The following is a 136042-nucleotide window of genomic DNA, read 5'->3' as shown; positions in this document are numbered from 1 at the left end:
ACACACATGTAGATATAAAGTATAATCACACTGTAAGCTTCTATAGAAAAATTTTTACGTAGCAGACATGGGCCAGCCCCTGTAAATTCACTGAGAATTTATGATCCATGTTGGACTGATGTGACTGAAAGGAATGGAAAAAGCAATAGAAAAGTAAACTGTGTCACCTTGTCCCCAGTACCCTCTGGCTTCATGAGGTTCAGAAGACAAAAGGAAAAAGAAGTCATGGTATTTCCCCCCCAACACCTTTCTTCAAGGCTATAATTTGTGTTCAAGGGTGGCCACAGCTTCCTATCCTTAGAGATACAGTACTAATTTTTCTCTGTTGCTGATTGGGTGCTCACCAGCCTTGGAGGTTTAATTCTGCCCACGCTCCTGTAAATAGTCCCTTCATTAATTAATCAATTTCCCTTTTGAGTGTGCTATCATTTCCTGCCCTAGAACCCTTTTTGATATGCTGGAAAGATAGTTTTCAAAAAAGGTGACATAATGACTCTCACGCAGCTATAAAATGAACGTGTCAAATTTTATTTAATACATTAATTAAACGAGGGAACCAGTGAAGATATTATAGCCAGTTCAAAGGAGAAGTGAAAAAACAGGAATACAGAAAAATTTGCAAAGGCTGTAAAACTGGCTCTTTCCTTGGGAATCAGGGAGGGTTGCCCTTCTACCTGACAGAATTTATTTGCACATGTATAGGTAAGAATTATGTGTGGTGTTACCATTCATCTGCAATTTATAGAGTTGTAAAATAGCTCAAAGACAGTGAATCAGAATCAGATATCCTGAAAAGTTGTGCTCTAAACAATACATAATATTCCACTGAAGCATAATTTTTCTCCATATACATTTGCCTTCTTTCTTTAAAGGGTACTTTGATTCAGGTAATTGCTTGTGTAGTGATATGAGGGCATCCTATTCACCAGGATTTATTTAGCAAAAACAAAGTTTTTTTCTGGAGTAAGTGCTTTGAAATGCTGCTGGAGTGGAAGGAGAGATCTCTAGGGAAGGCTCAGAACAGCTTTACAGGAAGCTAGGAGAGGAATTCACTTTGTCGAGCAAAGGGGAAGGGGAGGAGGCAGAAGATTGCAAAGACTTCACAACGTGAGCACTCCTTGTAACCCAAACCCTCAGTAAAGTTTGCAAAAAGAGATTATTGGATACTGAATCTTTTATGTGTTGTGCTTTTGTGAAAATTGGAGGAAAGGATGATTTTTTATGAGAGTTTGTGGCAATGGGGATAGACTTTGCACATAAAGAGTCTGAGTGGTAGTGGGGGGTGGCCATAAATGAGACTATGAGCCTCAAGAATTTACAGACATGGACAGGGAGAACTCTAGACTTTCACAAACTGAGACTGGTAATGTTAAAAGATAAATTTGGGCACATTAAAAGTTTTAAAAATTTATTTGAACTGTTGATTTAAAAAAGAAGACTCAGACTCTGTAAAATATTTTAAGAGATTTATTCCGAGTCAAATATGAATGACTAAGGCCTGAGGCACAGTCTCAAGAGGTCCTGAAAACATGTGCCCAAGGTGGTTGAATTATAGCTTGATTTTATACATTTTTAGGGGAACGGAAGTTGCAGGCACACATCACTCAGTACATGTAAAGCGTACACTGCTTTGGTCTGGAAAGGCAGGACAACTTTAAGACATAATATAGGGGGGTTGGGAAACTTCTGGCAGGAGGGGGCTTCCAGGTTATAGGGAGAGTCAAAGATTTTCTGACTGGCAGTTGGTTGAAAGAGTTAAGTTATTATCTCAAGACCTAGGATCAATTGAAAGGAGTGTCTGGGTTAAGGCAAGGGGTTGTGGAGACCAAGGTTCTTATTACACAAATAAAGGCCCCACGTAGCAGGCTTCGGAGAGTACAGATGGTAAGTGTCTCTCATCAGACCTAAAAAGGTGTCAGACCTTAAAAGGAAAAACCTGGAAAGGGAAGGCGATCCTCTACAGAATGTAGATTTTTTTCCCCAGAAGAGATAGCTTTGCAGGGCCAGTTCAAAATATGTCGAAAAAATATGTTTTGGAGTAAAACACTTCAATTTATTTCAGGACCTGCTATCTGTCATGTGATGCTACTGAGGAGTAAATTCTGATTTTTTTTATCTTGCCCAAATTCCTATCTAAGAATTCTGGGGAGTCATGCCCTACAAACCATAAATTCTCATCAGATGGGTTTTATTTAACCCTGTATATAGAGACTTACTTTTCAACCTGACTCTGGAATAACATTTACAAGACAAGGAAGAAAAGCAAAATATTTTACCCCAAAACATGTTTCTTTGCCATGTCTTGAAATGGCCCTGCAAATCTGTCTTGTGGGGGAAAATTTGCATCAGTAAAGGATCTCTATTAACATAGCTGGATCTTTTACTTCCAGGCCCTCCCAATCCTAAAAAGATTAACTTAAAGTCTAGCACCTTTTAAAGATCTGAATAGGAAATGTTTGTCATCTGTTGTCTCTGAGAGCAGCACAATAAAACTTCAAAAGAACTTTGGTCTCCACAATCCTTTATCTTAACCTGAACATTTCCTTTCTATGATCTCAGGTCTTTAGATAAACTCAACCAATTGTAAATCAGAAAATGTTTAAATTTACCTGTAGCCTGGAAGCCTCAACTTTGAATTGTCCTACCTTTCATGACTAAACTAATGTATTTCTTAAGTGTATTTGATTGATGTCTCATGCCTCCCTAAGACGTATAAAACCAAGCTGTGCCCCAATCACCTTGGGCACATGTTCTCAGGACCTCCTGAGGGCTGTGTCATGGGGCCATGGTCGCTCGTATTTGGCTCAGAATAAATCTCTTCAAATATTTAACAGAGTTTGACTCCGCCTCAGCCTCCCAAAGTTCTGGGATTACAGGCATGAGCCACTGCACCCAACTTTGTAAATGTTTCTTATCAGACTTTAAAAAGGTGCCAGAGTTAGTTAATTCCCTTCTGAATCAGGGAAAGTACTTGGAAAGGGAATAGGATTCTCTATAAAATGTAGATTTTCCCCACAAGAGACAGCTTTGCAGGGCCATTTCAAAATATGTCAAGAAATATATTTTGGGATAAAATCTTTGGTTTCTTGCAGAGCCTGCTCCTTGTCATGTTGGTATCTTATGCTACAAACAGTCTGTTTTGTCAGATGTAAAGTCTCTGTGTTAATGTTAATGCTGATCAGCTGTACCTGAATTCCAGCAGGGAGGAGAGAATAATGAGACATGTCTGACCCCAGCTTCCCATCATGGCCTGAACTAGTTTCTCAGGTTAACTTTGGAAAGCTCTTGGCCAAAAGGAAGGGTCTATTCAGTTGGTTGGAGGGTTTAGAATGTATATATTTTCTGAGACAGAGTCTCACTCTGTTGTCCAGGCTGGAGTGCAGTAGCATGATCTCAGCTCACTGCGACCTCCACCTCCTGGGTTGAAGTGATTCTCCGACCTCAGCCTCCCGAATAGCTGTGGTTACAGGTGTGTGCCCCCACACCCGGCTAATTTTTGTATTTTTAGTAGAGGTGGGGTTTCACCCTGTTCGTCAGGCTGGTCTTGAACTACTGATCTCAAATGATTTGCCAACCTCAGCCTCCCAAAGTGGTGGGATTACAGGCCTGAGCCACCACCTCCAGCCAAATTTTATTTTTGGTTTACAAGGGAGAAGCTCTTTGGCTAAACCAACTAAGGAGGGGCAGAATAACCAAATACTTATTTTAATTTGTTAATCATTTCAGAGATGCAATGGTGTTGACAGATTTTTATTTTGTATTTGCCAGGCCTCTTTCAGACTCAAGCACAAAAAACTCAGTTCAAACTTCTTTAAATAACTGAGCTGCAGCCAGAGATCACTGGTTAGTTCACAGGAATAAGCAGGGTTAGTCTAAAATGCAGACCAAAATTTAAAAAACTAATTATGAGACTAGAATATAATGACAAGTGTATGATAAGTTGTGAAACATAATTGCTGTCTCTCCAGTCCTCAGTTTTGTTAAATCATGATAGGACTGAATTGTTTGCAAAACAGAGTTTAGACTCATACTTGGCCTGATTATTTGCATAAAGTGCAGCAAGAATAATTATTTTCACATAGACTTTTAAAAAGTGGCTTTGATGAAACCCCGTTCTCTAAGGAATCTCAGTTGAGACTTTTTAAAGCCAAGCCCAGCCATGGGTTTGTATTCTTAAATACCTGAGTTGGGTACATTTCTCTCTTCTTGAGGGCCCGAGATGACTTGGGGCTCCTAGCCCTGTTAGAAAGTGACATTTCTAACTCACCAAACCTGTACAGAGATTGTATAGACAAGGCATGAGGCAAGTTTTCCTAAGGGAAAAAGTTTTATGCCTCTGCAAGTCAAGCTTGATTCCCTAAAGGGAACCACACCCTTTTAGTAAAAGCCTTTGTAAAAGAACCAGTTTCTCCAATTGCATCCTGTTGCAAAAGAAAATGGATTCTTACTGCACTTATGCAGAACATTATATTGCTATAAGTTAAGAATATTCACATCTAGCTTCCAAATTTTGGAGAAACCAGGCAGAGAGAAACAAATATTGCTCCAAATTTTGTTCACAGGAATATACCTTACTCAATTGTTAAAAGTTGTAAGTAGCTGAAAATGAAAGTTTTCCTGACTTTGGAAAGGATCAGCAACATTTTAAGCAAAAAATTAAAAAGGATTTCTTCAGTTTTCTATTAGTTCAGTCCATTCAGTTAACTCTTATTCTGCAATTCAGCTCTTCATGAATCCTGTATTGTTTTCCTCTATTCCAATGTCACAATTTCCTGTGTTATCAGAAATCTTTATTTAAGAGCACCTGTCAAAAAGTCCTATAGCTGATTATAAACCATCTTTTGAAAAGGATCAAAACAAGACAATTGTCTCTGAATAACAAAATGTCCAGTTTAGTTACAGTCAAAAACAGGATTAACAAAGAAATTTGGTTATTATTGTGGTTTACAATAACTTAACATAGTAACCCTAATTATGATTGGTAGCATATACTCAGACATTAGAATTTCAGAAATCCAATACAATTTTGGAATGTATTTTAATATCATATACTAAAATATAACCTGAAGAATTTAAACATAATTTTTATTTTGACAATGCTGTGTAACTAAATATGTCAGATAATCCCATTTATTTCTCTTGGATGCTTCAGGGGCCCACTGTAGCAGCCCAAAGTTAGGAGTCAGGAAAGACAATTTTGAAGTTGAAGTTTGATTTTGGGAAGCCTATCAAATATGGTAAAGATTTAGAACACTTGATATTATGAAATAGAATTCCAGGTTATCATAAATCATTTATTTACCTAAAATGATGACTGAAAAATCTTTTTAAAAGGCAAAAACCTTTACTCATTTAGAGGGAAGACTTAGGTTTCCAAACAGTCTTGTCTCTTATCTCTCCCTTCCTTTTTTTTTTCAGTAGCTTATTTGCAAGGCAAACAAAAGTCTTTCATTATCCTTTAATTGTATTACATGAAAATCTTGTTTGAGAGAGAAAGCCAAACTCCACCCTTACATTAGTCTATTAATGTCAGCCTTAATGTTTAAAAAATGAAACCTTATAGGCTGGGGGTGGTGCCTCACACCTGTAATCCCAGCACTTTGGGAGACCAAGGCAGGTGGATCACTTGAGACCAGGAGTTTGAGAACAGCCTGGCCAACATGGAGAAATCCTGTCTCTATTAAAAATGCAAAAATTAACTGGGCATGGTGGTACCCACCTGTAATCCCAGCTACTCAGGAATCTAAGACAGGAGAATCACTTGAACCCAGTAAGTGGAGGTTGCAGTGAGATTGCACCACAGCACTCCAGCCTGGGTAGTGACAGAGTAAGACTCTGCCTCAAAAACAACAACAACAAAAAAAACCTTATAGATAATTCTATCAAATCTTAACCTGTTTGTCTATGAGGTGAGTTTCTTATAAACCTTTTTTTTTTTTTTTTGAGATGGAGTCTCGATCTGTTGCCCAGGCTGGAGTGCAGTGGCCCGATCTCAGCTCACTGCAACCTCCACTTCCCTGGTTCAAGCAATTCTTCTGTCTCAGCCTCCTGAGTAGCTGGGATTACAGGCATCCACCACCATACTTGGCTAATTTTTGTATTTTAGTAGAGATGGGGTTTTGCTACATTGGCCAGTCTGGTCTCGAACTCCTGACATTGGGTTGGGTGATCTGACCACCTCAGCCTCCCAAAGTGCTGGGATTACAGGCAAGAGCCACTGCACCCATCCTCTTATAAGCCTTTTATAACTCTATACAAAGTTTTGTTAAAGAGCAGATCGGTGCCTTTAGAAAACCTTGTTTTCCTTTTATTCCAATGTTCTATTTGTGGAAAAACCAAATAATACTCTTTTGAATTTAGTCAATACATTCACACACAAGATTTCTTTTACAAGGTTAATTTTTACAGACCTTCCACAACTTGTTCAAACCTTGAGTTTAATTTAATTTAATTTAATTTAAAACAATCCTTTAACCCTCTAGGCAAAAATTGACACTGCCATGCCTTCTTATAATCTTTGACTAAAAACGTATTTTACTTTTTTTCACACACCTTGCATGTAAATCTATTTTCGGTAGCCTCAGTTATATGTTATGGTAACTTTTAGATATTTTTAGTGTTGATGTAAAACCTGGTAAGTTATTTTAATTATGTACTAGGCACAGATAAGGTATCTTTCCAGCATAGTTAGGGGCACAGTTAACTCCATATGTCCCCAGGCCTTAAACTGTAAAGCAGGCAAGTCAATTTTCAACAGCCAAAGAAGCAATTTTTGACCTTAAAGCATTTAGTAATCCTAGTATTTGACCTGCATAATTTAGACCATGTATTTACATTTTGAAGACATTTGTCATATAATCTTTAAGACTTTAATTTCTCTAAGATTAAAGTCACATGAACTAAAAGGCATTACAGCTTCTATTTTTTCTTGAAAAATATTTGATCTAAGTGCTTATTTTTATTTAATCCAATTAATTGGAGCTCTTTTTAATATAAACATCACACACATATCATATGTATAACTACATGGACAGAAGAAGATCCAGTAGATATAAGATTTTCTTTTTTGAGACAGAGCCTTGCTGTGTTGCTCAGGCTGGGGAGCAGTGATATGATCTCAGCTCACTGCAACCTCCACCTCCTGGGTTCAAGTGATTCTCCTGCCTCAACCTCCTGAGTAGCTGAGATTACAGGCACCCACCACCATGCCTGGCTAATTTTTCTATTTTTAGTAGAGATGGGGTTTCACCATGTTGGCCAGGCTGGTCTCAGACTCCTGGCCTCAGGTGATCCACCTACCTCAGCCTCTGAAAGTTCCAGGATTACAGGTGTCAGCCACCTGGCCCTGCCAGATTTTTCAGTTGGCAATCTCCTAGTTGGATTACTGGACCTGGGGTAGAGCTCTTCAAGAAACAGGGGTACGAAAACATGCCATTTCTAGGGCCTAATAAGTAGGTATAGCTTGAAGACAAAAACAGATTTTGAGAAGGATCTATCTGACTTTGATTATTGGGGTTCCCTGAGGAAAACAGATTTTTCCCAAAATGGGTTCTGTGGTGCCTTCTCTGTTTATCCTAAGGAATCCCAGGCTATCAGAAATTATCTTAAGCTTCCCAGGTGTGCATTGAGAGTGGAGAAAAACAATTCAGTCAACTGAGAAGAAAAAAACCTTTTTCCAACCAAACAAGAGATAGAGAAAAAAAAGACATAAAGGTGTTTTAAATATACTTATAGCTAGGATATCCAATTTTTTTTTGTTTCAGACAGAGTCTCACTCTTGTTCAGGCTGGAGTGTAGTGGCACAATCTCAGCTCACTGCAACCTCTTGAGTTCAAATAATTCTCATGCCTCAGCCTCCCAAGTAGCTGGCATTACAGGTGCACGCCACCATGCCCAGCTAACTTTTTGTGTTTATAGTAGAGGCGGGATTTTTACATGTTGGCCAGGCTGGTCTTAAACTCCTGAGCTCATGCAGTCTACCCACCTCGGCCTCCCAAAGTGCTAGGATTACAGACGTGAGCCACCACACCCAGCCTGTCCCCTGTTAATATAAGCTGACTTTTAACCATGGTGCTCTTTTAAAAAATATTTTTAAATCCCTTATTACTTGAGTTAGTCAAGCAGCCAATATTTCTGGCTTTTGAACTTTACCAAAAGCAGCCTCACAGGTGAAACCAACAAACCTCAACTAAGGTTATGACTTAACCACAAGTGTTATGAGGTATTTTCAAAGAGGTGGTAAGCAGTTTTTAAAAAATCTAGAATCTCTAAATGTGCCTCACAGAAGGGAAGATTTAAAAAAGGAAGCTGAAAGTTGTGGATGGATGGGAATAGAATAAGCAAATGTAAAAGTCACACAGATAGGGCTGGGTGCGGTGGCTCACGCCTGTAATCCCAGCACTTTGGGAGGCTGAGGTGGGCAGATCACGTGGTGAGGAGATCGAGACCATCTTGGCTAACACAGTGAAACCCTGTCTCTTCTAAAATATAAAAAATTACCCGGGCATGGTGGTGGGCGCCTATAGTCCCAGCTACTCGGGAGGCTGAGGCAGGAGAATGGTGTGAACCTGCGAGGCGGAGCTTGCAGTGAGCTAAGATGTGCCACTGCACTCCAGCCTGGGTGACAAAGTGAGACTCCGTCTCAAAAAGAAAAAAAAAAAAAAAAGTCACACAGATATTAACTGGAAAGTACTCATTCCCTAAGGCAGGACTGAACCTGGGATGCCATTGTAAAATGGCAGAGAACAAGAGAAAATACTGCCATGTGGTTACAAGGTCAAGCTCTCAGGGATGTAAAATAAGATGGAGACCTCATCCAGTGTTTGTTTTGTTTTGTTTTTCTGAGACCTGTAGCAAAGATTGTAACTATCCAGTTTTCTGGCCTGCTTGAACAACAGGCTTATGGGATGCTAAGCCCAGGTTGTATTTTAAGGTATTCCACCTTATGACAACTATACAGAAAGACACACAAAATCTATACCAGATTAGCTATAGGTTAAGACTAGCCTCACAAATCTTTTTTTCCATTAATCAAATCTACAGATTATATAAACATCTAATTTTTTTTTTTTCCACCGTTCATTCATCCAGGTTTTACAGAGAGAGGGAGGCCAGAAGTGTGACTGGTAAGAACTTCTACGCTTCTGCTGGCGTGTCAGGTTTCTAAGTTCCCTTCCCCTGGGCTATGGAGTCCTATCGACCCTGGAGTCCTGTGAAGGGAAAGCAGACAGAGAGGTTATCTACATACTGTAAAAGTTGTCCCTCCTCAAGAGATTTTTCAGTTAGAGCTGTAATTTCTTCCTGGTTCATTTTTAGGCCAAACAGTTTAAAGTTTGGGGAAATGATATTTACCCCTCTTTGGGGATACATGTGAATGGGAGTTTCCTGTGGTATGGAGACACAATTACCCATCCACAAAGAGAGGACAGAGAAGGAAACAGAAAAAAAGGCTTTTTTTTTTTTTTTTTTTTTCCCCCAAAGGAGTTCCAATGGTTCAGGATACACTGGAGAGAAGTACAAACTGAAGATGGTTTTTAACCATCCGGGAAAGAGGGGAAAAAGGCATCCCGTAATTTCTCTTCCCAGCAAATACCCAGGGTACATGAGGGAGAGGGAAAAAAAGGCATCCTCTTTTTTCTTCCATCCTTCTATCCCCACGTTTCACCAACCTTGGCAGGTGCTGCCCATGGGTCCCAATATGGCCTTCACCCATGTAGCAGGGAAGCCTAGAGGGTAGGAATATCTGCACTGGCCTATCCTCCCTGCTGTTGGTAACCTTCGAGTTCCCTAGACCTCATTTATGCCTTGGATACACACATGACCTCCTTCCATGACGCTGGGGGGAGTTGCCTAATTGGCAGGAATTAGTCATACTCGCCTGTGCTGTGCCGCTAGACTTCTGCTGTTGTCTGATCTAAGACCTAGTTTCCTTTTCTAGGGCTTCAGCCTGAAGGTTGGAATTGAGTTTGGAACAACAAAGTGCCCCAGGAGGGTGCATGGACTCATTAAATTGACTCCCATATGGGCCTTGCCAAACTGTAGTCAGTGACTGGCAGTGACAGCCTGGGCCATTCCTCCATTGTTTCTCTGCCATAAGCAGACTGCTAAGGTGAAGCTGTGGAACCAGATCCTCCTCTAACAAGGGAGAGAAAGGGAGTCCCAAGATTTGGGGATGTGGCCCAGTAAGGTGCCTCCCAAAAGGAAAAAAACAACTCTCGCATAGGAAAGCTCTCTGTATTTGCAGATCTGTGTTAACTCCTGACATAGTGGGGGCGGGGAGGGGGCGGGTAAAAAAAAAACCAACAGCTTAAGTCAAGGAAAGTGTAGGCACCTGGATTAAAAAGCCTCTTGCTCTTATGCAAGTGGGTTCCTTCAATGGGGAAAAAACTCTTAATCACTGCCTCCTCCTTGCCTCGAAGAATGGATGGAAACCACATTGTTCTGAATTACATTTTTGATGACTGGGCCACTTGCCCATCCTACCCAGTAATATCTCTGTAGTTTGCAACAACACCCTTAATATTATAAAAGAAGAGATAGGAGCCATTACAATCCATGAAAGAAAGAAGAGAAATGCCACAGCAAAGTCTTGGCTGACACCCTAACAGGTGGTTGGGTACTAGAGCTGATCTGGGGACTTCAGGCAACATCAAGGTGTGGCCTTGGCTGGATGCCTTCAGTTGCCCCAGGACCTTACTCTGATCCCCAATGATGGCCAGACCTTTGTGAGGGGAAACAAAGCCAGGATTCCCTACACCTGAGTGCAACAGGGCAGAGGTGAGTGTGGCAGGTTCCTCCCCAGCATTGCTCTGTAGCTGTGCTGTTTGCCTTTAATTGGCTAATCAGAGGATTGGTGCTTCATCTGCCTTCAGAAGAAAGTCTGAGGACGAGAAGTCTTGGGAAAAAGTGAAGCATCATAGGTCCACATTTACCCACCCTTCTGATGATCCTGGATGAGCTCTGAGAAATGATGCAGGATTTTTCTCAGTCACTTTGCCAGCAGGGACCTCCTGTTGGTGACCCACCCAGGCCTCATTTGGGCATACTACCTGCTGGAGGTGACCTACCCACTCAGCACACCCAGTCTGCACCTAGCTTGCACATACGGCTGTGTTATAGCTCATACGTGCATTTGGTGGTTCCCAAGTTCGTGTTCTGCATCAAAAAAGAATGAGGATATCCTGACAATTGAAGGGTGAGGAGGGTGGAGAATTGTACTGAGCAACATAATGGTTCTCAGTGCAGAGGGGGATGCAGGGGTGGTACCCCACCCCAAATTGGGTGGTTTCTCTCCCAGTGTGGCTGAGTCTGGGGCTTTTATGGGCCCAGAATAGGGGAGTGCATGCTGATTGTTTTGTGAGTATGCAAAAAGTTCAAAACAAAGGCACCACTCAAAGGTGTGCATGGCTGTGTAAAAAATCAATTGGGGAAGGGTGAGTATATGTAAGATAGGTGAAGGTTGGTGATCAGAGGCCAGTGCACCAAATGGGAAGACAGGTTCTCAATTCATTCTGTGGATTTGACTTGTGGCTTGGCTTTCAGGCTTTAAACTGTCTTTGACATGAAGGTGGGGTTTCACCAGCGACCCGCCCCATCTCCCTAGGCATTTGTCTGACTCCTGTGCTATCAATGTCACTGGAAACTCTTCAGTTATGTTGGACCTAAAGCACCAGAATGTGTACTGCCCTCACCTTCCTTCCTTTCCTTATTTCAGTTCTGCTTTCCTTGGTATCTGCTTTCCTCATAATGACAGATGGACAGAGTAGCACCAGGCTTCAATAGTCCTAGCTGAGCAAAACCTTGGTAGTGAGCACCTCTTTCACGGTCAGTTTTGAAAAGCACCAGGATAGTCTCTGGCCAGAGTTGGACCATGTTTCCACTCCTGGAAACTGGGAATAAGTAGAGAGGCAGCACACACACACACACACACACACACACACACACACACACACACTCTCCATCATAGGATGCTAGGCAAATAAAAACCATACCCGTTCATCACCCATTTTGATATTCTGCAGACTGGACATACTTTCTTTTATTGTACTTACAAATTTTTACTAACTGAAGATTTTTAAATTTTTCTGGAATTTGTTAGTGGGATTTAATAAACACATTCAATTCAAGAAATGTGACATTCTTTAAAACTTGAAGAATAATGATTCTTTACACTTTTCTCTACTTTTATTCCTCTAATTTCCTGATTGCTGCTTTTGTTGGGATTTCTCAGACTCCAGGAACAAAAGACAGATTAACAAGAGTAAAACACACAGAAGTTTATTAACACATATATCTCATATATACATGGGAGATAATCCAGAGAAATGAGTAAATCTCTAAGAGGTGGCTTTCACTTAGGCTTAAATACTGTGGTTTTCTGAATCAAATAAATGGTGTGGAAGAGACTCAATTATGACATGGCCAGGAAAATCATGGTAAACGAGCAAGGTTTGTTGTGTAGATTTACACGAATGCCTTCTTCATTGATAAGTTTCTAGTGATTTTACAGTGCAGAGAGGAAGCCATCCTTACAAATGGCGATTTCCTTTATAGATGTATAATTTCTTTTACAAAAGGGTAACAGCTCTTTTTTCAGAGCTTCCCCTGTTTCTGCTGTTTTCCAAAATAGCTGAAAATAATCTTTATGCTAACAAGGTAAATTTAGAGTGCTATATTCTCCTACAGTCATATTTTTGGGTGGTATGTCCTGAACCCTATCTCTTTTATTATTTATTTATTTATTTATTATTTTTTGAAATGGAGTCTCGCTCTCTCACCCAGGCTGGAGTGCAGTGGTGCGATCTCAGCTTACTACAGCCTCTGCCTCCCAGGTTCAAGTGATTCTCCTGCCTCAGCATCCTGAGTAGTTGGGACTACAGGCACCACACCCTGCTAATTTTTGTATTTTTAGTAGAGAGGGGGTTTCACCATATTGGCCAGGCTGGTCTTGAACTCCTGACCCTTGTGATCGGCCTGCTTCCCAAAGTGCTGGGATTACAGGTGTGAGCTACTGCGCCCAACCCCTTTTATTATTTTTTAGTTAAATAATGTGCATATTTTCACCCTTCTTAGAGATTTAGAGAAAAGAAGAAACAGAATTCACTGTGATATGAACTTACTGGACATATCTTGAATAATCAAGTTGATCTTAGAAGCAGAAAGCGTACCGTGAATTCAGCATTAGCTGGAAGAAGGCAGCTACCTTTTGTCTACATATTTTCTCTTTCAATTTCCCAGATCTTATAATATTTTCTTTGGGTGGATGGCCATATCAGTAGAATTTGATGCATAAAATAGAAACCACTGTAGATATTATTGACATGAAGAGATTTAATTCAGGGGATTGATTAAATGTAAACAAAATAGACTAAAATGGTCTCTAGGCTGTGCCACTGAGAATAATTACTAAAATAATAACCCAGCTAGGGAGTTCTGAGGCAGTCACTGAAAATTGCCAACTGAAATGATTAAGTTAAAATTGCATTTGCAAAAATTATGAGAGTGGGTGGTGGCTCACACCTGTTATCCCAGCACTTTGGGAGGCTAAGGTGGGCAGATCACTTGAAGTCAGTTCAACACCAGCCTTCTCAACATGGTGAAACTCTATCTCTAAAAAAAATACAAAAATTAGTCAGGCTTGGTGGTGCATGCTTGTAATCCCAGCTACTCGGGAGGCTGAGGCAGGAGAATCACTTAAACCCAGGAGACGGAGGTTGCAGTGAGCTGAGATCATGCCACTGCATTCCAGCCTGGGTAATAGAGTGAGACTCTGTCTCAAAAAAAAAAAAAAAAAAAAAATTATGAGAGTGAAAGGGATCTAACATAACCAACTCCATTTTACCTTTAACCTCCAAGCTGCCCTTTTTCATTTCTGGGCGTAGGCTGAGAGAGCTATAGGAGGAATTTAGTTTATAGTTTAACTTTGAAACAAAGATGATAATAGTGCTTTCCCTAAACAAATCTCCTTGCCTGGGAACCAGACCATCTTTGTAAGACTAACAAATTAGCCACAAGGTTAGGTTTAGAAGTTATATAGCTAGAGGCCACAAGATTCCTGACTTCCACAATTGCTCCTAGAAATAACATCAATGTCTGTAAAAGTTTTCAAGGTATTTTTGAAACCCTGCATTCTGATGCATCAGCTGGCACCACCCAGACCAGTAATCTGGTTCAACCAGTTCTATGATCCCACCCAGGAACAGGATGGCAAGAACCCACGTAGAACCTCCTATGATTTCATCTCTAACCCATCCAATCAGCACTCCCACTCCTTAACTCCCTATCCACCAAATTATCCTTAAACACTCTGTTTCTGAATTTTGGGGGAGACTGATTTGAGTAATAAAACTATTCTGCCCTTTAGCCAGCCCTGTGTGCAGTAAACTCTTTCTTTATTCAATTCCCTTGTCTTGATAAATTGTCTCTTATCTGGGCAGTGGGCAAGGAGAATCCGTTGTTCAGTTACAAATCTGGGGGATTGTCTGGGATAGCACTTGTGGACATCTGTTTGTGATTTGGCAGTCCCTCACCAGTTTCAGGTCTGCAGGCCAATCCAAGTGGGTGCTTAGTTCTCTTGGACTAAGGGCTGCCTCTGGTGTTGTCTCTGCCAGCAGGCTGCTGCCAACCCAGAGTGCATGGATCTAATTGCAATGGACACATAGTTCCTGGAAGACATCTTATAACCTGGCTTGGTGAGTATTCCAGGTGCTGCCAAAACCTTTGTTCTCCTGATCTACTGACCTCTCTAGAGGCACTTGTGGCCCCATCACAGGGACTATCCAGCTTTCCCTGGAATTGTAAGAAGAGTCTCAGTTTGTGGCAGTCTCTCCCCAGCTGGATGAAGAATAAGGAACCTGTTTAAAGAAATACTCTTCTAGTTTAGATTCTGGTCTGGAATTGTGGTTTGGAAGGCCTTCTCTTTGTCATTACTTTATTGTATATTTATATATATATGGAGGGGATCCCTGAAGGAATTGCTGACAGAAGTCCAGCAGGCCTAACTCAGGGTGACATTGCTCTTCGATCTTGCCCAGAGTTTTTTATCCTTAGAAAACCCAGGTTTAGGATTTATGTAGCTAGAGGCCACACACACACACACACACACACACACACACACAAAAGAGAGTGAAAGGGATCTAATATAATCAACTCCATTTTACCTTTAACTTCTAAGCCACCCTTGTTCATTCCTGGACACAGGCTGAGATAAAACTGTAGGAGGAATTTAGTTTATAGTTTAACTTTGAAATAAAGATGATAATAGTGCTTTCCCTAAATCTTCTTTTTGCCTGGGAACCAGACAGGCTTTGTGAGACTAACGAATTCCTGGTCAGAGGTCATCCCTCCCCACCTTGAGTGGAACAAAGATGATAGGAGTCAATGGGGGCAAATTTGAGCCTTGCCAGGTCAGTATTTGGGCCCTGGCAAAGAAACTAATGTCTGTGTACTGTTTTGTGTGTATTCTCTGCCTGGGAATCTAAAATCTAATATTGGAGAGTTTCGTTCAACCTGTCCTGTCTGTAGATAGGTGTGGGTGGCCGGGTGGTAGCTGCTTTGCTTTGACTGTGGCCCCCGACCTTGGTTGCATCTGCCCTCTTATGGCTACTGTTGGACAGCAAAGAGGTTTCTATACTGAGATCAACAGTGGGAACACATGTTCCAGAATCCACTTTGGGAGGGTGGTTATAAGTTGCTATGTGGTAGGTGGGGAAATACCTCTTTCCCTCTTGTATGCCTGCACCTTCTCTTAATGCGCTGTTTTATACTGGGGGAAACAGCCCCCAATATTTAAACGTAGGTCCTTTCTGTTTCCCCTAAGTGTCAGCCGGTCTGAGAAATAAAGAGTACAAAGAGAGAAATTTTACAACTGGGCCTGCAGGGGTGACATCACGTATTGGCAGGTTCCATGGTGCCCCATGAGCCACAAAATCAGCACGTTTTTATTAGGAATTTCAAAAGGGGAGGGAGGTACGAGCAGGGAGTAAGTCATAAAGATCACATGCTTCAAAGGACAATAAAAGATCACAAGGGCAGAGAGGCAGAGCAAGATCACAAGGCCAGGGTGAAATTAGAATTACTGATGAGGTTCCATGTCCCACTGGGCACGCATTGTCATTGATAAACATCTTAACAGGAAACAGCGTTCGAGAGCAGACAACCAGTCTGACTAGAATTCACCAGGCTGGAATTTCCTAATCCTAGCAAGCCTGAGGGCACTGCAGGAGACCAGGGCCTAGTTCATCCCTTATCTTATAAGTGTCAGCCGCATAAGGCAGACACTCCCAGAGTGGCTGTCCATAGACCTTCCCTGGGAATGCATTCCTTTCCCAGGGTTATTCCTTGCTGGGAAAAGAATTCAGTGATAGTTCTCCTGTTTGCTTTCTGCAATAAGAAAAATATGATTCTGTTCTGCCTGGCCCCACAGGCTGTCAGACCTTGTGGTTATCTCCCTTGTTCCCTGAAAATCACTGTTATCCTGTTCCTTTTCAGGATGCCCAGATTTCATATTGTTCAAACACACGTTTTACAATTTGTACAGATAACGCAATCATCCCAGGGTCCTCAGGCGACATACATCCTCAGCTTATGAAGATGACAGGATTAAGAGATTAAAGTAAAGACAGACATAGGAAATTATAAGAGTATTGATTGAGGAAGTGATAAATGTCCATGAAATCTGAACAATTTAGGTTCTTCTGCTGTGGCTTCAGCCAGTCCTTCCGTTCAGGATCCCTGACTTCCTGCAACAGGGAAATACCTCAGTCCCTCTTGTATGCCTATACCTGCTCATAATGTGCTGTTTTCTTTGACCCACTAGAAAGCCACCAAGTTCACCCTCTGGCATATTGGGCTTCCTGTCGGGCCAAGAAAACAGAAAACTTGTTTTGGGCTTGATCTGATGGATGGGGTGTCCCTACAAACCACTGGAGACTCTTATTTGAAGATTGGAGACAAAGTTGTGATAAAAACACAGAAGTATGGGGACCCAAATGTCTGCTATACTGGAGGAGAACCCATTGGCATGTATCCCCAAGAAGTGGAAATTTTGGGGATATTACCCACTGACCTGTAAGCAGTTTATTTTCTCTGTAACACCACTTGGGCATAGTTTCCTGTGGGATTAAGAATGCATGATGGCCTTGTCAGGGTTCTCTTTGTCACCACAGAATCTTGGAGTTAGATTTGTTTTGTAAAAGGAAAGAGAAATGGGATGGGACCTCCTATGTACAGTGTTTAATGGCACTTTGGCAAAATAAACCAATGCAGAAAACGTGTAAGGTTGTGGCCCAACTAACTGGCAGTGGAAAAAAGCCTGTTTTTTTTTTGAGTCACAGGAAAAAAATGATGACATTTTGATTGCTTGGTTAAATGAGCCCTCAGTTCCTCCTCCTACCTATGGCAGCTGGGGCTGCTCTATGAGCACCTGAGCTGAGGTTCCCATCTTCCCTGATCTCCCAGTCTTCCCTGATCTCCCCACCTTTGCAGGAATAGAAGCCAGGAGCAATAGGAATGGTCTACCCCCACACCTCTGACAGGAAACCAGATTCGGCCATAGTGCCCCTCTAGCTCAGGGAAGGCAATTCCCTCTTCAGCAGATTCCTATAGGAGGCATTGACGCTGTCACAGATCAGCCAGTGGGGCTTATCTGGGTTTACTCTCCATTTCCACGTTCAATTTGTTTAATTGGGAAAATAACGTGCCCACATAGTTGGAGAATCTGAGGAGGATGGAAGATTTGTTCTTGATATCTGCAACCCAAGCACATCTTGGGCAGATGTACAAAATTTCCTTTGTATTTTATTGACCTCAGAAGAGCAGAGAATGGTCCTAGATAAGGCCGGGGAAGAAGTTGGTTGCATGCATGAGGTCCCAGGTAACCTGGTAAGAATGGCTGCACAGGTGGCTGTACCCACCTCAGACTGGGAATGGAATGTAAATGGAGAAGGCTTTATCAAGATTTAGTCTTATCAAGACTGCAACTGCATTCTGGCTGGCCTCTGTAAAGGAGTGCTGAAACAGAAAGGTTTTTTTTTGTTTTGTTTTGAGACAGAGTCTCGCTCTGTTGCCCAGGCTGGAGTACAATGGCACAATCTCGGCTTACTGCAATCTCTGCCTCCTGGGTTCAAGCGATTCTCCTGCCTCAGCCTCCTGAGTAACGGATTACAGGCACGCACCACCTCGCCCAGCTAATTTTTTGTATTTTTAGTAGAGATGGGGTTTCACCATGTTGGCCAGGCTGTTCTTAAACTCCTGACCTCAGGTGATCCATCTGCTTTAGCCTCCCAAAGTGCTGGGATTACAGGTGTGAGCCACTGTGCCCGGCCTAGAAAGGTCTTAATAAAGTTCAGGAAGTTAGGCAGAAACCTAATGAGAGCCCCTCAGAATTCTTGGAATGGGTGTTTAAAGTGTATAGGTGTTATATAGGCATGATCTAGAAGTACCGACAAATGATAAATAATGACCTTTATCAGCCAAAGTGCTCCTGGCATTTGGAGAAAGTTGGAGAAGATGGATGGGGCTCTTGGGTATATCCCTGTCCCAGTTAATGGAGATTGCCTTTAGAGTGTTTGCCCAGTCCAGATAATTTTTTAAAAGGAACAATGGAAGATGAAACATCAGGCTAACCTTCTGGCTGTGGCTGTGACTCGAGGGGTCCCAGGACCACAGCGTGAATCTCCTTCAGATGCTTCATCCCAGGTAGGACCCCTACTGAGCCCCAGACCAACAAAGGGTGACATCCCAATGTAGGTCCCAAGCAGTGCACTTACTACAAGCTAAAAGGCCACTGGAGAAAAGACTATTCACACTGTAAAAAGAACAGCGTTAGGGAAAACCCCCTCCCTGTTCACCAGATGCCTGAAATAGCTGAGACGTCTAAGGTTAAAGATACCTAGGATAAGGACCAGGAATGATAGGGCCCTATGGTTCCTCCAGACCCAAGCATCACTCTCTATATTCCCACATGGAGTCCCATGTCATGATGGCAGTGGGAAATCAACTTTTGGACTTTTGGGTGGACACTGAGGCTAGTTACCTGGCTGTCTAAACACTTCAGAAACTGTTAAAGTGACCAGGGTCTTGGGAGAAACCTTAACGAGACCATCCTCCAACCTTTAGCATATCAGCTGGGCCAACCCACCTGAAGCACAGCTTCTTATATATGCCTGAATGCCCCATTCCTCTGCTGTGACATGACTTCATAACTAAAGTAAATGCCAAAGTTACTTTCATCGCAGTACAAGTAAATATTTTGGTACCCTCCAGAACAAGCCTATGCCCTGCAGGTTGCCGTGGAAGCATAGGCAGATGGGAGACCAGGAAGGGCCAGAACAGCCGTCCAGTACAAGTCAAGGTACAGGTGGGAACAACGTAGCCATGCTTAAAACAATACCTGTTAAGCCAACAAGTGAGAAGGGACATCCAACCTCTGCTGTGTACTTTCCTTCAGTTTGGACTCATTAGGCCTTGCTAGTCCTCATGTAACATGCCTATTCTGCTTGTTCAGAAGCCTGGGACTAAGAAACAGATTTGTTCAGGACTTGAGGACTATCAATCAATGGTAAAAGGTATCTACTCAGTGGCCTCTAATCCCTATACTTTACTCACAACCCCAGCTGGTGAACTCAGTTGGTTCACAGTCTTAGATTTAAAAGATGCCTTATTTTACGTCCCCCTGAGCCCTGAGTCACAAGAACTGTTTGCTTTTAAATGGGAAGACCTAGATACTGAAGCACAGTAAAAGTATTGTTGGACAGTTCTCCCTCAGGGGTTTAAAAACTCCTACCATCTTTGGGGAAATTCTTGCTAAAGACCTCCCAGACTTGCAATTAAAGAATGGGACTCTATTGCAGTATGCTGATGACATCTTAATTGCCAGCACCACCCAGCAGTTGACCAAAACACTATATTGAATCTTAAGTTTTCTGGCCGAACAAAGGTACAGGGTATCCAAGAAAAAGGCTCTTGATTTCTCAGCCTGCAGTAATATCTTGGGTTCGAGCTTTCCCAAGGGCAGAAGAACCTGGTCCCTGACCAGCGGGACACCTTCACCAGGGCAGACAGACCAACCACCTGGCAACAGTTGTGAGATTTCTTAGTTATGTCCAAATTTTCCTGGATATGGATTTCTAATTTTGGACTTATTGCCAAGCCTCTATACAATGCTTTGTGGGGAGGAGATAATGAACCCTTAGAATGGACTGGAGACTGATAGAGGACTTTCCTAGACATCAAAGGAAAACTGCTGACTGCCCCAGCACTTTGATCTCTTTGTGCTTGAGAGACAAGAATAAGCCTAGGAGTGTTAACTCAGGACCTAGGAAATATTAAAAGACCCATTGCTTGTTTCTTAAAGCAATTGGACATTGTCACAAAAGGATGATCTCCTTGCATTTGGGCTGTTGCTGCCACTTGTGACCTTCTCCAGGAAGCAGAAAAGTTTACATCAGGCCAACCAACCACAGTGCACCCACCCCACTGTGTGCTCCCCTTGCTGGAACAGAAGGGAGGATACTGGCCGACTTCTGGGAGACTCTGCAGGTGTCAGGTCATCCTTTCAGACAACCCAAATGTAATGCTGAAGGGCCATCTCTACTCTTAGTCCTGCCCCCTGCTTCATCAAATGCCATCTGAACTTGTGCACAGCTATCTACAAACAATCGAAGAAGTTCATTCCAGCTGGCCAGACCTGACAGACGTACCCCTAGACAGCCCAGACCTAGAGATGTTCACTGACAGGAACAGCTTTATGGGCCAGGGACAATAGAAAGCTAGGTGTGTGGTGGTAACCCACTGACAGACTTTAGAAACCAGAGCACTGCCCTCCAGAACATCAGCACCGAAAAGGGAGCTCAGAGCCCTCATTGGAACCTTCCTTCTAGGTAAATGAGCACAAGTGGCCATGTACACAGACTCTAGATATGCTTTCTCTGTTTTTCATGCTCATGAGGCCATCTGGAAGAAAATGGGACTACTAACCTCTGATAATTAAAAACATGCTAGAGAAACTGCAGTCCTATTAAATGCCATTTTAGCGCAGAGGAAGTAACTTGGGCACCAGCAGAGTTTGGTGGTAAAGGACAATATTGCATAGATGAGGCCATGAAGAAAATAGTAAGGAAAAAGGCCCCAAAATGCTATTGATACCTTTGCTACCTAAAATAGACTGTGGCCCTGAGCCTCCCATATACTCAGATGAGTACCTAAAAAGAGCACTCGATTGGGGTTTTGACCCCAATCAGAGGACTCAGGATGGATGGATATACAATGAGAGGAACAATTCTGGCACCGGAATATCTTAGGAATGACATTGTTGAATGTAATCATGACTCCACCCAGTGTGGTAGGGATGCCACTCTCCAATTGGATAAAAAAATACATTGCTGGTTCACATACAAACAGGACCATTCGGAAGGTTATAGAAAAATGTCTCTTTGCCCAGAACAACACCAAAACTAGCCCTCCCCACTTAACACAGGCGTTCAGACCAGGGGTGAAGGAACAACAGAGAACTGGCAAATTGATTTTACTATGATGTCAAGGATAGCAGGTAACTTGAAATACCTACTCTTGTTTGTGGATACCTCGGTTTGGGGCTTTTCTTTGTTGGACAGAAAGAGCTTCTGAAGCCATTAAGGCCTTAATAAAAGAAATCATTCCTTGGTTTGGAACACTGGTTTTCATCTAGAGTGACAGTGGTGCAGCCTTATGGCCCACATCTCTCAGGGTATTTCTCAAGCCCTCGGTATAACTTAGAACCTACATATAACCTGGAGATCACAGTCCATAGAGGCCATAAGATTCCCGACTTCCCCAGTTGCTCCTAGAGATAACATCACTATTGTAAAACCTAATATTGGTATTTGAGATATTTTTGAGACCTTGCATTCTGGTGCACCAGCTGTTGTCACTCAGACCAGTAATCTGGTTCAAGCAGTTCTGTGATCCCATCCAGGAACAGAAGACAACAAGAAGAACCTGTTTCAACCCACTATGATTTCATCTCTGACCCAACCAATCAGCACTCTCCACTCTCTAATCCCCTGCCCACCAAATTATCCTTAAAAAACTTCAGTCTTCGAATTTTTGGAGAGACTGATTTGAATAATGACTCTGATCTCCCCTTTGGCTGACTGGGCATGTGCAGGGGTATGTCCTGCAGACACTGATCCACCAACGGATGAATAAAGTACACTGACACAGATACGCTGCTTTGCCAGTCCAGCTGAGCATACAGGCCACTTACAGATTCCAAGAAGAGTGCTATCAATAGATGCGACCATGGCCTCAATCAGAGAGACTTGCATTTATTCAGTAAAGGTTAATTGACAAAGGTTGTGAGTAAACACCACTAGAGAGTAATTGACATTGTGGACCTCCTGAGCAGAAAGCAATTAAGCACCCACAGTAAATCAAAGGCTAGTCTTAGGACCACATGAGTAAACAAGCTAGTTAAATAAAATAAACTCTCCACATTCCTTTGTTTCTACTCTAATTTATTTAAGGGGACAAGGCTGCCCTCAGCCAAGTTCATTACTGGAGCTTATGCAGACACCTCAGACCTTCCAAGAAGGTTTGCGTCTTATAATTTTCCCCACCATCCTGACTGAACACCCACATTTCCCCCTTTTTTGTTTTCTGCATCAGGTCTTTTTGACTGGAGAGTGTACATGTATGCAACAACAGGTTTGTCCAGTGTGGCGGTTATTGCTCTTATTCTGGCTTTGCATCCTAGAATTAGCAAATAACATAATACAATCATGAGTATAATTAGCAACATTCTTTTCCAGTCAAAGAGTGACCCCCAGGAGTGGGGGTCTAACCAGGAGAGATGATCTTGCACACCCTTCTATATGGCTGTTGGGTGTGTAGGTATATGGTGTGAAGGGATTCTAAAATTTTAGTTTTAGGTTGCTTTATGTCTGCTGTTAAATTGTCATGAAACATTCCCCAGTGGTGGTGTTTTACCTCATCCCAACTATGTATTGATTGATTCCAAGGTAGAGAAGTGACACAGATATGTTTATGCCCCAGTCACAGTTTAATTGCTGTTGGAATGCCAGTGCATCTTGTCACTCCCCCACATATTCTAAGGCAGCCTCAAGGGCTTACAGTCATGCAGGTATCTTTTGATCCATACATTGCTATAAGAGAAGTTCATCAGACACATTTTTGGCCAGATTATCTACAAAGCTAGCAGTTTATATTGACTCAGTAGTAGATGCAACAGCAACACTAGCGGTTGCCAGGATGACTATGGCTGAGATTATAAAGGCCATAAGTGTACTATGAATCTTTTGTGTCTGACCTGGGACAGAGGACGTTCTAACGTGGCAAGGGCAGGGAACCTTGCCAATCGTGTGTCAAACTGACTGGTAGAAATGCCTCAGATTGTCTCCTTAATACCATAATACTAGTGATTTTTAAATTAGATGTATTGTGGTTAGTGATATATGAGGAAAACCAGCCTATCCCTGCACCTGGGTTATAAACATGGAGTTTTGGGGTATAATGGAAATGTTTTTTCCCATAAGGAAAACATATGGATGGGTAGTGCAAATCAGGCACTGATGAGTGTGATTATGAATAAAGGTTATAGTATAGTTACGACTGGAATTATGATATGTCCCATGCCAGATGTTAAGGGAGGTGCTGAGATGTCCCAGGCACCATAAGGTGCCTTGGGTTGGCATGGACTTTACCTGGGGTCTGGGATATCCCATTCCCCCATTGGCCCAAAATATAGGGGAACAAGACGTGGCTATGAAACTGTGATTGATGCTATAATGGACGAAGACATTAGTAAGGCTGCCCTGCAATCGGCCATGGGGGCTTCAGTCTAAGATGTTATAATTGCCTAACTGGAGGCTGTGGGCTTGTTTCCCATGACGGACATTCCAGCTAAAGTGGAATCCATTACTTTTCTGGCTTTGTTCTTTAGCACTGGAAGGAATGTTTGGGAAAGCAGCATTGATTGCATTGCCTGGTTTGAGGCTACCTGCAGCAAAGAATGTTAAGGCATTTCCTTTGGCATGATGTAGCCATACTTGTTTTTGGGCAGGTACAGGTACACAGTAAGGGTTAGAACCTTTATAACTTACACACAGTGGGGGGATAGTGGAGTGTTATGTAGTGTTATTTGGCACTTTAGTCCAATGTGTGCCATTATTGAGGGACCCCACTGGGAGTAAATCTATCCCTCCTAGCCAAGTAGTCACATTATTAAAGGCTGGGAAGGGAGTGTCTGCCCAGGTGACAGGGCAAAAGAAAGGCAGGTCTAAGATACGAGCCCAAAAGAGTGTAGCAGGTACAGGTTGCAAACAAAGCGAGAGCATAAAAAGGATTAATACCCTACGTGAGTTGCAATGTACAACAGAAAGCATAGCAAGAAACAAATTATCTGGAGTAAATGCTGTCTGTGTCTGGAGCATTTGTTCAGCCTCCTGAGTTGTCCTCTTCAGCATCCCCCAGGTAACATCTGGGGCTTGTGTCATCCACGGAAGCCGCATCTTCTGGGTCTGTGGGTCTTGTAGGGTTAACTCCTTCATTTCTGGTACCGGGTTGGGTCCTAGCCATGCCATGGTATGGTTTGATGTGTCATGCTGGAATCCAAAGAGGACCTGAGGCGGTGTGAACACAAGCATACTGTTTTCCCCATGTTAATAATTCATTTGGACCACATTACTATTTACATCTTTCCATCAAACTGCAGGTTTTATGCTTTGAGAGGTTTTAGCAACGTGCTTTTCTACAGCTGATTGAAATTTGTCATCTAAATTTAAAAAGTTAAAGGTAAATAAGGCTTGTGCCAATAGTGTTGCAGGGTCTTTTACCCTTACTCCTTCTTTCCTGTTTTTTTGAGCATACTTTTAAGAGTGGGCACGTTCTATTACTTATCCTTGGGGGTTATATGGGATCCCTGTGGAATGTTGGATATTCCACATGTGACAAAATTGTTGAAATTGTGAGCTGGCATAAGCTGGACCATTATCCATTTTAATTTTTGTGGGCCATCCCGTAAATGCAAAACTTAAAAGACGATGTTTAATGACATACCGAGTAGACTCTCCAGGAAGGGCATGTACACTAATTAGATGGATGTTGGTATCAACAGATGCATGTACGTATCTAAGTTTTCCAAAGTTAGGGACGTGTGTAACATCTGTTTGTCATAACTGGTTAGGTTCTAGTCCTCTAGGGTTAATACCTGTGGAAGGAGGGGATGTGATGTGCCTGTGAGCTGGCAATCTGGGCATTGTAGGATAATTTGTTTAGCCAGCCTTTGTATATGTTGAAATTCTTTAGGTAAGTTTCCGTAATTTTGGTGGAAAAATTGATGCGATTGGGTGGCTTGCTCAAGCAGTGATGTCATAACCTGAAGGTCTGCTTGTTCATTGCCATAAGCCAATGAGCCAGGCAGAGAGCTGTGGGCTCGAATGTGTGTAATAAAAAGAGGGTGTGTATGCTGATCTAGCAATTGCTGAAGTCAGAGAAAAAGAGCACACAGGGCTGGCTCCAGAGTGGACTTAATTAAAGCTGTTTCAAGATTTTGTAGCAAATATACTGAGTAAGCCGAGTCACTTAAAATATTTATGGGCGAGTGGAAAAAGTTTCCAAGGCCGTGGAAGTATCAGAGCCCCAGTGTCAGCTCTCTGATTGCTAGTAAACCCAGATCGAGTGATTGAACTGTGTAGTCTCCACAAGGCTGCCACTTTTCCATGTTTACCAAACCCATCAGTGAACACTGTTAGAGCATTAGGTATGGGGGAGTGAACTATTTTTGTGGGTAATATTACCTGCGTATGAGATAAGAAATGAAGTTGTTTATCAGCAGGAAGCATTGTTCTATTTGTCCTATATAATCAGAGAAAACTATTTGCAGATCTGTCGATAAGGACAATACTGATTCGCACTGCTTTTTGCTTAAAGGAATGCTGATGACATCAGGGTCATAACCTAGCAACTGATTGCATAATTTACAGCCTGAATTGATGAATATACGGAGATAGTGTTTTAGTCCTGGTATGTGAGCAAAAAACCCATTCTAGAAAGCATAGCCCTGGGGTTATCTGTCCTATTAACCCTGTAGGGGGGTGTTTGGTGGGAAAAATAAACAACTGAATTGAATACCATGGATCAATGCAATCTAGCTGCCTCTGAGAGATGGCGTGCTCTATTTTCTCAGTTTCCCTTTTTTCTGCAGGGGTTAACTATCTGGGAGAATCCAGGGCCGGATTGCCCTTTAAGATAGAAAACATATTTTGTAGTTAATCAGTAGGAATCCTCAAAGTGGGGTGGAGCTAGGTAATATCACCCAATAATTTCTGATAATCATTTAAGGCGTATAAGTTGCTAGTATTTAATTTAACCTTTTGAGGTCTTACTGACCAGGAAGTTAGTATGTACCCAAGATATTTCCAAGGAGAGGACATTTGTACTTTCTTAGGTGCAATGATTTAACCTCTTAGCTCTGAATTCTTTATGACAGAGGAATATAAATTTAAAAGTATTGGCTCTGTTCGGGCTGCTAGTAGAATATCATGAATATCATCCATAAAATGAATAATCTTGCAATCAGGAAATTCTTTTCTACTAGGGAGCAAAGCTTGATTTACATGATACTGACACATGGTAGGACTGTTTAGCATTCCTGGAGGAAGCACTTTCCAATGAAATTGACAAGCTGGCTTTTCATTATTGATAGCTGGTATTGTAAACGCAAATTTTTATCTGTCCTGTTCTGCTAGAGGAATTGATAAAAATCTTTTAAGTCAATAATGATTATAGGTCAATCTTGAGGAATCGCCATGGGGGATGAGTGGCCCTGTTGAAGGGGTCCCATAGGCTGTAAATTAGCATTGATGGCATGTAAGTAATGCAAAAGTCTTCATTTCCCAGACTTTTTGAGAATGACGAAAATGGGCCAATTCCAAGGGCTGTTAGTAGAATATTATCCATAAAATGAATAACCTTGTAATCAGGAAGTTTTTTGTTTTTTCTGGAGTAAAGTTTGCTTTAATTGCTCCTTAACTAAGGGCCGTTGGTAACTTCTCTCCCTTTAGAGGTTACTGTTTTACTTAAATTGGATTTGGAGAGAGTCACCTTAGGGGTAAAAGAGAGGTAACAGTGGGCATTATCAGAAGAGGTTTTTCAAATTCTGAAATTTTACTTAAATCTTAGCATAGAATTATAATTTGGGATGTGTCTCGTCTACAAGGAGCACATGAAATTTTGCCATGGGCCGCCTGCAGAGCTGGAGAGCTGAGCAGGCAGGTCCTGGGGTGGCGGCTGCCTTGCGCTTGCAAAGGCACTGCTTTTTCTTGGGCCGCTTTTCGCGTGTGACACTTCCTACCCTTGCTGCCAGGTGGCTATTGCCCGCTGGGCCGTGTGGACAGAGTTCCCAGGAGCACTTGCTGGCTCTGGTTTCGCGAACTTCCTTGCTGCTGAGCCTCTCCTTCTGCTTACTGCTCGCTTGACCGCCTGGCTTTAGCCTCTAATGCTTTTTTTTTTTAAACAACTCTTTAGGTACCTGATTGCCTTGCTGATTTTGCATTTCTGGGCAGGCTAAGAGCTCCCCTTTTAATGCTGCCTGCTTAAGACAGGGTTTCACAGCTTTTTTTTTTTTCTTTTTCTTTTTCTTATCTATTGGAGGAGGTGGCTCAGGCACAACCTCTGTTTCCTCTTTGTTATTTTGGCCTGGTGATATCAGGGCTGAGGGGAGAGGAGGCGATAAGATGGTTCTTCCTCCTTCCCCTTTTTAGGCTCTTCCGTGTATAACAGAACCAGGGCTGCTCTAATTAAACCCCATAGCGTTAAAAGCTGTTCCTGGGACGCTTTGCCTTTGTGCATAACGTTGTTTAAGATTTCTCCCCACTTCTTCCCAGACGTCTATATTTAGCGGTCCTTTTGGGAACCATGGATTAAGTGAGACAACAGTTTGCATTAGGTCTCTTAATTGAGCCTACAAAACTGATGCTCCCCTAGCCTTAAGTAACTATTTCAACACTTTTATATACTGTCTCTGTTGAACTGATAACTGTTGTCCCATGATGAAATCTCAGCCTGAACAATCCCCCACCAAACTTGGTAATCCCAAGCGGGCACCAATGACTCACTGTTTTACTGACTTGACCACGCCGTCCTCTCCACCTTCATTTCTGGGAGTCCGTCGCGCTCCCTTCGCAGCAATCCCCACACGGGGCATCAGACCCAACAACGGATGAATAAAGTACACTGACACACGGATATTCTGCTTTGCCAGTCCAGCTGAGCATATAGGCTGCTTACAGATTCCAAGCAGAGTGCTGTAAACAGTTGCAACTGCGTCCTTGATCAGTCAGTCAGCCAGACTTGCATTTATTCAGTAAATTGACAAAGGTCATGAGTAAACACCACTGAAGGGTAATTGACCTTGTGGACCTCCTGAGTAGAAAGGAGTTAAGCACCCATGGTAAATCAAAGGTTAGTCTTAGGACTGCATGAATAAACAAGGTAGTTAGATAAACTCCCCACATTCCTTTGTTTCTACTTTAATTTACTTAAGGGGGACAAGGCTGCCTTCAGCCAAGTTTATTACTGGAGCTTATGCATCTCTCCCAGGCCTTCCAAGAAGGTTTGCCATCTCTCTTCCAAGAGAGCTTATGCATCTTTCCCCACTATCCTGATTGAATCCCCACAGGCATGCATTAAACTCTTTCTCTATTGTAATCCCCTGTCTTGATAAATTGGGCTCTATCTGGGCAGTAGGCAAAAACCCATTGGTTGGTTACAAAGCTTATAAATTTGGAAAGGAGAGCTTTATTTTTCATAAAAGCTTGCAGCTGGCAGGGTGACCATTCTGACACTGGGAAGGATAGCCTCTGGCCAGGAGCTAGAAACAGATACTTTGAGGGAGGGGCAAAGGGAACAGTAGTCTATGCTGAACAGAGTGGCCAGCAATAAGAATCATGAATATTTACAAAAGGAGAAATGTACACATATGCAATGGAGCTTCATGCCCCTTCATGAGTCACATGTAGACTAGCCAGAGCTACTTCAGTGGTCTCTTATCAAGAAGGAATGCTGGTCAGTTGTGTCAAAACCACAAAAGGGAGATGCAGCATCCCTTAAACTCAGAGGGTTTTCAAAATTACTCTGGGGTCCCTATGGGAAAGAGGGGGTCCATTTATTTGGTTGGGGGGCTTAGGATTTCATTTTTATTTTTCAAAATAGGATTGAAGGCAGATACTTGAAGTTGTAATCCAAGGTCAGGAAAACGGAATCAAGAGGTCACAATCCTTCTCTGATGATGGCTCAGAAAGCTGGAAGACACTCAACATTGAATCGTGGGGCTCCATGCCATGCTTGCTAGGAGAAACAGCCACCATGAGTCCATCTTTCAGATCTCAAGTGAACAGGTATGCAAGTCATAGAATTAAATTTATTTCAGCCGGGTGCAGTGGCTCACTGTTGTAATCCCAGCACTTTGGGAGGCTATGGCAGGCAGATCACTTGAGGTCAGGACTTTGAGACCAGCTTGGCCAACATGCTGAAACTCCCATCTCTACTAAAAATACAAAGATGGCCGTGCGGGGTGGTGGGTGCCTGTAATTGCAGCTACTTGCCACTTGGGAGGCTGAGGTGAGAGAATCACTAGAACTCAGGAGGCGGAGGTTGCAGTGAGCCAAGGTTGCACCACTACACTCCAGCCTGGGCTACTAAGTGAGACCCTGTCTCTAAATAAATTCATTCATATGTACAACCCTAGCTGCAAGGGAGTCTGGGAAGGTATTTTTAGCCCCTCAGCCCTTCCAACTAGAAAAAGTGTGGAATAGAGCCAGCTGTTCCACAGATACGTATCACAGTGGCTTAGGAGTTTTATTAATTTATGTGTGTTTGTTTTCTGGCATGAGTACTTGGGTTGTTCGTGGTGGGCACAGGCAAAGAAACACTGAATAATTGCTGCTTGAGAAAGGAAATGTCAAATTGCAAAAGCTTCTCTTTGAGTCAGCCTGAACCTTTTCAATGTTTTTGTTTTGTTACTGATTTAGAGAAGTCTTTATAACCAGATCAACATGTTACTGCTTCTATGGGTCAGCTACTAGAACTGGCACATTGTTTCCCATTCCGTTGTAATACTATTCACTGTCATGGGATTTTACTTCTCACAGGGCAGGAATCTTAAAAGTATGGCCTATAAGAGTAGCCTACAATAAACGTCAGCTATCCTGTCAAGACAGTGAAAGCTATGTATTTACATAAACCAAAGACTTAACTGCACCCCAGTCAGTCTTTATTCACACATTTGAGCATGTTAGGGATTTGGAAGTTGTGGAGAGGTATATAAGTTGGTGTATATTCCTTGGCAGCCTAGGTTATAATCTTACTTATACCATTTTACAGGTGAAGGAATTAAAGCATCAGGCATTTAAACTTGCCCAGGTCATACAGTAAAAAGTGACACAGTAGGGACTTGAATAAAGACTGACTCTAGAGACCCTTGATACCCAAAGAGTAATCCGTAGATCAATAGTATTGTAGCACCTGGAGCTTGTTAGAAATGTAGACGCTCAGGCTCTTTCCCAGACTGTTTAAATCAGAATCTGAATCTTAACAAGATCTTCAGGTGAGTCTTAGGCATGTTAAATTTTGAGAAAGACTGCACTTAACTTCTCTAATTGAGATTTCCTGACCACCAGTGACTTCCTCAGTTAGGTAGGAACCCCAGAACTTCAGTTCCATCAGCAATTTGAGGACACCTTGGCATCAGGTAGTCCCCCAGTCTTCCTAGGGAAGAATGCATGTATACATATGTTTTTTGCCTTTACATAGTCTTTCAGTCCATGCATTATTGTGACATGTGGGAGGCAGGAGTTTTCAAATCTGTTCTTCGAGTAACGAATTCTGGTCTTAACACACATGGTGTAACTGAGGTGCAAGATGAGCTCTGTGAGCATTTCCTCTTCTGCATAGCAGTAAAGGTAATAAGGAGTAAAACTGCGGCTTGCCTTCCCACTAAAGGAAACCAAAGAAATCAATGGTGTATAAAGAACTCTGAGAAAAGGTTCACAGAGAGAATCTGTCTTTTCACACTCTTTCATGTTGGGGAGAAAACAACACAAAGAATCAGTACGTAGCAATTTCAAGATGCTTTTTTCATTATCTTAACATGTCGTCTTTCTGACGCCAACCAAAGACAGCATTATGGTCACTGTATTAAGGGCAGAAACAGAATTTAACATAGAAATAAGGTCACTCTTGTCATTCAAAATGATCTATGTTAATAAGGACTTTAAAGAGTTAGTTCACCTTTTTTTTTTTTTTTGTAGTTTTAACACCCACTAATAAGACTTAAGTTGGTAGACACTGAAGAATGAGGAGACAGAAGCTTCCTGTGACAATAAAAATAAACTATCTCCCCATCTGTGAAATGAGGAAGTAAAACTAGATTTCCATGCTTCCTTCCCATTTTAACATTTTATAGTTCTATATAATAAACAAGGGTAAATATAAAAGTAACTAACATTTAATAAGCACTTCCAGATGGTCCAATTTCCTCTTTACAAGAACCTCTGGACTGGGTGCAGTGGCTCACACCTGTAATCCCAGCACTTTGGGATACCAAACAGGGGTGGATCACCTGAGGTCAGGAGTTCGAGACCAGCCTGGCCAACGTGGCAAAACCCCATCTCTACTAAAAACACAAAAAATTAGCCACACATGGTGGCAGGCGCCTATAATCCCAGTTATTCGGGAGGCTGATACAGGAGAATCACTTGAACCCAGAAGGCAGAGGTTACACTGAGCCAAGATCACGCCATTGCACTCCAGTCTGGGCAACAAGAGTAAAACTCCATTTCAAAAAAAAAGAACCTCTGAGTACTGTAACCAATCTTATTTCATAGGCCGAGAAACTGGGCACAGAGATATCAGTAACCCACCCAAGGTTATGTTCTAAGAGGTGAAGCTAATTCACACCTGCAACATGGCTCCAGAGCCATGCCCTTATGCACTGCTCAGCTGCCTCCCTGCCTATAGCAAATGCATCTCTAGCTTCTCAGCTCCTGTTACTGGTGCAGTGGAAGTACCACAAACAGGAATGAGGCATTTCACACAGTGAGCATATTATTTTGATAAATATTCACAACATCCAATAATCTCTAAAGCAGTTCTCAATCCTGGCTGCACTTTACAGGTCAGCTGGGGAGCTTTAAGCAGTGCTAATTCCTGGGTCTTGCACCCAGATTCTCATGTACTCAGTGTGGCAGATTGTCTAGCCATCAGGATTTTAAGAAGTGTGTATTTCTTTGGTGATTTAAATGTGTAGACCTGGTTGAGAAGGACTCTAAATTTTCTGGGAATGGGGTTGTTCTAGGGGCAAGTTCCACCCACAAAGCGTCAGGTATTGACTTTTTCTTTTCTTTTGAGACAGAGTTTTGCTCTTGTTGCCCAGGCTGGAGTGCAGTGGCACAATCTTGGCTCACTGCAACCTCTGCCTCCCAGTTGAAGTGATTCTCCTGCCTCAGAGTCCCAAGTAGCTGGGATTAGAGGCATGTGCCACCACCACACCCGGCTAATTTTTTGTATTTAGTAGAAAGGGGTTTCACGATGTCAGTCAGGCTGGTCTTGAACTCCTGACCTCATGTGATCTGCCTGCCTTGGCCTCCCAAAGTGCTAGGATTACAGGCGTGAGCCACCACGCCCGGCCAGGTATTGAATTTATGTGTCAATCATTGATATATTAACTCAAGGTTTTAAATTCTGCTACCTATAAAAAGTGAATTCACTTATGCTTGTCAATACCATCTGTAGTTTTAGATTACAAGCTTCCTATAAAAGGTCAGAGCCAGTGTCTTATGTATATCCCCAGAGCCTAATTTAACATCCGTAAACATCTGTTTACTTCCAACTGGAAAATAATGATTAAATCACATCCCTCTCACAATGACAGAATCTTAACAGAACACTCACTTAAATCCACTTACTGGTTGTTGAACTGAAAACTTAATTGCTGGTTTTTGAGATAACAAAGGTAGCACATTCTGACCCTGTAGTCTCTTGAGATTTTTGGCACATGTTCTAGAAGGCTGAAGAGTAAGAAATTTATCTGACCTCTCCTAGCGTGGAACTGTTTCCATGACCCCAGCACAGGCAGCATAACTGGGAGATGGCTACAGGGGAAGAGAAGATTGAGGCACTTACACTTTGCTGACTGCTATAAAAATTGCACTTGACCACTTGATTCCCTCAACTCCGGTGTAATCATCAACCATTACTGGTTAGTTTTGCCCTTTGTGGTGTCTGGTCCACCCTTGCACTGGACCACATCAGTTTCCTTCCTCTGGCTTGTGTTTTACAGTTCATTTACCCTGAGTCAAGAGGATTTGGCTATGAATCCCGTCATGATTTTCCTCCTAGATGAGGTCTGTTGGTAGCACCTCCATAGACCTGGCCTCAGGTCCTAGTGTACAGCTCTCCCACCTTCCAACAGCTGGATGAGATGCCTTTTGGAGCTGGCAAAACCGGTTTAAGGTATAGGAGAGAAAAAGCACTTATTGGCTACTAACTGTAATCAGAAACTATGGGATAGAACAGATGCCCACTAGCATGCAATAACCACTCTTTTGAAATCATTCTGAAGTTAATTTTCTTCACCTCTTTGACCCTCACCTTTTCCTCATTCCAAGTGGTCGGACCCTGTCCTTTGGTCTTGAGGAACTGCCTGTAATCACTTACTTTATGCTACCCAAGTTGATCAAACAACTCTTCCACATTTCTGTTTTCGCAGCCCTGTGGATGTACTTATGTGGAACCCAACCACTGACCATCTCTTTCCGTCCTTGAAAACAAGTCTTTCGATCCCAGTTTGTCTTCCCACATTGTCCTTTTGTGGGATAGTGTACTAGAGACCAGTTTCTCATTAAGATGTTTTCATTTAGAGTAGAAGGCTTGATCTTGTCCTTACTTCCCTGGTTTGGACAATTTTTTTAGAGATAGGTTCTCATTCTGTTGCCCAGGCCAGAGTGCAGTGGCACAATCATAGCTCACTGCAGCCTCAAACTCCTAGGCTCAAGTGATCTTCCCACCACAGCCTCCCAAGTAGCAAGGACTACAGGTGCACACCACCATACCCGGCTAATTTTTAAATTTCTTGTAGAGATGGGGGTCTTGCCATGTTGTCCAAGCTGGTCTCAACTTGTGGTCTCAAGGAACCTCAGCCTCCCAGAGTGCTGGGATTACAGGCATGAGCCACCACAGCTGGCAGTCTGGACAATCTTTAAAGCATTCCCCATTTATGTCAACACCACATGCTAGAATATTCTCAGCCACCAGGGAAAAGCATAAACCGTAACTATGCATGACACACTGAATTTGCAGCAACTAATTTGCAATCAATAATGAAGTATCAGTGTTTGCAATGATTCCTCTGTGAATCCAAATAGATCCAAGGATAACCCTGTAATAATACAATTGCTGGTAGACGTTCCTGTATTTTTTGAGGGAGGGGAAGTGCTGGAATCACAGGCACTATGACTGGATGGGCCGTGACTTACAGTCTGTCATTTATGCCATAGCCCTAGTCAAACCACAGCTACTGATAGGCTCTATGAGGTTATGATGATTACATATTATTGTAGTGATTTAATCTGGGTATATCCAATATGTGAACTGAGGCTAAAAAGGTTCACAGCCACCGGCCCAAATCATTAAGAAGTGCCAATCACGTTTCTTTGGGTGGTAACACTTGTTTGATCTTCAAAGAAACAAGAGGGCCAAAATTTTATGTAATGCCAAGTATAGTAGAAAGCTATTACCTAATATCTTGGACATTTATTCAGGCCAGGGCATGCTATATTGTCTAGGCATTATATATATATATACACACACACACACACACACATATATATACACACACATATATATATAATTTTCTTGTATTAGGTTGTGATAATCCAGCTAGAGAAGTTTCATAAAACGCAAATCTAAGATCTTTTGCTAAAGAAAATATTTTCTGACTAGTTGATTCTGCCAAACCACTCCTGGTGATTAATATGACACATGTCACAGCTAGCCTGCTCCCACATCCAAAACGTGTTCTAAGAAGGAAGCAGCTTAGCCATCAGAACTTTAATGCCAGGTTATCATTGCTAAGTAATTCCCTATCCTTACAAGGACAGGCAGTGAAGTGGAACATTCAATCCAAAGACAACTCCCAATTTGTAGGTTGTTAAATACCTGTAGGTTTCTTTTAATCGTAAGGAAAATTAAAGACTTGAGGATCAACTAAACAGTGAAAAGAAAAAACCCTCAGTCCCATTGCTTTGGCATTAATATCTTTGGCTGATCTGAGATTACATGAGACACCAAAAATAAAAACACTGAACTTTCGTTTGATGAAATAGACAATTTGGGTTGTCATTTATAATTTTAGAGTTTGCTTCACATATACAATGCTTGTTATGAAACAATGAACACTTTTATAAAAAATTTATTTCACACTTTTATACAAATATCCACAGGTAATTTCTAATCATGAAATAATTTTACAATGCTAGTTAGTATAAAAATGTATCAAATGCAAACAGACCAGTGACTTGACTTGAGATGACATTTTTAACAACTATAAATTTGAACACCGTAACATCTTTGTTTCTTTGTTGAACCACCCTCCCAACACCCTTTTTGGGACTTTTTTTTTTAAAATAACACAGGTCTAAAACCTGTCAAAATATCAGCTCCTTAGCAATCTAAACACATTAGGGACACAAGTTCCCCAAGCAAGAAACTGAGACTTTATTTACAGACATTTTTGTAAACAAAATATATTTTGTGAATAAGAATTCCAAAGTATAACCAAAACAACGTCCTTAGTTTCTTAAGGTTTAAGATTTCTGAAAAGAAAAAAGCCCCCCAAAACAGTGGCACTACAACTGTGTTCTGTTCTTTCAAAAGACAGACACTGTTTATACTATATCCAAAACAAATTAGCACCTGTTTGCCGTTGCTCCCCATATAACTTAACATTGTGAAGCATGGTAATTAAAAAAAAAAATCAGGTTTCTTATCTATTCAATTCAATCTCTATTGAATGTATAGAGTGATAATTCCACCCCCTGCCATTTTTACAATTAAAAACACAATTCAAAGTTCTGGTTAAATTAGTCCCAAAGTAATTTTGGGATTACAGATAGGGGAGGAAACAAAATAAAAAATGGAGTATCGACTCACTGATTAAATGGTTCCAATAACATTTAACAATGTAAAAGCCACGATGCTCTGACTGGAATCACTGTTTTGGTAGCAGATTCAGTAGTCTTATACTGGATCGGTTTGGATCCACCATAGGCATTCACCATTTCTTTCAAGTCCTGAACATAACAGTATTTGCAGCAGTACTGCGCTAGAGTTCAGTGAATAAACCCATTTTCTCCAAGAATTCCTGAATGTTACAATATGAAATCCAGAAACATTACGCAGGCTTCTAAACTAAAAAATATCCAATGCCTGAAATAATTAAACATCTTTACAGTTATAATTCTGTTTCTTAAACCTTTTGGGTTGTGGGGTGGAGGTTGTCATGAAGGAGAGGTTATAATTTATAGATAAGTTATTAAAACAACTCTGGTACATTTATAAAGATTTTCTTTTTGTAGTAAATAATTTAGGTCAACGTGGTGACCTCCCATACTCTAATGCTGATTGATTAAACCAACCTGAAGGGTAAACTGGAGACTCTTTGGCCTGTTAATAACAAAATGGTTTGTAAAGAAAAAATAAATACCATATACAAATAAGTATAACTAGCATTCAAGTCTGTTGCACCTGTGTGTTTTAGTGAACGGGAGAATGAAACCTGTATGCATTTGACGTGAGCAGGTATTCACACAGCTAGGAAATGGGAAAAGATGGCAGGATGGCAACATCACCTTCTATTGCACATTTAGTTTAAGACAGCACTTTCCATTGAAACACAACTACCCCAATGGCATAGTCTTGTGATGTGTGACAGCTAACGTGATGGATGTCTGCGCAGCAGTCCCGAGGTTAGGACGGCCACTGTTAGTGTAGCTGAGGAGGCACCTACACTCACCTGCACTATAGGGAGGATGTCACCCCAGTGCAACTAGGCAGGCCCTTCCCCAACACATGTAAGTCAGCCATGCCAAAAACAAAGGCAACCCAGAAAGTTAAATTAAGGCAGTTAAAGAAAACTCCATTTCAACAGTTGTAAATTTGGCTGTGCAAAATAGGAGCCTTAGGCTACGTAACAATATCCACAGTTAAAACTGTAGGTTCGTACTGTGTGTAGTCACTCTGAAATCAGTCCTCAGGGATTGAGCAGGCTTTTAAATCCAAATTGAATTTCTGAGTTGGAAAAAGCAGTTTGGGTACTGTGAAGCTTTTTTTTTTTTTTTAGGCCCCCCACTATGAGTAGCTTTCATTTTCGTTCCACTTTGTGATCCACTGTTTTTTTTCAAGGTTATCAATATACTTTTCATCTTTGATCTCTCGCTCTTCTTTCCGGATCCTTACAGCATGGTATCGGGGAACACTGTCATCGTACCTAGAGCGTTTGAAGAATCCACACTGGAGAAGAGGGAAAGAGAAAGAGAAACCAATTAATCTCACAAAGAAGCAAGTGCACTAAATGGGAATGTCTAAGCTTTCTGTTCAGCTATGTCTACCTCTGGACTACGGGGAAAAAGACATGGTTTTCTTTTAAGAAAGAACTAAGAGGTTGAAATGAAAGAACAGCCAGTGGGGATCAACGGAAGAGAACAACTGTAAAACGGGAAGAAAAGTCCATTTTCATCTTCTCTTTACATAACAAAATGTAGGCTACCTCTTTACTAACAATTTAAGACTATGAAAACAGTGCTTCCATATTTTAAAATAATCACTATATGTAAAAGATCTAATTATCAGATTAGAATATCATTTTAAGAATAATTTTTAAAAGGCATAAACCAAATATTTCATGCCCCTCTCCCACTAATAAAATGCAAATCATGTCACAAGTATTTTACTAATTATTATTTGAATATGCCAGAGTTCCAGCAGGTCAATTTAATAATCTTTTTCTCTCCTCTGAGGCTCTAGTACACGTATCACTCCTCTCATTAGCTAGGATGTAATTTATGTTGCCTGGATTTGCTATTGTGCTTCTAATTAAGCTATTTCATTAATAAATCACATAGTGACTGTTTCCTACAATAAAAATCATATGCTGCATAGGACTTGAGAAGTGTATCACTACACTGAATTTCAGAGCACTCCCTAATTTTTCGTCTTTAAATTGTTAATGTGTATATGTGTGTATATATATCATTTAATATTCAATCTGATCCAAAGTATATTTTTACTGAATATATCTGAAAAAAATTGAGATTAAATTTTTAATGAAATATATTACTTTTCATGAAATGAAAACATTTAATGAAATATATTTACTTTCAAAAAAGGTGTGTTTGACTAAAATGCAGTTTTGAAGAATGAGGAATAGTTATTAATAGAATGGTTGATTAATGTGTTTATTATGTGACATCACCAGTAACAGGACATTTACGCTGAATGATGTTATAAAAATGCCATGGAGCAAGATAAAATTATATGCATAGTTACCACTAAATCAATGGGCAAAATGGACCAAGATGTTTTGGTCCAGGTCATTTCTACATGGATTTATTATTCTGTGCAAAAAAAAAAAAAGCCAAAGTACCTATCTGTTACAAAATATGACTGCTGCCTACCCCATTCAAACAAAGAGGGAAATTAAAGGTGATCTGTTAAGCTGAAATGGCAATGTTGTGATTCACTGTGATAGTGCCATGGAAAGGATGACAGGAGTAATTCTGTCCTATAAAATTTTGTGTGAAATTTTATACACCAGAATTTTACAGTCTTGTGTATAAGAATTAAACAACAGAACATCTCAGATTTATGCCCACATAAATGGTGAAAGGAATCACCAGCAATTCCTATTTCCATAGATTTACAAATAAGAGAAACTTGAATTTAAAATCAATGAGACCCAAGGTTGAATAAAATGTCTGGATACATGAAATATGGTCAAACTCCATCACAACATATTACAATAAAAACTTTTCAGGGCATTTTTTTGTACTAGAATTTGGTAGATAGAAGGTAACTTTGGTAGAGGATCATCTTCTGAAGTTGGCCATAAAGCCCGTCATGCTGATAACCATAGTTTGTTGTAATGGTCTTTGACCTGTAGGAGATACGCAGGAAATGGAAGCTGCATGCTTAGCTAGCAGAAAACGATTCCTGAGCAACAGTAAAAAGCATTCCAAGCCTTCCCCATCACTTTATAGCAAAGAAAGCGAAAGGATGACAGTGAGGAAGCCTCAACCAAGAGAAACACATTTCCAACATGCAACAGGTTAATTAGGCAGTCGACACAGCTTCTATCTGTGGGAAATTCCAAAATGAACAAGAAATCTGGAGCAATTTCTTATGCATCTTTGAATTCCCTAGTAGGATGCTACATACCGAATTAATAACACGTGGCAAACTGGGCTACTATGGAGGGCTAAAAGCCTCGTGTGTGTGTGTACAAAGATTGCAGTTTTCTTCATTGCTGTGGGTAATGTTTAACAACAACATAAAATAACTCACCTGCAACGAAAAATTCTTTGTGCATTTTAAAAAAAAAAGGAGCTTTCAAGTGAAATAAAACAAATCCAAGCAAGGCAAGCCAGTGTGAACATTTGGAAACATCTGTTAATGGGACACACACAGCAAGCTGTTGTTCTTAAAGTTAGCTACCACAACCATAGCGGGTCCCACAGCTAGCAATTAAAAAACATTGATCAATTACCAATTACAGAAGTAGATCAATACTATGCATCAGAAGTAAGCCTCTCTTTATCAGATGGCTGAGCATGGATCTCAGCCTTGTGATATGTGGCATCATAATGATCTTTCTTATTTCTCTTGAAGAAACCACACTACAAGGAAGCAAGGTATTTAGTCAATTTTACAGTTTTAAGAACTAAATAACAGAACATCTCAGATTTTAATCTGCTACTTGTGGCTTGTTTATAAACAGACCACTTTCAGTCAACCAACAGTGAACAGCCACTGCATTGTTTCATTGTCACATTCAATACACCCTTCACCATACATCTCTGGTCAAATATTTATATGGATGACACTAGCCAGCTCATTGATTTTTTTTCCCTTTGTGACAGAAATCCTGAGGACAAAAATCATTCTAATAGGGAAAACATGTATACACTGCTGATTGTAGCTTTGGGTAGTTTCTTCCTGCAGGAGAATATGAACTCCAAAAGAGGTAAAAGACTGACTTTGGCAGTTTGAGACAAAGGTTAGAAAATAAATTCTCTAAGTAAAAGTTAGCACAAATCCAAATAAAATATAGATATACTGTGGTTATTTTTCTGCCTTTTACAGTAAATTTTATGGAACAAATGCCATTTACTTGAGGCCTTTGGATCTGTGGGGTGAATCACAATACAAATTCGAATACACCATCATGAAAGAATGATTGCTGTCATTTTCCCAAACTCTGAGCACCATATAACCCGTAAATGGTAGGGACCCCATGCTCCTCAAGTTAAGTCACTCTAAATGAGTATAAAAGTATAATTCCACTTTCTACTATAATTTCCTTCATTCAGTGATAGAGAACTTTTCCTATTTTATCTAGTTCATAAGGCCATGGAACTGTCTTTTATAAAATTTAACCTGGTCAAATAAAATCTCCTGAAAAACTGCTTCCTAGTCCAGCAACTCATGAAGCTAAAAGCCTAGATTCACTTTGTACAATATATGGGAGCTGCTGGCTCCATGAGGCTATTCAGATTGAAATTAATTTAAATTACATTTAAAACTCTATGCCTCAATTGAACCAGCCATATTCCACGTGCTTAACAGCCACACATGACTAACGGCTACCATACTGGATGCTGCAACTCCAGAACATTTCCATCAGTACAGAGTTTTGTTGGGCAGCTTTCAATAATATGTGCTAGTAAACAGGGTGGGAAGAATGAACCAGGAACCAAGAGGCCTGGTCCTGCCTCCATTGGCAACATTCTTTTTTTTGGAAACGGAGTCTCGCTCTGTTGCCCAGGCTGGAGAGCAATGGCATGATCTCAGCTCACTGCAAGCACCGCCTCCTGGGTTGGGTTCACATCATGCTCCTGCCTCAACCTCCTCAGTAGCTGGGACTACAGGCACCCGCCACCACGCCCGGCTAATTTTTTGTATATTTAGTAAAGATGGGGTATCACCATGTTAGCCAGGATGGTCTCAATCTCCTGACCTCGTGATCCGCCCGCCATGGCCTCTCAAAGTGCTGGGATTACAGGCGTGAGCCACTGTGCCCAGTTGGCAACATTCTTAATATCCTTGGTCATGAGCATCTTTGTTAGCAAAATGAAGGTGATTAGACCAGCCCAAGGGACCTTTATTTTTTTTTCTGCAAACAAAATCCTGTACAGAATCCTGATATTTAAAATGGATACAATCTGAACTACTGTGGTTGAAGTAGGGATCTCCATCTGTCTAAGTTTAGCTTTGCCCTCTACATGGATATACAAAATCCAATTTAAGGGCCATTGAACTGTAGTTCTGACCCTAAAATCCTATGACTTTAACATACTAAATAATTCAGTTGAATAGAAGTATAAAGTAATAAAAATGCTTCTCATGTGGGGTTGTATAAGTTGTCTGTATTTTAGAGTCCCCTTGACAGCCTGGATACTTCAGAGCTTCAAAAAACAAAAACAAAATAAAAACTCCCAAAATAATGAAATCATCTAATCTAATCAATTTATTTAACAGACGAGGCAAAACAGAGGCCCCAGGGAGATGGAATGATTTGACCAAGATCATATACAGCTTAGGTTTCTTAACTTTAAATCCACTGCTGTCTCACCCTCATTAAAGGCTGCCAATGCTCTGAAAAAGACCATCCTATGACCTCTTCCAGAAAACACAATATCATCCTCAAATATCAAACCCCAACTTCAGCTTTTAATATCAACATAATTTTCAAGGCCAGGTGCAATGGCTCACATCTGTAATTACAACAATTTGGAAGGCCAAGGCAGGAGGATTGCTTGAGCCCAGGAGTTGAAGACCAGCCTGGGCAACACAGCAAGGCCTTATCTTTACAAAAAAAATTTTAAAACTTGCTAGATGTGGTGGCATGTAGTCCCAGCTACTCAGGAGGCCGAGGTGGGAGGAATGCTTGAGCCCAGGAGGTCAAGGCTGCAGTGAGCCATGATCATGCCACTGCAATCCAGCCTGGGTGACAGAGTGAGACCCTGCCTCAAAGAAAATTTTTTCTTTAAGGCATCTCCTTGAAAAAAATTTTTATATTGACTGGCTATGTTTGCCAGAGGAACCTACTGCCCAAGGTAAACATTAGAGGTAAAACTGGCTGAAACTCCCTACCAGGAGGAGTTTTGTCATGAGCAGATACCAAGCTTCAATCCCATGTCTAGAAGACATCAGAAAATTATCTCAAATTGGCAAAAGTCAGTCGGAAAAAAAAAGCGAACATAGATGCTCAATATTTGCAAGACTATTTTGAACCCTTATGTATTATATTTTTGGATCCAGCGAAAAGAAAAGGATAGTTTGATCCTAGGGGGTTGCTGGTTCATACAGAACCCTCCAGACCAGACATGTTTGAGAATCCAAAATTTTTGTCCTTTAAAAAGAGTAATGCACTGCATACCTAATGCTGCTATAATCAAAATGTTAATATTCCTGCAGTGAAATTAATCATAAAGGATAAAGACTTCGAAGTAGCCTCTCTTTACATCATGTCAGGTTTTATTGCCAAATAAAAGTCATTATACACCTCAAGGTTTCAGAGCTTTTTGGAATTGCAGATAAGGGACTGTAAGCCTCTATCACTCACTGGGAATAATCTAAAATTTTTAAGTTGTAATCTTTGGGCATTAAGAGTTTGTATCCATCTCATATGCAGTTTTTCATAATGTAGATTCTTCACTGGTAGAATCAGGGGAAGATATTACATTTTATTTACAGTCAAAGGGCCAAATTCTAATGAGGAAAATCATATCAAACCTAGACCTTCCTTATGTTTGATACATGCTATAATGACCCCCCTTGAGATAGAGTTATTCATTCATGTCATACTTTTCTACTCCAAATCTAGCTGTAAGCATAACCAACTCCAATGGCTGCTATGAACATTCTTCACAGAAACTGAAATTAGCAGGGATACAGATTCAGATTATTACGACACCCTAACAATTTGGCTTAGATCCAGGCTTCAATCTTAGGTGAAGAAAATGCTGAAGTAATAAAATCTAAATTTGTTATTTGCTAAACATGCTAAATTATGTGTGAGAGACACCAACATTCATTTAAGAAACATTATGTACAAATAATAACTTTAAATACAAAATAATCGGTAAATATACAGGTGTTCATGGAAAAATTTTCCTCAAATTTGCTATGTCAAAAGAGTTTCATAATGTTAGAAAAAAGGAAGCAATGAAAAAGAAAACATACTACCAGTGCTGATTCCCATTTGTTCAAACATGAAATAAAGTTTGTTATGAAATTCAAATGCCAGATATGACTTACCTTCCATAGTATAAACACTAATAAAGCAAGCATCAAAATCCCAGCGAGAATAGCCACTAGGATGATCCACCAAGGTACTCCTGAATACTGAGCTACAGTCTTTGAGGGAAACACAGTCACACGAACCTATAGGGCAGAAAAGAAAGCAGCATTACTACACACAGCGGCAAGAGTTCACACCAGGAGTTTATGGTTCTAATTCTGCTTTTGAATTATATTTTGGACAATGCAGCCTGTGAATGGATGAGATGACTTTCTGATGCAAGATCCTTTCTCTTAACAAAATATTGCTTCAAGAGACATTGCTTGAAGATCTTTCCCCAGAATCTTGAAAATGCTGGGTTGTATTCTGACAAAGTGGTTACTTTTTGTTAATTTATCTTTAAAAAACATTATTTTGTTATCAAAACAACTGTATAATGAACCCTTATGTATTCATCATCCTGTTGCAGCAATTATCAATACACAGCCAGTCTGTGTATCTATCTAAAGAAATTCCTCTCAAACAGATACCCAATTAAACAGATCTAACAGCCAATCTGTTCCATCTATCTAACCTAGTATCTTCTTGAGAAGAATAATACCTGTGTTTTTTTTTTTTTTTTGAGACAGGGTCTCACTCTCACTCTGTTGCCTAGGTTGGAGTGCAAGTGGTGTGACCATAGGTCACTGCAGCCTCAACCTCCCAGGCTCAAGTGATCCTCCCACCTTAGCCTCCCAAGTAGCTGGGACTACAGGCGCATGCCACCATGCACAGCTAATTTTTTTTTAAATGTTTTGTTGAGACAAGGTCTCGCTGTTTTGCTCAGGTTGGTCACAAAGTGCTGGCTTCAAGTGATTCCTGCTTTGACCTCCCAAAGTGCGGGGATCATAAGTATAAGCCACCTCACCTGGCCTATACTTTCTTTTAATTAATTTTCAGCAATGGAAAGAAAAGGGCCAGTTTAGGCACAAGTAGCCAACATTTCCTCATTCAAACTTGAAAGATGTTGTGAAATACAAGAGTAGGGATGGGGCTGCATGACTGATGGACACCATTTTACCTTTTTCTTAGGATATCACACTAAAGACCTTCATAAACAGTAACATTTCCTGAAATGGCTTGGTGCCATCTTCTATAAAAAGGTATATGAACAAACTAGACCCTGGACCCACTCAGAGGCAGCTTAGCGCTTAAGTTGCTGCTGCTGCTGAGAAGCTTAAACTCTAAACATAGGATAGTTTGCAAATACCAATTAAATAGAAATAGTGTTTACTCAGAAACCTAAAAAGCTGCTTCTGGCAATTCCAACAACTCAGTAACATGGGTGTAGAATGCAAATGAACTTTTGTGATACCAGGAACTATTTTTCCAAGCATGCTAAAGACCTGGTGATTACTGTGAACATGATTTTGTAAACGACACTGATTAGAGATCTACTGGTTTGAAATTTCTGATATTTCTGAATTAACAGAATGTAAAATAAAGGGAAACAAAACTCAGGGGGAGCATTTTAACTTCTGAGGAGCATTTTCAGTCAAATATTCTATGTCCGTATTGAACCCTGGATGCTACTATGTCTACACTGTGCTTTGATACTTCTATGCAGTGGTGTTCTTCTTTAAAAAATCTCTCATCAAAGTACTTCCCTTTCCACTTCTAGGAAACAGTTTCTCAACCTCACCTGACTTACAGAAAATACTTAAAAGCAGTAAAACTGCTTTTCTTTAAACATTCAATAGACAGCAACCACATCTTGAGATCTAGCCAATTATACTGACGGTAACAGGCAGGCATAACACACCTTTATCAGCCACCATGTTTCCTGTTATGCTCTAAGTGAGGTTTTCTACAAGCTCTGAGCCCCAAGGTGGCCTCGTGGCTCACTTCCCCTCTGCTTCCCTCGCCTGACAGAGAAGGGGTTACTGGGTTCAGCCCAGGGACATCCACAAAGAAGGGAAGAAGAAACAGCAACAGACCAGTGAAGCAATAGAATAGTTATGTGGTTGGTAAGCTGACTACAATGAAATAAACCAAATAGATGATTTCAATTAGCCTAAACTGTATCTTGTTTAACTTTGTTGCCCTATTATCTAACACAAGGAAGGCATACAGTGTGTCCTTAGGGCAAGGTGGTCATGTGAAAGGGCCATCCTCATTTGTAAGAATAAGTTCCAGGAAATCTGGAAGTGGAGAGTGGAAACTGGTCTTCAGCAAGGGCAATCAGCTTTATTATAATGACACTGTGCACAAGTGTCTTTAAAACAGCTGACATAGGGGATCCAACATGGTTGGGATCCAACATTGTAACAAATGAGCAAAGTACTTTTTGATTTTGCAGCCTGAAGTGGCAGGGTGGATGGGAATCCAGCTGAAGCTCTAAGCCCCAGGCCTGGCACCATTCACAGCAGAACTTCCACATGTTGTTAAACAACTCACTGGGCATCAAAGACTGAGGACCAAAGTCAGGGACTGGGTTGGGTACATATTTAAAGGGCAGATGTGCTCTGTGGTTCTGGAGGGTGAGAGGCCATTCAGGAAGATTTTATTGGTTGGTTGTTTGCTTAAACTGTCAACTGAAGGTTTTTTTGTTTTTTGTTTTTGTTTTTGGTATGACAGTCATTCTCCAGCTGGGATTGAGAACAAGGGGCAGCTGGCCATAGAGCCAGGTGACCAAAGATGGGAGACAGGGCAGGCTGTGATTCCTAGAGCTCCAAGCCCTGTTCTGTCTTGTCACACCAACTGTTACTGATGAATAGGTGAGTAGAAACTACTGTAGAACTTTACAACTCCAAAAAGAATTTCTTACCTTTGGTTTCATTACAATGTAGTTATTTCCATGGGGATGACACACACCTGTGAAGCTCATCCACCATGTGCCCATAAGGGGAAGAGAGATATAAGCTCTGTTGATGCATTAAATTTGATTACCAGTGGGCAGGCTTAGACCACATTAGCTTGTCAACTGCCAAAATACCTTCTCTAAATTACTCTGTAATGTACCACCCACTATTCTCACTGAACTTCAGTACAGGAAGTCACCCAATGAAAACAAAAGATAGTTTTGTATCTTTTACAAAACTATCTATTAAGGACATCATTCACTCTTGGTGTTTCTCATATAAGAAGCCATCTTATAAAAGGATCCATATCTTAAGTTCTCTGAATTTAGAGCCAAAAGGGAAAATCTTATTCTCCTGAAGAATTACACACTTTTTATGGTCATTTAAAAAATATATTTGACAGCTTAGATACTCTCTACTTGCTTCTTTAGGGATAAATGGGGACATATAAATACAACCAATAAACAATCCACCTCAACTTCCTTGGCTAATTTGACAATGTTTTCCTGGTTATGTCTCCTAAGCATGACATTCTTAACAATTGACACTGTATCTTACCCAACTTGGCGTCTCTAGCATTTAGCACAGGGAAGGCATACATGTGCCTTTCATAGGTGTTTATTAACAAGATGGATTTAATTTAATTGATGCTAAAATATAGCATGGCTTACCTGGCTCAATTATGTGACTTCTGCTCTCCCTGACTTCATTATAATAGTATCCTAATTTAAAAGTGTTTTTTATTGTTTGTGTTGAGACAGGGTCTCACTCTGTTGTCCTGGCTGGAGTGTAGTGGCGCAATCTTGGCTCACTGCAGCCTCGACTTCCTGAGCTGAGGTGATCCTCTTACCTCAACCTTCCAAGTAGCTGGGAATACAGGCATGTGCCACCCCACCTGGCTAATTTTTGTATTTTTTTTGTAGAGATGGGGTTTTGCTATGTTACCCAGGCTGGTCTCCAACTCCTGGGCCCAAGCAATCCGCCTGCCTTGGGCTCCCAAAGTTTAACTGTGTTTTATTAAAAGGTAAACACAAAACTCTTGAAATTGGTTGGGTTTTAAAGAAACATTTTTTTTTTTTTTTTTTTTTTGCTTTCTTAAGCCAAATTAAGCTCAGATCTTCAAGCCCAGAAAAACTACAGCTTAAACTACTAAAGAAATGTGCAGATATGACATCTGAGCTATTGTATTTCAGAAAACAGAAAAGGTATCAGAAGACTAGAAGTTAAGAAAATGTCTCAATTTTCAAAAGACATGGGTTCTAGATATGAGACCAGTAACCCATTCACAAATCTACCAATTTGTGAAGACATCAATTCCCATTGGGAGGCATGAGTTCTCCAAGCTCTAAGAACATAAAATGCCCAAGATAACCTCATTTTCATTTGTGACCCAGTCATTAGACTGGATACCGAGGCCCCCAGTTCCATCATCTTCCAGAAGAGAGCACTTGAAGAGGAGACATCAGACCCAAGGTCTGGTCTCAGCTCTACTTGCTGGTAGAGTGACCCTGAGGGGGAGATATCTTTCCCTAGATTCAGTTTTCTTATCTAAATTTGAGATTTGGGGACCAAGTGTCACAAAGTCAAAGAACAGAAGCCCTGAAGTCAGACAATTATGGGTTTCAATCAAGGGTCTCAAATTATATCCCCTCTCTGAGTCTGCTTCCTTATTTGTAAAATGAGTACAATGTCTACCCTTGGCATTCTTCTGAAGTTTAAATGATAGAGTATAAAGTATCTAGTAAGTTGTAGACATTTTATTAAGGCTTCATTAATGTTAGTCCCGTCCCTTCCCTCTGAAGTGTTCTCTGTCTAGCTCTGAAATCTCAGTGGTTTTCAGAGTTGCTGATTTACAGTTATAGAAAGCTATACCTGCTGCCTTTATAGATGCAGAGAAAAGATCCTTAGGGAAGGTGTGGTTTATCTGAAAGTCCCTTATGATGCCTGTTGATATGTCCTGGAGAGACCGGGGCAGTGCTGGTTGATACCATTTATCCCAGCAGCTTTCCCAGTACAGCATTTTTCTCAGGCACATGTATCCTGAGGCTGGGTGCAGTGGCTCACACCTATGATCCTAGCATTTTGGGAGGCTGAGGCAGTCGGATTGCTTGAGCCCAGGAGTTAAAGACCAGCCCGGGCAACATGGTGAGACTCTGGCTATATAAAAAACTGTGGTGGCATGCCTGTGGTCCCAGCTACTCAGGAGGTGAGACAGGAAGATTGCTTGAACCCAGGCATTCAAGTCTGCAGTGAGCCGTGTTTGTGCCACTGCACTCCAGCCTGGGTAACAGAGAGCAAGACTCCATCTCAAAAAAATAAATAACAAAAATGTATTGTTTGGATAATAAATTATAAGGACCACTATATTTCAGAAAACAGAATGATTAGGGAGGCTCCCTGAATTTTCAGCTAGTTAAATGACTGAAGCCAGAACATTTCCGTAAGTAGACTGGCAGATTAAGAGCGGTAATTCACAGTATTTCTTTCTCTAGTCTCTTTTGCAAAATATTCCCATTCACGATTCCCACCATGACATGCAGTCATTCTGCCTCGAGATCTTTATACAAGTCCCTGTGGGTTCTAGACTCCCACAGGGAACCCCTCACTATTGGTTCACTGCAAGGTTCTACAACTAGTCCTGTTCAACATATTTGTCATTACCTGGATGAAGAGAGAGAATATGCTTCTCAGTTTTTAAAACTTTCAGGGATAGAAAGTTGAGAAAGCAAATGATGAAGCAAGATGCAAAGTTACTTTGCAAACTGAAACAATGGACCGAAAGCAAATCACATAAAATGTAAGGATACACTTAAAGGCATACATTTAGATTTTTACAAATAGCTCAAGGACAGGATACTGGAAACACAGCTTGACAACAAATTCTGATGAAAACACCTGGAAGTTTCGGTAGAACACTAACACAAAAATAGCAGCTGCTGGAAATTCAAACATGCTGCTCAGCAATGGTTTGAAAAACCAAATTCTAGGTAGGTCTGACAGAAGTGTGGTGCCGAGATGCTGAGAGGTAAAGGCCCCAGGGTAAGTGGGACAAGCAGACCCCACCTTAGCTGCTCTGTCCACGTGGGAGTCACACTGCCCAGGAAGGGAGAGGCCAGGAGCTGGTTGGGCTGTGCCCAATGTGACGCACAACTCAAGAGCTGGGTGTGTAAGCTCTGAGAAGAATAAGAAACATCCAAGGAGGCATGATCATTTCCTTCAATTATTTGAGAGGCTGCTCCATGGTCAAGAGACAGAACTTATTTTAGACTTGTTTGAGGGGCATAACCAGGGACTTACTTCACAAGGTTCAGCTTAAGATTCAGCTATGAAGAGATCTTTTCTAATAATTACAGCTGGCCATGGCATGGGCCATCACGGGGGCATTACACCAATGGCTGCAGCATTGGAGATGGTAGAAGATACAGGTTTCTAGAGGGCTGTGAGGTATACCCTTCTTTCAATTAAGCCAATAGTTCTCAAACCTCCCATGGGCACTGCTGAACTGGATGACCCTAGGATTTACTTCTTTTTTTCAATGATTCTATTAAAATACAGCTTGTAGTGCCAGTACCTCAAGACACTATTTTCTCCATAATGGGGCTATGAGGGAAATGAGCACCAAAGCACTTCAGGACATGAGTGTGGGGTATCAGGAAGAGAGACCTGTTCTGAACCTGAATGAAGCTGGGGAACCTCTCACCTGAGTGCCTGCATTTGGCAGCTTGATATTTTCGGCAGCAGCAGTCACATCAATGAAGGCTCGCACGAGAATGTCCAAGTAGTTCAGTTTGGAATATTCCTGTTTGGAGACGGTTAGTGAATGCATTAGGGAAGTGAGAAGTGTCCTAGGCAGAGGCAAATTAATTCCATGGGACATCCTCACGCCAAGGTCATACCTCTAGAAATGTGCTGTTCCATAACCTCGAGCGCAAAATAAGAGACGCCTTGCTGTCCAGCCCTCGCAGCGGGCATCTGATGTTCACACAGTTCACATTCACGCTACAGTTCTAGAGAGAAAAGGAAGAATGGTCCTCAAAAGGCATTGTTCTGAAGAAGTCCTTCCCCTCATCCTCTCAAATATTCACAGCTCTTGAAAAATACTTACAAGAGTCTGGTATTTTCTTTCAGCAAATAAAGAAAATTTTCTGCTATCATCTATCTGTTTTTCAGTAATTTCCCGTTTCTTTCTCGAGTTGTGAGACTCCTAAAAAAAATTATATCCAAAGTAGTTCCAATGTACATAATTCTTTGTCGCTACCATACAAGCCTCTTGAGCATACCCTCCTGAACAGTACCAGATTCACACACTCAACAATATTTGCCTCTCTCCTGCCAAAGGCACAGAAATAAGTGTAAAACCAGCAAGTATTATCACTCTAAATTCAAGTTTATTGATTTACTCATAGGACTAAGTAATGCATTCCCACTCTGACCTAAAAACTCAGAGAAAAAGAAATATGCTTTCTTTGTTTCTCTGTATCCTCACCAAACTGTGGGCATACTGAGATCAGAGATCAAATATTCCTGTATCGCTAGCCTCCAGCTCTGTTTCTAAAACATGGTGGTCAGCACATCTTGAAGGAATAAGTGACACTCAAGAACAGAGAAAGAAGGAAAAACACCCATTATATAGCTCATTCAGAGCAGAGCAATGAAAACTAAGCCATACAAGAACTTTTAAAATTGCATTTTCCTTATAGCAAAGATTAGTTTTTTGTTTCTTTTTTTTTTGAGACAGAGTCTCGCTCTGCCGCCCAGGCTGGAGTGCAGTGGCCAGATCTCAGCTCACTGCAAGCTCCGCCTCCCGGGTTCACGCCATTCTCCTGCCTCAGCCTCTCAAGTAGCTGGGACTACAGGCGCCCACCACCTCGCCCGGCTAGTTTTTTGTATTTTTCAGTAGAGACGGGGTTTCACCGTGTTAGCCAGGATGGTCTTGATCTCCTGACCTCGTGATCCACCCATCTCGGCCTCCCAAAGTGCTGGGATTACAGGCTTGAGCCACTGCGCCCGGCACAAAGATTAGTAATAATGGATTATCTTGATTTTTAACATTAATGAGTAGAAGATCATGCTAAGCCATCAACTCTGATCACTGATCATACCCAGTCACCTTAGAATTTAAAATAAAAGAAATAAACACACAAACCTTCATCGAACTGGAACAGAAATGACAGGCCAGTTATCTAAGCATGGAGCAGTATAGAGAGGGGTTAAGAGTACAGGCTTTGACATCAGGCAGAGCAGGGTTTGCATGTGGAATCTGTTTCTTAACACCTGAGTGGCTGAGAGAGTTACTTGCTCTCTGAATCTTAATGTCCTCATCTATAAAATGGTGGGGATAATGACACTCCCTCATAGGCCCATCCAGAGAATGAAATGAGAAAATGCAAACGAAATGCTTAGCATAGTTCCTGAGACACAATAAGTACACAGTAAATAATTACTATTTTAAAACTAAGCATAAAAAGCTTTCAAGGTTACTTGCTAAGATGCCATTATCTCTTCCAATGAGTCTGGTTCTACTTGGAGTGAACACTGGCTGGCCCCTAGGTAATAGCAGCTACTATTACCCAGGAGCATCCCCCAGTTCTCCTTATTATGTAACATACTGCGTCATGACGAGACGTCAGAAAATGCCATTTGCCTCACCAAACACTGAATGACTCTGCCTTATGTACTATAATGGTCACTAACCAGCAAAAATGCCTCAGCCTGCCTCAGTTACTCAACTAGAAAGAGAAATTGTGACAACCAAAGAAAAAACCCACCTGCCAGAATGCTAGTTTCCTAAGGACAGTAATGATTTTCCCCCAAAAAGTGAGTTTCTCTAATTTGCATTTATGGAGACATTAGATAAATCTACCAACATACCTTGAGGTTCAGGAAGTTTATCTCCTTTTGTGGCTCACAAGTTATCTTTTCCAATCCTTTGGATTCTACTTTCACCAAATAAAGCAACCATTTGCCATTGCTAATTTCTTTTGGCCACTGAATGTTCAAGGTTGCTGTGCCGAGGTTTTTAAGAGGTTTACCTAAGTTAATTACCTGTTAGAAAATAATACATATTATCTCAGTCTAATCTTCTCAATGTAAATTTAAGTAGCAGCTCCTATTACCAAGGGAAAGAAGCTAAAATATCTAGCATAATCCTTAAAGCACAGGCTCCAAAACTGGACTATAGATAGGGCATTCAAAATAAAGACTTGTACCTAAAGATTTTTATAAATAAAAACAAAAAGGTCAAAGGACAAACGATAGCTAACTCATTCTAGGAACAACTGCTGTATGCAACAGAATCAGCAGATATACCATGTTCTCAACATATGCCCAGGGAAAATCATGTGTGGATTTGTGAACTGCCCTGTAACCACCCGGCTTGGCCAATGACAAGGCCTGGGCCAAGGCAGTGTACCAACAACCTGCTTCTGGAAAACCCCATCCACTGCAAAAATGAAGCTGCCTCTGTCCCAGAGGAGATTCTGCAAAACCATCAGGACAGCCACAAATCTGAGAGTCCAAGCTGGGAACAGAGCGACGTCCTGCGGCAGAAGCCAAACACAGGCGGTAAGAGCCCTCTTAGTGTGGAGACTGTTCCAGAATTCAAAGACTTCTTTTCCAACTGCACTGCATAGAGATCATAACCACCACCACCACCTGCCCCAGCTGTGTCTATAATGCTAAGAGACACACAGAGGAGAATTCAGCCTCTTCATTCTGCTGGAGTCAGAGGTGGGCCCATGCTTGCCATTTGAGGCTTTCACCACAATGGTCACTATGCCTTCAGGAATGTGATTTCAGCCACACAGACCTAAACCCATGTGTGAGTTACGAGCAGACTCCGTACCATATGTTTAAGTTTATTCAACAGGACAAACAGTCACTGATTGCCTACTTTGAAATGGTTCAGAGCCAGTCACTGCCTTTCCTACAGGCATACACCAAATCTACATTCACCACAAAACTGGGCTTGTGAAAGGCAGGCATAACATTCATATTCTTTCAAACACAAGCAGTAGGAAAGATGACCTTATAAAGGAGGAAGGAATAAATCATAACGCATTCTAAACCGAACTGGATTCTGAACAGTGACAGTTGTTCTCCATCCCGGAACATGACATTTTCACAAAAGCCAGTATGTTCTTTAAAAGCTGTCAAACTAATTTTTAACTGATGATTTATTTATAATGCTTATTAGTATTGCTGATTTATTAAAATGACATACTCAAGACCATACCTAGTACAGATCAGCTTTTGGTATAATGAAAAGACCAACTGCTCCAACTTACCCTGAATTCATACTCTATTAAACTTCCCACTTCATCTTCAGATTTCATAGCTTGCTCGCCAACAACTGTACCTCCAAAATACACCTGGGAAGGTTTAGCAACTCTGTCAAATTAAAAAACACTAGTTTTAGTGAGGATTGTAAATGGTTCTTTCAAACATTGATTTGTTATGCTAAACACAAACACTTACCCCGAGACCGATAAAAGCAGTTCAATAACCACTTTTGCTTTAGCTGTAATTGGAGCCAAATTATCTTGATTGCTTGTTCTGAAAATGAAAAGGAAACAATAGGGTTGTATTTTACCAGTCAGTTTTCTCACTACAATTAGACTTCTTTTAGGAGGTAGATCAGGGCCAATTCATTGACTGCCCATGTTTTCATGAAATAATTCTGAATGGAGAGGTTGATGTAACTCTTACGTTTCTAACTTCAGATTAATATCCAGATCTGGGGTGTCAAAGGTGACTTCAGTTGTACTTAAAACCAAATAAAAAGTAACCTATAAAAACAGAAATAGCTGTTAACACAGGCCATGCGTACTGACACTGCAATGGTATTTAAAACAGTAAAATATAGTACATGAAGGCATCACCTACACTTGAATTTCTTTTAAAAGGATTTCCAAGCTCACAGTCAGCTTGCGAGCCATTCTGGTTGGCAACACAACTCAACTGTTTCTCCTGTAAAAGAAACACGCACTAGGTCACAATCCACCCATTTGCCGCACAGTGTTGGCTTTTTCCCTCTCAGCTGGTCTCTAACAATACTTACAGGGAAAGCCCTCAGTTCTCTATATGCAGAATATGTCAAAGTGTCTGGAAACGTTGCAATCAGTTTAGCCTCATGGGCGTCATCGCCATCTTTTGTGGGATTCCTTGGGTTGGAAGGGCTGTTTGTCACTGTTATTTCTAAAGCAATATCCTTCTGATCTTTTAGAACTAGTTCTGGTACACCTTTTTGACTATTAAGAAAAAAAAATAACAAAAAGAACAAAAAGGCAAAGTCCTCAATACGTTTCCAGTAAACTTTCTTAACACAAAGCTATCGTGAAGCCAGAATCATTTTTGCTAGTGCTACAGAGCAATTCTTACATTGGTAAATAAGAAAATTTGTCTTGACTTCCTTCTCGGGTGCAAAATTTGTATTCTAGTTTAAGGTTGCTGTTACATACATTGTCGTCTCCACATCCCTCTTTTAAGAAGTGCACCTGTAGGAAAACGAAACTATTGTCAATTTACACCATTCAGGACTTAGGAAGGCATCGATGTAGGTGACTGGCTATTCCACACAGTTCATTTCCCTGTGTGACAATCACCATTGCAGAATTCAAGCTTTAAATGTACTCTGTCACACATCGAATTCCCATTCTGTCCTTTAGTAAAATTGTGTTTGAAGAACACTTTGACCAGGGCATGGTGGCAGTGTGATACAGAAGAGTGTCACTCAGCAGCCACAAAGATTTGGGTTTGAAACCCAGCTGTACCCGTTACTTAGCTAGCAAGTCACTTAACCTTTCAGAGTCCAAGTTTCATCATAGGTCACGTGCAGATACCACCATTCTAACTTTATAGGGCTATTGTAAGAAGTATCAATAATAATGATCATGCCAACTATTATAATACTCGATTTACATATCTTAACTCATTTAATCCTCACGACAGGCCTCTAGAAAGATACTATTATTATGATTCCCATTGTAGAGATGAGGAAACAGCTTAAGGTCAGGTAAGCAAACGGCATGCCAGTACCATGCTAATGGGTGCTTGATAATCATACTGATAAATAGGAAAATCATCTCTAGCTATGGAGCTGGGAATGTACACAAGAAATATTAACATGATAATAACAAAAGCACATAAAGATATACAGAAATATAAGGAACTATATTTGGTGACAAAAATGACTGACAATGTGCAGATGTAAGCATCAGCTCCTGAGCCTGAGACAATGAGGACTCACTTCTGCAAAGCTGCCTCAGTAAGGCACCAGTACCAGGAGCCCCAGAGTGGACAGACGCTCATCATCAATTACATTTTTTTTTTTTTTTTGAGATGGAGTCTCACTCTTTTTGCCCAGGCTGGAGTGCAGTGGAGACATCTCGGCTCACTGCAACCTCCACCTCCCGGGTTTAAGTGATTCTCCTGCCTCAGCCTCCTGAGTAGCTGTGATTACAGGCATGCGCCATCATACCCGCTAACTTTTGTGTTTTTAGTAGAGATGGTGTTTCACCATGTTGGCCAGGCTGGTCTCAAACTCCTGACCTCAAGTGACCTGCCCGCCTTGGCCTCCCAAAGTTCTGGGATTACAGGCATGAGCCACCACACCTGGCCATCATCAATTAGATTTTGAAAGCAAGAACATAATGCCAAATCAAGCTGTCATAGCTCCCCGGGCTAACCTTGCATCTTAACCATCCTAAACCCCTAGCAAACAGACCCCACCTCATATGAAGTATCCAGCAGACCATCTAATATACATTTTTCTTCCAAAGATGACTTAGGCTATATTAGGCACTAAATGACTACTGTATGCTAATAATACTTTTTTGCTTTGCTGAATTTTGCTATTCCTTGATTTTAATGTTCTGACTAGCAATATATTTGCTTTCTGTATTTCAGTGTTCTCAATTGTAAAACACAATGTATTTTTCTTTCTATGTACAGCTAACGGAGAAACAGTGTGAGAATGTAAGCTCTACCATTTATAGTCTCGATAAGTTATAATGGCCAAAAATGAAGAAGGAAAATACATTCTGGCCCCAAATCGTATTTCATGTTTTATATGTTTATTGCTAATTTGGGAAACAAGTCTTCTCTAACTTTGCATACATTAAAAACATATTAACACAAAAGAACGGCCTTTAAAGCAAATCACTAGTTCTATTCCCTTCAAAGACATTTGATTTAGCACCATAAATGGCAAAAACTTTGGCAAAATGAGAGTCAGAGAGACTTACATCAGTATGAGCTGTCTTGGGTTCATCTGAATTCAGAATTGGAAGAACTTCTGGAAGTGAATTAACTCGCCTACGAGAGCTTGGTTCTTGGATCTCCACTGAAGCAGTTATGGGAATGGGACGCAGTTTATCTCTGATGTTATCCTGAAAAGCATGCAGTCACAGTTAAGTGGGGGTATAAATCCTATCGGGGAATTCCAAAACAATGATTTTGTATTGATTGAGAGGTTGCTAGAATAAATTTCAGAAATCTGTATATCACCATATAACCTTTTTCTGTCCTCTTCATAAAACAGATGTGACCGTCCACAGCCCTCACCTGTAGCCAGAGGGTTTCCTCCATGCACACTTTCTGTTTCTGCCTTTTCAGAGTTAGTTCTTGAGTATATTTGGGCTCAGAACCTTGGTTTCGAAACTGAACTCTTGAAGATAGCCCAGATTTTCTTCTTTCTTTTTCAGCTTCGAGTGTGCCCACAATTGCTAGATAAAATTAAAATCATATTAATGTAAGTGCATTCATGCACAATCCAGCCACAAGCATATTGAACTCCTTTTAAGATTTTAATTTCTCATAGAAAACATTGCCATTGTTTCTCTTCAAATTTCCTGGTAATATGCATTCACACAACTGTGATGGTTCAAATCAAGCTGTCTTTTCCTTCCTTTTGCTGTTAACAATGTTTCAAAGTTAAATTTTCATTGTGCCACCTGGGGGAGCTCAAGAATAAGTTAAAACCTTTCAGCAGTTATTAAGAATCAGTTTCTGGCTGAAGCTCATGAACCCACAGAATACTAACGATAAGTAGAAAAACCCAACACTCCCCCTGAGGACCTAAACTGATTTTCTCCCTTTAAACAGTCACTGCTTATTCAAGTGGCCTCGTGCCTTTGCTATTTGGAAAAGGTCTCTCTAGAACAGCAGCATCTCCTGAGGGCCTGTGAGGATGCAGAACCTCAAGCCCAGTTACACCTACAGAACCAGAATCTGTGTTATTAATAACAGCATCACCAGATGATTGTTATACATATTGAAGTTTTAAGAAGCACTGATAAAGGATAGTCGTCTAAAAAGAGGAATAATATATTTTAGAGACGGAGAAGTCTTTCAACAGTAGGATGAGACCTTTACCTTAAAAAATAAAAGAGGCCGGGCGCAGTGAATTATACCTGTCATCCCAGCACTCTGGGAGGCCAAGGTGGGTGGATCACCCGAAATCAGAAGTTTGAGACCAGCCTGACCAACATGGTGAAACCCTGTCTCTACTAAAAATACAAAAATTAGCTGGGCGTGTTGGCACAGGCCTGTAATCCAGCTACTCGGGAGGCTGAGGAAGGAGAATTGCTTGAACCCAGGAGGCAGAGGTTACAGTGAGCCAAATTCATGCCATTGCACTCCGGTCTGGGCAACAAGAGTGAAACTTTCTCAAAATAATAATAATAATAAAGATAAAAAAGAATTAAGAGGTAAATTATATATTTTTGAGTGGATAGAGGGCCTATCAGCATAATATAGCTCCTACAACTAAACTGCCTACCCTGCACTGGGCTAGAAGGCACAGCCTGTTCTTGATAACCTACACTAATGGAACCTGTAGGGAAGCCAGGATGTGGACGATCAGAATCTCATTTTTTGACTTCAGAACACATTCTTTGTTGGTTCATTAGATGTGGCTGCTAACTGTGTTTTTCATGGGCCAATACTTAAATTACTTACATTCATTAAGCACTCACTAACCATCAAAAGGGAAAGCAAACCAAAGTGTGTGGAGGGCTGGAGAAGGCAACCTCCAGGACAAAAATCTGCTATAGAAAACACAGAAAATTAATAACTCACATTCTAATATTCACTTTAGAGTTGGAAGAGACCTTTTCTGGGGAGGCTTGGGGTCATACTGAGAGGGAGAGGGAGAGGCAGCACCAGCTTCTAAGTCTCTATCACAAACACAAAAGGTGATTGCTTTCCACAGGGTCTTAGATGCCCAGGTCTCACTTGCCTCTTGGCCACTGCAGGAGTCACTCCTTCCCTCAGCCAGCTGTCTTTCCCTTCTTTCCCCTTCCACCTCCCAGCAGGGTTGGCCTGCTTGGCTAAGCCCTCCCCCTTCCCCTTCAAATCTCAGCTTGGACCTCATCTCCTCCAGGAAGCCTGTCCTGGCCTCTCCTCGCGATCCTAGAGTATTCCATCTCTCCAGTCTCTACACCTAGACCCACTACGCTGTGATTTCCTGATTCTCTCCCACAGTGGGCAAAGCTGAGGACAAGGACAAGGACCCCATCAGTCTTATTCCCCACCACAGTCCCCAGCAACTAGCACAACACCTGATAGACATATACAGAACAAATGAACAGAAGTGGAAGAAATGGGTTCCCCACTTGCACACTCATGCACACACACACGATGTGACATTCTTATGCTGAATGTGGGCAATTCAGACCAAAATTCAGAAACACTGACGGAGTGTTTCAATAGTAATTTTTGTGTCCATCTGGAGAATTCTTAAATGTCACAGCTGCCAAATGGAATGCTCCCCCTTTTTAGGCCCTCTGCAGCCTTGACATCATCCATTTGTAAGTGACCTGCTAGCTTCACAATGAACCAGATAAAGGCTCACACGCTGAGTGCCCCTCACAGCAAAAGTATGGGAGGTGTGGGTGCAGGAAAACCGCTTATCTGCCAAATTCACTCTAACCTTCCCTAACCCTCCAGACAGTCCACATCATCTTAAAATCTTTGCAGGCCACCTTTGCTGACCCCTTGAGGGGCAAGCCAAGTAGAACACTCATTACGGCTCAATTATAGATATCTATATGTATGGAACACCGCATCTGAGGACTGCTGAGTTAAAGCAGCCTGGTCAAACAATAAGCTCACATTCTTGGATACTGGGAGAAGATTTTAGATGTATTAACTTATGTAGCTTTGTAGAAGTTCTGTCTTAGTTCATTTAGAATTTACTGTTGACGTAAAAGCAATGAAAGCAAATGTTCTTTGAATGTCTTCAAAGGAAAGTTTCACCCATAATAGGCCATCCATAAACACTTGGTTAATGGAGTAGCTACATAACGTAAAAGTAATACACATGGCATCAAGTGTTGCGCTACAGCTAGAAGAAAGTCTGTATTTTATACAGGTCATTAATTTGGGGGAAGACAAGGAGTGCTCTAATGAGATTTCACATCTACAGTCAAAATGAGAGTGGTTTGAAAAAATGGCCATCAGAATAGAATAAAAATGTTTCCCCTTTTTCTCTGGCTGCCTAGTCAAAGAATCACTGTTTTCTTCTGGTCTCTCTAATTCATTTCAAACACTGGCAAAGGGCTTGTTATCCAAGTGGGGTAGTATAAGGTATGGCATTTGGGTAAAAATAACACAAATGATACTGAAAGGATGATAGATCCTGAAGAGTCACGGAACACATTTTCTTGTCATTAAAAGTCACACAAAGAATTGCTTTCTACACTCGACAAAATGCCGGCTGCGTCAAAAAGCAAAGCAAAAAGGCCACAGCTCCCCCTGTGCACAAAGTCATAATCCGTCCACTCTAAGAATGCTTCGTGCAAGGTCTGCAGGTCCCGTGGAGAGACCACACAGCAGGAGACGACCCCACAGACGGGGAGACGGAGAAACCACCTGCAGACAGCTGGAAATCTGGAAAGATGAAGGCTAAGTGAGCTTATGACAGTAAGAATCGGGTGAACGGGGACTTAAAAAAAAATTAAAGATAGTACATTTATTTAAACTGTTCCTTTTCTTAATTCATTGAACTTTATCACAGGTCAGTATCTTCATTCTGTTGCCTTAGTAGATACATTCATTAGTGTTACATAAAACTTCATATAAAATTAAAGAAGAATTAGAGTACAGCTAAGAACAGAGCTGTGACGTGTGAGAGGATTCACCATCGCAAACCCTAGTCCTTATGTGGCTATTTTTTTCCTGTTTCAAGCAACAACTTTAAGGTTATTTTAATTACATTACATTCTGGAATATTATAAGGGACACCTTTTTAAAGAAAGAAAACAGTACTACTTTAGATAACAGAAAGAACACTTCAGAGGACTCATTACCTCATAGTATCGTAAAGGCTAACAACCATATCAAAGGACAGAATGACCTTGGTCTTCACAAAGTGTCCCTTGGTGGCAGATACAGTACACCAGTATCCCAAACTGCCAGGAGCATGGCCAGACCTGGGATAAGAATTTCCTCATACTTTTCACTTTCCTCTTTGGAGAAAAGATTTTCTTGGAATTCCTATGCCCCTGGCCTTGACTCTGGAGCCAGGGGTCAGGTGACTCACAGCTGAAGAAGTGTGGCTGCTATTAAAACATGCCAGAGGAGAGCTTACTACGGCCACTATTGTTAAAGAGCATCATTAACGGTGTCAAAATTCTTGTCAAAAATCCTGTCTTGCCCCATAAATATGTACACCTACTATGTACCCACAAAAATTAATTTTAAAAATCTTATTTTGAATTACAAAGAAAGGAAGCAGAACAGTATCTAATAAATGACAAACTGCTTTTCATGTCTTCTCAGTTCATCTCCAGCACAACTGTATGCCCTAATGACTATTAGGTATTGTTCTGAACGGATGAGAAAACAAACTCAAATGTTAAGGGACTTGCCCTGTGCTGTAGGGCCAGTCAGCATCAAAGCTGAGACCAGGCCTCTGACCTCTCAGGGCTGGCCTGCAAATTCCCCAGGGGCCTGCTCTTGAGACACAAGGCGGGTGTTCTGGGAGGGAGAGGCGTGGGGAACAGAAGGCAGCCTGGCAGCGAGCCTGTGCCGTGCTCTGGCTCATGCCGTTGCCCTTTCACAACCACCAGCCACCACCCACCACCTCACAACCACAAAATCAATTTTCCACACTGCTTTTCAAAGACAAACGGAGGAAACGGTTGTGGTGGCAAATAAGTACTTTTCCAAGCCATTCTGTCCTAAACCATCTGCTCTGGAAAACTCAAGCGGCGACCAAGTGGAGTTTTTTCCTCCCTCACTGTGCTGTGCCCTCCTGATTACAAGGGAGACAAAATATACACTTAATTCTTTACACAAGAATTGACAGACCCATGTTGGCCACTACAGTTTTATTTTTCTGTGATTTATGCAGAACCTTCAACCTGGCAGACAGAAAATACACATATTTTAAAGGTACTAGGTACTTACATATTGAAGGATTATAACCAGCGGGTTTAGCAGTATATTCAAAACAGGCTTTAACCTGGAGGCTGAATAAAATCAAACACATATTTCTTAAAAGATCCATTATTGCAATGGAAAAAACCCAACATGTTCCCTAGCTCTCCAATCCCCCCACTGCCCACTGATGATCAACATGTTATAGAAACACTTGACAGACCCTCTTCCCTTTGCCCAGCTCTCCCGATCTTCCCTGGGGCTCTTCAGGACAACAGAGTCATCATGAAGTGGAGGTGGGAAACTGAGGGGGATCCCACCAAGACAGAGAGACGCTCACCATATCCCGCTAGGCGCCCCACACACTGTTTTCTGGCGGAGGTCAATTCTATTAGGAGTTACTGTGATGGTTTTCTGAATATTAATCACAGGCCGGGATCTGAAGACCAAAGGAGTGAAAAACAAGCTCAGCCTCTTGTTACCTTAAATGTGAGACTAATTCACATACTAGATGGCATCCTTAGCTGCCCAGCACAGCTTAAAGACACAGGAAAAAAATACACGTGACGCTTTCCCCCATTGCTGAAGAAAATAACTGTTAATAGATATAAATATATATAATGCACAGCCTCATTATACAATATTTGTTTTAAAACATACACACTTAGGAGTACATGTGCAACATGTAGGAGTTTGAGTTTTAAATACTTTGTCTCCATTCCTACCCAAACACCCAAGTAGCCTTGTATGTTCTTCCAGACACATGTCAGTTTCTGTTAAAATTATCTAAAATTAAATACTAAAATATATGTATAATTTCAACTAAATGGGAACTTAATTGCCATTGTTCTGTATGTGGCTTTTTCTCATTCATTTCAGAGGTCTTGTCCTATATATACACATAGATCTAGTTCATTGTTTTTCACACCTGATGGCATTACACCGTATCAGTGTAACATTATTTAACCAGTACCTAATTGGTAGACATTCATGTTGTTGAGCTTTCTGCTTTCACAAACATCATCTATGCACACACTTGAGTTTATCTGTGGGACAAATTCCCAGCAGCAGAATTTCAGAGTCAAAGAATATGTGCATTTTAAATTACGAGTAGTCTTGCCAACATACCCTCTGGAAGAATTACACCAATATACACCTAATACCTGAGATGCTCATGATCAGCGTGTCTACAAAACATGAATTAATACAGGCAGTCCTGAACTTGAGCGTCTCCATCGTACAAACACTTGCCCTTCTCTTCAGCCTCCCTCGGAGTCTCCCACCCACAACCTTCAGTCTTTGCCTTCCTATTGCCAGGATTGACAACTTTTCTACCCACATGGTATCTCTGCAAGCAAAAACTTGAACTTTTAAACCTCTTCCCACCTCTGTGCTGCCTACTGCAGCCCCGCAAACACTTGAGAAGCTGGGATCCAATTCCACGCCCTACTACGGTTCATGTCTGAAAATACCTTTTCGTATGTTTTGGCTGCCCTGCTCCCAGCAGCCACAGGGGTCTCCAGGGGTCTATGGCCCAACTGCTGCCACAGGCACAAGAAATGCAGGTATGCAGTGGGTTGAGGGGTATTAGTGGGTGGGGAGGCCCACCTCCATTGCTCGCCACCAGAACTCAGAATGGGCCTGGGGTTTCATTACCACGTGGATTCAGTTAGGCTGACTCTGGTGGGCTTGTGGTAAACCCAGCCATTCTGGAGAACAGTGTTTCTATAAGAAAATGCATTCCAAATCCCAAACAACTAGCTCAAACTTCTGGAAACAATCTGTTGGTAGGCTAGAGAGAGCACAAGTCCATTCATGGTGAAGGTGGGGGCCAATAAAGGGTCAAATACTGCCCACATTCCCTGTTTTTCTATTTTCCTTTATTGTTTATCACTCTGTTTTTATTTTACATTTAGACAGCTGCTAGGTGCTAAGATACCAACTAGATACATTCTTACGGTTTGAGAGCATATTTAAAAGGCAAAAATTCACAAGTATTTTAAAATCAGTTGCCACAGATACAGTATTTTACATGTCATAGTATTAATGCTTTAGGGTGGCATAAATTTCAAAAGAAAATATTTTAACAGACATTTCTGCCTAGGACATATTTTAATTTCTGTTTTTTAAACATACAACACACAATTTTGAGGGCACAGTATACATGAATTATGAAAACTATGTCTTTTAACATAGAAAGTAAGTCTTATTGGCTTGGCTGCCTCATGTTTAAAATTGGTGTTTATTTACACTACCCTAAAGTGTTAGTACGATTTAGTAGAAAAAATGCCCAGGATTCAAGTCGGGAAGATTTAGGTGCTACATTCTGTCTCTCAGGCTCCAGACTTAAAAGCTCAAGCAAGTCCTGGGCCTCAGTTTCCTCATTTGTAAAATAAGGGGAGGTTAATGCTATTCTTATCAAAGGGTTGTTGAATTTTACTTTCATACTATCTGCAAGTAAAGAGGGAACAAGTGTACAGGGTTGACAGTCAACCTACTTATAAGGACACAAAAGTAAGGATATTAAAATATCAATTACACATAGACAGAGGCAAACATTTAACTGACTAAAGTTAGGTCATCTTTTGTATTGACAAGGAAGAGATATCCCAAGATTAAATAAAAACCAGATTAGACAGCAGAAGTTACAGTGTAGCCTTTTGATGATACTCTAAAGGTAGAGAGATGCTCAAAAGTTTTGTGGAACATGGGAATAATGTACTGTACTTTCTATAATTCTATATTATTAACTTTTTTTGTTGTTGTTGAGACGGAGTCTCGCTCTGTTATCTAGGTTGGAGTGCAGTGGTGCGATCTCGGCTCACTGCAAGCTCCGCCTCCCAGGTTCACACCATTCTCCTGCCTCAGCCTCCCGAGTAGCTGGGACTACAGGTGCCCACCACCGTGCCCAATTTTTTGTATTTTTAGTAGAGACGGGGTTTCACCATGTTAGCCAGGATGGTCTCGATCTCCTGACCTCGTGGATCCGCCTGCCTCAGCCTCCCAAAGTGCTGGGAATACAGGCATGAGCCACCGCGCCCGGCCTATTAACTTAAAAAAAATAATAAGAAGAACCTGCTACTTTTTGAAAATTAAAAAACAAACAAAAAAAAAACCCTCCAATTTTTAATGGTGATTTCCAGCAGTGATGAAAGCACTGGTTAAAGGGAGACTCAAACACCACTGATGGGAAATGTCACACCCTTTCAGGAGGTCATCTTGGTGAAACCGAATCAAAAGTCTTGAAGCACATATATCAATTTCACATCCAGGAATTTATAATAAGGAAATAATCAAGGATATAAACAAAAGAATGTTTTCCACAGCTTTTTATATCATGGGGGCAAAAAAAAAATTGTGAAGCAATGTAACCATCCAGTGAGAGCCCAGCAGTTGGTTAAATAAGCTCTGAACCAGTCAGAAGATGCCTCATAGACAATTGTTAACTTCATTTTGGAAAAGTACTCAGTGACATAGAAAAAGTCCACTATGTATCCTAAAGAGACAAAAGCAGGTTACAAAATTATGCACAATTATGATCTTAATTTTGTTAAATATACATGGTACAATCACAGAAAATAAAAATAGAAATCAAGATCTTGGAGTTTAATAATGCATGGTGAATTATAGGGGGTTTCCTTCTGTATGTCACGTTTTATCATCAAAATTGGATCTATGTTTTCCTCAAATACTTTAAAAGATTTTAGAAAACAGGTTTTTATTACATTGTTTACTACCTTCAAAAGACAAAGAAATAGCTTTGCAATTCATATAAACCTTTGAAGTGTAAGTATGACAAATTTCAACCCAAAAGGTCAACATTTTAGTGTAACCTGATTATAGAACATGCTTAACACTAAAATCATAGATAACAGACCTGAAAATAGTTACTGAATCTGAGAGGGAACCAACAGCAACATCAGGGTAGGAATTTCGATCAAGGTCCATGTTTCCAGCAATTGAATATCCAAAATAAGGTGATTTACCCTTGAGAACCTGAAATACAGAGGTCATCCAAATGGACATTATGCTTGCAACATGAGCTTCTTAACTATGCTTTGAAAAAGACACACAAGTTTCTTTTGAACTGGAATTTGAGAGTTCACTTATAAGTAAATTATATGAAATTATGTACGAGTCATAAATATCTACATGACCTAACACTTCATACATTTAATTTCATAAAAGTCATCTGATTTACACAGTCTCTCAAAGCATAAAAGACCCCATTTCTGATGAGCTTGTTTATTGTATTAAGTCAGTCAGGCCATTTCAAACCAAATCTCCCTACCCTCCCTACAAGTCTTATTTTTCTCAAAAGAAATTTTTAATTTTTTGTATCTACGTCCTCCATGTAGTTACAGTAATCTATTTTGTTTGCCCAGTTTCATCTCTATTTACTACGCTACTAAAGAGAATATATCACATCTCCTCTCTTTATGCCGTCAGGGTAGAATAACATTCTTTTGCTTTGGATTACTTTGATTCCTAACTTAGATATCTAAGAAATTTTACAATTAGAACAAGCAAGTAATTGCATTTATATTTTCTGAAGGTATCTTCTAGTAATACATTTTTAAAAAATCTATACTATTGTGGATTTGTAAATAAAATTTGTGTGAAAAGTCACTTAAACCTAAATATTTTATTACAGGGCAAATAGTTGAGACTGTAGCTGTAGAAATCCAGGTTATGTGGTTACCTGTGTAGGTTTGGTATTTATTCCATTTGCAGATCCATGATAGATAAAAACCTTTCCCGTGTCATCATACGGAGCTCCAACTGCAATATCTGTTGACAACATGACATTTTAACATTTTAAGAAACACTTTAGAAACACTCCAGTACAATATTTTAAAGTAAGATGACATAAGCATTATTATTTATTCGTTTGGCTTTTTTTTTTTTTTTTGAGATGGAGTTTCGCTCCTGTTGCCCAGGTTGGAGTGCGATGGAGCAATCTTGGCTCACCGCAACCTCTGTCCCCCAGGTTCAAGCGATTCTCCTGCCTCAGCTTCCCAAAGCTGGGAGTAGCTGGTATTACAGGCATGTGCCACCACACTCAGCTAATTTGTATTTTTAGTTTCCCCATGTTGGTCAGGCTGGTCTCAAACTCATGACCTCAGGTGATCCACCCACCTCGGCCTCCCAAAGTTCTGGAATTATAGGCATGAGCCACTGTGCCCAGCAGTGCTATTATTTAAACAATCAAATAATCTATCTATAAATCACAGCCATTTCATAATCTATTATCTACCTGGGTAGCCATCTTGATTAATATCTCCAATATTTTTTACTGCAATGCCAAACATAGAATCTTTGGTTCCATTAAGACGAATTGGCTTCACATTATTCCATCTGCCTTGCTGGTTCATGTAGACATACACTGCACCTCCAACTTCTCCATCTCTATCAAAATACTGTGGGGCTCCAATAACTATATCTTGCCACCTAAAAACATAATGAGGGGAAAGAGCCATGAACCAACAGCTAACATACCAGCAACACCAGTCTAGGTACTAAGGTTACAGAGAGATATAATAGAAAGGCCCTCAACTCCAGAATTTATGACTCAATTATAGCATTTTTTAAAAACCAAGGTAGCCTGTAAAAAATGCCCCAAGAAAAATACTAACGGTAAGAACGCAAAGCAAGTTCCTCAAGTTAGAACCACAGTGCAGCAGGACTCCCATTAAGACCTCACTATTCTACCCCACCCCAACTGGCACCAACAGCCATGGATCTGTTTTTGACTTTATCACCAATCCCTATTTTCAACAGGAGCTGATGCTCCATCAGCCCCATATGAAGCCACAGAACAGAATCATGCAAGTGTTTTCTGAGTTCATTTTTTTCAAATTTTAATTTTCATGGACCCATAATCCCAACATGTAAGTAAAACTGAAAATCAAAAATATAATCCTATACCCTGGGGGAAGGAGATGAATGTCTGTCTGCTGCCATCATACAAATGATAAAGATGGGTTGGTAAAAATGTGGCAGTAAAAATATTCTTTACATCAATCAACCTGAAAGGACGGCTCTTCTCAAGGCCTACAGAAGCTAGTCAAAGCAGCAATGATTTGCAGCATAAAATAACCTGAGGTATTCTCACCCATCCTTGTTGAGGTCCACCACCGCCACATCATAGCCAAATGAAGAGGCCAGACCTTCTCCATCGAATATGTGCTCAGGGAGGAGATGTGCAGACTTCATATCTCTCCTTAGCAAAACCACGGCTCCACTGTGATTGGCTCTGGGAGCACCAGATACAAAAGTGATCTCATCTTTAGAAACAATACCTTTCCCTGAGTCCAAAGAAAAACCTAGAAAAACAAAATATATACAGCCCCTCACATCAATCCATATATTTTAGGCCTATGACATGGGTAACTCCATCATTACCTCTTCCTCTGGCTTCCCACCCCTCTCTCCTCCTGACCTTCCCACCAGCTATCACATTTGTAATATGAGTGACAGAGTTCAGATTTGACCCAAGGACAAAGTCCTGGGGCTAGCAAATTTACTGCTTTCTATGGATATTAAGACTTTCAATGAAAAAACCTATGTATAACTTGAATTTTGAAGTATTCATACATCTTAAGAATCAATTTGCACCTGATTTTAATATTAGAACTATGGTAAAAGGAGATCAAGCTAGATACTGAATTGTCTAGGAATAATTTGGTTATGTTACATCATTTACACAGAGAATACAACCTGACTTGAAGCATAATTGACTGCATATTATAGGGTTCTGCTATAATTTAATGGCCAGTATTTTTACAGGAATAAAATAAAATTGAAGAAAAAGTAATTAAGCTTGGTAAGAGGCATCAATCTCTTTGGTAATCAGACAAAAACAAACGCTATCACCACCATAGATAGCATTTCATTGTTTTGGACCAACTTAGTTCTCAGACACAAACATGCAGACAAAACAATGACTGATGATACATGGTATTTGAGAACCTAGTATAAACAACAGAGGTGAGGAAGTTGTCATTGGTATCAGTTATATACTTGTTCAGAGGGCAGAAAACATTAGGACACTCCCATTATAAAGCATCAGGTAGGATGTCAGATTACAAAAATAAGAGATCTGGTGAAAAGCAAATAGAAGTGCCCATATTAAAACCGTTCAAATTAAGTAAATGTTTATATAGAAAGGTGAAGCAGATGCAGAATAATATAAGCTCACCCTCTTTATTGGGTTTTACTTATGAAAAACTTCACCACTACCGTTACAGTTCTCAAATTGTGAAGTGAATTAAAAAACATGAGCCACCAGATTAGAGAGGGCAATATGGAATCCAGCCATCTGGCCCCAGAGCCCCAACCATGGCATGCTTTTTGTGTGTGCTTCAATGGAAACAAAATAGGACATAAAAAGATTTATGCTCCGTATGGATCAAAAAAAAAATGTTAATGACCACAACCAAGACAATTTATTTGTCATCGCAGAGGTCACAAACCTAGGTAGCTATTCATCATCACATCAGGGAATGTGTCAGGCTGCTCCCGGGGAGGCCGTGTTTTATAAACAAACTGATCAGGATCTGTATAGGAAACGCTGGTCAAAAACAGCAAGCCTGTACGCATGCACGGGATGGAAGAAATTGAAGAAAAAGTAATTATGCTTGGTAAGAGGCAGGACAGCCACTGCTGTTCTCGCTGGATGAGGAGGCCACCACTGCATCCGTCAAGCTGCTCTCATTGCCAGCTTCCAAAACCTCAAGCGGATCATTTTATTCCCCCAAACCCTCCGATCTTTTGAAGTGACAGATTCACACACAGCACGGACAAGCCAAATGTAACAATATGAGTTTGATATCTTTCTCAGGCATTCACTTTTGAGGAAATCCATTCTATAAGTGGCAAATGTATTTCAGAAAAAATGCTTCATATTTTCGTATGTTCTGACAGCAAGTACATTTATAAAATCCACAGCCATCCATCTTAAAGACCAAAGTATTGGTTTCTTGGCCAGTGTAATTACAATTAATTTTTGTCATAAGTAATCCCTAAATAAAACATTCTGAGGCAGGGTCCTGCTCTGTTGCCCAGACTGGAGGGCAGCGGTGCAATCACAGCTTACTGCAACTTCAACCTTGCAGGTTCAAGTGATTCTCCTACCTCAGCCTCCTGAGTAGCTGGGACTACGAATGTGCACCACCATGCCTGGCTAATATTTTTGTATTTTTAGTAGAGAAGGGGTTTTGCTGAATTGGCCAGGCTGGTCTTGAACTCCTGGCCTCAAGTAATCTGCCCACCTCGGGCTCCCAAAGTGTTGGGATTACAAGTGTGAGCCACCAGGCCGGGCCTGAACAACTTCTTAATGCGTGTTTACTAGCACATTGTTTGAAATTATTCATATATCTATACCTGTTTTTTTCATTTTTTACCTTCCATTGTTCCAGTAATACCCTAACATCTGGGTACTTTTCTCCATTTTTTTAAAAAACAGGTTACTATTTATAAGTTTTTTATATTTTTTCCAAGAAATCCACAGTAATTATTCTTTATGTCAACTCATACCAAGAATTAAAGCTTTTAAAAGGCTTTGTGTAATTACCATAATGCACACGAATAACTTAGGACACCCATTAGTCATGCAAACAAGCCTTAGGAGTTAAGGAATTGGCCCTTAGACACAGTCTGGGTGTCCTGGAAGCCGCTTTAGCAGTCCTGCTCAACCTCTACTGGGAAGCTTTTATCCATCTGCGGGGCCCTGTGACATGGGGGTCCCAATCCAGAAGCAGGGCCAATCCTCGGAGAACCACAATCACAGAGGGAGGACCTGGAGGTCTTGACTTGCCACTTAAGAGTAACTTTATTAAATGCAGTTCTTAAGAGTATCTCTGGAAAGAGGCACTGAACAAAGAGCTCAGCTTACTGTGAACACCCATGCACATTTTCATGGCTGCATGAACAAACTGTTTCAGGTTACGGAGGCTGCCATTAGCTCAAGAGACAGACTTCCAAGCAGGAAGAAGGACGGACGATTTTAGGTGATAATAGGTTTCTTCCCCTCTTTGAGGGAGCCCCAGTCAGAAAGAAAGGATCCCAGGCATTGGTCAGGTTAATAACGCCTCTAGATCACCAAGCTTATCAAGTTGCAGCAAAAGTGGCCACAGGTCCCGGCCCCACCTGGCCTCTTCTCAGCCTAGAAGTCCAGGGGCAGTAGGCCCTGCGAGGGAGTTTCACACAAAGTATCTGAGAAGGTGGGCAAAGGCAGCCATCTGTGCCTGCTCCTACCTAAGTAACTGTTAGCAGGAACAGGAACGAGACTTTCATCATGCTCAGTCTCTCCACCAACTTCATAAGGCCCATCTTCATAGATGTTCATGTCAAAAAAAGTGTTATTCTTTTGCTCTACACGAACAATCCCTAAAGGAATGAAATGGTAAAAACAAGAACAAAAAATGAAGATGAAACAAAAGAAAATAAATGGTTCCTAATAAACATCCCCCATGCTATCACTAGTTACAGGAAAAAAAATTTGAAGGAAAAAAAGGAAGGACAGAGATGACTTTTATGGTTGTTAAGTATGTGTGCGTAAATTTTTATGAGAAAGAAATTTGAGTCATTAAAAAATGTCCCATGCATTTTCATGAACTGTCTTTATAATGCCATGAAACTAGATGAAAAATGGAAGGTTTGCTTAGTTAACAAAACCTACAGAGAACAAATTTTTAAATGACATGAACTTGATACATATATTTTACGTTCTCTGTAATCCCGCCTCAAGTTGTCCTTTTTCAGCAGTGTAAAAGTGAGACATATTGATCTTTTCTTCAATCACGTTAACCAAGATTTCATCTTCTAAATATTCTTACAATTAGTAATTTAAAACATAAGATTTCATATAGTAAGCCCAAATCACTATATGACTTTAAATGGCAACATTTTAGGTCAGGGTTTATAAAGCAAGAAAACCATATTTTCCGTGAATTAAAATATACATAATTGGTGGATGTTTTTGTTTTGTTTTACCGTATATGGCATTTATTCAGGCTAAAATAAAACTAAATTCAACATGTAATTTCAGTTAGGTCAAAATAACCTGGGAAATACTGTACATGAAGATCCTGTTGGGGTGAGGTGGGGGCAAAGGGAAATTACCCTTGAAGATTGCACACAGAGAACGGTGTTGAAAATTCATTTAGAACCAGAATCAAAACACATTTTTAAATGGAAAGGGGAACATTTTCCTAAGTTCTCCCTGATGAGTGAAAGTGTTATGTGACTTATATTAATAAATTTCTCAAAAATGGCTTATTTTCAAATCAGCTGCAGTTCTCTTCACCATGGATGACAGGTTAATTGTCTTTTATGATACAGCATTTTCTATGCCTGCTTAATTTCTTCAGAGAAGTTAAACTGCTTAGCAGGAACTGACCAGGTTCACATAGTCAAAAAATGTGGGCCATTTTCCTCTTTACCTCTCCACATCTCCATTTACTCACATCACAATAATCAAACAACTTTTCCTCACATATCTGAAATTATACCTCAAAATTCCCCAATTTGTCTGTAATCTGCCCTTCTAACTTTACTGAATTATTAGCAAAGCATGGCCTTTGAAAATAACATATACAGAGAGAAATGTCCATATTAATAGTTATTAATGTCCATGTTAATACACTGTTATTTGTATATACCATTATTTAATTCTCCTAAGTTTTCAGATCACTAACTTAACACTTCTAGCTTCATGAGCCACACAAATATAAAACAGCAAAAAATACTAATGTTAATTATTATATTCCTACTTAAAAAAGTTAACTACCTGAATTAAAGTACTGGTAGAGGAGAAAAGAACGTCAACACTAAAACATACATTCCACTATTATTAGCTTTTAAAAATCATATTGTTTAGAGATTTTTAATAGCCTACCCAACTTTCATAATATACAAATGTCTTCTAACACATTTTAGCTCAAAATGTACTAAATCATGGTACAAAATCATATTACAGAAATTAGGGAGACATTCTAATCTCTATTTCTATAAATACAAAGGTCATACCTTTCCAGTTGTAAGTACCCGGGGCTCCAAATACAATGTAATGAAAGTCTTTAGTAAAAGTAGCTGCTACACCTTGCTGGCAAGAGCCAAATTTCTCATGGCCTCTCAATCGCCCATCACAAAAGCTCCAATCTCCCCCATCCATATCGTCTTCAATCCTGAGATTCTGGCTCAGGACATAACACCGCCCAAAGATGTCTCGGGATTCCTGCTTCGTATTAACATGCTGCCTTTTTTCATATCGGTGAGCACATGTCTGCAAGCAGATGGAAGAAAGTAGCCCATTCTTGTCTATAAACCTTGTTTTTAAAAAATTACATATAGATAAAATGGTCAATACAGAGGTTAATTCTAAAAAGGATGATTAAGCATGTCCTCATCTTGAGACTGGATCCCAGACCAGCAAATATTCCTCAAAGTGGCACTAAGAAGACCATTATCAAGGCATATAGAAACTAGAATGTGTCTTATTCTCACTGAGAATAATGCTCCAATCCAGGTATTGAATGACAATCTGTATCCATAGGCAATTCATTTGTAAATTTACCTGTCACATAAACAAAGGGAAACACCTTATTTCATTTTCTTAATTCAAATTGGCTTCTAGTGGCTGTATTAACCTTGAGAACATCAGTGTGAAAGTGGGTAATTATGTTCTAGAGGAGAGAAATCATGGACCTGTTTTCATAGGGATCAAACAAATACAGCTAAAACAAAGACATCTCCTTTTCCCCACACTATTTCCTTGAACTCAGTCCTAACTCACACCCTGAGCTCTGAGATTATTTCCCAAAATATGCCTACTTTTACAAGGCAGAGAGAATTACAAGACCAGAAGAGATAGAAATAATCTCTATAACTTCTACAGGGTATGAATGGCTACCTCCATGTAAACACAGGCTAAAAATGTAATATCGACTCAATTTCCCATAAGTGTCATTCCTCAAATATCAAAACTCAATGTTCACTAAAGTTTTTTCCTCAAAATTCTGTATAAATTTCATTACAGCAACCAGATTTTGAAGGAGACAAAAAGATTATCATATTCCAACCAGGAAGACATTGCCATGACCATCTAGCCCAATCCACCTAACGAACCCTCTTTTCTTTGCTATCCCTTCTATTTGAAAAAACTCAGAATAAATAACAAGTGTTTAAAACTACCTGGTTATTACTTTCCAAGACCATGCCCATATTTTTACTATCTATAAAGCTATAAAATTCCAAGGATAGAAATGATGTCTAGTTTTGTTTTGTTTTTAATACCATCTAGAGTTTTAGGAATATATAGTAAAGGTTCTTTAATAAGTTATTCAAATCTGAAAGTTCTAAAGAAAAGTAGGTTGTGTGATTGCTTCAAAGTATATCAGGAATCACAGGAGAAATAAGGCTTTGATTACTTCTTCTTCTTTTTTTTTGAGACAGAGTTTCACTCTTGCAACCTCCGCCTCCCAGGTTCAAGCAATTCTCCTGTTTCAGTCTCCCAAATAGCTGGGATTATAGGTGCATGCCACTATGCCCGACTAAGTTTTGTACTTTTAGTAGAGATGGGGTTTCATCATATTGGTCAGGCTGGTCTCAAACCCCTGACCTCAGGTGATCCACCCGCCTCAGCCTCACAAAGTGTTGGGATTACAGGCATTAGCCACCACACCCAGCCTGATTTCTTCTTAACATCCATTCCTGCTTTAAAGCAGTAAGTTTGCTAGAATGTATGCTCCCTGCTTTGTCCCCTGCTGTAAGCCTGGTGCTGGCATGTAACCAGCAGTCCAACAGTATAGGATGAACATGTGTCTCTACACTTACCACGACCTTGCCCCCCGGACCTTGGCTCTGGACGGTGACCCCCATCCACTGATCTTCCTTGCTTTCTGACGTGGGGTCAGCTGTAAAAAGGAGCACAGTTAGCCTTCCAAGTGACTGCACATGCTAGAAACCATCACTGAACAAAAATACAAGCAACTGTTTCCAAATGGCCTTGACTCTGAGTCTAGCTACTCGATAAATTCAGTTACTTAATCCAGAAAAATTACTTGTCATCTCAAGGAAACAGAAAAGTGGTTTTTGGTAAAAATCTTTCAAAAATTTGAAACATAAAATACTTAACTCTATATAGCCACCTATTTTGTCCAACAATACCCTTTGCCCTCACTTGATACCCAGGGTCCTGAATGCAGAAGGTAAGTGAAAGTGTAAGACTAAGGGAGCCCTCCAAAATACATCTCTAAAGGCAACAATGTAAAATCTAGTATTCAAAACTCCAGCTACCATCTAAACTAACAAAAAAATGGGTACTTCTCTATATTACTCCCCAATTTTTTTATGTAACAGCATTAAATGTTCTTTACTGGAGATGGGAGAAAAAGACTCAGATTTACTTCAGGATCTTGTAGCTGACAATGTATCAATGCCAAACAGGCGAGTTATTGTTAGTCAGAGAGAGGGGGACCACAACCACCACCATGTGCTCATTTCAGTATCAATTTAAACCCACCGTGTGACCTATATCCAAATTTTTGCACTCCTGGATGAGCAGTAACACAGATACAAGTTTTAATCTTGAATCATTACAAAAATATGAAACTAAACAACTTTAGCCAGAGGGAAAAACGCCAAAATGTTAAAAAATAAGTCTATATACTGAGATGGTCAGTGGATTTTGTTTTTTATTCTTCATAGGTGTATTTTACCAGTTTCTTAAAATTAACACATATTATTTTCTAATAAATGAACACGTTATTTCTTTTTCTTCTTCTTTTTTTTTTTTTGAGATGTATTTTGCTCTGTCACCCAGGCTGGAGTGCAGTGGCACGATTCTGGCTCACTGCAGCGTCTGCCTCCCAGGTTCAAGCAATTCTCATGCCTCAGCCTAAGTAGCTGGGACTACAGGCGTGCACCACCACACCCAGCTAATTTTTGTATTTTTAGTATAGACGGGGTTTCACCATGTTGGCCAGGTTGATCTTGAACTCCTGACCTCAAATGATCCACCCAACTCGGCCTCCCAAAATGCTAGGATTACAGGTGTGAGCCACCGTGCCTGGCCAACGAATGTTATTTCTAAAAGATAAAGAAGCAAGAGAAGAATATAAACACGAATCCGCAAATCTACTTAGACCGAGCATATCAAATGAGGTTTGGCTAGAGCTTCTCAGTACACTAATAGCTCTGCTCAACCTACAAGAAGCCAGGTACACTGGATGTCAACATGCCTACCTCATGGTATCTTCTACCTATCCAGAGTCCTTAACAAAACAAGTCTCTATACGAGACAGTAGGGAAAACTTTATCTCTGTTAGCCAGCTCTCATTTCAAAGGGGTCTGATATTTAAAACTGTCTTTCTCCCAAATAGTTTAACAGCATGTGAGAACTTTTGGCTGATGAATACAAGATACGCTCATTCATTCTCTTCATTGCTATGAAATCAGTTTTTCCACGACCCCCTGCAGAATCTCAACACATCACTAGGTGGCAACATCCCTACACCATATTGGTTTAGTAACCATGGTTAGGAGGAACAGCAAAACACGTGGCATCCCAGTATGATTTAGAAAGTAAAGTAAGTATTTTCAGGGCAAATAAAAAACAGTCAAGGTTGATGCAATTGAAAGAGGTCCTCTCTACAAGAATAAATGTTTGTCCCCACTCTCCTCCCTCAGGGAAAAAGTACGGGCAAGCTGCCGGAGTGAAGGCTGAGTGAGGGACAGGAACGCACCATCGTTATCAAATTCGATGCGTGTGCATGGCCCCCGGGCGGTGATGTCGCAGCTGTACAGCCCTCCAGTTCTGTTGGCCCTCTGCAGTGGAAGCGCTTCTGCCCGCGGGGCCCCCACGAGCAACCTGTTGATGAAACAGAAACAATTTGGAGATGTGAATTTAATATACATTTAACATGTAAATCAGTCCGAACTAGGAGATAATGGGATTATTCTTTGTCTAGGAGTCCACTAATTCTTCCACAGCTTAGGCAGTAAGTGAGAACAAACGTAGACTCCTATGGCTGGTTCACGTAAAACGCACAAACACAACTACACAGGGAGGCCAAAGAGGGGATACCAAAACGGGGAAAAGAGGCCTGTCTCTGATGGTATCAGCATTTCCTGCTGGGTATGATCTGGTGTTTAAAACACACCCTCTTCATAGAATACAACCTCTAAGCCCCTATGATGCCAGGGATATCATATGAAACTCAAGAGAAGAAACCAAATACTTGTGACAATGGGAGGAAAAAATGGCCACACCAAATGTAATAAGCAATAACATGTCAGTTTCTAACACTGTGCCTTCCTGAGGTAGTTTGAGAGTAAATCTGACTGTATCTTAGATTTTCAGTTTATACACTGATTGGGAGAACCTAAACAGTAAGTAAGATACAACTCAACTGAATTATTCACTTGCAGCCTTGGCCTCTTTCCAATTTTTTTTACCTCCAGTTTTATTAGGGTAGAATGGACAAATAAAAAGCAGATATATTTGAGGTGTACAAGTTGATTTTTGTTCTTCCAAGTCAGTTCTTACTTCCTTACAAGAGTTCGTCCTCTCTCATCCTATCAATCTCCCACAAAGGATTCAGGGACAACTGGGGTAGCTCCACTTACGTACTAGGCACTGTAATATTCCTTCTTCTCTCCAACCGCGTGTTTTTATCTCCTATAAGGAGGCCCCCAATCCAAATCCACAGTCCTTAAAATTTCACCATCTCACAGCTGGACGGCTCTTTAGAGACCCAACGACCTTGTTGCTAGGTCTCTTTTGCTAACAGCTTTACTCACCATAGGTTTACACAATCTTTGAGGCCTGGCTGACTCATGGAACAACTAGGACAAGAAACAAAGACAAAGAACACACATCTGACTGGACAGAGATAAACCAAGAGCTGAGAGTTTTGGAAACAAGGCTGGAGCTGAGGAAAGGACTGGAAACACGAACCTGTACAAACAACCACCTCTTACAACAGAAAACAAGCCACTCCTGGCCATCAAGAAACCCACAAATCTCAGACGCAAAAGCAAAACAAGTGAAAATACAAACCAAATAGTCTCTATTACCTTCATGCCTGTTGGGTTCCAATAAAGGAATCATTCCAATAAAGGATTCAACTTTTTTTTTTAAACCATTATCATGCAGCAGGTGCCATGGGAGGCAAGTGTACCTGGAAAGCAGGAAAGCAGGGAAGGGGGCTAGATGATGCCCGGACAGAGAAGGAGGGGTGGCTCATGGAGAACACATAGCCCCAGCACTGTCCTTCCTCCCAGATCCCTGGACAGTCAGAGTCAGCCTCCACCTCCAAACTCACCCTACATTTGAAGGAACAAAACAGCACACACCAAGGTACAGAACTGACACACAGAACTGAAGCAGTGTCCTTGGTGCCTGAACCTTCTTGACAGAGGACAGAGGCAAGGCTGGGGCCACAGGGTCCCCACAGGTCTGCCCCACACCTATTCCAGTGATGTCCCTGATCCCAGGAACACCAACAAACAAGTACCTGGGAGGTGAACTGGCCCAGACTATGAGGTGAATGTGTTCAATTACTGTACATGGCAGATGTCAGAGGTGGAGTCATGTGGTGGGTGCTGGAAGGGATAAGTGGGGTGCCAGGATCAGAGGCCCAGAACCCCAGGACTTTTTCACACTGGAAGCCCCTGAGAGAGACCAGTCCTCCAATTTTACAGATAAAGAAACAGAGACCTTGAGGAGCTTCATTACTCATCCCCCAAGATCTCACAGCTAGTGGGTGGCCATGACAAAAATTACCTTGGTGCAATGTTGTCTCCATTTCTTTATAAAGCTGCTTAGGAAGTAAAACCCAGGATTTCAAGTTTACAACCTAGTTGAAAGGGCAAAACTTACACAAATAAAACACCACAATCAAAACTGTTCTGTATGTTGATAATGTTGATAAAGTTAAGATAATAGAGATAAGTAGAGGGAAGGAAGGAAAACATTATTGCAGTTGGGTGAAGGCTGGGTAAGAGATTTCCTGTAAAGGTAACCACCAGCAAAGAGAAGCCTTAGAAAAAGCAGCACAGGAGTCCCAGTGTCTTAACCGTGTGTCTTCTCTAACCACTTCCTCTTCTCACCCACACCCAAGCTACCTAAGGCAGACACAGGGCTTATTTCCTGTTTACCCCATTCCCACATTCGTTCACGTATTCACTCAACAAACACTGATGAAGAGCCTCCTAGGATGAATAAAGAATTGCCCCCACTCCTCAATCTCTGGCCTGGGGAAGCCTGATCCGTGAACAGGTCATGACGTCATGAAACCACAGGGAGCTAGAGGTAATGAGAGGACGGAACAGAGTGCTGTGGGCACCAGCATCTGCTGGAGAGGAAGAGATGACAGTGGGGCTGGAGGTGGCCAGGTAAGGAGCACAGCACATGCAAAGGCTGCAAGGGAAAGAGCCAGAGGAAAGGGAGAAGCACACGATGGGGTGACAGGAAAGGGTCGAGGATCGGCAGCCTGGTCAGCAGCGCTAAAGGATAAAGGGTCAGAGACCCTGAGACCCAGGCTTCTGCAGCCTGCCGTGCCCTGCAGGGTACAGCTGCTTTTGGGTGTCCTGTGGTTTAAAAAAAGCTGTGGATGTTGTCCCATTCACATGCCCAGTCCCTCAGAGTGGGTTGGCTTCCCCCAGCCACTATCTGCTACTTGTTCTCCACTCTCTGTAACTAATATGTGTGGGACAAAGAACAGGCATTTAACTCAAATTTGTTGGCTGGTTACAGGGGGTGTGGTGACAAAATTTCACAAATGCCCACACCAAGCTCTTGCAGAAGAGGTCTTCGTGTCTTACATGCGGTGGCTACTGCAGATGACAGCAGACCACACGGAAGGATGGGGGCAGCAGGGTGGTTTGGGGGAAAACGACAACAGATTCGAGAAGAGACCTGCAAGCAACAAGAGAAACATACCCACGGAGAATAACTTTAGCTGTTGCACTGCTTCTGGGCAGGCTTTGCCTGCACATGGTCCTGGCACTGTCCTTCCTCCACGTGGGGTGGTCCTGCAGGGGATGGAGGAAGCAGGGATGTTCCACTGCCCCTCACAAACCCCCTGGGCGGCTGTGGGAAGAAGAGCAGACACCCAGCAGCAGAGGGCGCCCCTGCTCCGGTTGCACCTGGTCTCCTGCAACCCACCGCGATAAAGTGGCAGAACCCATCATCGAAAGGTAAGGTAAAACACCTTGATGAGAGAACACAGTAACCCCAACCACATTCTGCAACTGGAGGTGCCTTCATCTTCAAGGTAAAGCTGTACTCCCTGGTTCAGGAAACAAGCAAAGGCTCTTAAATTCTGCCTGGAACCAGCCTTAAAGGCAGGAGAACACAGCCCATTAGCTGAGGCTATGGGGAGCAGAACAATAAGTAAGGTAAATAGAGCTGTGTCCAAACAATGACAGCAGAGAACAACCTATCGACTTCCTAATCTAGGTCATTTAGGGTCTGGGTGCTGGTCTAAGCTGTTCAGAACACAGTTGGCTCCTGAGCTAGCACAGTGGGTACAGGTCCAGCAGGGACAGTCTATACCTAGGAAGACCCTCAGCCCACACAAAATCCAATTTATGCTCAAATTCCAGCTTTCTTCCCTTTCCCTCCAAGGCCCTTAAACGCCAAAAACTGGACCCAGGCCACCTAGATGGTTCAGTGTGAAAAGCAGGTACTCTCTGGGCACCACCAGGATGCTTGCAGCAACTCCTAGGACCAGGGCAGCGGCAGCACTCATTACTGACCGTCCCAGTACGTATGAAGGAAGTAAGAGCGATGTGACAACTCGACCTTCAGAGTGACAGGGACCAAGGGATATGAGTTAGGGCATTTGTAGGGAAGTGGTGGAAATTAACAGAGCAGAGCCTAAGAGGTCTATTCCCATATCCAGTCAAGGCAAGAAAAACTAAACACAGGGCAAGAATCTGGGTGTGAACTAAGATCATTTCACAACCGGCCAGTGGACAATGACCTCCACTGAATTTTAAAGCTGCACTGAAATAAAAACTGCCTTGGAATTTCAACATATCAGAAACCCACACTTAAAAGGCAAAACTCACAAACCACAATATCATCTTTAAAGATAAGAAATAAACATTGAAATTCTTAAATGGAATGTAAAAATCTAACGATATAAGTTTAACAGTAACTGGGGATATGATATAAATTCAGATCTTTGGAGTATAATCAGAGCTGTGGGCACAAAGACTCAGGACTCACTATCATGCTATGAACACAAGGTTATTTCAAAATTCTTCAAGTAAGCCACACCCGTTTCATATATTCAAGTTCTCCCCCAAAGAGAGCTGGTATACTTTTGCAAAAATACTTCAAAAGTTCTGAACACTGGGACACTTTTAAAACTCCAAGGACAATGACAGCTTTGCTTCACTGTCTTTGGCAGTAATTCATTTCCTCAAGGATTAAAGATTCTGCCCCTAGCTATGCAAGCTAGTCAGAGGAAACATGAAATATTGCACCATTAGAACAAGAACACTATTATTGCTTAATTTAAAACACAGCCTTCTTAGTTTGTCCAAATTAAGACCTAAAAAGTTAGAAAGTAGAAATACTGTGGCAATTGTGTCACCTCTACATTTAACCCATTTTCAAACTCAGGATTTAATTTTTGCTTAAGTAATAAGTACAAATGATAGGAAATCAAAAATAAAGGACTTAATGGTAGAAAGCAACAGATTCCAAACTCATCCTAAGCCCCACACTCTGGATAAACCTCTTTTCATTCTGGATTTACTTCTCCATAATTCTGGATTATTATATATGTATTGATTTATCAGCTTTAGGCAATTACTGTTGGCCCCATAATATGAAAAGGAAAGAACTGCTTGCCACTTCCCATCCTATGTTTAATAACTAGATTTAGTTCCTTTATTTGCTACTCTGAGTTTTGAAGATTTAAACCTCTATTTTCCCTTCAACTTTTGACAAAAATCTTGATTCCCTAGTTATTGAGACAAAGCTATCAGCACTTGGATTCTTCCTTCCAAACTTTCCTGTTAGTTTCTCCATGTCTTGCCATCTACCAGCTATACCTTTACACTTACAGGACCTATTCCCACTCAACATTTGGTCTTTTAACCACAATTCAGTCATCTATTCTTTTACATAGCCAAATTATTATTATTCAGTGCTGAACCAAACTGTATTTAGATTTTCCTTTTTCTGTCTGGGAGCAGTATCAGAAGCCCTTGGCCTCAAAGGAAACTGTTCTTAGCATTAAGGTCAAACAGACTTGCTATTCTTACGTTCTATCAATTGCTTTATGTACTTCACATTTGGACCATGACTCTTGCTTTCCTTGGCTTTTCTCATTGCCTTTCTTTTTTCTTATATCGTTCACCTTTATCCAAGCCTCAATCTTCTCTGAGCTCCCAAGCCATACCCGCATTAAATCAGGATCTCATCTTGGCTCACACTCCCTTCTCAGAGCCCCTGGACCCTTCTGCTGCAACGTAGACCTGATTCTCTGCCGGGTCTGCTACACAGGATCATGCTGGAACAGTCCTTCATGGCTATCCTGGGGTGACTGGATTTGATCTGGGACCTGATGTTCCCCTTTGTTTGAATTACTTTCTTAAATATTGTCCTAACAGCATATGACAAGGTAAACTGAGTGACTGCATATACAAAAATGTCTATATGCTGCTCTCACTCTTGAATGATAGTTTGGGTGTAGAACTCCAGGTTGAAAAACATTTTCTTCAGAAACTTGATAGCACTGCTGTAATTAATTCTAGTATCCAGTTTTGCCAGTGGAAATTCTGGTGTTAGTCTGATTCTCAAAAGGATAACTTTTTTTTTTTTTTTTTTTTGAGACAGAGTCTCCCTCTGTCACCCAGGCTGGAGTGCAGTGGCATGATCTTGGCTCGCTGCAACCTCCACCTCCCGGGTTCAAGTGCTTCTCATGCCTCAGCCACCCCAATAGCTGGGACTACAGGCATGCGCCATCACGCCCGGGTGATTTTTGTACTTTTATTAGAGATGGGGTTTTGCCATGTTGACCAGGCTGGTCTTGAATTCCTGGCCTCAAGGGATCTGCCTACCTCAGCCTCCCAAAGTGCGTGAACCACCGTGCTCCAGAGGGTGACTTTTACGTTCTCTACTTCACCCAAGGCATTCTGATGGTGAGCCTATGTGTGACCTCTTTCACTCCGCAGACCTAGGACATGAATTTCCTAGAAACTTTTTATTGTGTGTGGATTGTTTCATTCCTTACGTTTTCTGTCCTCTTTCTGGAACCTCTGTTAACTAGTCAGGTGGTGAACTTCCTGGGTTAATCCACCCTTTCTCTCATTTTCCCTCCTTCTCTGTGGTTCTGAGATTTTTCAACTGTATTTTCTGGTATTCATACTGAAATTTTTAATTTCAGCAGTCACATTTGCAGTCTTCAAGAGCTCTTTGTTCTCACTGTGCCTTTTACATAACAGATCCTAATCTTATTCTGTGGGTTTAACATGTTCCGAAAATTCTAAGCATTTTGCCTAGAAGTTTTCCTACAGTTCTTTGTGTTCCTGGATTATCTGTTTCTTGTAGTTTTTCTGTTGGTTTACTTCGACCACTGCCTTTTATGCTGCTAGCTCTCATCACATGCCTGATAATCCCTGTTCTCTTTTGTTCTGATGTTGTATAAAAAGGTCCATTTCTGGCTCAATCTCACCCTGAGCAGGAATTCTGAAAGGGAGTCCTGGGTGGGGCTGCTGACTCCAGGGATTCGCTTTAGGCTGTGTGGGTAGCCAGCTAGCTGTCAGACTGCACACCACTCTTCAAATGCCAGAATGAGGACAGCTGAATTCTTGGAGTCCCAGCATTCACACTAGAAGCCCTAGTTTTGGGGGTTATTTTTAGTGTCATGACTTGGCCTTATCTACTTCTATAAAGAATTCATTCTTGGCCGAGTACGGTGGCTCACGCCTGTAATCCCAGCTATTCGGGAGGCTGAGACATGAAAATTGCTTGCACCCTGGAGATGGAGGTTTCAGGAGCCGAGATTGCACTACTGCACTCCAGCCTGAGTGACAGACTGCCTTTTAAAAAAAAGAAAAAAAGAATTCATTCTTTATTTTTGTGCACTGTAAGCACTTTAAGCTTTGTAAAACATGTACCTGTCAACATTCTCCTATCTCTCCACCCCCAAAAAGTGCTAAAAAGTGCTATGGGTTTGGTATTTTCCCACAGCCAGGGTGTTAAGTGCCAGCAGCCCCTACTCCAGACAGAGGTAAGGAACCACCTGGTCTCCGTGGTCCCCTGTATGGTCCTTTACCTCCAGACCCACTCCTCTCTCCTAGTCCCTGCTTTGCTTGATCACTCCTGGTTGGGGGTAGGGGAGGGGCACATGATGAACTCTAGACTCAGCTCCTTCCCCTGCTAAGGTCATAAGCCCAGATCCCATCTGCTTTCTGCTTCTTCATATTCTCTAAAATATTAGGGAGCCTTGAGGAGCCAGGAAGCAAACCCATATACCTAGTTTGTCATCTGGAACCACAAGTCAAAACACAATCATTTCTTGCAGGCATTAGATTTTCAACCCAGCCTAGTTTCTCCCAGTATGAACAGGAATGCCTTTCCCCAGCTGTTACCACAACGTCTCAAGTCTTATCATGGCTACCACTCCTCAAATACTGTGTATGCCTAAATAAGTGAATATATCGGGTAAAAACATTCCAAACTTTTTTTTTTGGCTAACATGTATATTTAAGCTTTATGAATGCAGATGAAAGTCAACTGACATTTGATCATTTAAATTTATGCAAACATTTAAAGTCACACATACTTAACAGTCATTTAAAAATAATTTTATTTGTATTTCATCAAGCAATTTTAATCAAACTCTGTTTCTTTGACATTATTTCATCAGAGAGCAATGCCTAACGGAGTTTCCAGAACATTTCCAGGATGTTTTAAAGTTTGTAACATCCAGTACTTGCAATTACGATGCTAATCCTGAGGAATGAGTACTGAATGAGCTAAATTTCTTTGCCTCTTTTTTTTGGGGGAGACAGAATCTTGTTCTGTCACTCAGGCTGAAGTGCAGTAGTACGATCTCGGCTCACTGCAACCTCCACCTCCCAGGTTCAATTGATTCTCCTGCTTCAGCCTCCTGAGTAACTGGGATTACAGGTACCTGCCACCATGCCTGGCTAATTTTTGTATTTTTAGTAGAAATGGGGTTTCACCATGTTGGCCAGGCTGGTCTCAAACTCGTGACCTCAAGTGATCTGCCCGCCTCAACCTCCCAAAGTGCTGGGATTATAGGTGTGAGCCACCACAGCAGCCTGCCTCCTTCTTTAAATTATTTATTTTTATTTAAAACCAAAGTTAACCTCTATCAGCGTCCACAATTAAAATGGATTGAGGTCCTTTTAGATTAAGCTGAGGTGTTTAGAACAGATGACTGTGTCATTCCAAAATAAAGTAGTCAGAAGGGCAGCTCTCATAAGAGAACAATTTTGTAATGTTCCAATACAACGGGAGTAATTTTGGGGTAAAAAATCTTGCTTTGTATTTAGATTATAAAGAAAACACCTATTCTAGACCCCTACCTCAGAGAGCTGTCTATGCCATGGGTATGTATGCTAGCAAGGGCACCTGGGACAATCCCTGTCTTCCTGGGGGTGGCTGAGGCCCTCCCACACACAGGCTATGTTGTACTGAGCCATTTTGGGTCATCAGACCATCCTATGGAATGGTTAACGCTTCTAGCCTTAGCTAGGCTGGCCATATGTCCAGGTTTCCCCAGGAGAGTCCTGGGTCATACCTGTTGTCTCAAAACTGAACGTTCACTCCACTCCCTTTCATTAAAAGTGTCCTAGTTTGGAAGATGAATGATATGGTCACCCTAGCCTCAGATCGAAAGCTGGCAAGGAAACCTGACTGATGCAGCAGCTTGAATTCAATAGCGCCACACTTCAAATCTCAACAGTGTGGCTGCATCTGGTCCTGGTATGGTTTCACAGGCACAGGTGAGTTATTTTGGTCTGGGAAGCCATATGACCAGTCTCCACATGATCAGGATACCTGAGGGTAAGCTCATCTGGTCAAAACTCACTGGCCTTATAGGAGTCCTTCTCCTTTCCCGCAGCTTGACCCTGCAGGTATCCACTGACAGAAGTACTGTCCCTCCTCTGGCTACAGGGGGAAGTGCCTGCTCTCTAAGGGCCAGTGATTAACGGGAATGTCCACAGCCTCTACCACTTCCTGGCTGCCCTCAGCAAACCTGGTAGGCTGCCTTGACTGCTCAGTGTTTACTCTCCTCTCTTTAGTTAAGGGTCCCCCTTCTCTGCCTTCCCCACTTGGTGAAAAAAAAAAAAAAAAAAAAAAAATGGGGGGGGGGGTAAAACTTGTTTGTGTGTTTATCCAAAACCTGTGCCTCTGCCTCTGTAAACTCTTCTCCCTTTGAGCAAGAAATCAATCTACCAGACTAACACCTCATATCAGGCTTTCTAGCCTGTATGTATGTTGGTGTGTGTGTACTTTATGAAAAAACTATTTTCCTTATTTTGGTGACTGACTTGGAGATCTAAAAAGACATCTGAGAACTCTGTACTCACAACAAGTTCTATCCAGCAGTAATGAGCTATGCTTCAGCAAATATTGTATTCAGTTTGTCCCATTTTATCAGTCCCAAAGAATCATTTCAAAATAACCTGGAAGGAAACTATGTCAGTATATGTTTTCCTACAAGTAGTTAAGGAAGGGACTTCTTTTTCAGGGAAAAGTCACTGCTATTCACAACTGTTTAGCAGCAGCTGCAGTCAGGATTGGTGTCTGGATGTGAAATTCACAGTCTTGCTGGCCCTTCTGCATGGGGCAGGGGTGAGAGGCATCTAGAATGAAACTTGGTGAGGGCGCACATCTTACTGTTTTCACCCAGAAGTTATCCCAAGCTTGAAGAGCAGGGTCTGGCACGTGACAGGCCCTCAATAAGTATTTACTGAGCAATATTTACCTGGAGGTGTGATTAGTAAGAGCCACTCTCCACTGCTCTGTGAGCGGCAATGCAAGCACCAGAGGTCGTCACTGCCAAGTGACTTGGTGGTAACACCCACCTATGCAATGAGACTTTGAGTTGGGTAGGCAGAATGTTTTCCATTGCTGCTGTAACAAATGGCCGCAAACTTAGTAGCTTAAAACACAGTTATTAAAATAGCCTTCATCTTATTATCTCACAATTCCTTAAGGCCAAGGGCCAACCCAGGTCTCACTGGGCTGCATTCTTTCCTGAAGGTTCTGTTTCCCTGCCCTTTCCAGCCTTTTTGTTGTTGTTGTTCGGGGGTACACATGCAGGTTATATAGGAAAATTCATGTCACAGGAGTTTGTTGTACAGATTACTTCGTCACTCGGGTACTAAGCCTAGAGCCCAACAGGAAAATTTTCCCTGACTCATGGTTCCTTCTTTCATCTGTAAAGCCAGCAGGCTAGCATCTTCAAGTCTCCCTCTTCCACATTACAAGAATCCCTGGGCCCATTTGGATAATCCAGGATACTTCCCTGATTTTAACATCAGTTGATGAGCAACCTTGATTCCTTTGCCATTTAACCTAATGTAGCAGCAGGTCTGGAGGGTCAGGACATAGACTTCTTTGTGAATAGCATCCTGCTGTCCACAGCAGGAAATCCAAACAGCCTTTTATTCACATTCAGTTGTGCTCAGACACCAAGAACTCAGATCCTAACAATGGCTTAGGTAAAAGTATTTCAGGTTAAGTATTTCCAAAGGGCATGTTCTGGGTTAACCCTCTCCATCACTCTCTACCCTTGAACTTCACTGGGCTTCTTTCACACCCCTCCAACCACCAGCACTCTCCTGGCTCAGGACCTTTGCAGTTTCTTCTCTCCTCCAGGCATCCTCCTACTCACCCCTTCATGTCTCTGCTTAAAAACCTTCCCCGAGGTGGGCGGATCACGCGGTCAGGAGATTGAGACCATCCTGGCCAACATACAACTACTAAAAATACAAAAATGAGCTGGGCATGGTGGCGCACACCTCTAGTCCCAGCTACTCGGAAGGTTGAGGCAGGAGATTCACTTGAACCCAGGAGGCAGAGGTTGCAGTAAGCCGAGATGGCATCACTGCACTCTAGCCTGGGCAACATAGTAAGACTCTGTCTCCAAAAAAAAAACCTTCCCACACTTTCCAGGCTAGATCAGGTCCCACCTCTTCTAATTCATCATTTGCCTTTCCTGCAGAGCAATGGCCACAGTTAGTGATTATACAACTGTGTGTGAGATCACTTACTCACTGTCCCTCTCCCTCCCTAAGAAGGTCAGCTCCGTAGGGGCAGGGCCCACACCTGTCCTGGTCACTGTTGCATCACCTAGCATCCAGCTCAGTGTCTAGCACTTAAAGGACATTCAATGGGGTATTTGTAATGAACAAGCCAAGTAATTTACACAATTAAAAGACAAACTCCAGTTTTAATAATTTCAACACAGCAGACTTAAAACATTGAGAAACCTTAAACCATTTCGAAAGTAGACCCTCTAAAGGTGGAAGAAAGTAGGGAATATCCCTGTCAATGTCCCTGCCCAGGAAAGTATCTTGGATTATCCAGATGGGCCCCACGCAATCATCCTTCAGCCCAATACCAGCAAGCCACATGCTCCTTCGAAGGCTCTAGTTCTTAAAAACAAAAACAAAAAACCTTTGTATTCCATGTGTACTGTGATTTTCCTTTTGAGACAGGGTTTTGCTCTGTTGCCCAGGCTGGAGGGCAGTGCGTAATCATGGCTCACTGCAACCACCTCCTGGGCTCGAGCAATCCTCCCACCTCAGCCCAAGCAGCTGGGCCTACAGGCGTGCGCCATCACACCTGGCTAATTTTTTGTATTTTTAGTAGAGACGGGGTTCTACAGTGTTGCCCAGGCTGGTCTCGAACTCCTGAGCTTAAGCAATCCTCCTGCCTCAGTCTCCCAAAGTGCTGGGATTACAGGCGTGAGTGACTGTACCAAGCCCTGTATTGTGATTTTTTAAAAAACAATTGTGTAAGAGTTAGATTATAATTAATGTAGCATTGTTTTAAACAAAAAGTTTTGTCTGAAAATCTTTGAGTAAAAGTGACGCAGAAATGCCAGCTGCCAGGCTGAGAACACGACCTTTCACTTCTCCACTCTTTTCATTCAGCAAACATTTCCTGAGCTCCCTGCTAAGTGACTGCTCTGCCCTGTGCTGTGACTGGGCACACCTCCCCACCTTAACTAGACTTATTAGAGGAGGCAGTGGTTCTAATTTCCAGCAATTCCTACTGGGTAATACATTTGTAAGAGCTGCGAAGGAAACAGGGCTCTCAAAATCGAATGCTTACTAACAGCTTAGCCATACAGCAGTTTACTCCAAATACCCACACATTTGGGAAACCAAAGCTAGGGCTGAGGGGTTTCAAAAGGCAACTCTAGTTAACGCAAATGCCCTTATCTGGAACTCACCAGATTACAAACGCCAAAATGAGCCCATTAACATGGGTTTTGAGAGAACGCTTAGGAAACTTCAACTTGGCAGATGAAGCTTGAACTTTGTTTCTAATTTTACACTTGCAGAACTAACAGCACTAGTAATTTTGAATGTTGGTAACTGGTTTTTGGATTCTCCACATGGCTACTTATAGATGAGAAAATGCAGGAGAATCACCCTATTCCTATTGATGGGGTCACCATCTGGAGCTGGTCCACAGGCTTTTGGTTTGTACTTCCACACTGTGCAAATGCTGCCCACTCTCCAAAAAGCACGTGCCCAGCCCTCAATCCCCTCTACATCTCAGCTCAAGCTTCACCTCCATCAATGAAGCCTGGTCCTTTCCTGCCTCCTGTGTTGCTTTGTTGCTGCTCACACCTTTGGACAAGACTTGCTGCCATTGACTCCCACCAGTCCCTATTCCCTAGAAGAGACCAAGGAAGCCCAGCTTGATCTCATTTGAGCTCCTAATTTTACAGAAATAGGGACAAAGGTTCAAAGGGAACCTCACAGGTCACACGATCAACTATGCAGCCTGCATTTAAGGCCTCTGGTAATCAAAGCAATGAACCACCTGTAAAGAACTGGAAGGTTGAGGGAAGCCAGAGAAAGAAAATGGACTATACTCCACCTCTTTCTAAATCAAATTCCAAAACCGTATTTCATCGCAACATCTACAAGAAATCCCTAAAATGTCAGGTTCCTTCACAACCTTAATAGGTAAAATTACCAAAGTAAAAATGAAGGGAGGAAAAGACGATAGAGAAGATAATATACATGTTTAAGTACCGTGTGATTTCAAAAAGAACAGATTTTTTGAATCATAAAAGTAGACACCAGAACAGTACACCACCGCTCCCCTCTGTCCCTCGGATTATTAGGAGTCTGCGGGAGCTCAGAGCAGACAGTGAAAGTGGCCACCTTGAGGCAAAACACAAATGTAAGGGTCGATCACCAACCTGATTAATGTTAGCAGTGAGAATAAACACCAGGGGCTCCTCTTCGCTGCTGGAGCTTCAAACGGTAACACTAGGAGGGTACCGTGCAGAGAGCCCTTTCTAATTTTTTCTTCCCCTAACTGAAAATGTACCATTGCCTGTATATTCTTCAAGGTTAGAAACTATCCACTATGATCTTTCTCTATCTTGCCCCCACGATAATTTTTTTTTGGGGGGGGGGGGCAATCTCATTCTGTCACCCAGGCTAGAGTGCAGTGGTATGATCACAGCTCACTGCAACCTCCACCTCCCAGGTTCGAGCAATCTTCCCACCTCAGCCTCCCTAGTAGCTAGGACTACAGGTACATGCCACCACACCTGGCTAATTTTTCTTTTTGTAGAGACTGGTCTCAAACTCCTGAGCTCAAGCAATTCTAGGCCTCCCAAAGTGCTGGGATTATAGGCATTAGCCACCACACCTGGCCAACAAGCAATTTAAACTGTGGGCTCACTGCTCCGATTTAAGAGCAGAGAGATCTAAGTGTCTCTGTGACTTCCCACATCCAGTTCACTTTTGGCCCTCTAATTCGATTCAGTTGGGAACTAGACCAAATAGTGGGAGGAAGGACAGCAAGGTAGAGGGATATAAGTCAGTCGATACTTGCCAATTTCTCCTCAAGCTTGCTGGTTGCTTCTCTCCTCCATCCGATCTTAGCCCTTTTCCTTATCTCTGGCTGCGCACTCTCATCCTGGGGCTGGAAACACCATCCATTCACTGATGACTCTCAAAATACCTCTTTCCATTCACTCGATGACTCTCAAAACACCTCTTTTCAGCTCCAGCCTCTCTCCTGAACTCCATACTCAGATATTCAATTGCCTACTAAACATTTCCACTTAACATCTCGTACTTAATACATTCAAAATAGAACTCAGCTTCTCCCCCAGCCAGGCTCACCATAAGCATTCCCTATCTTTTTTTTTTTTTTTTTTTTTTTTAAGAGAGTCTCACTCTGTTGCCCAGGCTGAAGTGCAACGGTGCAATCTCGGCTCACTGCAACCTCTGCCTCTTGCGTTCAAGCAATTCTCCTGCCTCAGTCTCCCGAGTAGCTGGGATTATAGGTGCCCACCACCACGCCAGGCTAATTTTTGTATTTTTAGTAGAGACAGGGTTTCACCATGTTGGCCAGGCTTGTCTTGAACTCCTGACCTCAACTGATCTACCCGCCTTGGCCTCCCAAAGTGCTGGGATTACACCACCACATCTGGCCTCCTTCCGTATCTTTACTTAAATTTTTTTTCTTTCGAGACAGTCTCTCTCTGTCACCCAGGCTGGAGTGCAATGGTGCAATCTTGGTTCACTGCAACCTCCGCCTCCCAGGTTGAAGTGATTTCTCATGCCTCAGCCTCCCAAGAAGCTGGAATTACAGGAATGTACCACCACATCCAGCTAATTTTTTTTATGTGTGTATATATATACACATATATACACACACACTATATATTTATATATAAAATATGTATTTACATTATATAGATCTATAAATATGTTTATATATTTTTATATAAATACATAAATAATACACATGTATATATTATATATATACACACACACACACACATACTATATATATATTTAGTAGAGATGGGGTTTGAGATGGCCACATTGGCCAGGCTGGTCTCAAACTCCTGGCTTCAAGTGATCCACCTGCCTCAGCCTCCCAAAGTGCTGGGATTACAGGCTTGAGCCACCATGCCCGGCCCACTTCTCTATCTTACTAAATGTACACCATCTACCCAGGTGCTCAGGCCAGAAACCTAGGAGTCATCACTGATTCTTCACTTGCCCTTACATCCCACATCCAATGCATCAATAAAGTCTACAGGCTCTACCCTCCACATTTTACTCTGACTACTTCTCAGTAGTTCCTTTCCAGCTTTCTCACTGCTAACTTTAATCCAGTTTGCAATCAACCCTTTCATTTGTGTTTTGCCGCAAAGTGGCCACTTTCACTGTCTGCTCCGAGCTCCTGCAAACTCCTAAAACAACGGCCTGAGCCACCATCACGTCGTACCTGAACAACTATAGTATCATTTTAACTGGTTTGCTTCTACTCTTGTTCCACCCCAGCCCACCCTCCACAGAGCAATTGCCGTTCTTTGCACATCTCAGGTCGTATCACATCACTCCTCTGCTTATAGCCCTCCAGTGGGTTCTGATGGCCAACGGAATGAAATTTGAATTCCTGCCACATTCTACAAGGCCCATGGTGAGTGGCCCCTTCTCTGCCTCTCCAGCTGCACCCCCTCAAGTGTGCACTCCTGCCACATTGACTCCGTTTCTGTCCTTTGAATATAGCAGCCTCATCTCCATCTCAGAGTCACCGCAATCACTTCCTTTGGTTCCGAACACTCTTGACTCAGATCTTCGCTGGTTGCATCCTTCATATTCCTCAGGGCTAACTCCACCATCCCCTTCTCTCTCTCTCTCTTTTTTTGTTTTTTTGGTTTTTGGAGAGGGAATTTCACTCTCGTTGCCCAGGCTGGAGTACAGTGGCATGATCTCAGCTCACTGCAACCTCTGCCTCCCAGGTTTAAGCAATTCTCCCGCCTCAGCCTCCCGAGTAGCCTGGATTACAGGCATGCGCCACCATGCCTGGCTAATTTTGTATTTTTAGTAGAGACAGGGTTTCTCTCCATGTTGGTCAGGCTGGTCTCAAACTCCCAACCTCCCAAAGTGCTGGAATTATAGGCGTGAACCACCGTGCCCAGCCAACCATCCCCTTCTCACAGAGGCCCTTCCTTGAACATCCTAGCTATAGCTACCAGCTCTCTCTAAATCACTCCCACATTTACCCGATGTAATAATTTTCACAATCTTCATCAGTATCTGAGATCATGAAAGTCAGCTGTCCATCTGTCCTCCCCTGGAATGCTGTTAGCTCCATGGGCACAGGGACTCTTCTTCTGTTCCCTGAATACAACACCTAGAGCAATACCTGGTATATCCTTGGCATTCAATAAATGGGACGAATACAACCCTAGGTATATATTATTCATGCATCCCACTATTTTTCTTGGCCAAAAAAGTAGCAAACAAACTACTCACATTTGCAGGACATTCTATAATTACAAAGTCCTTCACATACACTTTTATTCAAATATCTCAGCAATTGGGGGGCAAGTATCTTCATTCTAGAAAATAAAAATCCAAGGCTCAGACATTCCCTGACATGGGTAGGGCTTCCAAGCCCAGTGCCCTTCCCACTGTGCTGCATTCTTCCCACCACAACGGGAGCCCCCCTCCTCCTCCATCTGGCCACACCCTGGCCATCCACCAGGAGCTGGCCCTCCTCCCACTTCCCAGGCACACAAGGACTTTGACGCCTTTGCTCACATTTTCCTGCCACCTTGCCCCCAACCCCATAAACACTGTCTCACCACCAATTACCAAGCTCCAGCTCCAGCCTTTACCTATGAATTTGCCTTCAAGACCTCTACTTAAGTTTCATCATCTCTAAGGGCAAGTGCTTCTCCCAATTTTACTTTACTAGGCTATAAACTCCTTGAGGGCAGGAAGCAGATCCTGCTTTTTTTGTAACCTTAAGGGTGTTTGGAGAAGAAAAATCAAACCCTATTTTTAAATTATACTAACTGGATAATCCAGTTGGGCAAGTATGATCTGAAATTCACAGTGGAACAAATCTAGCCTGGAATTTTCATGTATACACAGAAAGTTGGTTAAAAGGCTGAGGCTCTCTTTTGACTATAAACCACAACTTCACATTCAAAAGACTAGATTTCTAATAACCTTCTAAGAAATCACAAACATAGCCTACTGTCAAAGGAGGCAAACAAGCTATTATTGTTAATAATGCCCCAACAGCTATCATCTCCCATGCTCCCATATTAGGTACTCTGCCTAATAATATGAGACACTATAAGAAACAATAGTATAAGAGACACTATTGCCACCACCCATTTTACACATGTGGACACAAATTGAGAAGACAAGTAACTTGTCCAAGGTCACACAGCTGCTAAGTGACAAAACAGGAGTTGTGCCTAGCACTCCCCGGCTCCCAGATCTTGCTCTAAACCACACACCGAGTCTCCTTTCTGCTTGATTTGATGACATCACTACATCCCAGTTTACTCATTTAAAAAAATCTACTGTACAAGAGCATGGTCAGTTATAATTAACGTCTATTAAGTACTTTGAGATCTGTGCTGAAGGCCAAGTTAAAGGCAAAGAATACCTGTTACCTTTAACTGGAGCACAAGACCAGCAATTTTATCCTGGCCTTACCGAAATTTCACAAGATGCCTTCTTTCCTGCCTCCTTGAAAGAGCATGCTAGAACTAAACCCATTTTCTAGTGAATATGATGCTCATGGGACATTTGAGCCTGAGGGTTCTAGTTCTTAACCTGACTCAGTGCACTTTACTATGGGTGTGTCTCATTAAGAACAAGGGAGTTCACGCAATAAAGGAACATCCAAAGCAGAACGTGTTTTTAACATCCACAACTTTCAACTCCTTCAGTTCAAAGTCTTTACCATGTACTAGGGGGAAAAATGTGAAATCACAACCATCAATTTCAACTATTTAAATGGAATGCTAATAAGAGTCGTCAGATCAGGAAAATGGAGGAGGAGACAGGAAAAGAATTCTGGAATTCTGGTTCTATCCCTAGGATCTATTTTTGGTGTGACCTTGGTCCAACAACACTTGCTTCTAATCTCCCAACATAAGAATTTCAATAACCTCAAGGACAAAAGAATAACAACAGCAACAACATAAAAATCACAAAAGCAACTTGCCTGCATTTAAAATGATCAAGAATTCCACTTCGATTCAACACAAATTTATGAAGTACAGCAATAAATATATAACTAGTTCATTTTAAAATAAAATTGGGGCTGGGTGTGGTGACTCACATCCGCAATTCTAGCACTTTGGTAGGCTGAGGTGGGCGAATCGAGATCAGGAGTTCAAGGCCAGCCTAGTCAACATGTTAAAACCTCGTCTCTACTAAAAATACAAAAATTAGCTGGACGTAGTGGCGGGCGCCTGTAATCCCAGCTACTCAGGAGGCTGAGGCATGAGAACAGCTTGAACTTGGGAGGCGGAGATCACGCCCCTGCACTCCAGTCTGGTTGACAGAGACTCCATCTCACAAAATAAAAAATAAATAAATAAAAATAAAAATAAAATGTGGCTAGGCGTGGTGCCTCACACCTATAATCCCAGCACTTTGGGAGGCCCAGGCAGGGAGATCACTTGAGGTCAGGGGTTTGAGACCAACCTAGTGCACGCCTGTAATCTCAGCTCTCCAGAGGCCAAGGCACAAGTATCGCTTGAACCTGGGTGGTGGAGGTTGCAGTAAGCCAAGACTGTGCCACTGCACTCCAGCCTGGGCAACGGAATGAGACTCTGTCTCAGAAAAAGTAAAAATAAAATTAGCTCAAAAGTTTTTCAGCTGACCAAGCAATTCACACCAGTAAGACATCTCTCAAAGAGCCACAATAAAACACTGTATACTGCAGTAAGGAAAAATGAAAGCCCAAGTTCTGATAATTGTCTCCAAGCAATCCTGTTCTTTCGGTTTCACAAAGCAGCTGCCAGATCTTGTCAAATGTGGCATTTAATCATTTCCTGTGCTTCTGAATTACCAGATACCCGACTTATCAGTCGCCAAACGACATCTGTGATTTGGAGTCCAAACTCTAGTGAGTTTTCCTTTCAAGAAACCAAGTCTAAGAAGCTGTATACACTGGATTGTGAGCTCACCATTTCTATCCCTGACCTTTGCACAGTGCCTGGCACATAGTAGATGCCTAGCAAATTTCTGTTATGGGAATAAAGTTTTATCATTAATTCATCACTTTTAATAATTTTAAATTCTAGCATGTTGTGACCAAGCAGGTTTTTATATTTCAAGTGTACCAAGCATAAATATTATCAGTGTTAACTCAAACAATAAGATTCACTTCTTAAAAGCTATTATCAAATAGTTCATCTGCAAAGGAAAAAGCGACTTTTTTCCATCATTTTTCAATAAAATAATTTCAATAAAAAACAACAGAAAAGGTAGTCTTAAATGAGCTCACACCTGGTGGGTCGCCATACCCATTTTACTATTCCAATAGTTTAGGAAATACAAATTTTTCAATGTTTTGAAAAGGAAATTAATATGGTCACAGTTCATTTTCTAAATGAGATAAATGAAACAACAGGCTTAGCAGCTCTGCCAGAAAGTGCTGGCTGTCACCCAGTATCAGTTCTCCTCTTTCCCACAGTGAGAGACTTTTTAGCTGGGCGTAAGGCCACCCTGAATAAATACTACTCAACTGAACCTCCCTCTTTAGCTGGACGTGCCACACAACTCAGTCCTGCTGAACAGGACGCATGACAAAGCATCACACCGCTGCTTCCACTATTTTCCTTAGAAGACAGCATGCATGTGCCTTTGGCTCTGTTCTTTGTTCCTTTCTTCAGCAGCTGCCTGGAATGTAGGTGCCACTACCTTGAATTTGAGGTTGAGGCTCCAATGGTGGAGTAACAAGAGAGCGAGTCCTGGGTCCCGACATCTCAGACCAGCTACCCAGATTTTGAGAGGACGGGAAGACAAAGACAAAGCAAAAAGAAAAACCAAAAGAGGTCTTTCAGGCTTTTCTTTAAAAAAGAAAAGAAAAAGAAAACAGATTTAGAAATAGGATACTGTGAACAACAAAGGCAATTTAGAAAATATAAATACTGGCGGGGCACGGTGGCTCATGCCTGTAATCTCAGCAGTTTTGGAGGCTGAGGCGAGCAGTCACTTGAGGTCAGGAGTTCGAGACCAGCCTGGCCAACATAGCAAAACCCTGTCTCTACTAAAAATACAAAAAAATTAACCAGGTGTGGTGGTGGGCTCCTGTAGTCCCAGCTACTCAGGAGGCTGAGACAGGAGAATCACTTGAACCCAGGAGGCAGAGGTTGCAGTGAGCCAAGATCCTGCTGACACAGGAGAATCGCTTGAAACTGGGAGGTGGAGGTTGCAGTGAGCCAAGATCCCGCCACTGCACTCCAGCCTAGGTGACAGCAAGACTGTCTCAAAAAAAAAAAAAAAAAAAAACCTACAGAAATCAAGTTATATGCCTAAACGTTTAAACTGTTTACTACTCCATTCCTGCACTTAGATATTCAAGAATATTTAGGGACCAGTATGGCTTGGGAACCAATTAGCAAGCACAGATGGTGGCCATAGCACGGGAGCACAATCCAGGGGCTCCTTGTTTATGAGGGCATTTCCTCTTTAGTTGCTGGGTTGTGGGGGGAAATATGTGGCGATTAGGGGGGTTCCTATGTGAACAGTGGCCAGGGAAGTAGAAAAGGAAACTCAGGGGGTTTGGGACAGAGCTATTTACAGGTTGAGTATCATTTTTCTGAAATGCTTGGGACCACAAGTGTTTTGGGTCTTTGGGTTTTTTTGGTTTTTTTTTTTTTTTTGGATTTCGGAATATTTGCATTAATACCTACTGAGCATCCCAAATCTAAAAATCCAAAATCCGAAATGCTAAAATGAATGTTTCTCTTGCACGTCATGTTGGCAGGCACTCAAAGATACTCAAAAAGTTTCCAGCTTTGGAGCATTTCAAGTTTTGGTTGTTCATATTTGGGATACTCAACCTGTACCAACTAGAATGAAAGTTATTTCAATATTTCAGCAACTACTACTTCATTTGTGTATACTGTACCAGTCCTACTTGGACTTGTTATTGCTGAGATAATACAGTGTATGCCTGTAGCAGGTACCTCCAGAAAGCGTCCATCTTTTCTGCCCCGTAACAAACCGGCAGACCACAACCACAACCAGAAATACCAAGAAAGTTACAAGAATGGTTGGTTCAAGTCCTGGCAGTACCACCCGTTAGCTGAGTATCACTAAGGATTATCTGTGAAATCGTTCTATCTAAATTTTCTCATAGGGTGTTGCAAGGATCAAATGAAACGATGGGCCAGGCACGGTGGCTCACACCTGTAATCCCAGAACTTTGGGGGCCAAGGTGGGAGGATTACTTGAGCCCAGGAATTTGAGACCAGCCTGAGCAACATGGTGAAACCTTATCTCTACAAAAAATACAAAGATTAGCTAGGCGTGGTGGTGCATGTCTGTAGTCCCAGGTACTCAGGAGGCCAAGGTGGGAGGATCACCCAAGCCCAGCGGGTTGAGGCTGCAGTAACCCGTGATTGCGCCACTTGTACTCCAGCCTGGGCAAGAGCGTGAGACCCTGTCTCAAAAAAGAAAAAATAATGTCAAGTAACTTTGTAAACTCTTAACACAGTGATGAAACATGAAACACTATATGCAATCTTATACATTCCAACAAGCCACTCTAATTTTAACACATACATTTTAACAAGAGTAAAGTACAGCTAGGGCACAAACACTGAAGCCTTCAGGGATCCAACAGCTTGGGCATAAGGCTGGCAACTCTATTGTTGAAAAGACTCTACTAAACCCACTGATAGCGTAGCCTTTGGTCGTATCAGATGGTTAGGATAGAAAGGAATGAGGGCAGTCACTCCTCCAGAATCAGCCATGACCATTAAAACAACAACGCTGGCCAGGCCACTCTGCACTAGGAATTAATTAATCCCCCATTTAAGGTGAAATGAGGGAAGCACAAAGTTCTTCACTGCAGCACTGCTTTTAACAGCAAAGGATTAGAAATCATCTGAATACCCAAACGGGTTAAATAAATCATAGTTCATCCTCAAAACTGAGTATTATGCAGAGATTAAAAATACTTAGGAAGCTCTTTATTTACAAGATTGAACAGGCATTAAAACATACCAGGAGAAAAAGGGCAAGGTGCAGCAGAATCTACATGGCAAATGAGTAAAACAAAAAAACCAAAACGAACCACTATGTACATATTTGCTTGTAAATGTATAGGTGGCTCTGAAGGATTCACAGTAAGCTGGTGAAACAATGGCTGCATCCAGGAAGAATAGGGTGACTGGAGATCAACGGTGGGAGGCTGACTTTCATTCCATCTTCGTAGTTTTAATACTTGTATCATGTGACTGTACTACCTATTCAAAAATAAAAATGAAATTTTAAAAATAGAAGTCAGTCCATGGACATAGGGGTCACCAAAAATCTTGCAGAGAAAATGATGGAGATAATGAGGTTAAAAAAAAAATCAGTGCCCACGAGTCATGAAGCAAACCTTATAATTGCATAAAACAAGCTCACACATGCTCTCTTTATGTAGGCAGTTGCTGGCAAAAAGAGTCAAAGATTGATTTTTACAGCCTGTTCCAGAGGCATGACAACACATCAGTAAAGCAAGCTCACAAAAACGTATCTACTGTGGGCCAGGCACTGTGCTGGCAACCAGGGCATTACAATAAAGAGCGAATGTAAGGCAGAGGCCAAACTACATGGAAGAAAAGAGGTGCAACAGCTGAAAAGTAGATAAGCCTTCCTACAGAGTCCCACAGTCAAGTGAGCTACGGCATAAAATGCAATGACATCAGAGAGAGGAACTCTAACCTTCCCTATAAACGTCCATGGCACTGACAGCACTCAGGGGAACCTTTCAGCTCTGAAAATACATCCAACACGACCTCCTCACCCTTCGTCCATCCTCCTTTCAGAAGGGACTGAATCTGTCCATTCCAGGGGAGTCCCACTATTCAGATGGAAAGCACTGTAAAGTGCTGTTTATAAATAGCTGCAGGGTCCAAATGCTTTAGTCCTGGATACCACGGGCACTCCTCAACCTGCCTGGGGCAATCACTTCCTACCGGGAGGAGCTGGGTTTACCCAAGCAGAGTGAGTCGTGGCCTGAGTCAGGCGCCTCGCCTTTCATCTAATCTAAAGCAATGAATGAGGGGTGTGGCGGTAACCAGGACTCCTTATTCAGAAACAGGACACAGGCGTTGGTGACCAATATGGGGAACACACAGCTGCTTCTGGATTTGTGGCCACAGGCAAATCCAAGCCTAGTTTCTAATGGAGAAATGTTTATCATCTGAGCAACTCAGGATGGCACCTCTCTATGATGAGAAAGAGATTCAGACAAGTTTGGTGGGACACGAACAGATGTGCTTAAGCTTCTGGTGACATTTTATAAAAACAGACACATTATCTAGGTGGACCTCTGCTTAGGGGTGAGGGCGGGATGGGGTTCTAGCGGGAAATGAAGCAGAAACAACTCAGGACAAGGGAGCTGTGGGCACAACTGTGTCTGTAGCTGTCTGCAGGACTACGACAAATCCTAGGTCTCCATTTCTTATTCTATGAAATGAGGGTGATGGTCTACCTTTCTAGGCCATTCCCCAAGTTCCTTCCCAACTTCTGCAAGTGGCAAATAGTTTCAATTGTAAAGAAATTCATAAAAACATTGGGTATTACTAGAATGTGTCTACTCTCTTTCACAGATGAAAACACCTAAGTCTTACGCACTGGGATCCAATTTTTTTTTTTTTTTTTTAAGAGACAGAGTCTCCACTGTTACCCAGGCTGGAGTGCGGTGACACAATCATAGCTCACTCTCACCTTGATTTCCTGGGCTCAGGCCATCCTCCCACCTCAGCCTCCCAAAGTGCTGGGATCATTGGCATGAGCCACCATGCCTGGCTGAATTTAGATTTATTTTAAAGCATATTTTTAAGAGTTTCAAGTGTCAGGCTCTGTTAAAGCTCTAGACAAACACAGAAAAATCAGACCCAAGCCCCTGCCTTCAGTGGCCTCACAGTTCAGAACCCTCAGTAAGCTTTTATTCTGACAGCTAATAGATAGATAATATTTATCAGTTTCTATTCTGATAGCTCCCAAATAGCTTATTAGAAATCTCATCATGAAAACATCAGTAAGAAAAAAGACAGCCTATTAAACTCAACAGGATGAGGGCAACAGAGAAATTACTCATTACAAACTCAAGAATCTAAAGCTGCTCCCAGGTAATAGATTAACATGGCTCTAAAGGAAGCAGGGTGGGGGCAGGAATTAATGAACAAGGAAATTATTTGCAAGACAAGCTAAAGATGACCTTCCTACAAAGGACAGCTGTTAGTCCAATTGGTGTTCCCTGAACAAACAGGCACTTCCTTTCAAACTTCAAGCCACAAATCAAGCCTCAGCTTCAACTGAAACACAGAATGCAACTGAAACCACTCTTGGTTTCATCTTAAAGCTACCAAGAGTTAAGGAGTACTAACAACATATAAATGACAAATAAGCTAATATAGCCAGGCATTTTATCAGCTGCAATTTTCTGTTACTCAATTAAAAACTTAAATTACTTGGTTTTTCAAAGGCTGCTGGTGCCAGGTATACAACTTCTGAATTCAACTCATAGCAGTCCTTAACCAGATTGGAAAAACACACAATAAGCTATGAGACTAAATTTCAACTTGTACCATAAATGTTAAACTTTTAATTTCATTGCCACTAATACACATTAGAATATAGTATTAAATGATACATGATTTAGCACAATCATATATTGAGTTAAAGTTTGCTTAGCTTATCAATACTTTATGGCCTCATAATATGAAACAACATCATTTCCAGGCAAGAAATGATGTGAATATACTTAACAGTACTGAATCATACACTTTAAAATGGTTAAAATAAATTTTGTCATGTCTATTTTACCACAATTTTTTTTCAAAGTACCAGTGTGTAAAAGATCATTCTAAAGAAATGGTTACCCTGGTTCTTATTCTCTAAAAGCCTTTAATGTATTTGGGGAATCAAAGAGCTCAACGAATACCTACTGAATGTCCATTTCTATGTATTAGATTTGAACCAAAAATGAACAAGACGGACGTCTTGTTCTTAGGAAGCTCACAAACCAACAGGAATCATATCCATCAGGCAGACATTTATAGGGTGCCTTCCATATGCACAGGATTTAGAAAGGCCAAGAGGGCAAACAGGTGCTGTCTTATTTGCAAATACCCACACAACAGTGAAGGCTGACCTGAAGAATTCTGAGACTCCACTGAAAAAATGTTTTATGGTCATTTGGAGTGCCCTAGTAAGCAGGGAAAGGGTGACACTGGCTGTATTTGCTACCTCTCCCAGCCCACTATATAGGGCACATTTTAAAAACCCAAGATACTGTTCTATCAAGGGCAAGATTTATGTGGCACAAGTTTAACTCCAAGAATGGGCTATTTCACCAAATGGAAGATGTGTACGGCATACCATCAGGTGGACTGGGCACTGGGAGCTAGGTTTCAGGGCCCACATTGCCACCGACTAGCTGTCACTTGACTTGTCTGGGTCTCAGTCTTCTTTCTATAGAGAAAAGGTTGAGCTGGTCAGTGCTTCCCCACCATTTTCACAAAAGCACTGTATGATGGAGGCAGGTGAACATATATAGAGGCATACTGCAAAGCAACCACCAAAAGCTTGCAATGTCTTCAAAGACATGTTTTATATAAGCACACACTTCATTCTGTACTATAATGAAGCTTTTATACCATCACCATGCCACCTCAGGAAGATGTTTCATATCTGATTTGCAGCACACCAGGGGAATGGATGCCCAAGTCCTGATGACTCACACTTTTGCAAAATTCCAAAGATAGTCTCTCTTTCCTTCTGGACTCAGCTTTCCCTCAAGGTCTATACCAATCATCTTGAAAGAAGAAATTTGAAAAAGGACAATATTTTAAAACCCAAAGTGCTGATTTAACCTCATTTTCTACACTCCTGAAAATTCAAGAAGGCCATGTGTCCTTTTTTATTCAATATATGCAGTTAGACGCTGGATACATTGACTAGGATTACAAAGACAAATCAACCAGGCCAGCCGGAATAGGAAGCACAGCCTTGGCTCTCCTGCTGCGTTCCCGGAGCTGGCTTCCACCCTGTACTACAGGCACCCCATATTAACCCCCTCCTGTCCACTCAGTCTGCAAGAGACAGCAATACTGTGCCATCCAAGGCACTAACCAATTCTGGACCTGCAGACCCACATGGGAAGAGCTCTCTCCACACCTAAAATGAGCCTTGTAAGAACTCAAAATAAAAAGCCGTGGTTCTCTGTAGCTCAAATATAGCGCAAAGGTCTACAGATTGCCAAAGAGTTTTAACATGTTGCCATCTTCTCTTTCTTCTTCCAAGTCCTGTACTTCCCCTTCCTGTCTTCATCAAGACAATGTATACTTCACGGCAGCCTGTGGACTGCCCTCCAGTTGCAGTCTTCCATAGGGAAAGTTAACCTTGGACCTGGCCCCCAAAGGGTAACCTCTGCTGTCCACCGGACTGAAAAGATAAGAGAGCTACAAAAACTCCCCAGTGTGAAGGAATTATGTTCATATCTTACTTTAAGAGACCCATAACAGTAAAGGTTGATGTTAATTGGATGTGCCAGGCACTCTGCTAAGTGCTTTATCCTCACCTTTAATGTTCACAACTCTTTGAGGTAGGTGCTATTAGTACCTCCATCTGACCAATGAAGACAAGTAATTTGTCCAACATCAAAATCCATAGAATGTAAAGGAGCTGGGATTCAAACCCACATCCATCTGCCTCAGTGAAGTTCTTACTCCTAATGAGGCAAACTTTTACACAACTACCGAGTAACTTAGAGCTAATGACTTATTATTCACTGAGAAATTAGAAGCAATGGAAAAACCTGGTACCCTTCCACCAGGACAACTAGCCACCTACCTGCATCGGTGCCCCTCATCCGGCCTTTCTTCCTCTTGACTGTGATGAGCTACCCTTGCTCCAGTCATCAGGCCAGCTCCCCCACGGTACGTTCTCTCTCACCTACTCGGTTGGTGAGGTCACACCAACAGTTCTCCCCTCTCTTGCATTAACTTTTCCTTTTTGACTGAATCATCTTCATCAAACCAGCTCACTATAATCTTCTCCCATGTTAAACAAAACAAAACAAAAACCCACTATTTCCCCTTCCAGTCCCCATGGCTCTGCTCCCCTCTAAAGCAAAACCCCTCAAGAGTTCCTATGGTCTCCAATTCCTTCTCTCCTGTTCTCTCACAAACCCACTCCAATTAGGCATTACTCCCACTCCTCCCCATCAGTGCTCTCACAAGGTCGCCAGTGGCTTCTACGCTGCCAATCTCGTGATCAAATCTCAGTAAGTGTCATTTGATATAAATGATCTTTCACTTCCTTTCTGAAACACCATCGTGTGGCTTCCAGGACCACACACTCCCTCCCTCTCCTCCTATCTCTCCTCCTGCCATAGGTGTCAGTCTCCAGGGCTCTCCCTAACCTCCATCTGTAGGAACACCATAGGGCTCAGGCCTCGGTCCCCGTCCTTGGTGCCCTCATCAGTTCATCATTCTAAACACAACCTAGAGGCTCCTCTACTTGCATCACCAATCAAACCTTTCCAACTGAATTTCAGGCTTTTAAATTCAATTTTTTAAATTGACTCAGATGCTTACCCAACTGCCTAAATAACTCGCTTGGTTGTCTAGACACTCCAAACCTGACACATCTAAAACCATACTCCTGCCCCACCCCCAAAATCTATTCCTCTCACATTTCTCCCCAAACCGTAATAGAACTCCATCCTTCCAGCTGCTCAGGTCAAAAACTGGACACATTCTTCTCTACTCTGTCTGTCCCAACTGATATCTAGTCCACAGGAAATCCTGTTGATTCTACTTTCAAGACACATCCAGAATTCAAGCATTTTACTATCTTCATTGCTGCCACATTGGTCCAAAGCACCATCTGTTTATTATAGGAGCCTCCTAGTTAGTATCATTACTTCTATCCTTGTCCTCATACAGTCTACCCTCAAGGCAACAGGCCAGAGAAATCCATGTAAAATCCAGGTGAGGTCATGTCCTACTCTTCTCAGAACCTTCCAATGCTCCCCCCAATCTCATTCATGAGTAAAAGCCAGTCATTCGATGATCCATAAGGCCCTATACAATCTGCCTCCAAGGAGACTTGCTGCCTTGCCTGAACATGCTCCTGCCTTAGGGCCTTTGTGTTTGCCATTCTCTCTGCCAGGAATGCAGCTTCACCTTCTTAGCAAAGTCCAGGTGGCCCTATTGCCGACTACTTCCCTCCCCATCTGCACCTCCCTGTTCCCTCTCTCCACTTTATTTTTGCAGATCACACCAACCATTCTCCCCTCCCTTGCATTAACACTTCTGCATTAATTATTACTATCTAACATAACACACCTTTTTGTTTATGGTTTGTCTCCCCAGTCAGAACATAGGCAGGAATATTGTCTATTTTGTTTGCTGCTGTAGCCCCAGCACCAGAACCATGCCAAATACATAGTAAATATTCAGTGAATATCTGTTGAATGAACAATTTATATAGGAAAACCCCAAAAAGCTGGCCATGGTTTCTCTGGCAGGTCTAGAGCACATTCCCCTGTTGTTCAAATAAAGACAAAAATCCCTATTTTGGGTTAAAACAGAAAAGTATAAATCAACATGTACACACACACAGAGAAATAAATGAGCTTATAGAGCTTACATATTCTACGATATTGAAAAACCTTCTCAGCTGGCTTCTGGCATGGCTGCTAAGCTTGGGGAGAGGGATCATTGTCTCTCAGACCTTACCTCCCAGATCAACCTGAATGAGGGTCCTCACAATGCCTCTCCAAATTCCTACAACCCCTTCTCAATTAACCTCTGTAGCAGCCCTTTCTAAATAGAGGGCAAGCCTTAGAAGGTACTTTTCTTTCTAAGCTGGCTTATCTGATACAGTATCTGAAGGCTTTCCCATGTTCTTGGCATTAAAACACTTCTCTAGTCTGGGATTCCCAAAAGTCCTCCCTCAGTCTTGGCACCATCTAATTCAATAGGTGTCTCCTTCAGCCTTCCCCAAGGCCACTGTCCTTGCGCCTCTAAAAGGCCCAGCAGTGCCCAGACCCATCTCTCTTTGCACTTGTATTATGGAAGTCTTCTTCATTCATCACCCAGGTCTTTAAGCCTCTCAACTTTTTCAAAGTATTGTCTTAAGTCAGCACCTGGGCCTAGTCTCAATAGCAGTAACGAGGCCTCACTGGCAAATATTAATAATATCCCTTTCCTAGAATTATGTCTTTGCATGTCCACCTGATCACTTCTGAGCCTCTTGGAACTCTTCCTTTTTTGAAAATTCTTGGGGCTGGGCACGGTGGCTCACGCTTGTAATCCCAACACTTTGGGAGGCTAAGCCAGGCTGATTGCCACAGTCCGGGAGTTCAAGACCAGCCTGGCCAACATGGTGATATTCTGACTCTACTAAAAACACGAAAAACATTAGCTGGGTGTGGTGCTGCACACTTGTAGTCCCAGCTACTCGGAAGGCAGAGGTAGGAGGATTGCCTAAGCCCAAGAAAGTCAAGGCTGCAGTGAGGTGAAATCGCATCACTACACTCTAGCTTGGGCAAAGAGAATGAGACTCTGTTTTAAAAAAAAAAAAAAGAAAGAAAAAGAAAGAAAACTCTTGGGTTTTGTGTCACAGCAAAGCTGGATTCCTTAGGTCCAATCAACAGGTTTTCAGCACCTTTGATTGGAAAACAATGGCCTTTTTCCTACCTATCTCTAATCTCTCTGGAGCCTTGCAGAATTCTAAACATTTCCATTCCACAACTTTTATTGTTTCGATACCTTTGTTCTAAAGGGACATACATAATCACACTGCCAGTAACAGGCCATCACCCAACAAGATATATCAGGGGAATGGGGCCTAGGGAGGATTTCTTACTACCTTCAGCAAGGAGGAAGGAGAACAGAACAACTCCAAACTCTCAGTGCTGCTGAATGGGGCATCCATACCAGAGGCCAACCATTCCACCCCTTGGCTGTGATTCAGTTGGATAAGGATCCTCTTGTTAACTTTACATCACAATACTTTATCATAATGGCAGCATATCCGCAAGAGAAGGGCTCCTGATTCTGCAAGGACAAAGGAGGTATTTGGTTCAGGAAAGCTTAGGTTCGGTGACATTCTACCCTCTGGGTCTGAAATGTTTATTATCATTTGCGTCTCTCTCTCTCTCAAACACACACACTTAAAACAACCTCAGTACAAATGAACGTCCTTTTCAAAATGAAGAAACCACAGTGACATTGATATCACCGAGCAAAGCAAACACAGCTCTTGGGTAAAGAGGCATTACCGGGTGCTTCCTTACTCTTCAAATCACTAACCAGTGTGCCCCTTTCAAATTATTGCAAAGTTTATTTTTATTTCTATACTCCCAGGCTTAGAAAGCATGTTTCTCTCAAAGGCTTTTCTTACACTATATCTGAAATGGCTTTTCAAAAGTAAGTTTCAGATTGTATGACATGCAAAATATACTAGCCGGTTGGCAAATAAACATGCAAGCGGATACTCATGGCTCCACGTCACGAGTTTTTGCCCTTTGTACTTGCATTTAGTCGTACTTCCTCCCATTCCCCTAATTCAGAACAGTCGTCTTCACCATTTAATTGGTTTGAGACTTAGTTTTCTAAACAGTCTTTTTGCCAATTTAGGATGAGATGAAGCGATAGTGGGACCCAACGTTGGAACCTGGCATGGAGCTGAACTGGGGAGGGTCTGCTGCCACACTGTGGCCTGTAAACAGTCTTCTACAAACACGCCAACCTCGGAATCGGTACGCTGGTTTGAGATCATCTTGCTTTGTTTATCTAAACGGAAAAGCCAGACAGCAGATCTGATGGTGGTTATCAAGCCCTGTTATTAGGTTGACAGGGACCCACGCCGGTGAGAGGCCCATCTACCTGCCCCAGTTCAGGGCTAATTAACAATTAGCCTTTTAACTTAGTTCCAAGAGATCAGTGTCTGTAAATCTAAATGCCAGTTTAACAAACAAACCTGCGAAGGAAACACTACTTCCATACTCTGCCCACATACTTTCCAACCTTAGGCAGTCTTGTCATCAATAATCCACAAGCTCCTTCCTAGCAAACATTAGTGCCAAGCAAAAAACTAAGAAAAATAAATAGTCTTCAAACCTGCCCTGGGTGTCGTGCAAGTTATCCAGCCTCCTAGGGATGGGGGTGTGGGGGTGCTTTCAAGGTCATAGAGGTCTAAGAAGGCCTGGAAACCAGACAGGTGGTATTCCTTAGCAGTAAGCCCATCCTGTAACTGCACCACCCACCCTCCTTGGGTATCCAGCCCGCAGTCACTGCCCCGCCATGTCTGTGCACCCATCTGTCCACTCATCGCTGAACACTGAGACCTCACTGGGATTTATCTATGGCTTAGTGGCTATGAAGGGCTGCTAAGTAGAAGGCACGGCTCTTCTGAGACACACTTTCCAACTGGAGAATGGAATGGAAGAAAGGGAGAATGTACACTTAAACGTGATGAAAACCAAACCTAAAAGGAGAAAGCACACACACAACACAGACCGGGAAGCAGGGAAGATGAAGACTTTAGACCAAGTTTGCCCAACATGCTACGGCCACTGCACCTCTTACAGTCTTGGTTTCCTCACCTATTTAACAAACACAAAGTGTTCCCTCTGGACCAGGACTACTCTAATGTGCGAGGATCCTAGCTTCACAGCTGAAGGCAGGAAGGCCTAGGAAGGTTAGGAATCCTGCACAAAGTCATAGCTAGTCAATGGCAGAAAAGGGTTTGATCCCACCTGGCTCTAGGCTCTGCTCTTAGTCACTACTTTATACTCTGCCTTCTGTGTAGAGGAGAAAAGCTAGTCTGACTCAAACGAAGAAGACTTTGAGAACAGATTCTTGGAGCACGCTTATGGAAACGGATGTAACAGATCTGGGCTGGGCTGAGAATCACACTTTTATAAAAGGTTGCCCAAGTAGTTACCCTGAAGACCAGCCAGGTTTCAGAACCCCTAAGCTTCCTTCCAGATATAAAGTTATTTGATTCCTGAGTTGTACCCAAGCCCAGAAAGGGAAGATGGGCACTGGGGACTGAGACTACATCCACTTCCCACTGCTGCAGTACTTCATCTTTACCATCATCCTCCCAGGAGCCAGTGGGGGTGCTACACAGATTCCCAGATCCCACACTATGGCTCCCAGGCTCACCCCTGGAGTGGGGAAGCAGTCTTCCCACCATCCTACCGAAAGAGTTAAATACATCCAAGATTCCCTTACTATCCTTGAAGAAATAAACCTACTGCTATCAATTCACAAGTGACTTCACACATGTACTACACACTTCCATTTGACTCCCACACTCCCGTCAAGTTGCTCTCAGAAGGATCTCTATTCCACAGCCATCCTTCTCTATCCAGCCTCATAACAACCAACCACCTCAGCAAGTCCTGAATAACCACTGCAATGTAGGTCAGTCTGTATTTCTGGGGTTAGGTTCTAAAGTCTGCCTTTAGGGCAAAAGCCAAGTGTAACTTAAAATCACTCATGAAAATCCCTTAGCTGGAACCCCCGCCTTTGAAAAATCAAAAACCAAGAATTAACTTCTTGTACATTTCTTTGCTAAGCTTATAGCTTCTGTTTCCTCGGAGGCAGAAGACACCGAGGCCTGAGCAAGGAAGGGCGAAGGGTTAAAGAAAGGGATTTCTCCCTCTCCACCCTCAGCAGAAAGAGTTGATTTCACAGGTTAAATTGAGTGTATAATATCAGACTATCTATTGTATTTGCAAGGCATATGCTAGGTGCTAGCAGGCAAAGAAATGAATGTAAGACCCCTGCCCTCACACAACCTATAATCCAGTTGGGAGAGATTAGATCATCTCGTAAAGATAGTGGATATCAGTTAAGCACAAACCATTAGAATTGTCAGACACAACGTGCTACAGACATCCAAAGGAGTTAAGACATTGCTTTAGTGTAGAATGGGGAAATTTTAAACTGATTCTTAAGCTATGATTATATTCTTAAAATGGGCCAATTCAGCACTAAATCAGTGTTTCAGGCACAACTGACCCTGTCATCTAAGCCTACGACAGTATTTTCTGTTTTGTCTCACTATCCCTCTTGAAAATACCAAATAATTCACTGGCCTCACTGTCCACAGTAATATGGTGAGCCGAGGTCTTCAGGGAAGCATGCGTCACAATTCTGGTACTATTTGGTTATTAAAGCTTAAATTAAATCTCAATATATTGTTATGCTAAGAGAGTCTATATAACTGAGAACACAGGATAACCGCTTCTTTATAATAAAGGAATCCTTTTATATAAGCATTTAACCTGACTTCCTCAACAAATTATTTATACCATATAAATATGTTGACCCTTTTTTCCCCCAACCCTGTCATTACTTGGTCTCACACCAGCCTGTGTTAAAATTAAACTTGCCTATTTCTGCTTTCTTGCAGAGTCCTAAGACTTCCTGTAAGTCTCGCTGCCCGTTTTGGCTTTTTCTCTACTCTTAGCATTCAAGGTGACCCAGCAATCCCTGGAAGATGGCCCTGGGCCACATGGCACTCCGAGTGAATAAATGCAAGGAAGCAAGTGCTTAGGTACACATCCTGAATACAGCTCTGATTCTTGGCTAGCTATAGCCACACTTCACTGGGCTTTTTCAGAAGGGAATGGGGCGGGGGCAGGCAAAGAAGGACGGACCCAGAACTTGTTCCAAGGCCAGCTGGAATAGCATCAATAGTAAGAGTCCAGGCATCAATACTTAAATAGATAGCCCTGGCCTATGCATATAGGAAAGCAGTTTGATAAATCAACACAATATAGTACACTTCCAAAATTCAGACGCTTGCCGATTTCTCCAGGTCTGAAGAACATTTCTGGCTTTTCTATTTAAAGATGGTACAAGCATGGGTCAGAGACATCAAATTCAAATCCACATTCTGTTAAGATTCTGCTCAAGCTGAACTTTCAGCTTTGGTTTCTTCATCTGTAAAGAGAGGCAGTTGGACTAGATAATCTCTAGTTCAGAAAATATGATTTTAAGAGACGGAACATGACAAGTCTGAGAAAAGTCAAGAACAAACCTAGTAAGGGTCAGAACAGAAGAGAGAGCGGGCCTGGAGCATTTCTGGAAGACGGTGGTGATCAGAGAGACCCCATAAAGAAAATGACGGTTGGCAGAAATCCAAAATGACTTCATGAAACTATCTCTTATAGATCTCCTTCTTCTAGGTTCTTCCCTGTGGTCATATATAGATCCATCTCTTCCCAGAAGAGCTAAGAGTGATGATTCATAGGCTGGATATACCCACCGTCATCATCATATACCTTCCACCTCTGGAGATGACTCAATCTTAACTACCTAAGAGAAATTAAAGAGTCCAAGGTGCTCAGCCCCTGACCTCAGTCACTCGGCAGACCAACTCGGCTGACCATTGAGTAATCTTTTGGAGTCTGAAACTTCTTTAATATAGAGCCTGAAAACCTGGATGAAGTTTTATGGTATCTACTTCAATTTTATAGTCTCCAAAGCTTTATGAACACCCGACATGTTCTGAGGCTCTCTGACACAATATTATTCTGTCATAAAGTCATAACTAGAGTTTAAAATGTGACTGAATAGTTAAAGGCACTATAGAAAATTTAAACTACAAAAATTTATGATAGGTCTTCTATGATAGTGCATTTATCTGACGGTCCCATGCATCTTTGATATTTTACTTCTCCTTCCTCAAAGTCCCCTGTTCATTAAACTCACTTTTGTTATAAGTCTAATTAAGACCTATTAAAGTTAAGTTGCTTTGAACATGGGTTTCGTAAACATGACTGAGTTTAAAATATCATTACCCCAAAACAATAACCTTTGGCTTTACTCTGAGGCAATCTTACAATCACAGAATGTTTAAGACACCTTGTAAGGTACCTGACACACAGTAGGTACACAATTACTGCTTTTTAAATGATCATTAACAGCTACCATTTAGCAAGTACCCATGCCAGGCAGGCATTAAGCACTTTGCATATTATCTCTTAATCCTCATAATAACCCCAGTAAGCACTAATATCTCCATTTTACAGATAAAGAAATTAAAGCTCAAAGTAAATTAACAGCTGCTAATAAAAGGCCAAGAAGGAATCTCAGCTTAGGTCTCTCTCCCAGCAGGTCCCTGAAAGACCCCCACTGAGTTTTTCCATAGAATTTAGGAAGCTGGTCCAGAAGTTTTCTCAATCTTACTGGCTCTGCCATTTACACCCACATTCTTTACTGTCAAAGGTGACAACTGACCTGTGCTATGGCCTGTGTGTGCTGGTTCTCCTGGGACCAATGCTACTCCTGAAGCTGGAACACTTTACAAAAGCATGGGGGTGGGCAGCACGTGACATAAACCACAGCCTCTTTAAAGCGTGGACACTGCCTTTGGACTCTAGGAAACATACAGTCTTCCTTATATGGGGCCTCTCCCCTCTGTCAGCTGTTAAAAAGAGCATTTCTAGAAGGCACCAGACCCCACTGCAGGCTTATCCTTACCTCGGGAGGAGTTGCCTCAGCTCTAATACCAGAGAAGCCCAGCAGCAGTAACAAGTTTTAGCAAGCATGCTGCTAACCTTCACGACACAGATTCCTGGCAAAGTCACGTTTTGCAAATCTCCACTGCCAGGATATTTCTTGTCCCAGTACGTTCCCTTCACACTTTTTGCTTGAACAAGTATTTCAAGGAAGCCACCGGTTTCAGTGGGCCTCCGGTGCAGAGAGAGAATGCCCAGGAGAATGAATTCCCTCTGCTGGCCCACAATCATTTCTGCACTGACAAGCTCAAATTCTACACACCAAGTATTCCGAGACAATAAATGTCATCCATTATCTGAGTTAACAGGAACCTTTCATTTCAGATTTACAGCTTAACAACAATTATTTCTGAGAGAAAGCAGAGTATAAGCAGCTGGCCAGGCATATAGCCTCAGACCACCCTCCTAGAGCTTCCCCACCCCCAGCTAATTTCCGTGCTTCACCTAGCAGGTGTTATCAGAAAAAAACTACTGACTAAAATTCAGGGGCTGCAACATTCACGAATTCCAAAGTTGTTAACCGCTGAAATCAAGAGGTTTCCTCCAGTTCTAAAATCCATTCGCCTCTCCTAAACACAAAATCTCTTCACTGTGGCTGCACTTTGCTTTCTCCGGTCTGTTGGTCCTGGAAGGTCCTGGTTCAACTCAAGGCCTGGATGGGGAGGGGAGACCTTTTGTTGCTACAGCCTATTTTTCAGTAGCACAGATCAAGAATGCAGCCCCATAGCGATTAAGGCGACTAAGCGCCAAAATACCCTCTCCGGCTTAAATAGCTCGATCATGTGGGAACCAAACACTGTTTAAGAAATAAATAAAAGGAGAGGCCCGTAGTGCCAGTCTCCACTTTCTCCTGGGAGGTTTACCGCTACGGTCGGGGGTTGTCCCTTTCAAACCTTGTTTGCAAAGTCCAGGCTCAGATCGGACATTTTGCTTTAACTAAACCCTTGGCTGTGCCTGCCCAATGCAGGAGCCGAGCGGGTCTCGGGTGCGGCCGAGTACTTTGGGGGCTGGGCACATCACTCAGACTTGTTTTCTCAGCTGATCTAGCCCAGAGAACAGGTGCTTGGTTAATTTCTTTTCTTTTTTTTTTTTCAGGCGCGTAAAAGTATATCCTAAGGAGCGCCCCCGCCTTGCTGGGAAAGTCATGCAGGACACATGGAAAGTGGCTTTCCAACTTGTGCCGGGCGCGCGAGTCTGCGAGGGAGACGGGGTGCACTGAGAGTTTGGAAAGGCCTGAACCATCCTGGAACTACGCTCCCTGCAAACCCACAGCAGAGCTGCGGTGACCCCGCACCCCACCCCCGCCCCAAACACACACGTGAAGCTCAGCAAAGCGTGCCACCTGCCGGGGTCTCAGCAAACATGCCCGGAGGGAAGGACCGGCGGAAAGCACTTTGTTTAAAACAGAAAAAAAAGTAAACTCTCCCGGGGCCCAGCCTAGCCCTCGGGTGCTCCTCCTTCCCGAGCTGAATGGGGGGAGGCGCCGCGCGGAGCGGGTCAGGGCGGGGAGCGGAGTGCGCTGAGCGCTGGGTGCGCCTCCGCCGGCCCGGGCGCGACCCACCGGCCAACTCCTCCCCGGGGCCGGCGGGAACAGGGCGCGCCCTCGCCTCTCCTCGCGCTCAGGCCGGCGCGCCGGTGGGGGTGGGAAGGGTCGGGGAACTCACAGCCGCTTGTCCTCGGGCTGCAGTTGCCAGTGCATGGCCAGCGAGAAGCCGAAGAGGCTCCCAGGGTCCCCATATTTCCGGATCACGTTGTCCTCCTCAGCGTCCAAGTTGAAGGCTGAGCCGAGCCGGGGCAGGAGCCCGGCCGACAGGTAGAGCAGGCACAGCTGCCCCGCGGCAGCCATGGGCGGACGCACGGGGAGGGGAGCGGGGACCTGCAGCGGCCGCCCTGCGCTCCGGACTGAGTCCGAGGCTGCCGCGCTGCTACCGCCGCGGCCACCTTCACCTCCTCTTGCCGCTGCGCCCAGCCCCACCCCCGGGACGGGTCGCGCTCTCCGTCCGGCCGCTCCCCCTCGCGGGCAGCTAGCGACCGCTGAATGAGCCCGTTGTTCTCTGGAGACTCGCAGGCGTTTTATCAAGTGACGAGGACGCCGGCCCCGCCCCTCCCCACCCTCTCGCCCCTCCTTGCGCGCCGGCGGCCCGGCGCACCGCCCGCACCTAACCCGCCGGCTCTCGCCTCTCCAGCCGCCCGGTACCTGCCCGGAAGCCACGACGTAGGAGACCCGGAGGCGAGCTCGCGGCGAAGCAGCCCCACTCCGCCGCCCGCTCTGGAGAGAATTGTGGTTGCCGAGCAGCGCAGAGCAAGGGAGACTTTACTACCCGTTATAAAGAAAAGTGCAGGTGATGCACCGGGCCTCATTGCCTGAGCAGCCTGTTCTCGCAGATGTGGGCCCACGTGCAGATGCATACGTCATTCATTCATTTCTACAGGTGTTTGTGGAGTGCTTAAGGCGTGCCCAACACTTCGGGACTACAGCTGTGTAGACTGTGCTGGGTCCTCAAAGACCTAACCCTCAAAAATGATCACAGCACACACCTTGATCGTGCTGTATAATGTACACAACCCAGCCATTACCTCAATTCATCCTAACAGTCCTACGAGGTGGGTGTTTCTTTTTGCAGATCAGAAAACCGAAGCTCCGCCTTGCCCCCAGATCACCTAGGATTTTGCCCAGGTGACCAGGAGAGCTTGTGGGAGAAGTCACACAAGTCAAGGATAGCTTGTTTAAAGCGGCGCCAGGAGCTCAGGCGATGATGCCTTTCTTTCCTAGCCCCGAACTTTAAGAACTAGTTGTGGCGAGAACTGCTGGGCCAAGAGACAGCTCCGAGTTCTGTGTGGGTGGCATGAAGGCTCCTGCCTCTAGGACATGAGGCGGGGCCCCAGTGAGGTGTTGGCCCTAGGGGCAACCTTATCCTGCGGGGGTTCTTAACCCGAGGAGAGAGAATTCATTCAAGGGTACTGTGAACTTGGATGAGAAAAAATTTACATCTTAATTTTCACTAACCTCTGACATTTAGCATGTTTTGCCATTACGAACGTAGACAACAAACTGCAGTAGCAGTAGGATAAGTATTTATGACTTAGTAATCACTAGAAACCATTGGTTTTACATCACATCACAGTTGTTGCAAATATCTCAGATTACAGTAGTTATTAGACAATTAGCCACATATGTCAATAATGAAGCATATATATTGCTCTAGCAGAAATTTTTAAAAACATTTTGTTAACTGTATTTCAATATTATTGGCTTTTTTGGTAACCTCTTGTGGTTTCTTTTATGTATTTAAAATCCTTATTCTGAGAAGAGGCCCATGGTTTTCAGCAACCTGCCAAAGGGGTCCCATGGCATGAAAAGGTTGGGACGTGCTGGGCTGAAGCCTCTGGAGTGCCTTGGGGAGCCCTCTTTGGAATCTGACATCCCTGCATTGGAAACACAAGCAGGGTGCAGCCCCAGGAAACAGCAGGAGCTGTGTGTGCACAGGGGTAGGGGGTGTCCTCTTCTTCACCTCAAGGAGTATTGAAGGGAACAGCATGTGCCACTCAGAAAAGCTGCGTGAACATCATCAAGGGTCCCCATAGGTGGTAGCAGCTGCCAGAGTAAGTCCCTCAGCATATTAGGGGTGTTTACCACTTCCTTTCCAATCAGTAACTCCAGTCAATTACAGTCCAAAGTGGGGTGCAGTGGGTTTAAATTCAGTAGATGATTTTGGAGAGCACACAGTTTTAACGAATACATCTTGATAAAGTTGAGAAACTATTGGAGAAATAATCTAGTAAACTAGGAAGTATTTGTAAAGTGATTTTTCATGCAAATAAGTTGCAAGTTAGCCTTTTCCCTTCATGTAAAATATGTACTATTCCAGAGAGATGGGGTCCACACTGTGTAGCCATAGTATAATGAACCTCACTGCAGAGTGTACTCAGCCAGGAGCCAGTGATGTGGCTGTAATGGTTGCTGAAATATTCCGAATTGGTTGATAAAAGCTGCTGCCCTTAGCTTCTTACGGGCAACCATCCCTGCCCTCTCCATTTTCCTGGGACTAAGCAACTTCCTCACAGCCTAGCAAATGAAAGTTTAAGCCCTTAAGCCCTGGTGCAGCAAGGGCTCCTTCTGCTTGGATAGCCCCATGTCATACCAGCTGTTAACTATTCTGAATATCACCCCTTGCTTCTAAGAGGAATTCTGTGGACCATTCATTCCTGTCTTCCCAAGATGTGTTCAGTGGATGATGTATGAATGACCAGAGTTATTTATTTCATCCCAAACACAGATTGCGCTCAAATTGAAATTCTAAATAATATTAAATTTAAATATCACAACTACATGTATAGCACTACTGAAGCAAATTATGCTTGTGTGGGAAGAGGTTCAGATAAAGAAAAACAAGGCTGGGAGTCTTGTTCTGGGATATGTCAAGTGCCCATCGCAAATGGAAAACTTATTAGCCCAAGTCTCCTGCCTACTTGAAGTTGACTCAAACTCTCACTCTTAACATAGATGCCAAAGGTACTTGAAGTTGAGTCAAACCCTCACTCTTGACATAATTTATTTGAAGATTGTCAGCTCCTTCTGACTATAACAATCACATTTTGGCCAGGCGCGGTGGCTCATGCCTATAATCCTGGCACTTTGGGAGGTCAAGGTGGGCGGATCACCTGAGGTCAGGAGTTCTGGCCAAAATGGTGAGAGCCCCCAGCACCCCCCCACACCCTGTCTCTACTAAAAATACAAAAAGCCGGGTCTAGTGGTGGGCACCTGTAATCCCAGCTACTTGGGAGGCCAAGGCTCGAGAATCACTTGAAATGGGGAGACAGAGGTTGCAGTAAGCCGAGATTGTGCCACTCTACTCCAGACTGGGTGACACAGCAAGACTCTGACGGGAAAAAAAAAAAAAAAAAATCAAGTTTTGTGACTCAGTCGTTTTTTCCATGGTAAAATAGAGTTGAGTGTTTTACAAAAGTGTCTTACAAAAAGGAGGTTTAGAGGTCATTCTGGATCCACAGAGGACATGTCAATCACTGGGGCCAAAGGAATAAAAGAATTCAGAGCCCTAAAAAATTAAAGACCTGGGGAGGGAGTACACAGTTTTAATGGGGAAAACAAAATCTGGGACAGGAAGATACTTGACTAGAACCAAAGGGAGAGAGACAGCTTGGTGATAAAGGTGTGCTGAGTATATAGGGCACAGGGCATATGCGTGTGTGTGTGTGTGCTAGCACACATGCCTACAAAATATATGCACGGTGCAAGAAGGGCCCTACAAATCCAGTTAACTGGCAAAACTGCATCTAAAAAAATGCTGACTAGAAAACAAAATAACACATCACAGAAGAAACTTCTATAAACTGAACACTTTTACTTAAAAGGCAGTGAAAGCTATGAATAGAGGCATTTGCTCAGGTGAGAGCTTTTGAATTCTTATGTTTTACCAGTACACTCTTCAAAATAAAATTACCTATTTGTCCTATAGCCCACTGTCTGTAGGGGAGCTTTCAAAATAATTTTAAAATATTGTTCACTCATGGAGAAGTCTGAAGAATCCGTGTCATGCCTAATATATTTTCCATTCCCTGAGACCTACTTTAATCATTTCGTTATCAAGTTCACTATTATATTGACTTAATCATCACCAACAGCAGACAATATATTTGCTTTTTTCATGCAACATAAAAACTACTTATTGGGCCGGATGTGGTGCCTCATGCCTGTAATCCCAGTACTTCTGGAGGCTGAGGCAGGCAGATCACCTGAAGTCAGGAGTTCGAGACCAGCCTGGCCAACTTGGCGAAACCCCATCTCTACTAAAAATACAGAAATGAGCCGGGCGTGGTGGTGGTGCCATAATTTCAGCTACTCAGGAGGCTGAGGCAGGAGAATTGCTTGAACCCAGGAGGCAGAGGTTGCAGTGAGCCTAGATCGTACCACTGCACTCCAGCCTGGGCGACAGAGCAAGACTCCATCTCAAGAAACTAGTTATTGAAAACATCTCTTTATTCTCCTTCTGTGGTTACATTATCCCAACAGTTTTACCTATTTCCTGGAACCCTCTAATGTGAGGCCATCCATGAGAGTGGGTAGCACATGGTCTCTGGAACCCGAGTTCCTTATTTCGGATCCTGCCTCTGCTCCACACTGGCCACATGGGCATTTAATCTCTCCATGTCTCAGTTTTCCCAGCTGTAAAGTGGAAATAATGACATGTCATCTACCCCTCAGTAGTTGCCTTTTCTTAAGGATTAGTAGAGTTGATGTTATCTAAAGCCCTTAGAATGTTGCATCGAAACCAGAGCTCCCACCTGTGTACAGTCTTTCAAGATATGGCTTTTATGAGCTATGCATTGACCACAATATACTTATAGTTTCGTGAACTAAACTTAATAAACTAGGCATTCTTCTATTCAATGGCAGATTTTTTGTTCCAGAGAAAGAAAGAGTTTTCCCATACTGTTTTTTTGTCTTTTTATATTAGTGTTCAGAGTTTTCTCTTCTACACTGAAACTTCATGCTTTTGTGTTTAAAAAAAAAAAAAGTGACACTTTATTCACTCTAAGTCACAGACCATTTAATAGGGGCAAACCTGCCTTTGGTTGGGATCAGGAGACTCCATACTGCCAGCTGTTCCTTATAACACCCAGATCTATTTTGAAGTAAATTGCATTTCAGTGTTCCTAATTCACTTACAATGAGCTCATTAAAATGTGACGTATTTCACGCTGCCATTTTAGGTGGGCAAACTTTTTTCAAGTTTGTTTTGAGGGAATTTTTGTAAACCAGGAAGCCACATTTTGCCAGCCAGAAATAAACTCCAACCTTAAATGAATCAAGTTAAATCTAAAACTGAGTTCACAGGGCTGGGGTGAAATCCCCCACCTGGCAAATTTGGTTTTCCATCCCCACCTTCATTAGAAACAAACGTGAAGCTATGTACATCTCATGCCACACACAATGCACTCTTGAAAGACCAAAGATGGAGTAGACATTTTAAAATTAAGTTCTTTAAAGAAAAAAATTCATTGCTTTCTATAAAAATGTCTTCTGTGGAAAAAAAAAAAAAAGGCTGATTTTGAGTTAGGACTTAAACCAGTGATGTGTGGAGTGTATTAGGTGAGATTAAAGCAAACACGCTTAGACTCACCCTCTTCCTGACTGAGGGCTTAGAGCAAGTTACCCAACTTCTTTAGGACTCAATTTTTTTTTTTTTAGACTGAGTCTCGCTCTGTCGCCCAGGATGGAGTGTGATGGTGCGATCTCGGTTCACTGCAACCTCCGCCTCCCGGGTTCAAGCGATTCTCCTTCCTCAGCGTCCTAAGCAGCTAGGATTACAGGTGTGTACTACCATGCCCGGCTAATTTTTGTATTTTTAGTAGAGACGGGGTTTCACCATGTTGGTCAGGATGGTCTCGAACTCCTGACCTCATGATCTGCCCACCTTGGCCTCCCAAAGTGCTGAGATTACAGGCATGAGCCACCTCACCTGGCCTAGGACTCAATTTTCTAATCTGTAAAATAGAATTCTTACCTCATCAGGTTGTTACAAGGATTAAATGAGATTATGTGAGGTATGTAGTACAATGTCCACTATTAAATGCGTGCTGAATAAAATAGTAGCTGTGAAAATTAAGGTGAAGAAAGCATACTAGTAAATATAACAAGAGAGGACTTCAAATAATGGAGATTAAACATAGGGAGAGGGAATATGCAAATGAGATTACTTGTGCTCCATATTCACGTCATTTAAATGGTCAGGATAAACTATTCCTTATCATTATAGCTTGGCAAATATAGTCGTCTCTCAGTATACACAAGGGGTTGGTTCCAGGACCCCTGCACATAACCAAAATCCATGCATATCAAATCCTGAAGTCTGCCCTGAAAATCTGCATGTAGACAAAGTCGGTCCTCCACATTTGCTGGATTCATCCTGCAAATACTGTATTTTCAATCTAAGAGTTTGTTTGAAAAAATCCATGTGTAAGTGGGCCCCTGTGGTTCAATCCCATGTTGTTAGAGGGCCATCTATAATCTCTGTCATATGATAGTTTCCTGGTGCCAAGATCTGCATAAAAACAAGTTTGTGCTTCACTGTGGGTCTGAACCATTTCTGTCTTTTGCCAGGATTTGGAGAAGTAACAGTGGGTCCCAAACTCTGTGTCCACCTGAACTTCAGAAGAGACAAACAGTCCAGAGGACAAGCCAGCTAGGTGGCCTGGGGGGATACAGAGACAAAAGCAGAGGGACATTACTGAACACGTCCTTATCACCCCCTGCTCAGCCGATGAGAATGTTAGCGCTATGAATTATCCCAAATCACAGCCAACTTATCATTATTTTGTTTGGAGCTTTATCTTCTTGAATACATCTTGCTGCTAATATTAAAGCAGCTTATACTACTTAAAATAAGCTGACAGGATGGTTACGAGAACATGTCACTTGATAGGGAAATTGAATCTTGAACTTTAAAATTTCTTCAACATTTTTTAATCTGGAAAGCAAGTCACTGGCACATGAAAAGTTAAGTAGTCACTATATTTATGTGTCCCTTCTTATGGCACATTAACAAAACATTTGAAGCAATGCAATAAATTCTGCCCTGTGAACACACTACTCTATAGAACAAATAACAAAGAGGAAAAGAACGTAGAAATCTGAACCACCTAATAGCCGAGAATGTCCCTATTGCAATGGCTTTGTTGTCCCAGATCACATGCCCAAAAGTGAAGGGCCAAACGTTTCTGCATTATACAACATATTTCTGAACTTTCCCTGGTGAAACAGGAGAAAAATGCGTTCACAGATACTTATATCACATTTCATGTTCAAAAATCTTTTCAAACACTAAAGTCAGTGCATCTCCACGAAGCAAAAGCCAGTGTCCTAATTTTATGCCTGGAGACACTAAAGCAGGGACTTTTCCTAAAAAGAATGTCAGTTTCTCTGACCAAATTAAAATTTGGGATTTCCCGACTTCTGATTTCATAACCCAGACCACTCCATTGAACCCTTCTTCAGCCTTGGCAGACAAATTCTCCATGGAGACCAAATCTCCTGCTTCCCAAACAAGGAACTGTAGCAGTTTGCAAAGTGTGATCTTGAGCCAATGTGTTTTCTGGCAGGGGAAAAAAACACCAGTAACACGTTGTCAGTTAGGTTGGGATGTTCAGGCGTTATAAACACATGCTACTTGTTCATCCTGCTTACAGAAGGATGCAAAGCACAGAAAGGCTACTTAGGGGGATTTGTGCCCCCACTTAATCCAATAAACCAGAGTGAATTTTTTCAGCCTTGGACCCTACTAGGAAATAGAGCCTCCAATCCATTGCCCCAGAAGTTTACTTTCCCTGAGTAGCCAACCCACCCCAGTTGCTGCTGGTTACAGAAACAGTTGGGTAAATGCCACGTTGGTTTAAAAGGAGGTAAGAGTATGGGAGACAGTCACCTCTTTGATTTTGAAGGGCTTTTAGAATTTCCTAATTTACACTCTGTAAATAACCAAAATGCATCTATTTCTCTGAGACTTTCCTTATGTGCTGACTACAGTCAGCTAGCGATGTCTTTAGTGCTTATAAACAGTTCTCATCTGTATTTTTAAAATAATTCAAATGCAGGGAAAATAAATTGAGTGTTATGTGTATTTTGAAAATATACTCCAAAGTTGAAACATTTTCAAATGTTAATTAAAAGGATTTATAGCTATAGATTATACTCCAGCCATCAGCCACTTATATAACAGTGAAACAGTAAAAGAACTAACATAGCAAACTTCATTTTTAAAGAGCCTTTAGCCTGCACGTAAGCTAGGATAATTTTAGAGCACTGAGAAAATATGCAAAAACAACAATCATGTAGTTTTGCAACTAACTCTGGGATTAAAGGGAAAGTATGTAAACAATTAACTATGTTCTGTTAAAGATTTATATGAGTGTTGTGACCTGACCAAGACAGAGTTGTTCCCAGCCTCCTCAGACCATCATTGGCGTCCAGATGTCTATGGTCATTGGTCACCTCTTGATCCCAACCCTCTCTTCTTCCCTCTGCCTTTAACATAAAAAGAACCTGGAATTTGTACTGACTTAAGATGGTACTTTAGGATGCTAGTCCACCATCTTCTCTGTTTACTGAATCTCCAAATAAACCTGCTTTTCCTCCCACCAACTCTTGCCTCTCAAATTTTGGCTTTTGGGCAGCAAGTAGCAGAATCTAGGTTTGGTTACACTTACGATAAATTCAAAGCGGAAGGTGGGCATTAAGTAGACACTCTTTCCATCTGCCCCAGCTCTCCCTTCCTAGTCAACAGTCTGCATATCCCTCTCTCTTATCTCACACTGAAGGACACTGTGATTTATTTGCCTACATAGATGCCTATTATTAAATCCTTAGTTCCTTCAGAGTAGGGACTATGCCTTGGTCATTTTTCTATGCCTGATGCCAAACACTGGCCCTAGAGTACAGAAGCTACCAAACAATCACTATGTTACCAAAGGGTTTTTACCAATCATCATTTTTATGCCAGAAGACTTCTTTGAACTTGAAAGGATTTTTTGTTGTTGTCGTTATTTTTAGAAAATGTGTCATCCTTGCATTACATTCTTAAAATGGAGCATACCCAACAGTGTACTTTATCCAAAGGGTACATGCTGTCTACATAGGTAATTCTCATGGAAATGAAAAACTGCATCAAGTCAGCTGATTACCAAGGCACCATTTTGGACTTAAGGTCTCTGGTGCTATAATGCTGTCAACAATCCAAAGATATCGAGGAAAAAGTTAAGATGAGCTGCATAATCTAGAATGGAAATTCCTAGCGCAGGACTTTGGGGAGGTTGGAGGGAAAATGGGGAGAGGAGGGTAGATTGGAAAGGGGGCCATGATGACCACAAATTGAGAAGCCCTTTGAACAAAGCAGCAGAGTTCTGGGAGGGGTAGATTCCCTAAATTGGGTAATGTATTTGTTTCACTCTTTGGTCTCCTGTGCCAAGATACCTATAAAGCTACCATCTTCAGTGTGTCCCATCATTTAGTCACCATACAAAGACATGGTAACATGAACTGGAAAGTAAATGGTTGAGATGATGGACTCCTCTAATCATTTCTCCCTCCATTGTCCAACCCACCCAATGGTAAATAACTGGGTCAGTCTCTGAACCCTGCCCTATCCCTATTCTAACTGTACATATCCAGATGGTAAGAGGCTCAATGCCAGCAAGGTCTTCTCAGGAAAATATTTGGGAGAAAGCATACATTGAGTATCACAGCAGACATGGCTGAGGTTTATGAGCTTGGAGAATACTTCAAGTGTGCCTTTTCATTGCAATGAAAATGAAAAGACTGAAGGAAATGGCCTCTGTTCACATCTGCAAGGATGATATAATATCCTTCAAAGCCACAGCTATAGTGTACACAGAATTCTGTAGACATCGGAGATGTGTGAAGGAGTATGGTTATAGTATGAGATAGCAGACCATGATGCGAGGAATGGGAAGAGGCATCCAATGTGTGAGTCCCAGAATTTAATATTTATGGGCTCTGTTGTTTTACCTAAACATCAATTTTCTCTGTGATTTATTCAAGCTTGACAGTAAAATTTCCAGCCAAGAGTTATCCATTTGAAAGCTAGGTTATTACTCCCAGTCATATATTCCATTTAATGGATCTCTCAAGTGTACTGAATATTATTAAGTACTGAGTTCATGATAGAATTAAAAGCCATGGGCCAGGCGCAGTGACTTATATCTGTAATCCCAGCACTTTGGGAGGCCGAGGTGGAGGGATCACTTGAGGTCACTTCGAGACCAGCCTGGCCAACATGGTGAAATCCCGTCTCTACTAAAAATACAAAAAATTAGCTGGGTGTGGTGGTAGGCACCTGTAATGCCAGCTACTCGGGAGGCTGAGGCATGACAATTGCTTGAACCCAGGAGGTGGAAGTTGCAGTGAGCCGAGATTGGGCCACTGCACTCCAGCCTGGGTGACACAGAAAAAGTCTGTCTCAAAAAAAAAAAAAAAAAAAAAAAAAGATTTAAAAGCCATGTTGGTGGGGAGAAGAGCACCAACAAAACCAAATTTAGAGCCTATGTTCTAAGAAAAACCAAGCCTGGCAGAGAATATGGCATCTTTTGAATAAGGAATATGCCTTTTTTTTTTTTTTAATTTGGGATTATGTGAAGGTTTCTATAGAAAAGAAACCTTTTTATTTTCCATTTTTGGGTAAGATAAATGAAAAATGACTTGATTTAGAATACTGAATTCTTTTTCTAAGGTCAAAAGAAAGTGTTTGAGGCAGATTCAAGATGGCTACAGATTTTTTGACACTCCTCTCATTAAGAAGTGGGGTCTACCTCCCTTTCCCTTGAATCTGAACTGGCCTTAGTGACTTTCTTGACCAACAGAAATTAGCAGACATGATGACCTGGGAATTTCAGGATTGAAATATAAGAAATCTCATGTCTTATTCCTGGGACTCTTGGGAATGCATTCTTGAACCTTGAGCCACCATGTAAGAAGCCCAGCTTCCATGGTGGAGTAAATATGAGGCCACATGGAAAGGGAGAGGTCCAACTGAGCCCACCCTGCTAGCTGTCCAGGCCAAGGCTGTGGAAGTGAAGCTGTCTTGGAATCTACAAACCTGCCTACCCACCGGTTGAATAACCGAGTATCCCCAGCTGACACTAAATGGAGCAGAAGAACCACCCAGCCTGAATCACAGACTCACAGACTCACAGAATTAAGAGGTATTTATAAAATGGTTATTGCTTCAAGCCACTAAGTTTTAGGACAGTCTATGATGAAGCAATGGATAGCCAAAACAGATATGGTGTAAAGTTCCCACAAGGGACTCTTCTGATGGTAGCTGTCAGCTTCTATTCAGCTGGCCACCTCCTCTGCCATTGTCACAGTGGGAGCAAGTCTGAGTGCTAGGCCAGGGTCTACAAAGAAATTGAGTCATGCTCTTTGAGAAGTGAGATCAGTTATGCTGGCTAAAAAGGGACTAAAAATTGGGGGTGATGACTTTATGGCTCCATGACTAATTCCTAACCACTCAATAATAGGTCCAAGGCATGTGCCACTGGGATAGGTTTTACACACTTCCCCCAAGCCTCTTGTTTAGGGTGGGGATGGGAGATAGCTGGAAACAAAAGCCGCTCTGTCTGACATCGTGTGGTTGGTGATGGCTTCCATGGATCCACACAGTGCTCTCTGACCCACTTCATCTTTATTTTAAAGAGTCTTTTCTAATCCTTAGTTGTTGTTAGCGTTAAACATATCTATGATCACAAAGAATCTGAAAACAGCACTGTAGAGTTTCTGGTGGGCAGGAGGGCAAGTCCCAAAGTGTCAATTCAACACGGAGCCTAAGAACTCTAGTACAAGGGAGGCACAAACTTAAAAGTTCTTCCACCAAAGTCTCAGCCTCCCTCTTCATTAAAGATTTTGTGTGTTTTCCCCCCTCTCCAGCTCTAGTTTCATTTTGTGAAAAGGTTCACTGCCTTATGTGCCATGAGCAGACAGGCTTATCGAATGAACTGTAAATCTAATCAGTTTGGCTCAGGGGTTTCATGGGAGCCATGTAAACAATAGCTGGAGTTGTGTTAAGCTTCAGTGACTCCAACTGATTCCCAGTTTGGTTCATTTGTGAAGAACAGTTGGAGATACAAAGCCAAGCCCATTAATTTCTAAAGAGCAATTCTAAGAGAGGAATGAGCTGTCATCCCCAGAAGATTTTCACTCCGAGCTCTAACTACAGGATTTTATTTATGGCATAAGGTGTGTCTTCCAGTTACTGTTTCCTTCCATTTCTCCAATATTCTGTATTTCTAAGGCGATCCTGGCAACTCTTGTTGAAATTGGAATCCTGTGGAGGAATTGAGCAGAGAACTTCTCCAAGTTCCTATAGTCTCTAAAATAGTGATCAAAGTATGGTCCTGGATCCCCCACCTGTGTTTTCTTTAAAATGTAATTGTGCCCTAGGTTACTTCTGACAAATGGACTTAATTAGTTTCAGTTCTAGTTCTCATTCAATACTTTTACAGAAACATATTTTTTATTTTAATTTCACTCTCAAGACTGTAAAGTTTATATAGTTATAGTGCTGAAGTCACACCAGTTTTTAATCTCCCAAATTCACACATACTTAGTTTCCAGATGGAAAAATGAATATTCACCACAGGTCTATTAGGAATGCCAATTTCCCATCACTCCCTAGCACTGGGCGATGCAGTTATAATACTGTGTTAATTTAAGACATCTTCTGGTCCTCTGAGCCTTGTATTTACATACTAGCTGAAACTGCAAGTGGAAATGAATGGAGCTGATGATATTTGCCTTATCCCAATCTTTCTGTGAGGAGGAGAAAAACACTTGTGCTTCAGATAAGCAGATGTGAAAACACTTCTCACTAATCAAAATGTTTACCACTAGGTTATGAGAGGCTGCCTTTTTAGAGGCAGTGAACCTGATATGTATACTTAGCAATATCAGTCTATTTAGTTTGACAAAACCTTAGAGCAGAATTTTTGCAGCTTAGTTCAGGATGATCACTAGCAAAGCCACACTTCATTTTTTGTTGAACTCAGATCCAAGAAGGCCTGGTGTGTCTATTTCAGTATAGACTCTCACACCAATATATTTATGCTTCAAGTCACTACACGCAGAAGTGATGCGGCGGGGGGAATGCAAAGAACATCACTGTAAGATTCACAGAATGATCTTTGTAAAATATTTTATATTGAATTGAGGAAACTTTCACTGGAATTAATTAAATTAAGTCTCTAATATTCTGGAAGACAGTAAAAATCATGCAATTGTTCTCAATTTGATCCCAGGCAGTTGGAAGTATTCATAATAGGAAATTCATGAAATAATACATATGAAGATGACAGAAAATTACCAATGTGATTCTGTAAAGAGCTTGGCACAGCAACTTGTCTAATTTCTTTCTATAATAAAATTATGGCCACATAGACTGATAGAAAGTGACTAGGAAATCCATCTGTATTTTCTTGATTAAGACCATTGTGCTAGAAAGTTAAATACTGCATGTTCTCACTCATATGTGGAAGCTAAAAATGAGTTGATCTCATAGAAGTAAAAGTAGAACAGAGGTGACTAGAGGCTCAGAAAAGGAGGGGGAAGGCAGTCATAGGGAGAGATTTGTTAAAGGATACAAAATTACAGCTAGATAGGAGGAATAAATTCTGGCGTTCTATATCAGTGTAGGATGTCTACAATCAATAACATATAGATTCAAATAGCTAGAAAGAGGATACTAAATGTTCCCAAAGCAAAGAAATGATGTTTGACATGATGAATATGGTAATTACCCTATACCATGATACATTATATGTATTGAAACATGTCTGTTATATGTACAGTTATTGTCAATTTAAAAAAATAAAATTTTAAAAATGGCTTAATAAAAAGACCACTGTGATTGTAAAATTCACAGAACTCTGCCTGAAACTAGCTTAAGCTATATAGTTGGTATTCAACAAAAGGTTATGGAATTAATTGTGATAATGTAACTATTTTTTAGAGTATTTACCTTGCAGTAGATACTGTTCAAAACATTTTACGTTGATTAGTTCTTTAAATCCTCACAATAGCCTGTCTCATAAATACTCTTAGTGGTGCCATTTTATATACAAGAAAAGTGAGGAGCAGTGGGGTCACATAAGCCCCCCACATGATACAGCTCAGAAGTGTTGAAGCCAGGACTTGATCCCAGGCAAGCTGGCTCCAGAGCCTGTGCAAGCAACCCTCACTCTCAACTGCTTCCCAGAACCTGGGACTCTATAGGTTGCCAATCAAGAAAAAGTATACTCTTTGACTTTATTTTGGTATGAGTTACAGTTATGGCTTATGGATTCAACCCAAAAGGTAGTAGTGTTCCGTGGGACAGTATCCACCTGGGATATTCAGAAAAAAGTCTCATGGAGTTCATTTGTACAATCGATCTTATTTAATATCAGTATTTATTAGGTAGATAAAAAGTGTTAGAATATATGCCCCCGACTTTTATATGACAAGAAATTTAGAAGAATTAATATTCTGGGAGATAATGAAAATTCACTCTCAGAAAGTGGGGAGAATAGTTCTATGAAGACTATTCAGTTCACTTAGGATGTACCAGATATTTATCAATCACAGTACCTGATAGTTGCTCCCAGCTGCATGTTCTTTGAATGACAATTTCACATGCCCAGCACGATAAGGGACATAGGTGAACACCTGAACCAAGGTGCTGGGTCACTCTTGAGCCTCAGTCACTCCACAGGCTGGAATGAAAAAATGAGCTGGTCCTATCAAATCCTCACTCGTGGGAATTTGCTTTGAAAGACAGAATGACTAAGTTGGCAACCATAACTTAAGCTGGAAAGTTATGACGTGGGGAAAGGAGAAGAGAGATCACTGTGACCAAGTGCATGTGCAAGCCAAGGCCACGGAGGACAGGAGCTTTGAGGGAGCAGAGCAAGGTTGTCACTGTAGAGACACGAATGAGATAGAAATGTAGAATGAAAGAGAATAGGGGAACAGGAGGAGACACACATGAATGAACATGAGAGGCTGGCAGTGGCCCTGTGCCAAGCTGTCAAGATTTCTGTGGCTCTCAGGTTCCGTTGTGGTCCACAAGGACCCTTACAACAAGCCCCATGACCTTAGATAACTCAAGAGGGTCTCTATTCCTTGTGAACAGAAAAACCTAATGCAAAAAGTAGATGAATAAGAATGGTTAACTTTTGGGCAGAATCCTTCCACCCAAAAAATAAGTTAAGGAAATATTAATGTGGAAAAAGAAAAATGACCTAAAATTAAGAATAATTTACCTATGTGGGAGCATTGTTTAAAAAACCCAATATAATGTTGGCCTATATGAAAATGAATGCATTTATAAATCATGATTTTCAAAGAGCTGGGGTTTTTGTTCTCTTAAAGTCAGATCTTACATAGCACACCGTCTCATTTTAGTCATCCTTTGAAGAAAAGACATAGGGCTTCTGACAAGGGTTCCAATAATAATCAAAATTATTAAGGTATGGCTTATAAGTAAAGGCACAGGGAATTGGTGCTATGTGGTCTAGAGAGAAGAAAGCTAATGGTGATTTCTCTTTTATCTTTAAGAATATTGGCTGAGGTGTGAGGATTTCTTGAGCCCTGGTGTTCGAGACCAGCCTGAGCAACATAGTGAGACCTTGTCTCTACAAAAAATAATAACAATAAATTAGCTGGGCATGGTGGCACTTCCCTGCAGTCCCAGCTACTTGGGAGGCTGAGGTGGGAGGAAGGATTGCTTGAGCTGGCGAGGTCAAGGCTGCAGTGAGCCGAGATTATGCCCCTGCACTCCAGCTGGGGCAACAGAGCAAGACTCTGTCTCTTTATTTTAAAAAAAAAAAAAAATGGAAGAAGCTGGGCATGGTGTCTCACATCTGTAATCCCAGTACTTTGGGAGGTCAAGGCAGGAGGATCACTGAGCTCAGGAGTTCAAGACCAGCCTGGACAACATAGTAAGACTCTGTCTCTACAAAATGAATAATAAACAAACAAACAAACAAACTGGGTGTTGTGGCATGCTCCTGTAGTCCCAGCTACTCAGGACGCTGAGGTGGGAGGGTCACTTGAGCCTGGGAGGTCGAGGCAGCAGTGACCCATGATCATGCCATTAAACTCCAGCTTGGGCAAGATCCTCTCTCTCAAAAAAAAAAAAAAAAAAATATATATATATATATATATATATATAGTGGGTGTTATATATATATATGGTGGGTGTTATATATATATATGGTATATATATAGAGTGTGTGTGTGTGTGTATATATATATGGTTTTAACCACTGACCACATTTATCTCTTTTATTCATAGAAGTAAAACTAAGCTTTAGTCAAAGCTTTTCTGTCAAACATGAGGGGCAATCTGTTGACAGCCTGCAAAAGAAGACCCAGAACTCCTTAGTCCTGGAGATAGACATTCAGGAAAGAATTTAGAAACACCTGGAAGTCTTGGATGGTTGGCAGATAGGGCTCAGCAGGTTTTTTTTTGTCTTTGGAACTGAATTGCAGATAGGAAAATACACAACGTTCATCCATGAGTGCCATGGGAAGTCATGAGTCAGATAAGAAGGAAGAACGGGAGTATAGAAAAAACGAGGAAAAAGAAACAAACAAAGAAGGGAAGGCTTGGCCGGGCGCGGTGGCTCAAGCCTGTAATCCCAGCACTTTGGGAGGCCAAGACGGGTGGATCACGAGGTTAGGAGATCGAGATCATCCTGGCTAACACGGTGAAACCCCGTCTCTACTAAAAAATACAAAAAACTAGCTGGGCGAGGTGGCGGGCGCCTGTAGTCCCAGCTACTCGGGAGGCTGAGGCAGGAGAATGGCGTGAACCGGTAAGGCGGAGCTTGAAGTGAGCTGAGATCCGGCCACCGCACTCCAGCCTGGGCGACAGAGCGAGACTCTGTCTCAAAAAAAAAAAAAAAAAAAAGAAGGGAAGGCTGTCAGAGGCTGTCAGAGGAGGTGTTCAAGTTAACATTCACTTTCAGGATGAGGTCTGAAGGCCACTCTGACCTCTCTTATTTTGTACAATGTATATGTAATGGGCTGGTCATCATCAAATCACATCCATGCTTAAAAGTGACTCAAGTTGAGTCTGACATATAGAGTGGCCAGGTGTTTGGGCACTTCATGTGCAGTTTCCCTTCCCCACTCTCCACAAGACTTCCTTGGGACAGATTCCATACCTGAGGGAATCAGGCCAAGACCAAGTGAGTCATCAGCTTACTTCAGGAACCCACCCGCTCACTCCAGAGTGGCCCCATCAGAGCAGGAATGGCTTGGCCAGAAGAACATCACTGAGGGTGCCACCCTGTACCACCTCTGCCCGTGAGCTAGGAGTAATTTAAAGGAAAATGGGTGACATGGCCCTTATTTCTAAGGTGCTGCACTGATGAAGAGAAACTTGAAGGCAGACTTGTCTCCATGTGGGAGCAAGGAGTACAAGATCTTAATCCCAAATACATACTTGTTTCATGAGAAACCCCGAGCCCTCCATGTCTCTTGGTCCTCCCTCTCCCATCCTTATAAAGCAGGTTGGGCTGACTTTTCTCTGACGGACATGTCATACACACATAACATAAAACATAGACCTATATGACTACATATATGACTATGACCGAGTTGCTATGTTTACTTAAGTTGGGCTTTTTAAAAAAGGATGAGGCTGGGCATGGTGGCTTATGCTTATAAATCCCAGTACTTTGGGAAGTTAAGCCAGGAAGATTGCTTAGACCAGGAGTTTGAGATCAGCCCTGGAAATTTAGTGAGATCCTGACTCTACCACAAAAAAATTTAAAAACTAAAAAAATTAGCTGAGCACAGTGGCATGCACCTGTAGTCCCAGCTACTCAGGAGGCTGAGGCAGGAGGCTCCCTTAATCCCAGGAGTTCAAGATTACAGTGAGCTATGATGACCCTATTGCACTCCAGTCTGGGTGACACAGCAAGACCTTGTCTCAATCCATCAATCAATAAGGACAAGAAAGGAACTATATGGTACTCACTACTCAAAATTCTTGGTTTAGTAACCACTTCAAAGGTCATAAGGATTTTTGTGCCAAAAGAGACCTTAGAGATCATGTAAAATTCAGTCTTCTCCTCTGCATAGAGTTAAGGAAACTCAGACCCATAAAGGATAAGGGGCAGAGCCAGGCCCAGCTTGTGAGTCTCCCTAATCCTAGCAAGTACTTTCCCCAGAAAACTAGATTAAAATGAAAGTAGCATGTTCTTCTTCTCAACATCACAACACAGTAGGATTCATAGGGTTCTGCAGTGGCAAACAAATCATGCAGTTGTAGATCAAACACTTCACAGAGGCTGAGGCAATTCCATGGCTTTCCGCTGAGGCTGGATCCTCTGCCTTAATGCGGCACAGTAATCACCAGTCACTGCCACCAAGGTTCCATACAAGGGCTTGCAATCTGCCTGGTTTCGCACCATTTCTCAATCCAGAGGTCTGGATGAGAAGAGACTGAGAAAAATCATCTCTCCTGCTGTAGGAAGAGGCTCTACCCTAAATTACGTTGGTTTATTTCCACAAGTTCCTCCTAAAGTCAATCAAATCAAATCAACTTTTCTAATATGCCTTGAATCGTGCTTGCTTGTGACATGAGTGTGAATCCAGTTTGATTTTTCATAAGTGAATGAAATTATTCTAAATAAAAACTATTTTTAAACAGTTAAAGTATGAGTCACATGCTCAGTATTAAACAAAGAAACTTAGACAATAGAAGCGTATAAAACAGAAAGTGACATTTTCCACCCGGTCCAGTGCCCCTCCCTTGAGATAATCATTGTTAACAGTTTGGTTTACATCCTCCCTTTTATGCCTGTAGGAACATGTTTATAAGTATTTGGCTTTCAAACCTTGACTAATGTTTAAAAGCTCCTTATTAAAGATCATAAGTCAAACTTCCTATAATAATGTATTAAGCTCACTTTTGGGGTCCTAAAAACAAAAATAATAAGTACAGAATGAGAGCAACCTGGTTTTCTGTGACTACTTTTGGCAGGTTACCTCAAACATGCAAACAAGTCAAATCTGGTAATTTAAAAACAGGACTCCAGCCCTGACCATAGTTAATAATAAGAACTATAAAACCGAAATTATTTTCCAGTGCTATTCTGTGGAGTTGCAGAGAAGTCTCAAGCCTAGGAAAGTTTGATTTAATCCTAAACGTTATCTTATTTACCACTCATAATGAACCCACTTGGCACAGTCTGGCGCTCTGTGTTCTCTGGGTATTTCCTTTGGTTACAATAGTAACTACGGCTAGGGTGCTGTTCCCCTAATGTTTGGCCAGATGGTTATAAGTTGGTCTGATTTGAAGGAACAGCCTCTCTAGTCTCCCTATGACTAAAGCAAGTCCACGCCCAGATACCTGAGGGTTGTGTCTCTACATGCCACAGCTGAGGCAATGTAACCTCAAGTGCTATTTATCTGAAGGGCTTCCAAGACTGCTGAGCTCCTGGCAGCTGTTCAAGAAGGGACACCTGCATTTGGGAAAGACTAGTAGCTTCCCATGGCAAGTATTCACCGCTTGTGGACCTATAATTAGAAGGGGATAACATCTTGCAAGCTGACTGCTGGTTCTCATGGTCTCAGAAAAGCGATTAGTGATTAGTTTCCATTTCATCCCTTGTAGCTGAATAGGACACAGGGGGTCAGGCACAGGGATTGCATGTTTAGCACAAGTGCCTGATGAGGCTCGCTGCATTGTGGTCTGGGATGCCAAGTCCCGTTTAGCTAGGGAAGACAAAAGGTACAGCTTAAATGAGTGTCAGAGAAAGCCAAGGCTAAGCAATTTTTGTCATTGCCCCTCACTTTCCCTCTCAGGCACAACTTTGACTTCGAACCTAAATTTCACCACAACTTTCTCTATGCCCCTGGAGTGCTGTTGTCTGCCTCAATTTATTCATCTGCAGAATAGGCTCAGCAGTGCCCATCTCTAAAGGAGAATCAGCCAATCTATGCCAAAGATGGGTGCTGAAAACATAGATCAATGTCACAAAGTCTCACTTACAATAATCACAAAATACTACCCAATTTCTTCTGTTATCCTGGAATTTCTTTTTAAAATCAATTACTACTCGAAGTAAGCTAGGGTAATGTTTTCTCAAACTGAGATTCACAAGTTCTGAGATAATTTTTTAAATTTGGGGTTTTTCTTTGGATTATGATCTAAGAAAAGTCATATCAGAGTGTTCTGGCCCATCAGGCTGACCATCTTGTAACGAAATACTGGCTTGAGTTCGTTATCTGCGTTTGTGTTTCCAAGAGAACTGGTGCTAAACTTTCAATGCTGTATGCAACACTGTACACAATATCGTATACAAGACAATGTACTAAATTGATTGGACATGAACACAGTCGAACGATGGATAAAAACATATACAAGCTAAAAATAATAGTGATGGGAACAACTAAGCCTCAAATAATGGCTCATCATATTCCAGATCAAAAGCATCAATCAGCTAGTGAAACATGAAACAACCAAACACATCTTCCTCCTATTCAATCCAACACCAGCAATTTGGTTTCCATAAAGTATCATTTATCACATTTCAAAAATATTCCTCATTTGAATTTCACTGATTTTTATAATTATGGATATTTAATTGATAAATGTTTTTTAGCGTTATACTTGTTTAAGGGTCAAAAACCTAAGATGTATATAACTCGTTTTGTTTGATGGTCATGAAGTAATATTACTTAAAAAAAAATTTGAGTCATCACTTGGACTAATAATTTTTTCCATGAAAAGCTGTCTATAAACTAACCAAATTTGCGAAACATTGAATGAGGGCATTATCTGGGTCTTGGTGCTCTTGTTAAAGAGGAAATCTCATTCTAATGTTACTTATTATAAAGGAATTTTGTCAGTAACTTACCAGCAGAGATTTAAAGCTAGTAGATCTTCCTAATATTATTCAAAGTCTTCTTTTAAAATATGCATGCCACCACACCCAGCTAATTTTTATAGTTGTAGTAGAGATGGGTTTCGCCATATTGGCCAGGCTGGTCTTGAACTCCTGACCTCAAGTGATCCACCCACCTCAGCCTCCCAAAGTGCTGGGACTGCAGGCGTGAACCACCGTGCCTGGCCGTTACATGGATTTTCTTTCCGAAGGGTATTAAAACATTTTGGTCAGGTTTTCTCCAAAATCCTATTGGTTTTTTTTTTATTAGGAATGGGTTGGAAATCAGAGCTTAATTTGGGGGATTGACTTATTAATAATATATCTTTTTCCTTTTTTTTCAGACAGAGTCTCGTGGCAAATGAAACCACGATGAGATACCATCTCACACCAGTCAGAATGGCAAGTATTAAAAAGTCAAAAAATAACAGATGCTGCAGAGAAAAGGGAACATTTATACACTGTTGATGAGAATGCAAACTAGTTCACCCACTGTTGAAAGCAGCTTGGGGGTTTCTCAAAGAACTTAGAACTACCATTGTACCCAGCAGTCCCATGACTGGGTACAACCAGAGGAAAATAATTCATTCTATCAAAAAGACATGTGCATTTCCATCTTCATCACAGCACTATTCACAATAGCCAAAATATAGAATCAACCTAAGGCCACCAACGCTGGATCAGATAAAGAAAATGTGGTATATAGACACCATGGAATACTATGCAGCCATAAAAAAGTGAAATTATGTCCTTTCCAGCAACATGGATGTGACAGGAGGCCATTATCCTAACCAAATTAATGCAAGAACAGAAAATCAAATACCTTATATTCTCACTTGTAAGTGGGAGCTAAACATTGACTACACATAGACATAAAGATGGGAACAATAGACACAGGACTACTAGATGAGGGAGGGAGGGAGGGAATGTGGAATGGGCTGAAAAACTACCTTTTGGGTATTACACCTACCACCT

At 41.8% G+C, this 136042-nt stretch overlaps 1 protein-coding gene and 1 long non-coding RNA gene across 5 annotated transcripts; one reads left to right on the top strand and one right to left on the bottom strand.

The window, feature by feature from the left end:
* Positions 1–35365: 35365 nt before the first annotated feature.
* Positions 35366–115717, bottom strand: ITGA6 (integrin subunit alpha 6). Of its 4 annotated transcripts, none has more exons than XM_025404207.1 (26): positions 114765–115717; positions 76539–76663; positions 74629–74708; positions 72823–73078; positions 69267–69383; positions 67907–68117; positions 67049–67242; positions 66494–66582; positions 65669–65787; positions 62132–62230; positions 61822–61883; positions 56974–57134; positions 56655–56798; positions 54790–54905; positions 54470–54659; positions 54295–54378; positions 54118–54197; positions 53887–53964; positions 53697–53799; positions 52282–52455; positions 50516–50614; positions 50307–50417; positions 50111–50209; positions 43588–43713; positions 39815–39944; positions 35366–37563 (listed from the first exon to the last, which is right to left on the bottom strand). In XM_025404207.1, exons 1-25 carry the CDS (start codon positions 115007–115009, stop codon positions 39837–39839), a joined length of 3270 nt encoding a protein of 1089 aa, XP_025259992.1. In that variant the 5' UTR covers positions 115010–115717; the 3' UTR covers positions 35366–37563; positions 39815–39836. The 4 variants fall into 4 exon arrangements, with proteins under 4 accessions (XP_025259992.1, XP_025259990.1, XP_025259993.1 ...); XM_025404205.1 differs by lacking the exons at positions 39815–39944; positions 114765–115717 and adding exons at positions 71050–71181; positions 114265–114674; XM_025404208.1 differs by lacking the exons at positions 69267–69383; positions 114765–115717 and adding exons at positions 71050–71181; positions 114265–114674.
* On the top strand, positions 76183–77914 carry LOC112635988. The gene is made up of 2 exons (XR_003122114.1): positions 76183–76382; positions 77601–77914. It is a non-coding gene; the product is annotated as an uncharacterized LOC112635988 (long non-coding RNA).
* Positions 115718–136042: the final 20325 nt, after the last annotated feature.

Source organism: Theropithecus gelada, chromosome 12 (assembly GCF_003255815.1).
Source record: "Theropithecus gelada isolate Dixy chromosome 12, Tgel_1.0, whole genome shotgun sequence".
In the NCBI taxonomy this organism is placed as follows: domain Eukaryota; kingdom Metazoa; phylum Chordata; class Mammalia; order Primates; family Cercopithecidae; genus Theropithecus; species Theropithecus gelada.
Note: the sequence above shows the minus strand (reverse complement) of the source record. Positions and strands in the feature narration are given on the sequence as shown.

Excerpts from the sequence above, each read along its gene's own strand:
- ITGA6 (XM_025404205.1), bottom strand. The coding sequence starts at position 114,446 with ATGGCTGCCGCGGGGCAGCTGTGCCTGCTCTACCTGTCGGCCGGGCTC. Across the intron at positions 73,079-74,628 it reads GTCCGGGGGGCAAGGTCGTG|ACATGTGCTCACCGATATGA; the intron begins GTAAGTGTAGAG and ends ATCTGCTTGCAG. Across the intron at positions 37,564-43,587 it reads TAGTGTTTATACTATGGAAG|TGTGGATTCTTCAAACGCTC; the intron begins GTAAGTCATATC and ends CCTCTTCTCCAG.